The sequence below is a fragment of the Mesocricetus auratus genome, unplaced genomic scaffold (assembly GCF_017639785.1).
Source record: "Mesocricetus auratus isolate SY011 unplaced genomic scaffold, BCM_Maur_2.0 Super-Scaffold_100676, whole genome shotgun sequence".
NCBI classification, from domain to species: Eukaryota; Metazoa; Chordata; class Mammalia; order Rodentia; family Cricetidae; genus Mesocricetus; species Mesocricetus auratus.
In genome coordinates, this window is record NW_024429266.1 from 29,836,489 (window position 1) to 29,980,667 (window position 144,179).

General features: G+C 37.9%; 2 protein-coding genes across 7 annotated transcripts in view; both read left to right on the top strand.

The window, feature by feature from the left end:
• The first annotated feature begins 39,954 nt into the window (after window positions 1-39,954).
• On the top strand, window positions 39,955-96,227 carry Suco (SUN domain containing ossification factor). Of its 5 annotated transcripts, none has more exons than XM_005071341.4 (24): window positions 39,955-40,311; window positions 50,849-50,960; window positions 52,566-52,676; window positions 54,819-54,973; window positions 56,473-56,610; window positions 57,008-57,158; window positions 60,011-60,143; window positions 60,904-61,043; window positions 61,516-61,583; window positions 67,110-67,217; window positions 68,550-68,655; window positions 70,163-70,183; window positions 70,388-70,443; window positions 70,904-70,995; window positions 71,679-71,744; window positions 76,754-76,822; window positions 77,788-77,878; window positions 80,368-81,525; window positions 82,542-82,629; window positions 84,792-84,896; window positions 85,812-85,966; window positions 86,386-86,477; window positions 92,732-92,787; window positions 94,266-96,227. In XM_005071341.4, the coding sequence occupies exons 1-24, from the start codon at window positions 40,250-40,252 to the stop codon at window positions 94,707-94,709; spliced, it is 3,777 nt and encodes a 1,258-aa protein (XP_005071398.1). In that variant the 5' UTR covers window positions 39,955-40,249; the 3' UTR covers window positions 94,710-96,227. The 5 variants fall into 5 exon arrangements, 4 of the variants coding, with proteins under 4 accessions (XP_005071398.1, XP_005071399.1, XP_012969795.1 ...); XR_005873765.1 differs by lacking the exon at window positions 94,266-96,227 and adding an exon at window positions 86,766-86,863 and having other exon boundaries at window positions 40,105-40,311; XM_005071342.4 differs by having other exon boundaries at window positions 40,105-40,311; window positions 60,916-61,043.
• A 32,782-nt stretch (window positions 96,228-129,009) lies between these two features.
• Window positions 129,010-144,179, top strand: part of Faslg (Fas ligand) — a 15,546-nt gene continuing 376 nt past the window's right edge. Inside the window, exons 1-6 of one of the 2 annotated variants that reach the window (XM_005071339.4) lie at window positions 129,019-130,794; window positions 131,558-131,603; window positions 135,716-135,772; window positions 137,653-139,042; window positions 142,107-142,118; window positions 143,443-144,179. The exon at window positions 143,443-144,179 is cut by the window's right edge and continues 376 nt beyond it. In XM_005071339.4, the coding sequence (XP_005071396.1) occupies window positions 130,453-130,794; window positions 131,558-131,603; window positions 135,716-135,772; window positions 137,653-138,047 (840 nt within the window). In that variant the 5' untranslated portion in view covers window positions 129,019-130,452 and the 3' untranslated portion in view covers window positions 138,048-139,042; window positions 142,107-142,118; window positions 143,443-144,179. Of the gene's footprint in view, window positions 130,795-131,557; window positions 131,604-135,715; window positions 135,773-137,652; window positions 139,043-142,106; window positions 142,119-143,442 lie in introns of those variants that run through there. The other variant, XM_013114302.3, reaches the window with a different exon arrangement.

Here is a 144,179-nt window from a genome sequence, read left to right on the forward strand (position 1 = left end):
GAGAGATGGAAGCATTACACACCTGCATTGAAAGAATGCCAATCACCGAGATTCTCCACTTCGCTGAAAGCGAGCACCCAAGACTTGAGCCTGCCTCTGTCTCTAACGAGCATGGCACCTGACATATAGCAGGTGTTTGGCAAATTATCATCAAGTACTTGAATAAAAGTATTTGATATCTGTGAACAAATCTCAGGAGCTAAGGATATCCCTGTGCTTCCTAACAGCATGAAATTTGCCCTCCAGGAATAAAAGAAATCCTTTTCATTACTTTTAATGAGCTCTCATTTAACATTGATTTGATTTTTCTGAGTTATGCTCCATATTAACTGGAAATTTACTTCCAAACAACTGGCTCCAAGTGAGATAAAATTATTTTCTCATTTCATTGTCCTAATATAGAAGATGGGTTTATTCTGGGATCTGGGGACTGAGCTTAACTAGGGGCATTAGTAGATTACCAAAGGTCACTGTAGAAACAAAGGAAAGTACCTTGCAGAGCTGGCCTTCTTGGGGGAGCACACGACTGTCACTGAAGGGTAGAAATAGAAATCCAGCTCATTGGGAATTTTCTATGTTCTCCAGACATAGACCTGCGGGAGGTGGGGATTGCAAAGTCCCAGCTCTAGCTTAGGCTTGAGAACCTCTAAACACTCTAGCTTAAAGCGGAAAGACAATAAGGAAGAGGTAAGTGTTGGGCATTGTCTGTTGTTACTGAGAAGGAGCAATGGAAGACAGGCAGACATGTGGGTATGTTTGTAGCTTAGTGGCTGAGAGCAAGGTTGGTGGTGGAAGTCCATGTGGTTTGTACCTTGACCCTATCCCTTTGTGTTATTCTGTGGTTTAGGGTGAGGCTTCTGTGAGACCACATGTCTTATATTACGAAAAATGCTTAAAACATCGCCTGGTATATAAGAAATGCTCAATAAATACCAACTTGTATTACTATTATTACTATTTTTAAATGTTCTATCAAAGTTCTAAGAAGGCTAATATTTGCTTAAAAGACTTCAATAGTTCCTCATTTAAACGTTAGCCCCAAGAACTTCAAGTTCTTAAGTACAGCCAGCCCTCAGGGGAATTCCAGGCTGGCTTCTGCTCTCCCTGTCACTCTGATCAAGGTCCCATAGGACTTCGGCTTCACTTAATGCTCTTGAGGTACCTTCTCTTACATCACTATACACATCCTCTTCCTTCTGCTGGAAATATCCTTTCCCCCCCTTACCTGGCTAATAGCTACTTGTCCATGGACCGCCCTCAGTTATCATCTCTTCCCTCTCTTCCCAGAGTCTCCCTCCCCTCACAGGATCAGCTTGACTGAGGGACCCCTCCCACAGCCTCTAACTTACTGTGTCCCTCTATGTCATGTCCCTTATCTGACTCTGCCAACGTGTTTTCCTTCTCTTTCTTCCCCCACCTCGTCTTTTTTCCCCTCCAATATATCTTCAATAAGTATCAAGAGAGGTGCTGTAAAAGCAAACTCTTGGACTTTTAGAAACTTTTAAAATGAAAGGTTTAAAAAAACTAAGGAGGCTTTAGGATGAGGGGACAGTGGCTGGAGAGGTGGTTTAGTGGGTAAAACACTCTCCTGGAAAGCACCAAGACCAGAGTTCAGATCTCCCCTGGCATGCCAGATGCCTGTGTTCCCAACATTCAGGAGACAGGATTCAGGGGCACCCTTGAGGCAAGCTAGCTAGCTAGGCTAGCTCATTGGTGAACTCAGAGACTATGCCTCAATAAATAAAAGTAGAGTGCCATTGTCAAAGAAACCGATGTCGACCTCATGTCTCCACACCTATGGGCACACATGTAGCATAAACTCTCTGACATACACACATGTACCACACACATCCACACAAATGTAACAATTTTTAAGATTGAAGAGTCTTAAAAATGTATCCTATAAGTATCAGTATAGTAAAGAACTGAGGCCCAAATAAAGGCAATCTAGGCTTTCATCACATCTCCACCCTCTTGGGAGACCCCCTTGCCCCCTCCACCCCACACCCCATGAGGGCCTGGGCTTCCCTTCTGCTCTCCAGCAGTGAGTAAGAAAATGTCAGGAGTCACATTATTCAGTGGCCTAGGTTTTGAGGCTGTTACCTGATCCTGCTGCATTTCCTGAGAAAACCCATCGGGCTGAGTCTGATCCTCAGCAGTGAATTCTGGGTAGTCAAGATCTCAGGTCCTTCTAAGCAGCTTAGGATGCTCAGAGGTAAGTGATCCCAGGGTTTTCCTGATCTAGACAATTTGGAGTCTGTCTGACTAGCAACCCTGGATTACTCTACTCATTGTCTTTCCCATCCCTAAGTAGCCCACAGGGCCCCAGGTAATCCTTTAAGTACCCCCATGGGTGGAGATACCAATATGCTACACACTGATTAGAAACAGGATAGTTCAAGGTCAGTAGGCACCTCAGGGCAGAAGCGGGAACCCAAGAGGAGCTCCAGTCAACAGGGGTGCTGGAGCTAGCAAGCCCGCTGCTGTTTCTTCTTCTCCTTCTTCTTCTTCTCCTCCTCCTCCTCCTCCCCCTCCTCCCCCTCCTCCTTCTTCTTTGCTTTTTGGTATTTTCCATTCTGACCACAGGATAGAAATCAAAAGTGGATCAATAGGCCAGCTAAAGACAGAAATCACACATCTGAATAAGATTTTACCATGAACAAGTCATGAGTAACCTTCATAAAATCTTTATGAACCTGTTCCTGAAAGCTGCCGGTAACTTAACACAAACAGATGACCCATGTTACCCCAGGGAATCCCCGTTTCTTTCTTTGGCATTTGAAAGCCTCCCCCAAAAAATCCAGAATTAATATTAGGAGAAAAAGAGGAAGAAAAATTCTAAAGTGATGTCTCAGTCAGTAAACTGCTTGCCCCATGAGTACGAGGACCTGAGTTTGGATCTCTATAGCCACATAAAAAGCACAGATGGAGTACACTTGCAGTCCTAGGGCTAGGAGTGTAGAGACAAGCAGAGAGACTTTGGGAAATCACTGGTCAGGCAGGCTACCCAACATCAAACTCCAGGTTCCTTACTTAAAAAAAACAAAACAAAACAAAAAACAAACAAACAAAAATCCCAAAAAACAAAAAACCAAGGTGGAGAAAGAGGATAACAGTTGGACATCAGCCTCTGGTCTTTACACACAGGACAACAAACACATACTGTAGAATATTATTTTAACTATGTAAAGCTGTGTTACGTTTGTTTATGCTGCATTTCTTTAATTATGTGAAGGTGTGTTACATTTGTTTCATCTTAGGCACCTGATTGCTCTAATAGAGAGCTGAGTGGCCAATAGCTAGGCAGGGAAAAGGATAGGCGGGGCTGGCAGGCAGACAGGATAAAAAGGAGGAGAACTACAGTACAGGCTCAGCAGAATGAGCAGCAAGAGAAGAAGGAGGAGAGAACAAGGGACATGCCTGGGGCAAGAAGCCAGGCAGACACCAGCCAGACAGACACAGAGAAGCAGTGACAGTGAGATAAACAGAAGTAGGAAAGGTAATAAGCCTGAGGCAAAAGGTAAATAACGAGAAAGCTGGTTAATTTAAGTTAAAAAGACCTAGCCAGAAAATGTGCCTAAGCTTGGCTGAGCATTCAAAACTATTAAGTCTCTGTGTCATGATTTAAAAGCTGGTTGGTTGTTCAAAAGAAAAAGCCTGATGTACATACACACACACACACACACACACACACACACACACACACGCACGCACGCACGCACGCACACACACACACACTCAATGTGTACTCATAGATTGGTGCCTATATACTTGAAAATAAAGAGAATTATTTCGAATTGCCTGAACACTTATTTGTGTCATGCCAAAAACACTTGTTTTTTCTTTTTCTTTTTTGGCCAGGGCAAGGGCAATAAACATAAAGTTAAGTAGGTCATTATTTCCACTCTCCCACAATTTAGATCATCCATTAGTTTAAAACAAAAGCAAAAACTTGTCCATTTATCTGTTGCTACAGTGAATAGGGTTCCTGCTCTGGCATGTTTAGGAAGGATATTTTCCATGGCATATGTTCTTGCAAAACACCTTTCAGCCGAGTGTGATTCCTTTATGCCAATACATCGTGGACACACCCAGAACCTGACAGCATGGAGTGCTGGCTGTACACTGCAAGACTACCCTGGGGCCCAGGTTCCATGTCAAACACGTGCTCAGTGCCCTCACTGGTACTGCCATCTCGGGAGGGGTGAGGGGAGGAGATGGTAGCTAGGCCAGCACCTACTCAACCACACCAACAGCAATGGTATAAAAGGCAGGTCTCAGCAGACCGCATATACACTTGGTTTTCTTAATTTTGTCTTTGCTGACGCTTCCCCACTTTTTTTTTCTAAACTCATTCTTTGGAGTCCCCAATCATATTTTCCCTCCTGCCTTGGACTGGCTTCTTACAAAGGTAAGAGCTGACAATAGCATGAGGTAAATCGGGTGGTCTAGTTTCGTGCCTTGGCTCCTTCTATTGCTGGCTATGACATTAAGAAAGTGACTTGACCTCTCTAAGCCTCACCTTCCACATCTACAAAATGAAGCTACTATGAGTGCCTACCAGCAAGTATTTGAAAATAACAACGTGTTTGCCGGGCTCTTAGGCAGTGTCTCTATAATAGTATCCTATAATGCTACTTTTGACATCGAGAGAGTTTTCATGGCACAGTCCTATATCAAGGAATTTGGATGGTGCCTGCAACTTTAGTCCCAGTCTATCTGTAACTCCCATGGCCCCACAGTCAGGATCCCTTAATGAAGCATTGAGAAATGTTTAATATATAACAAGATACTGAAGACATTAACAACATTATTAAACCTTCCTCCTAGCAAATAAAGCTATGTAATAATTTTCCCTTGTTCCTTGAAATATCCTACAAGTTTGCCCTAGTTAAGAAATCCTTAATGACAGGGTATTTCTATGTAGTCTCAGCTCATCTGGGATTCATGATCCTCCTGCCTCTGCCTCCTCAGTGCTGCTGTTCTAGGCATGTACCTATATTTCCCAGCACTAATGACTTTTTAATTCTGCTTCCTATATGTTTTGTTGTTATTGCTGACTTGATTTGTGTAGAAAATATACACCTTTTCCATTTATATTTAGTAACTATCAATTAATAATTGATATCAACTGATAAGTACCTTTAGTTTATCAATTAATTTACTAAATTAAAATTTAAATTTAAATTAATTATATTCTAAAAATTAATTATTGAATTATTTTAAAATTAAATATGAATGAAAGGCTTGACCTTTAAAAATGAATAATCACCATAGAGATTGTGATGTTAATAAAATCACTTTATAGTTTATTTTCCCTTTGAGGAGATAAGCCAGAAACTGGCAAGATGGTCTCTTGCACCTTTTCCAACTGAAGATCAGCCAGGAATCCTTGAAAACCTTGCATTTCTCATTTTCTGTGTATGCTAGGGAAAGAGTCAAACTCCTAAAACAGGGTAGATGCCACCCATATTTTTCACATCTAGATGTCCTTAAGGATACAGCCACAGCCATTTGTCAAGATCAAAGGTTTAAGCTTACCTTCAAGGTAAAAAAAAAAAAGACTTTGAATTTTTGAAGATACAGGAAATGATATCCTGCTCATGCAGGCACAGGTTGCCCTGTGCATCAGAGGACAAAGCCACACAAAATGGCCTCAGAAGCATTCAAGCAATCTGGAGAAGGCAAGCCACAGCCAGAAATAAAGATCCAGTGTAAGTTTGAGAGTGGCAGACATTCTCGCCAGTGTTTATCATAACTAAGCTGACTGGCCCAGAGTTTCCTGTCTTTTTCTTTGTTCTCTGTCAGCACATATGCACAGTCCTATAGGCAATCAACAGAATAGCCCAGGCAGGCTGGGTATGTGGAAAATACCAGTGATGTCTTGTCAGCAAGGCACTATGGTTGGCACTGGGAATCAGAAGTTGTCACTTCTTATTGAGGGAAGAAGGGAAACAGTTACACAAACCACCAGTTAACAATGGGAGAAAGCAGGGACTATGAGACCAAGTTCAGCACCATCTGGCTGGGGGATGGGATTCGGTGAGAGAAGCTAGAATCTAGGGACTGTAAGGGCTTGGCAGGGTACTCACTGATCCGAAGCAAAGGCACAGTATGGGGACCTACAGGAAGTTCCGCAGCCAAGGTGAAAGGGCTGGGAGGAGAATATATGGGTTGGGTTGAAACTGAATGATGATTCCAGCATCAGAATATTTTACTTTCAGCTAGAAAGTTCTAAAGGTTGAATCACCAGCTTTTCACTCAACTCACTGGCGATGACTAAATATCAGTCAGTTTAAGGAAAGTTTACCTGATCTATGAAAAGAAAGCTTTAAAAGTGACAAGGTCAGAAAAAGTACTGGCCAGGTCTCTAGCCCCTGCTGTCCAGCTCTGATGGAAACAAAGGCCATAGCAAGAGTCAATCAGGTAGGAATGTGCTGGTGCAGCTCTAGGGCTGGGCATTCTCCCAGCTCTCTTTTCTTTTGGTCTGGTGAATTTGCAAACTGCCTGCTTTCTCTTGAGATGTCAGGTCTCATAGGCAACTCCCAGCTTAACCAAGCGCAAGCATACCACTCTCTCTGCCCCACCCAGGATGCCCTGGGACCCTTAGAACTGCACAGCTCTTTGGAGACAGGAAGTCTGCAAGAAGGGAGCCCATCTACAGGGCAGGGGGAAAAGGGGCAAATGAGGGTGTGGCTAGTAGATTCCTTTCCCTTGTAAGCTTTAGGAGGAAAAAGGTAGCTCATCATTTTGGGCAATTCCTTGAAAATTTCAATGTAAGAGAGCAGACTTTCAGATCCTTGTTCATGTAGAAAGTAAATGACATTCTTAGGTGTTCGGGTTAACATTTAGCATGGATGATATTATCTAACCCACACAGTAATTGTATTGTGTTTGTTATTATTGTCCCTCTATATCTGAATTTCCTCACTATAAATTTGGGATGTTAGCATCCACAAGTAAATAATAAATACACCAATACTGTGTCAAGCCTGTATTATGCTCTGAGAAAAAGTTATTGTTTTTTTTTACCCCAAACTATGGGCCACCCAAAGGTTAAGAAGTTAGGCCGCAATCACACAGAAGTTAAATAAGGCTGAACTTAGGCCTGTGGCTCTCAGAATTGGCTTTCTTAATAGCAGCTCGCCGTCCCCCATGCCAGCACTGCTATACAGAGAAACTGAACAGGAACCAATGAGTTTTGGTTGCCAGAGGGATTCCAGGGACTCCCTCCCGCTTATGAATCCCTCTGGTTCAAGTAACCACTGGTTCTCTAGAAACACCCCAGGAAATGATTAGAAATGTCTGTGCCTAGACCACCCCCCCACACACACAGCCCTCCACCCCCGCAGAGCTACAAGATGTGGCACACAGGCTCTACCATGCTTAAGTCTACCAGGAGTCACAAGTCACCAGGTGAATCTAGGAACACTAATTGCCAGAAGTTCTGAGCCAGGCTCCCGGGTCTCTATTTCCTCACACCTACTACACACCAGGCCCCACCGGTGAATGTGGCTCTCCAGTTTTTTTCCCCACTGCTTTATTACTGCCTTCAACCTATCTTTCATTTGCTTTGGTAGAGGTATCAAAAGGGGCTGAATACAGGGGCTGACTTCTCCTGCCCGGAGTCTTGCTTTGGGAAGCCGCCCTGGCCACGGGCTCTCACGAGTCCTCAGTTTTTATTAGCCTTTCCCTGGAGACTTCACCAGGGCTGTCGGACCTGGTAAAAGGAACCATTTATTCAAATCCTTTCCTGAGTGAGAAGCTTTTCCTTAGAACTTGGTCCAGGTTACAAGAGTCCTTTATATCCTTACCAGTTTTATTTGACTACCAAACAGGGGAAAATGTGATATTTTTCCCTTTACATATTTAGTTGTAAAAGTGGCTTAGTGCTGAGAGACTCAGGATTAGGGCATTGTTCCGTAGTAAGAGTGACCTCTGGTCAGTATTTCCACTATTCAGAAAGCAACCAGAGTGATCATGGGTCAGTGATCCTTTGTGGAGGTCAGGGAAAGGCTGTCGCAATGTTCCTAGTATGTAAAATGGATGCAAGAGTCATTGCTTGCTTTCCATAGACACAACCTGTTGAGAGGCAGGGAGATCTGACGTCACCTGAGAACAATTTACTCTTAGGCAATTTGCCTTTAATCAGTAGTACTTGCATTTGTCAGAGGAGGTGAGCTGGCAGCTCTCTGGAAACTTTGACATTTGCCTCCAAGTCTCCCAGGGAGAAGCCCAATGACTCTAATACACCTTCTCCCAGGAAAAACTAGGATCCTCCCTCTCTTTGTAAAATGCCTAGAAGGAAAGACTTGATGGGTAGCCTCTGATTGTGTGCCAGGAAAGGGTGGAGCAGGTTATACCTGCCTACCCAGGTTCCACCGAAGAAATGTCAGCCAGAAAATGAAATATCCCTCCCTGAAGCCACAATGTCATGTTTGGTGCCCATTTCCTCTTAAGAAGGAAGGTATCCAGAGCCTGACAGAACTCTCAGGACCAGTGAGGCTCTGCAATGGCTGAATGCCACCGTCTTTTTTTAAATATTATTTTCTTCTTTGAAAATTTATACATTTATACAACACATGTTGATCATATCTATTCTATCCACTACCACCAACTCTTCCTAGTGTCCCTACCCATCTCCCAAATTCATGTTTTCTTCCTTTTCTTTTTTAATAACTGAGTCTATTGATGCTGCCCTGAGCACTCTTACTTAGACCTCTGTCAGGGCTGATATAACAGACCTGGGAGACTGGACGTCACCACTTGCTTCTGGATGCTCCCTTGCAAAGGACTGCATGTGTCATTGTCACCTGATGGATAGGAAAGCAGTAGGTGCCAAATTCCACCTAGAAGATGGATGTGGCAGTGTTTGGCTGAGTCAGTGACAAGAAGTGTCTGGTCATAGAATAAACTGTCACCTACTGTTGCAGATCAGTTTCTTCCACACACTCTCTCTTTTCCCTGGATATATCTGGATGTCAGCCAACAACCAAACACTTGTGGGAATTTGATCCTTTGGAAAAGCTTAGTCTCTTAACTTCTCAGTGCCTTGGTTTCTTTAAATTCATCTTTAATGGATGCAAACAATCTATGGGAATTAAACCATTTAACACAGGGAAATGTATAGTGCCTCATGTGAGGAATGTAGTAAGTATGCAGCAGTACTAATGACAGCAGCACTTCATATAGTCCTCTGGAATGTTGACATTGCAGGCTGAATGAGGAAAAAACATCATGGAATAGTAAAGTGCTGAAGCAACCTATTTTGCTGACTCCCACTCCCATCCATGGCTCAACTTTTCCCTTCTCTCGTCTTAAAGAGATAGTGTCACTTTTGTAACTGTCTATATGAAGTCCCAGAATTGTTTGCTAACACTGTGGCTTCCTCACCTACCCAGTGGGTGAGCTTCAGTGGCCACTGCTCTCACTCCCACAGATACACTTCTATGGGTCAGATCCATTTGGTCTTTTTTTAAAATTAGCTTCTTTGGACTTTGAACTATGTTTTCAGTGCATTTTAGGGGGACTTAATCAACACACACACATACACACACACACACACACACACACACACACACAAAACCTAGTTGCCAAATCTGTTCTCCATCTGTGACTTAATGTTTCAGAAAACCAAGTATGATGTGCCCATAAAGTCAAAGCTTAATCAACAATTCTGGGTATCTAAGCTTTGTTCTAAGGAAATTTCCTAGTTACTAGAAAGAATACCAGTTAAGATAAGATCCCCAAAAGGCCCTGCCATCATCTTGATCCTCTATGGCACAAGAACACTTGTGTGTGTCCTTGATACAAAGTAGACTCAAAGGACCCTTTCTTAACACTTCCAAGAGATGTCTAGAGGTTTCCTCTAATTGTGCTGGAGAGATACAAGACTCTTATTTGTATATAGCACAGGGAATAGTTTAGAACCTAGGGCCCCACTTGGTTTGGACTATGCAATGCAGCCTTCTTCTTTTAAGCCTGAAACCCTTATCTACATGTTCTATGGACATACATCTCACTCCAAACAATATATTAACCCCCTACCTAGATCAGCTGGCTGCACACCTTTGTCTAAACAATGGAAAAGTTCCTCTTCCCCTTAATGTCCATCAAACTTAGATTCTATTCAATCATACGGTGTTTATGTCAAGGTAGGAGAGTATGAAGGCCAATCTGTCTGAACAGTCATTTTTGTTTGTTTGCTTGTTTGCTTTGTTTGGCTAGTTTTTTGAGATTTATTTATTTTTACTTTATGTGTGTGGGTATTTTGTCTACATGTGTGTCTGCGCACCACATGGGTACAGAGCCCTCAGAGACCAGAAGAGGACATTGGGTCTCTAGTTACAGATGGTTGTGAGCTACCATGTTGGTGTTGGAATCAAACTCAGGCCCTCAGGAAGAGCAGTTACTGTTCTTAACTATTAAGCTATTTCTGTACCCCATGAATGTCACATGGCAAACTATGTTCTCATAGTAAGCTTTTAGGGGAAACCTCGATTTACCTTGTTATTCCTGTGAATAGTTGGGTGTTCATGTGATTAAAATTAGATGTATTATGGAAAGGGAGATGCACAAAAAAGATTATATAACAATCTTCCAGTTAAATTAGTGAGTTTTCCACACTATGTGTCAGCTCTTGCAACCAAATTTCTGTCTCTTGAACCCCATAAAAAGAAAACCCTAAGATACAACCATAGTACCTTCACTCATGTGGTTTGCTGTCAATCTATCTAATCTGTACTATTACTTCACTCTGAAAGTTTCCCTGCTGCTTTGCAATCCATATATGCCTTTATTTAATTCTTAAATAAGATGCCAAGAATCTAGAAACACTCAGCCCAAATCCTGAGTAAAATACCCCTTCTTACTGAAGAATAAGAAAAACATACACCCTGTCTGGTAAAACACAGACCATACTACCTGACATGTGAATAATAAAGTCTAGAGGATGAGCAAGCAGGTAGGAGGAGAGACTATAGAAGTGTCAGAGGGTGTCCCTAAAACATGAAACCAGACCAAACAGAGATACGATGGCAAAAAGCACAAGCCAGGTCTTTGGAGCAAACTGTTGAGAATCCATCTGTGTAGTATGGAAAGGGTCTCATGGAAATCTGGGGACATTTAGTTAATAGCTACTAACTGGAAAATTAACTTAGGAGAGAAACCACATAGAGTAGAGCCCTACAACCTACCAGCAGTTAAGTCATTTTGTTTTCTATGAACTTTAGGTGAGATTTAGTTCGATTGGACTAAAACATATCCTTACAGATTTCCTGAGTTACTGTGAAACAGGGTCTTGCCTAACTTCGGCAGCAGGGGTGGGGGGGTTGGGGTGGAGGTGGTATTTTTTTTTTTTTTGGAACTAGCTCTGTAGAGCAGGCTGGCCTCGAACTCACAGAGATCCGCCTGCCTCTGCCTCCCGAGTGCTGGGATTAAAGGCGTGCGCCACCAACGGGGGTGGTATTTTCAATCATCTATCTGCTCTGTGGGAGCTGTACCTCTTCCCCAAAGATCAGCTACCCTTCTGAAGTCGAGTGGCCACAAAGTCAGCCCATTACAAGAGCAGCGATGCATGTAGTATGCATCCTTTCAACTCCTACTCTTGAACAGAGGTAGCCAGAGAATGTAAGTCATTCTTTATCAAAATCAACTTGAAGTATGGGTTCTCTTTCCGGTTGATGAGCTTCAAAATGACCTGAGGCAAAGCCTAGCTGTTGCCAACCTTACTGAAGCTGAATGCATTGTAGCTGGAGACTACACTGGGGAACTGGAAAGGTAGGAACAACCTCTTCAGAATGAAGAACATTGTCTGAATGATTGAGTTCTTTATCTGTAAGACCGCTGTAGTTAAGACGTAAGTTACTCTTACAACTCATGTATTGAAGGTTTGTTCCCCAACACTGCAGTGTTCAGGGGGGCTTTGGGAGGTAAATGGATCATGATGGTTCTGACTTCATTAATGGTTTGATCCATTTATGGATTCTTAACTTAATGGGAAGTTAAGAGGTGGTAGAAACCCAAGGAAGTATGGGAAGAAAGAAGAAGTAGGCCATTGAAGGCCTGAACCTGAATGGTGCATTTTATCCTTGGCTCCTTGCTCTAAGTACTTTCCAGCCAGTGGAGAAGAAAATTCCCACTGTTATAGTCTTCTGCCATGGTGAGCACCCTCACTTTAGGCCCAGAACTGAGTCAAATAATAATGTTCTGAAGACCCCAAATCATGAGCCAAAATAAAGCAATCCTGTATTAAAGCAGGTGTTTTGTCACAGCAACAGAAAGCTGGAGGACACAGACATGTTCCTCCACACTACCAAAATAGATGTATTTGGCAAGTCTCGCATGTGCTCACCATGAGAGTTCCTGAAGGTACACTTGAGTAGGGTTTTGAGTTTCTACTTGTAGGAGAAACTGCAGCTAGCCTACCCAAGCCATGGCCAGCCAGCATGGGCATGTGCAGCAAGTACTTCCTCCCTGAGCCAAGTCTGCTTCTGTGCCCAGAGATTCCTGACTAAGAGGCACCTGCCAATTAGACCGAGGTTTTACTAGAACTGTATTCCAGTTCAAAGCTCTTTCTAACTTCTCTTTCTCTGCCTTCTCTGCCTCTTCTAAGTTGTTAGGCCTGAGATTGTAGTCTCTCTCTGCCTTCTCCTGTATTCCATCTCTCTTTATCTCTCACTGGCATTGACTCCAATAAATCTCTTACACACTAAGAGATCAACTAAGATCAACTTCTTAGAGACCTGAGTTGACATATTCAATGGCAATTGTGTATGATTATCATCAACAATAATCTACTAATTATGCTTTTCTACATAAGATATTACACCAGGGATAAGGAATAGAGAAAGAATATTAAGAGGTACAGATCATGGTTTCCACCACCAGAAAGCCATTCACTGACTGGGTAACTTGAGTCCCATAGATGCAGTGATGAGCAATAGGAAGAACAGGGCATGCTTCTACTAGCGTAGTGTAATTACTTATTTACACAACTGCCTGCATCTCAGCAAGACTGCTTTTTTCAAACTGTAAGACACATTATCTGACTGTGAAATAGTAGTAGGTCACATAAAGCATCATTTAAAACAAAAGAGAAGATACTAGAAGACAGCATTGTATTGTATGTAATATTACAGTATGAAAATTTATGAATAGTACAGTATGAAACATTTTAAATCATTCACACAAATGTATGTGGACAATGGATTACATTGCAAAATGTGCTTGTTATGTCGGTTAGGAACAGAATCAAGAATTAGCCCATGTGCTTCTTCAAAGCAGGGGCAGTGATCTTTTCTGTGTCCCAGCAGAGTCTGAATAGATGTAAAATTCTCAACAGTTATATGTTGATGATGCCTGCTGAATAAGGAAAGAGAAAGTCATTTTTCTCTTTAGGATTAGGACTCCATTTAGAAAAATAGAGGAAGAGAAAGAGGAAGAACATGCCAGGGCTATGACATAATCACACAATCAAAGGTCAGAATACTCAGGTATTTCTTTCAGTGAACTGGAAGTTCCACAGAGTCAGTGGATCTCTAGATTAACTAATCTATTAGTACAGAGAGAAATTAAGGAAGGAGATGTTGACCAGAATCAATGTCAAAATGGCCAGCAAGGTCCTACAAGCATAGTTTTTCTATGATGAAGTAATCATGTAATAATCATGTACTTGCAGGGTCGGGGGTTTGTTTCATGTAAAGATCTGAACTCATATTTCTTTTCTAAGATTTTAAACATTTTTACTTTTATGTGAACGAGTATTGTGCTTTCATGTATGTTAAATGCACCACATGCGTACAATGCCTTTGGAACTCAGAAAAGGATGTTTGATCCTCTTAGAACTGGAGTTATGAAGTGTTGTGAGCCACAATATGGGTGCTGGGAACCGTACCTGGGTCTTCTACAAGAGCAGCAAGTACTCTTAACTGCTGAGTCATTTCTCTTGGCCCTCAATTCATAGTTTTGTTATATAATTTTCATTTCAGACATTCTGGGAAGAAGGAACAAAGAGGCAGCAATATCCTCACCCAAGAGAAGACAATGAAGTTTCTTAATTCTACTACATCTCTGAAGTGAGGCAAGTTGGGCACTTGGTCTGACATGCACTTACTCTGTTTAGACTTCCTCTTCTAGAGTCCATTATTCTTGTAAATATGTACAGAAGGTCCCAATTCTTATTCAGTATAACTATAGGTATATATCTCTTTCTAAAAATTTAAAAATTATATTTTATTTACTTTATTGTTCTATGTGGGAATGGCTCAAGTGCTGATGTTCCTGTGTGGTAGTCAGAAAACAACATGTGTAATGTAAATCACTTATCTTCTTCCAAAATGTGGGGTACTGGGGACTGATTTCATATCATCAAGGTTGGTGGTAGATGCCTTACCACATCAGGCCATGTTGTTGACCTCTAAATATTTACCTCTTGCAGACAATTAATTGTGATAGATTCAAAGTCATTACCTCATCCCTTGGGAAGATGGACTGAATATGTGTTCCTTTTTAGTGTCACAAGAGTTACTCATGATGCCTAAAATTAAATCATAGTGTTTAAGAACTAAGACATGGGATGGAGAGATGGCTCAACAGGTTAAGAGCCTTGGCTGCTTTTTCAGTGGACCTTAGTTCAGTTCCCAGCACCCACATGACAGCTTACAATGGCCTATAACTCCAGTTCCAATGGATCCAACTCCTACACTAAGACATACAGGTTATACACCAGTGCACATAAAAATTACAAATTAACTAAAAATTCCAAGACAGAGCCAAATGATACCTAAATATTAAAATGAATTTCTAGTCCAATATAGATTCATCCAATTAACCTACTGAAGTCTTCTGACTTTTAGTTATACTAATTTTTCTGTTTGTCCTGTTTGCATCTCATCTCAAGAACTAATTAAGATATGGCACATGATCCAAGATGCTGATTATCAAATCTAGCAAAGATAGGTGGGCGAGATGACTCAGGGCCTAAGGTTGCTTGTTCTGTAAGCTTGACAACCTGAGTTTAATTCTTAGCCCCCAGATAAGCTGGAAGGAGTTGTCCTCTAACCACCACATGTGCAAACACGTTGTTCATTTATTTGAATACAGTGAGGGTAAGCAAGCATCTCACAAACCCCTCAGCTTCTAGCTATTGCCTTTAAGTTCATAGTCTGTTTGACAGACTGGACTACCTGCCACCATACTTAGCCGAGGAGCAGGGTCAAGGCTCAGTCCTGGTTTCACCTGATGTGCCAGAACAGTTCTGATGGGCAGACCAATTGCTGACCCCTTGAGGAGCAGCTAAGCTGGTCATAATCCACACCTTCACTCTTGCCAAAGCTGGTTAATATTCCTTTAGTTGACTGGATGAAGACCTCTTTTGTATCAAGTTCATTCTCATTAATTCAAAAAACTGTGTTTTATTACGACTGTCCGTGGTATTCCTACCCACCTCTGAGCAAAACTGTCCATGACATTTGCAACACCAAATGTCATCATAACATATCATAAAGATCATAGGCTTTGGACTTGGGTTCTAATTGTTAACAAAAACAAAACAAAACACATTCAGTTAGTTTCTACAAACTTTTAGTTCATTGATCTATAGAACACAGCAGTAGCTTAAAGATCCTTCAAGCTGTAGCTAAGTCAAGACTATTAATAAAAGTCACTGACTGTAGGACTATAACCTACAGTATCTGACTACTAATGGCTAATTCTTCCTTCAGCTCTTCCTGAACCTAAGAGCCTCTCTCTGCCTCATGGGACACTCTCTGAAGTTGAATGACTTTACAACCTTGTCTGCTAGGAGAGGCTAGGTACCATTTCTCAGGGAGATGCCAAAAGAATCTACCAGAGTCCTGTTCTCCCTCATATCTATAGCAGTATGGGAAGAATGGAAAACTGATGGAGATGGTCCCTCAGGGCCGTGAACAACTTGATTACTTAGAAAGGGAGGACATGGTATAAATACAGATGTGCAGGCTCTATGACCACTGCAAGGATGACAGCACAGCTTCCCCTTCCTCTCATCTTCTCCCAACTCTTCCCTACATCTATCCCAAGATCCAGACACGCCAGTGTCTTTGCAATGCCTTCAGCATTTTCATCATTTCCTTTGTACATGGTATTATTCTATCTTTGTAGAATGCCTTTGCCATTGTTACTATTTATCTGCTGGTCTCAACTGGGTATCAATTTTCTTTCTTGTGTAAGTATTTTTCCTCTTCACCTTCACAGACTATGTTCTTATAAGACCATCATCCATCCTCAGACACAACATATGATATTGTGACATCAATTCACTAGGCTTACTCCAGATGAAGATAGTGATAACACACTCTTACTTGTCATATTCCAGGTATGATACATAGAACATTAGTTCTCATATCAACCTTATAAAAGAGGACTATAATCCCTACTTTATATATGTGAGAAATGAAGCTTAGGAAGGGTTTGTATATCCTTATAATTAATAAAAGATTCAAAATTAGAATTCAAATCTGACTCCCAGTGTGTGGTTCTTGCCACTTTGTCACAGAACCCTCCTCTCCTCCAGTTACAATGTGTGTGAAGCTCAAAGGCAGGGATGACACCTTTTATTTCTGTTTTTCCAGAGTCCACCACAGTGCCTAAAAGATATTGGCTGCTAGTATGTACTCAACATTGTTTGGGGGGATAAGAAGTAAATGCTGGGGCTGGAGAGATGGCTCGGGGGTTAGGAGCATCTGTTACTCTTGTAGAAACCCTGAGTTCCATTCCCAGCATCCAAATGGTATCCTATAAACATCTATACGTCCAGTTCCAAGGGATTTGACATCCTCTTCTGAACTCTTCCATGAAGTATCAGGCACACATATGGAGACCTTACATACATACAAACAAAACACTTATACACATAAAACAAAAACATCTAAAAACAATGAAATTATTTTTAAGAGGTGACGGTAATGAAAATGCATTACCAATCTCAATGCATATTTGCTGGTCCTGATGTCCATTAGGGAGGACTGATTAATCCTGAAAAGGGAAGATGATTCAAAGCTGCATACAAGAGAATATTCTGTAACTTGACAGGGACTATAGCAAGCATGATTAGATTGGGCTAAATTACTGCATTGTTCAAAAGCAGGTCAAGCATCCACTGGAAAAAATAGACTTAGACAAATAGTTTTTTTTACTCCCAGAAACTCCCACTAACATCTTAATGGGAGTTAATGTTCTACTGATGTCTGTTTAGACAAATAGGTTGACTTGTTTACAAAGTGAACAAATGATTCCAGCCTGAGCTAAACTTCCTTGCTGGGCAGAGATTGTTTAGAAAGCAGGTTTGGACTCAGGGCAAGCTGGAAACAGGCTGCTTTTGATGGCAAAGATAAGGCCAGGAGAAGTTATTACCCATCCCCCACAGCCACCCCTGGCCATAGGTGCAGAAAGGCACAATCCACACTAGAAGTGGCCAGCTCCTCGGAGGTCTCCTCACCTCCTGGTGGTGGTCCTCCGATGGACAGGGCAGACTACAAGGCACCAGCCTATCTATGTTTCTTTTTTGAGCAGTTAAATGAGAGATGTTTCTTCTTCTTCCTTGGGGACATTTCTCTTACAAAAAAAGAAATAGGCTTGTGTTGATTTACATGAAATTCAAATTTCCCACCATGGCTGAGGACAGTGTCTCATTTCCGACACCAACTTCTATACACATCAAGTGCAGATAGACCCTAATCCAACTCATGAAAATCTCATCTCATCTCCCATCCCACCCTCTTGCAAAGCAGGAGGGAATGGACAACTAGAATTGTCACACTCTCCTAGGGCAGAAAACACATACTAATCTCATAGCTCGTTGACTGCCAGGGTACCTGCCCTTTTTCTGTTCTCTCTCAGTAGGCACTTCCCCAGGTTATCTGTGGCTTGCTTTACATGTTTTCTTATCAGAAATGTACTTAGATGTACCTGTATCCATCGTCTTCATTGAAGATTAAGCTTCTTGGTGTTCTAATCTGATGCTCCTTAGTCTGACATTGTATCTTTCAGCTTCTCTGCAGTAGATTGCAAACATTTTATATGTGGGTTCCAGGATGATAGGCAATGGTAAAACTAGGTTTGAAATTGCTAAAGGGGCTGACCTGGTGGATCTGTGGAAAAGAGATGTCTGAAGAAGGCTGAAATCACTCACTTATATACTCAATGTTGATTGAATCTGTAGTATGTCCTAGGCAGAGTTAAGGGGAACTAAGAACAGATATGTAAGGCATTTCTATACTCCCAGTGGGAAGAGGGTAATAGTCTGTCTGAGAAGTTTGTAGCTTTAAAATTGGGCATTCTAAATCAGAATATGTCTAACCATAGAGGTTGCATGCTTGTGGGATCAAATTACTGTTGTGGGGTTTGGACACAAACACTTTCCATTACTAAACCCACTTAAAATTTCAGGGAAATTATATAGCAGTTGCTGAGATGTAGAATGAATATTGTCAGGTCAGCATATTTATTTACTAGGGAGATTGCTTGCTGAGTAGCAGAGCTGGTATCCTGCTGGTTCATTTCTGTTCTGAAAGTAGCTAATATACCAGAAAGTTCCTTTACATCTGTTGTTACACATGAACCTAAGGAGAGTCATACCCTAAAAACTATTGACAGTGGCAACTCAAAATATTCATAAAATGTGATATGAGCCAGGAAGCCTGATTGCTAATACTTTTTTCAGCCACTATCAGAAACATCTTGCAGAATTCTCTTGATCTTCTTTTCTTCTTTTACTTACACTTACTTGTTTAAATTTAAAACTAATACAGATTCATTGTAAAAAATTCAAACACAGACACAGACACAGACACACACACACACACACACACACACTTTCACTCACAGAAAAATGGTCCTCTCCCCTCCACATCCCCTCCCCAAGCCCCGAATCCACTTACTAGAGAGGTTCTCTATATTGATTCTCTTGATCTTTTAAGCTTCAGGTTTCTTTGTTGATGGAATATGTTGTATCTAATCCACTTATCTCACAGAGTGGGATAAAGCTCAGATCCTCTATCTGCAGGATGACTGGTTGTGGGATAACTAAGAATCCAGCAATAGCAAAAGGTCTATGAAGCTGAGAAAACTAATTCAAATGTGTAATAATCTAAGATGTCTCTGGAGGCACTCACCAATGTTGCTTCATGTGATGTTATTCAAGCCTTGGTTCTGAACATGCAACATGAATATTATGCAGTGTGCAGAATGTCATGCCATATAATAGCAAGGCTTTCTAGTCTCAGATTCGGGACTCTTGTAGTTACAAATCTGAATGTTTTATTGTATAAAATAAGTTTTAATAAAAATGTTTTAGTAACAGAAAATGACAACATTTTCTATCATTCCTTGGTATGTAAGTATCAGAACTTTTGAACTGTATTGTGTATATGGTTTTTTAACATTTCTGTTGAAGTTGTTGAAAAGTTGAATAAAAAGTAGTTAAACAAATTTTGGGTTGAAATTATGATCTAATTTCTAAGAATTTATTAAGTAGCCCTAAAAATATGTGTGCCAGTTTGTACCATGCATTTATGTAAAACAGCATTTTCCATGTTGATGATTATAAATTCAAAAATATCCATCAACTCTGAAAAATCTTAAAAGTGCTGTTCCCTAGAGTATTAAGTATCCAGTCAAGATTTAATTGTTCATGTAAAGATGAGCAAGTACATTCATGTTATTGTTGTACAAATTTGTTTTCATCTCTAATAGACTGTAGAATAGGATATTTACCATTTATTTTAAAATAAATTTATTTATGATTCATTTTCAGAAATATCCCTGATTTGTATACCTATTTTATATAGGTTGTACTGTATAAAAATATATACATACATATATATACTTCTAATCCCAGCAGAGACAGGCAAGGCAGATCCTTTGGGGCTTGTTGGACAGCTCGTCTACAGTGCTTAGTAAGCTCCCAAGAAGTCATAAAGAAAAGAAAAAGAGGGATGGTACTTCAGGAATGATACCCAAGGTTGTTTACAGATCTCAATGTATGTGCTCACACTCATGTACACCTGTATGCACACAAGTGTATAGATACACACACGCATATGCACAGACAAGGGATCACAAGTGGATAGAGTTGAAGAAGTCCTGGTATAAAATATCAAATGAGAACATGAGAATTGAAAATAGTCATTCTTTTCTTCTTAGTCAACATTGCAAGTCCACTACCAGGATCCCATTCCACAAAGCACATGTCCAGAGAGTGTGAAATGACAGAAAGGAGGCTACTTTGCTCTGGTGAACTGCTGTGAAGAAAGGTAAAGAAGAGATAGAATCTGGTTTCATCGGCTCAGCATGCCTCTGAATCTAAGGGGCTTAGTCACCTTTGTTACAATAGAGGCAGGTTTTGCTCTGAACCCCTAATGTGCATTTCCCTGCTTCTACCTAGAACATCAAAAATTCATTGTCTACCTCATGAAAGACAGTGGGCTTCAAAGATGAAAAGGCAGTTTCTGCTTGTAAGATGTTTCAGGAAGGAATAGATAGACCATGAAATAAAAGAGAGCTTTATTGGCTACTTGAATCAGGACCAAGATAATTCAAGAACCTTAGAAGTCATGAGTGAACCAAGGATGACTTAGTATCCTAACACTTGTCAAAAGGTATCACAGGTGGCCTATACTATAGAAGGGGAAAACAGACCACTCAGCGTGATAGAGAGCCTTGCCTACTTTGGAAGACACCTAGGATTTTATTCCCAGACTTTCTCGGATGTGAGAGTTTTGTTGTTGTGAATTCAAGTTCTAGGGTGTGAATAACCAAGATTACAGTGAGATATAAGTAAAAATAAAATTGTAGTGAGAACTAGAAAAAAAACGAAAATGGATGGGAAATCACAGGAAAGTTTATAGTCAAAGAATTATCATGGGTGACCACATAAACTAAGCTGTGAACTCATTTTCCTGCAAAAACTATTTTCCTCTAGTACAGGAAGAACTTATGGTGCTCTTTGTCAGTGAGGAACTGTTCATCTTTGATCACATGGTTCAGACACTTGCCACCAAGCCTGATAACCTGAGTCCAAATCTGGAATCCACATGGTGGAAGAGAATCAGTTACTAGAATGTGAAAGTGACCTTAACAAAAGCTTGTGAAAAGCTATCAATGAGATGCAAGTCAAGATTTGGTCAATGTATTATCAAACCTGAATTTTCTTTTATAGTGCTTAATTATACGTTTGCCTAAGACTAAGTCTAACAACATTGAAAGTTAAATGAATAAAGACTTATCATTGCCCTTGTTTACAGAAAGAAAAACCCTTTTAGCCCTTAATTCCATGTGTCCTTGAGCAATGAAGAAAAGTTGGCTTCCTTGATGAGGATGCTGTGATCCAAACTCTCCCTCCCACATAGGCTCACAGGGAGTATCACTATTAGGAGATATAGCCTTGTTGGAGTACATATGGCCTTGTTGGAGGAAGTGTGTCCCTGGGTGGCAGGCTTTAAGATTTCAACTGCTCAAGCATCACTCTCTCTTCCTGCTGCCCTCAGTTCTTGGTGTAGAACTCTCAGCTACTTCTCCAGCACCATGTCTGACTGCATACTGCCGTGATGACAATGGACTAAACCTCTTAACTGTAAGCCATTCCCCAATTAAATATTTTCCTTTATAAAAGTTGCCATGGTCATAGTATCTCTTCACAGCAGTAAAATCCCAAAGACAATATGTATAATAATTTATATTTAATAATAATTCTATATTTGTAGTAGCAATTGTTGTTTTACAGACTTGAAAATGTCAATCCAGACTAGCCAGTAATTTATATAAGCTAATTTACTACATTATATGGCTAGAATCAATATGCCTCATAGTCAGAGTTCCATCTGTTCAACACCTCACTAGATTACTTGTTGTTTTGAAAGAGGTTTATCTGGGTAACAGGAAAGAAAATCATTTTATCTTTATTTCATAAGGAGATTGTTAGAGGAAGTTTCTTTTCTATTAAGACATAGAAGATAAAAGGATATATGTGAACCAATGAGAAAGCAGTGGTGGAGATGGAGGTTGGAGATACAGAAAGATCAGCTCTGCCTTGATGGAAACAAGTGATCAGTGAGATAAATTCCCCTAAGGAACAGAAAGGGCTTTGGTAGCTGCCACAGTAAGTTAACTTGTAATGTGAGAAGAGGAAGAAAGTGGTCCCTGGACTTGATGATTAGGACATAATATTGTTGAAAAGGAAGTTAGTGGTTAACAAATGCTCCGTTGTTCTCATGAGTTACTTGCTCTATCAGATAGAGTCAGCAATGTGCACTTGTCATTTCTAATTATTTTATAGAACTGATTTAACAATGAAAAACTATCTGCCTCTGTTATAGAAAATCACTTGCGGTGTCTCTGAATAGTTACATTAACTGGAACTCTTTTAAGGGTCAGAATCTGAACTTGAGATAGCTTAGGTCAAAGAAGACACTCAGCGGATCCCAGGATTGGAGTGGCTAGTCTTGGGAATACTGGTGAGACAGACAACAAATATGTACTAAGTTAGTGTAGCTACTTGTTTTTCAGATGGGAAAAATGAAGCATAGAGATGTTAGAAGATTAATTCATGGGGCTGGTGAGGTGGCTATGTGGAGTGAAGGCACTTACCATCAAACCTGATGGCCTTAGAGCAATCTCCAGAACCCACATGGTGGAAGGAGAGAACCGACTCTCACAAATTGTCCTCTGGCCTTCAGATGTACATCATTGCATGCACAAACACACACACAGACTCTCTCTCTCGCTCTCGCTCTCTCTCTCTCTATCTATCTATCTGTCTCTGTCTCCCTCTCTCTCTCTCTGTCTCTCTCTCTCTGTAAAAACTTCTTTTAAAAAGAAAATTACCTCAAAGTGTCTTTGAGTCAGAACAGATAATAGATTCTTTTTCAACTTTGGGTCTAAATTGTTCTAGGTTCTGAATTAAAAACAGGATTTGGTTTCAATTTTAATTGTTACTGGTTTCCAGTTTGGCTTCTTTGTAAACTGAGGTATCTGGTTAGAAGTTCATTGCTGATTATATACTCAAGAAAACCTCTGGGCACGTCTGGGTATATACTTAAGAGCTAACTTCTTTCTTCTCACAGAAAGCAATAGGGAAAATGCACAGGAAATTCACCTCGAGCCAGCAAGCCTCTGCTTGCCACAGACTTGCCTTCATCTGGAGTGTTCACTGTGATCTCAGTAAGAACCCCACCTGTAGTGTCTTACATAATGAGTGAGCAGGGGAGAAGGAAATCGCTGACACAAACCTCTGTACTATCATTTCCTTTTCCACACTGGATTAAATAAAGCACCTGCTTCCTCTGCAGCCCCAAGGAAGAACACAGATACCTAGATACTTTCAAATAAAGACATCCTATTTTCCCTCTGTATCTTGAAGCTTCAACTATTATAAAGATATTGCTGGGAGTGTGGCTGGTATCTGGAAACCCGTTACTTAGAAGGCTGAGACAGGAGGGTGACTGTTGAGATCCAGTTCAGCCTGGACTGCAGAGTGAGACTCTGTCTCAAAAACAACAAAGCAAAACCAAACAAAATGAGTACTCACATAGTTGACATGACTTAAGCATATTTTTCTTTGTTAATGGAATTTGAAAAAGTAATTACTGGAAGCTTACACATAAAGCAGAATCATGGATTTTATCACAGATGGCAGTCTTGGGTATGTATATAGAAGGAAGGAAAGAAATATAAAGGATAATATGTCTAATTTGTTATATGGAGATCTTAGCCTAAGATATTATGCTAAGGAATTATGGTTGAGAAAAACACCTAAGTGGGAACTTATTATTGGACTCCAGAGTAGTGGGCATGGCACACCAGGCACTCTCCTTGTTGAGATGAAAATTTTATAATGAAAATAGTCCTGTATACATCTTTCAGGTAATTTTGTTCTCTACCTCCCAATGGATTCAGACTGAGCCTTTGTTCATTGGCCTGCTCTGCGATGAGTTTTCTGGATATTGCTATTACCTTGCTCAGTTTTACTCCAACTCTATGCCAGTACAGTAGTCTGTACAGACCTAGAGAATCTGAGCCAAGGGTTTTCAACATGTGGGTTGCAACCCCCAAAGGGTTACATATCAGATATTTACATTATGATTCATAATGATATCAAAATTACAGTTATGAAGTAGCAACAAAACAATTGTATGGTTGGGGTCATCACAACATGAGAAACTGTATTAAGGGGTCATAGCATTGGAAAGGTTGAGAACCACTCATCTAAGTGCTTTTCCTAAGGTCACGTAAGAGGTGAGTGGGCAGCCTGGGTTCTGGAAATTCTAGTCTGTCATTTAAAACTATTGTTATTGTTATTGCATATAGGTACATGAAGTGTGTGTGTGTGTGTGTGTGTGTGTGTGTGTGTGTGTGTGTGTACCACAGCACATAGTAGAGGTTAGAAAAGAACCTGTAGAATTCAGTTCTCTCCTTCCACTATGGGTCCCAGTCCTCAAACTCCAGCTGTCAGACTTTTCTGACAAGCACTTTTACAAGCTAAGTCATCTCTGTGGCCCATAGGCCATCTCCCGTGCCAGCCCCCCATCCTTCCACCCCCGATAGCATAACTACTAACTCTGTTCTCTCCATTTATCAAAGAGCTGCGCCAGACTTTAATAATAAGTGACAATAGAGTGGAGAATGGAGAGAGTAGTACTCTTTCATTGTTTTGATTTTATGAACAGAAAAATTATATACTGTGCCTAGAAATAATAGGGAACAAGGAATCCATCACTGAAGCTGCCATGAGACAAGCCATCTGTTCCCTTTGTTGTTATTGTTGCTGTTGGTGGTGGTGGTGGTAGTGGTGTGTGTGTGTGTGTGTGTGTGTGTGTGTGTGTGTGTGTGTGTGTTTCTCAGTGTAAGCAAGTTCACTGCGTCCAGAAAAGCATGGAAAGTAAAACACACCAGTTTAGGAGATGTGGGGTGGGTTAGCTGTCTGCCCTTGGAGCTTTATTTACTCAGTAAAAGCTTTATGCAATGCAAGTCTGAAAGCAGATTTATCTTGGAAGAAGCACTCTCACTAGTGACGTCAGAGGGTCATGTAGCCATGTGGAACCTAAAGATAAGAGATCCTCTGCAAAGCTGGATGAAATCAAGAGCCATTTTCGAACTTCATGTGAAATGCCCATTTGGCAAACACACAGGGTAGAAAGAAAGAAACATAGGGTAGAAACAGTGAGTGCTTTCCCAAAATTAAAATAAATGTGGGTTGTAAATGAGGAAAAATTAGTTATGCCTGAGCACAATGCTTCAATAATAAAGCTAATTTCACTTCTGTGTGTTTCCTTCATGGTGACACGAGTGTCTTGCTCAATTCTCTGCTGACAAGTGGCAGTAAGGGCTGGACTGCCTGGCTGTCCACTCCTTTTTAGGACAGTGACTTTCAGTAATATGGTTATTTTATGCAGCTTGGATAGCGTTTGGATATTCCAACAAGCAGACTTAGAACACGGCAAGTGGGCTACAGAAGAAACACTTCTCTCTAGTCCTGCTCTGCCCAGTCAGTTCTGATGCAAAAGGAAGAAGCCAGTATGTGCTTCCTGACTGTGTGTTTTCAGTTTCTCAAGCAACTGTAACAGGAAGGCCTGAGACCAGGCTTTATTTCTTAGGATATGTTACTTGTTTTTGTTTTTTAATCTAATTATTCTTGTCAAAATTCAGCTTCTATCTCATTTTGGTATTTTCTTAATTGAAAATAGGCTTTTTTCATACAATATATTCTGATTACAGTTTTATCTCCCCTAGCTCCTCCCAAAGCACTCATCTTAAAGAAAAAAAAAATCAAAGTTCACACCAAAAGTTATCCATTGACTGCTGCCCATCAAATCGATGGTGACAGAAAAAGATACGCAGCCCTTCCATTGTTCATTAGGCTGCCTTCTGCTATAGATCAATTCTTCGAAGATCATTCATCTGAGTACATGTACAGGGAGAGAGAAATGGCTCCCAGGTCTCTGATAGTCTCAAAGCTAGAGGCTTGCCACATTCCTTTTCCCAGCTCCACCATCTCTTGTCTATCTCAACAGATTTCGGGTTTTGTAGGAGCGTTAAACCTCAATACCTTTTCCAGACAAAAAGCTAAAGGTATATACATTCTTATTTTCACATGTTTGTGGCCAGACATATACCAAATTGATGGCGATTGATAACTTATAGATTTTAGAAATGACAGAGTTCTGAAATAAACATCAAATATATTGGAAATTTTCTTTCTTCTCTCTGTTCATTTTTCCCTTCTGCCTTTCTTTTTTCTTCCTCAGTTCTGACTTTCAACATTGAAAATCAGAATTACATGTTCATGTATATTTGATTGGGCAATGTCTGGTGGGCCACAAGTGTTCGGTCCCAGAGCTGTTTCACGGTACAGGGAAAGGCACCTAGATTCAGTGATATTGTATATGGAATAAATGACTTTCCTACTAAAGAAAAGTCCCTGCTTTATTATTGAAATAGGTCAGTTTATAGCCTGGGGCCTGCTGTTTATTTTATTAACATTTTGACCAGCGTCAGAAAGCTCTGCCAGGAGTGCCCGACTCATCCAAGTTTACATTCTAGGTTGTGTATTATAGACATAGATAGATAGCTTTTGTATACAAAGGGGTGGAAACACAAACCAGGGTCGACAGAGGGAGCAAGGAAAAAGAGCAGAGAGAGAAAGGATGTGAGACCATAGGGAGACAGGCATGGTGGGAGGAGCTTCCCAATATCTTCCATCAAAATCTGCTAGGTAAGAAGCATGAGCAATGCTGCTTGCATCTTGGTAGACTGAAGATGGACACAATCCAAGCCATAACACAAGCAAAGGGCTGTGTCGGTATCATTACCCTGAGCTTCTTGTTTACATGATTTACACTTTGATTTGTTTAAACTCATCATCATGCGGTTTACATCTGTTATGCACCTGTGAGAAGCATAGGTGAACCAGAAAATAAGAATCTGGCCTAGGTTGTCCAGTGGTGGCACACACCTTTAATTGCATCGCTTGGGAAGCAGAGGCAGGCGGAGGATCTCTGTGAGTTCAAGGTCAGCCTGTCTACACAGGGAGTTCCAGGACAGGTTCCAAAGCTACACAGAGAAATCTTGTCTTGAAAAAAAAACTGGCCTCGGTCTTTTCTTGATGAGAGGAAGAGATCCAGTAGAATAGCTAGATGATATAAGTACTAGCTATATATATAATATACATAATTGTATTTATTTATAATTACATGATATAAATATTGTAATACAGTAACATGATATGTAATCTATATTATGATATGTACTAAGCATTATCATGGTTACTTCAGATGTTACAATTCCCACAGTAACTGCTTTTCCACTCCAGAATAGGAACAAGAATTGAGCATCAGATGGTGACAGAACTTAAACATTAACTAGAATTAGAATAGAAATAATTTTTACCAAGTTTCTTACATCCACACCTAGAATGCAGTGCAATAGCGATGTTTTATTTCCTCTTGCAAAAACAATGCATCAAGGAGATGGAGAAGAATGTTCTAGAACAGTTTCTAAACATAGCTGACAATAAAAGCCATTGTAAGGTACAGATCTCAGAGCTCTTTCTGGAGCTGCTTATTCTGTGGTTATAGTGTAACAGTTAGAAACTGCATGGGAAGATGGATTTGATATTAAGGGAAATTTGGGAAGGTTCTGTTTAGGAGAAATACCTTGTGTTCATGGGGAGGTAAAAACACAAAGAGAATTTATACGTAAAGAAGAAGGACAATACGATGCTTTGTGACCTTTTCACACTCTATTCTATGTTGGCAACACTGCAGAGAAGTAGAATTTAAAAAATTAAAAACATCCTGCCCAGTTAGGAAAATATTTCCAGCAGCTGTGTTTGATTTAAAAGTAGTCACAGTAAATTGCAGTTACACAAATACACACATCATATTTCATTTCTCAGCATATAAGTAGACCTGGAAAGTGGCAAAAATTTAAAACATGCAAATTGTAAAATTGACCAAAGTGATCTAAAAGATAAGTTAGGACTAAAAACGCAATTCTGACTAGAGGGGGCTGTAGAAATGGCTGAGAGCACTTGCTGCTCTTCCAGGGGACCTGAGTTTGGGTCCCAGCACCCACAAGGCTGGAGGCTGCCACAGCCACCTGTAATTCCACTTCTGGGGGAGGGGAATCTGACACCCTCTTCTGGCTTCTGTGAGGCCCCTCACTCATGGGGCATGTACTAACACAGACACAAATGCATACATGTGATTTAAAGGAAACCTTTAAACTCTGACTAGAAAGGAAACGACTACAAAAGGGAGAAACACGGTGTTGAGGAAGCAAGGCAGGGATGGACATAAGTGACTTGGAAGTGGAAAGGAGCAGGTGTGGGGGGAGGGGATACGGAGAGTTGAGGGGATGAGGAGAAGCAACAACAGCAAATTCTGCTTTAAAATGTCACAATGGAATCTAGTGCTGTGTGTGGCAATTTAAAATATTTAATTAAAAGTTAAGTTCTCAAAGGTAAATCTTTGAGTTCGAGGTCAGCATGAACTACAAAGTGAGTTCCAGGACAACCTGGCCTACACAGAATAACCCTTTCTCAAACCACAAAAAAAAAAAAAAAGAAAGAAAGACAGACAGACAGAAAAGAAAAAAAGGTAAAGTTCTGTTTAGTGGTAGCAAGTCTCTTTCTCATTCCTATACTTCAGTGATAAGCATTTAATTTTTCTTTCATTTTCTTTTCATATTTTTCTTTTGACATCAAGTTTCACACTGACCAGAAACTCACTATGTATAGAGGGCTGGCCTTCTACTTATGACTGTCTTCCTGCCTCTTCCTCCTGAATACTTGAATCTTTAGTGTTATCTTGGAAGATGAAACTAAGTACTGGCAATCACAACAGAAGCCAAATATTTCTGAAAGCTCCACTTTTCAGATTCCAGCTCACAAACAACATAATGAGGATTCTATTGCTTAGCCGTGTTTCTTCACTTTAGTTTTAAGTGAACACAAAGCTCTAACTCGACATGGCACATACTTAGGACACACGAACATGCATCTTCCTAGACTGCTGCCACTAGCGTGCTCCTTACAGGCTTGATTGAATGCCCCTTTGTGCCAGGGATACTGCAAAGTGCTGTAGGGATACAGAAGCGAACTGACATGCAATCCCTGCCATTCGAGTTGAGGATGCACTGGTCAGAGTATGAGACTATGATGAGTCATAGTAGTAGGAGCTCACAAAGTAGGGGACTGTGTGGGGTGGGGGAGGAGGGGGGGAAGGCTCCTTCAGAGGGGAAACCCTGCTGGAGAAGGTGGTCTTTGGAGCTGGCTTGCAAATGCATCCTCTTAAAATGCTGTATTATCAGCAGCCAGCCACCTTCCTTGAGAGCCATCACTGTTCCTCTTCATCAATTATTTAGTGACGAGAGATAATTAATATTTAATGCTTTCCTAGAGAAGAGACTTTCCCAATGAATTCGACTAAGCTGTTTGAGTCACTTGTGTGTAAGTAAATGACGGTTGTACAGTGAAGGGAAATTGCAAAGTAACTCAGTACCAGTTGACCTTGAATATCCTTTCACACTGCCGCTTTAACGACTTACGGATAGATGGGCACACTTTACTACCACATTATCTTCCTGGGAAAAGAGATGAGCTGAAATGACTTGATCCATGTAATGATGTTCACAACTTAGGCCTCAAACTGTGATAAAGACTAAATTGCTAAAGCAGAGCCAGTTTTCCTCAACCACCAGCTAAATACTTAACCGTTAGAAACACTATCTAAGATGGTCATACAGATAACAGGCAATAAAAGGAAACGTAAGGCTAGGAGCAAAAGTTACACTGTTTTTAAGGTCTGAAAGTACACATAGCAGTGAGAATTCTAATGCTCTAAAATACAAAATACAAAAGAATCCTTGGGGAAATGTTCTTCATTTACTTCACATCCCCACTTGTTTGTTTTTTTGTTCTTCGAGACAGGGTTTCTCTGTGTACCCTTGGCTCTCCTGGAACTTTCTCTGAAGACCAGGCAGGCTGGCCTTGAACTCAGAGATTCACCTGTCTTTGCCTTCCAAGTGCTGGGATTAAAGGCATGTGCCACCACTGCCCGGCTCACATCTAATACACACACACACACACACACACACACACACACACACACACACACACACGTGTGTGTGTGTAATTTTCTTACGTTCTCATCAGATTTTGAGGTCTACTGGCTGAACAGGAGAACTCTAGAATCTATACACTATAGCAGATTACTGTATGGTTTGTTCCACATATTCAGCACACAGGTGCACAAAGTTGGAGAACATCATTAAAATATGAAGTTATTTTTTCCACAAATAGCAAGTTATCTGACGACCGTGACATAAAATATTAGTCATATGTGCACACAAGAATCAAATCTTTCCAGTAGAATTATGAAAAATAAGTTCCCTAACCCCCACCATGTCTTTGTGTGGAAATGCTTTCATCTCTTATAGCCAATAATTCTCTGGTATTTACTTCATGTCTTAAACAGCGTGCTATTACTTATTCTTGTGTTTTAAATTGTAGGCACTACTGACCTTACTTGCTATGCCAGAATTATTAGTAGGGTCTTTAGGGAATTTTCTCTTCTTCTTCATCACCTTTCTGCTCCGAGGTTTTATTCTTATGATCCCTTCATCTGATCTTCCAGCCTTGTAACCTCATGTTAAAAAGTAAAACCCATCTCTTATTGTTTTTTGGGGCTTGTGAATTCAGGTAATTACACAGGTTCAATGAATGCATTCTTTTCCCAAGCTTAATTATCTTTAACTTACTTTGAGTCCTTTGTAACTGCCACATTTTTTAAATTTAAATGTGCTTGTCTAGTCTAACAGAAGATGGCATCTTTAAAATCTTCCCATGACTAAAGTCTTTTATACAAGGTTCACAATAAATGGTGTATTAATAAATATCAAATAAGTAACAACAGACTGAAATCAAAAGTCTTGTGACACAGACTATTAAAGTTGCCTTGTATTCAGTTCTAGGACTTACTGTCCCTTGTATCTAAGACACTGTGTCCTTATCTCTTTGAAAATCCTTCTCTACTCCTCCTCACGTTCTCCCCAACCCATGTGAGTGTGTGTGTGTGTGTGTGTGTGTGTGTGTGTGTGTGTGTGTGTAGTCCAAAGAATGATTTTGGGTGTGTACTTCATTAGGTGTCACCCCTCACCTTAAATAGAATTTCTCACTGGCTTGAAGACAAGCAGGCTAGGCTGGCTAGCCAGTGGCCTCCAGTAACTCACCTGGCTCTACTTTCCCAGTGCTGGAAGACAAGCCTTACCTCACTACTAATTTCTTTCTTCCTATCTTTCTTTCTTTCTTTTTTTAAAAAATGGGTTCTAGGAGTAAAATTCAGTCCTCATGCATGAAGGCAAGTATTTTACTGTCTTCACTCTGTCTCTAGTCCTATACCATTTTTTAAGGGCTGTCCCAAATATATTCTTCCCTTAAATAAAACATAGATTCATTTTTCCCCTTAACCTCATGCACAATTAATATCATTTGGTTTTTATTCAACATGTGTCAAGCATTTCATTTCTCCCAGTGAAGATACTGTTACTGTTATTTTGAGTGCGACCCATATTTAGACATATTTTAAAGTGTAACTGATTCATGAATATACATACATACATACAAAAATCACACATATACAGAGAGAGAGAGAGAGAGAGAGAGAGAGAGAGAGAGAGAGAGAGAGAGAGAGAGAGAGAGAGAGAGAGAGAGAGACCTGAAATAGTAGTGGCAAGAAAAATCATCTCCATTATGGAGATATACTCTGATTTTTTTAAATAATTATTTTATACTTTTTAATTATTTGTGTTTTGAGGAAGGGTTTCATTCTTTAATTCCAACTGATCCAGAATTCATTATGGAGCTTCGGTGACCTCAGACTCTTGGGTGACCCTTCCACCCTGTCTTTGGTAGTGTATGTTGTGACATGCACCACAATGCCTGGCATCTTTTACTTTCTAAAAAGTGCTGCTGGACTTCTTCAAAACTGACCTCTTGACCCTCTGATGAATTGTGACCGAACCTGTTGTTTCTCTATTGTAAAACTTCTTAATTTGAGACATGTAAGCATCATTTACTAGTCTAAACACTTGGATGAAAACATGATTATGCTTTTTTTATTGTTTGTTTGTTTGTTTGGACACAGGGTTTCTCTGTATTGTTGTAGAGGCTGTCCTGGAACTTTCTCTGTAGACCAGGCTGGCCTGGAACTCACAGAGATCTGCCTGCCTTTGCCTCCTGAGTACTAGGATTAAAGGCATGCGCCACCAACGCCCATCCATGATAACACTTTTACTTTCACTAACTTCTTACTAAAATTTACACTTCTGTTTTATTATATAAATGTAGCTAACAAGCTGTGGCAATACTAGCAGCATATGTAACTTTGTCACCAATATAAATAGTAGACATTTTCACACCACATTAAGTGCATTGTTGGTGCCCTGAAGTATGCTGCCATTGGATGCTGTTAATTATGCATTTGTCCAAAAGAATAACCAGTGTGTTGTGGATTCATATGTTGATGATTGTATTCTATAATTCGATTTTCTGTTGCACTAAACACTTTATACCTTTATAAACTTTTAGAGATTCAACATCCAGAAATGTGTTAAGATGCCCTCTCTATAAGCAGCTGTCTGTCTCAGTACTTTTTACATAAGGGAAGGTCAATAAATATTTCTTAAATAATTTAGTTTTCCATGTTGTACAAGAGTAACTGGAACTCAGAGCAATCTAGCCAGACCCAAATAAAATGATATTAGACAAATAAAACCTCATGTGGTCATTAGTAGACAAAAAGTCTACTGGCTAGATAGGGCTGCTAGAAATTAGTAACTTCTTGCTTTTTCTAAGAATCTCAGTAATAGAGTAGATTATATCAATTTAATGTGACTAGATAAATCAAATAGTTAAGCAAAAATATTTCTTGTGCCCTTGTTAAAAAGTTATTGTATTATAAAATGCATATCTCATAAGACATTTATGCACTGTTTGTGAAGACAGAACACAAACAACATTAAGTAAAATGGGCCTACAAGGGCCAAGTATTTCATGGCAAGGAAAACAATTTGTTTTTGTGAGAAAATCGAGCCTTGAAAGGAAAAAAATGGTAGAGAAGTCTTGAACCATCAGATATGCTGAATTATAGAAGGCCTTGAGTGCCAGGCCAAGTAAGCAGGCCTTTATTAGAGAAGCATTTAAGGGCAATGGGAGGTTTTTGAATGAAAGCAAGGGTAGAATGGAGGCAATGTTTTAGGAAGCAATTACCTGACAGTGTTGTGCAGGAGGGACACAGCAGCACCTCCTGTACGTTGGTATCACTTACTACTTTCTTCTACTTACTTACTGATCTTACTTACTAATCTTTTCCCACAGAGTTGTTTCCAGGTATTTCCACCAGAGCCTTACACCTAGTATTGTGCCTCCAAAACCAAACTAACCCTTCTTGCAAACTTGTTTCTATGGTTTGAATGCGCTCCCCTAAGTTCTTATGTTGGAAACTCAGTCTCTAGTTCAACAGTGTCTGTGTGTAGGATTTAAAAAAACAAACACAACAACAAACCAACAGTGGTTGTCAGGAATACTGTACTCATCAGTGTCATGCCATTACTGCAAAATCAGATTCCTGACAAAGGACTCTCTGTTTCTCTCTGTCTCTCTGTCTCTCTCCTCTTCCCTCCCTCCCTCCCTCCCTCCCTTCCTCCCTCCCTCCCTCCCTCCTTCCCTCCTACCCTTCACCTCTCTCTCTCTCTCTCCTCCTCTGTCTCTCTTCCCCTCCTTTTCATTCCATCATTCCATTACCTCTCCAATGCCTCTCCCTGCCTCCCTCAATCTTTTCCTGTCTCCCTCCCTCCTTCTCTGTCAAGCTATGACACAGCAAGAAACTCCTCCCTGGTTCCTCCCTAGAGTCATCAATTACTCAGCCTCTAGATCTGAAGGAAACAAAAAAACACTGAGCATATATCTTCAATTAAAAAATAATTAAACCTAAAGTACTATGTTAGAGAAGCACAAAATTAAGACAGATAACCTGGATCTCCTGACTTTTACATCATGGGTCCATATTCCCCAAGAAGTTGGACGTTGATTTCTCCCTTTCTGTCACATTCCCTCTGGTTACTTCCTCTATGAGCTTATTAAATCCAACCATCTAAAAAACACTCATATGTTAAACTTGTGATAGAATTCTAAGTTTGGCAACGCAAAACAAAAGTATAAGTTTGAGGTAGGGCATTACTATGCAGTTCACACTGATTGCATATTCATAATCCTCCTGCTCAGTGTGCTGGGTTTTGGGATTTGCAGATACATGCTACAATTGCAAGCACAATTTTTTTCAATTTACAAGTCTTTTTTTATTTGAGATATAAACATGATTCTGTATACAGTACAGCATTGTCCCACTCAATTGAAAAAAAAATAACTTCCCAGTTAGCTAGAAATAGAACTTCTTGTTTTATTCCCCCTCTAAACTCAACCTTTTTCTCCCCAAATAGCCATTATACATGACGCTAAGATAGATTAGCAAAGTCAGCTAAGTTTTTTTTTAATAAAAAAGGGTAGCTAAATAAAAAAGGTTCATAAGGAAGAAAATTAGGTGGGAACAAAGAATAAATTCAGTTGTTCTTATTCATATATGAAGTTTTAAGTGCTGATTCCCACAGTCACCCTTTCTACTAATGGTCTGTTCTTTATACTCTGGCATTTTTCACCTATTTCCAAGCAATTTCTGGCTTAATTGGCTTTTCACCATGGAAGCCTCAAGTCACATGGAGGACAACTGTACAAAGCTCTTTCTTAGACATAGACCTTCTCACATTTTATTGGGAATGAAAGAAGCTGATAAGGTTTCAAGTCAATCAAAATACATCAAAGCTTGCTAATCAAAAAACACCTCCTTAATTAGACAAAACAGTTCTTTTCTTGAGTTTCTTAGGTATGATTTATATGTGAGATAAAGGACAAAGGAGCCGGTCAGAAGGTGTTGGCTCCCCTTCTGAGATCTGCCTGTTCTTTCTTACCACCAGAGAAGACTTTCTGATCTTTATCAGGGCTGGGACCCGAGTTCTACATAGTTTCTGTGTAGTTAACCTTTTAGGAATGGCTGAGCTTTTGTTTATTCATTGTACAACACAGCCCATTGTAAGTTCTAGAATATCGCAAGGACCTGCAGGGAACATCAGTTACCAGGTGTGTGGCTAGGGGTTCTAGACTTTATTGAATTGAGAGATTTTGTTATATCTGGTTCTTTTTCAAAAATACACAAAACAAAAATCCAATTAAAATATAGGTGATGACATAATCGACATTTCTCAAAAGATGATATACAATAACTACATGAAATATTACAATCACTATTTCTTAGTGAAATGTAGATTTAAAAATAACATATAACCTTATTTTAGTTAGGATGAGTACTATAAAAAGGTTAAAAAATATGGCCAGGGAACAGAGAAAAATGTGAACTCTATTATAAACTCTTCATAGAAATCTAAGTTCATATAGTTACACTGTCTTAGTAAGTAAACTGAGACAGACTGTGGCACTATTGGAAGCTGGAATGTTTTATATTATGATATTGGTCTTAAAATAGGATCTTGAAGAAAAACGAGAAAAGTTACAGTTGAATAGTGATGTGTTTGTATGTCAAGTTGACAAGGATTCAATTTTCCTGGCTTGTTTTTGGTGTTGTCTGTTGTTTTTCTTTTTCTTTTTGTCAACTTCACACAAGCTAGAGTTATCTGGAAAGAGGAAGTTCAGTTGAGAAAATACCCCCATCAGATTGCATGTAGACAAATCTTTAGGGTATTTTAAAAATTAATGATTGATTTAGGAATTCCCAGTTCACTGTAGGGGATGCCAACCCTGGGCAAATAGTTCTGAGTTGTATAAGAAAGCAGGCTGATGGACTGGAGGACTGGCTCAGTGGTTAAGAGCATTTGCAAGTCTTGCAAAGAACCTAGGTTCAATTCCCAACACTCAGATAGCTATTCGCCACGTGTATTGGCACAGGCACACATGTTGGTACACAGGGAAAACACACATACAAAATGATAAAGTAAATACATCTAGAAGAGAAATCAGGCTGAGAAAGCCAGTAAAGTGTTCTGCCACAGTATCTGATTTAATTCCTGCCTCTGGGTTCCTGTGCTGATATTCCTGCCCTGACTTCCTTTTATGATGGGCTGACTGTAAGCCAAATAAACCCTGTCCTCACCAAATTGCTGTTGGTCACGGTATTTTATCAGAGCAATAGAAACCCTAACTAGAGTACATGAAAACAGTATGAAGCTTTTTCAACACCCCCCACACACACCAAAGAACTTCCAAACAATTCAGCAACCCCACTGCCTGGGTATATGTAAAGAGGAATTGAAATCAGTGTGTCAGAAAGATGGGTATAGTTTCGTTCTTATTGCAACAGTAGTGACAATAGCCAAAATATGGAACCAACCTAGGCATCCATTCATGAATAAAGAAAAGGCAGTATATTTATTAAATGGAATATCATCCAACCATAAAAAGAATAATATCTTGTCATTAGTTGTGACACAGATGAAAGTGGAGAAATTTATGTAAATGAATCAGGCATAGACATACAAATGCCATGTTTTCTCACTTATATATGAATGTTAAGACATTTTCAGAGAAGAGAACAGTATAGTGTTTACAGATGCCAGGAGCTGGGAGCTGGAGGAATGGAGAAAGAATGGTTAATGGGCATGGGGATGCAGATGGATGAGAGGAGCTAAATGAAAAAAACCAAATAAATAAGGAAGGACATGACTGCTCTTAGATAATGGAGGAGAAAGTGTACTGTAGATAAAACAGAGAGCCTTGTCAGAGGCAGAGACATCTGGAAAGAGTCCAGAGTGAACATGACCCTGAGCCATGAGAGGAGGTGCTGCGGAGGAGAGCCAGGAGACCAGGAGATCAAGAAGCAAAGAGGGTAAAAGATAGACCAAAAGAGCTGGGTAACCCAAATTACTGGACTATACAGGATGCGCAGCTGGGGAAAGGACAGTCCATCTCCTGGCTGGAGTAGTTTAGGGTAGGGGGCAGTGTTGTGGGAAAATCTTTTTGTACACTGTGAAGATGTGTAGGCACTCAGGATTAGAATCAGGCATAGGAAGAGATGCCAGCAAGACTCAGACAAGTTGGATGTACAGAATAGGAGAGAGGTAAAAGCCACATAGCAAAACATAACAGAAACAGGTTCATTTAAGTTGAGTTATTGGGGGAACAAGTCTAAGCTAAAGGCAAAGTATTCATAATTAACAGTTAGTCCCTATGTAATTATTTTGGGGGCCAGAGGTCCCAACAAGAAAGACTTGCTACAGCGTAGGGCATGCCTACCAGAAGGACCCTGTAGCAGGTAGGGAACTGCAGAATGCTAGGAGAACCTGGCAGCCAGCTCTGCATTAAAATGTTAAATGAACACCTCATTAGTCATTTTCCCTGGCTTTGAGACCTAACAGTAATTACATCTACTTATGGCTCAATAGGACAACTATACCTGACACTTCATTGGCTTTTTATTTAAAAATGTTATCTTATTTGTATGAGTGTTTTGCTTGAACATATGAATGTGCACCATGTATGTGCCAAGTGTTTGCAGAGGTCAGATGAAGGTGTTGGATCCTTTGGAGCTGGAGTTACAGATGGTTGTGAGCCATCGAGTAGGTGCTTGGAACTGAACCCTGGTCCTCTGGAAGAGCAGTAAGTGTCAAGCCATTTGTTCAGCCCCAGACTTTTTCAAATATTTATTTTTTTTCAGGTAGAGAGGACTTTGAATGTACTCAACACAAAGAAATGATATATCTTTTAAGTGATAGGTATGTTAGTTACACTGTTTGATCATTATACATTGTATACTTGTGTTGAAATGCTATAGTGTGCCCCATAAATATGCATAATTTCTGTGTGTCAAATACAAGTAATTTTTTTTTCTTTAAAAGGGCTGATTTGCTGTTTTGAGATGAGAGGGATAGGAGGTAGGATAGTAAAATTGGTATTTTCCAAGGCTTGACTTGCTCATGCACAGAAAGAGAACCTCTTTGGTAGCAATCTTTTGAGGATTAACAGAGGTATACCAGTTCCCTATCTTGATTAGCATAGTTCCTTGATTTAGGAAACAAGCAGCAGGTGGTAGTTCAGGAGCCCAGTACCCGGGAGGCTAAGGAAGGAAGAATGTGGAATTTGAAGGAAGAATGTGGAATTCAAGGCCAGTCTGCATTACATGGACATTGTGTCTCCAACCAATGCATAAAAAACATTTGAATACTAATAATTCGGCTTTGTTTTTTAGGTAAATGCTGGTCTGTAGTGGGAAATACACAAAAGGGTTTTATTGTCATATAACTAAAAATGGCATCAACAAATGATTCGAACTGCCAAATATTTAACTGACAGTTTAAGGAGAACTCTTCTGAGGACAGCATTAACATCTTTTGTAGATTTGCTAACATTTGGTTGTATTATTTCCAAGAATTACTTGGCGGGTTCTTTCATTCCCTGGACTATATAACTCACTTAACTTAGATTCTTGAAGAAAACACCACATCTCAAAAACGGTATTCATAGGCATCTTCCATGCTTTTCTACTATGATGACATGAATAAGTATCGCCACTCTAAGGAACCCCCCCCCAACCCCAACACAGGTAACCCAACCCTGGGTCCCCTTTCTCCACTTTGTTGAACAACTTTCTTCTTAAAGTAGTTTCCAGTCTCCCGGTAGGGAAAGGCAATGAAAGCAATAAAATAATTTCACCTTTATATTTTGTATCTAATAAAATACCCATCAGTAATGACTAGATTCTATTAGTGTCAGAGTCTGTAAGAAATGTGCCGCCAGACACAAAACGAGGCCAAAGGTCCCTTCCAATAGCTGCCTTTCAGGATCATAAAGCTATTCGAAGAGATGTCTGGCAGAAACCATAAACATTCGGAAGTTGCACGCCAATGCCCCCTAAATTTAGGGTCCGGGGCTCCCAGATCCGTGGAGATTTGGAGTCTCCATGCTGTGGACTTCTAACATTGAGTTGTGTTGACCAGTCCATAGCAAAAGTGTGGAGAAGGTCGCTTTCCCTGCTTTTGGGGTGCCCTAGGACGCGGAGCGCCTGCAGTGTCCTATCTCTCAGCAGCAAACCCAAAGCCGGAAATAAGACAACAAAAATGAACTCTTAAATCTATCTCAGGAATCTGGCGGGCAGGGAGCAATTCTCACTTAGGTGGAAGAAAAGCTCAGTCTCTTAGCCCCAGCCAATCATATGAGAGGAAACCTTGACACGCCTCTTTCTACCTTTCAATCAGCATCTACCTCAGTAAGCCAGACCTGCTGCCACTGGTAAACCGATTTTTAAATTATGTTAGTAAGGCTTTCTACTGGAAGACTCCATTCATCCTAGGCAATTCCATGGCTGTGATCAAAGGGAGAAAAGTGGACGTAACAATGACAAAACTAGTCAGTCTGGAGGTGAGAAGTGATACTATAAAATTCTAGAATCAAACTCGCCGGTTCTAAGGAGAAAGAAAAGCCGGTTCGGGTAGGAGGACTACAACCCCCAGGTGGCCGTGCGCGGAGGCGGCGCGCGCAGCAAGAGGGGCGGGCCATTCAAAGGCGGAAGGCCGAGGGTCACAGGACTTCCTGTTCGGACGCCAGCAAGTGGGCGGGGCCTGCGTAGGCAGGGCGGAGGTTGAGTCTTTTGGGAGCTTTGTCAGCGGAGGGGGCGTGGCCCGCGCTGAGACTGGCGGTGTGCGAGCGGAGAGGGACGTGGGTGACGCGTCTCCTTCCAGCTCAGCGGAGTGTTGAGGTGTTGGGGCCCGGCCGGCGATTGGTTGTTCAGAGGCGAGTACGCGGCGGCCGTTGGTCGCTGGCAGCACGGAGCGAGGGCCCGGGCGGGCGGGGCGGGGATGGCGAGGCTGTGGCGGCGACGGCCGGAGGAGGCGGGCGCGGGCGAGCGGGCGGACACAGCGGCGGCGGCGGCTGTCCCCGGAGCGCCCCTGTGAAGCGTCCCTGTCCGCGCTGCCGTGGGCTTGTCGGGGAGGCCGTCCGGGAGGCGAGCCGCTGCAGAGCCGTTCCTCTAGCGCCACAGCCCTTCGGACTCTCGGTCCCATCCTCGCGCTCCTGCTCCGGCTCCTCCATCTTGGCCTCGGCAGTGGCTGCTGCGGGGAGGATGTGCCGCCTCCTGGCAGGGGGAAGAAGGAGGAGAAGATGAAGAAGTACCGGCGGGCCTTGGCCCTGGTCTCCTGCCTCTCTCTCTGCTCTCTAGTCTGGTGAGTTGGGGCGACCTCGCGGGGACTTGCCGTGGGCACGATAGGGGAGAGGGAGCAGGTCGGGTCACACCCCCAAGACATCTTGGCTTTTAGGGGTTGCGGGTGCTCCTGCCCCCAAGCAGGGCACGCGGCAGCCACCCAGCTCTTCCTCTGGAGATTATCGAGTTGTGTTTTGGAATTTACAGATTCCGACAGAGAGAGAAGGGACTAGAGGGGGTCACTTTGTGCCTTTGTACTCAGGTACTCCCGCGCTGCAGCTCGGGCAGTTTGGGTAGTGTTCAGAAAGCTGGTGAGTGAGTAACTCGTTTTTACTGTCAGTCATTTGCTTTCATTATGAGGTAAGGGCATGGGCGAGCCAGGTGTGATGTGTTCCGGACCTGTGATTTTGAAAACGTGAGTCGTCATGAGGGTAAGAGTAATGTATAAACAGTTGTTCTTCTGGTCAGGTCTTGCACAATCTTGACCTGTGGGACTTTGGGAGATGCTGTTCGTGAAGCACGGGTTTGGGGTGTATGTCCTAGGAAGTCCTTTTTCGGTTAGCTTGATGGAGAATGTATCACAGATACATTATCTACCATATTTTTTTGGTCATGTCCTTTGGTATTGGGAGAGTAATGTCATTTGCAACCAGTTCCGTTCTTTGTCTCTGAAACTTTATGGAGTTCAAGCTAATTTTCAGCACATCTCTGGATTTTGAGGAACAGACATAGCTTTGAGCCAAAGGATTGCTAATGGTGTACTTGGAAAAGCCATTCTTTCTAAAGGAATTCTCCCGGGAATTCCTTCAGAGTCATGACATTTGGTTACCAAAACGATGGCTTTTCTGTCAAATTGATTTTGTTTCTTGTATTAAAGTCTAGGCAGACTTTCTTATGTACCTTTTTGTTTTCAAAGCACCACAGTAATTCCGTGTTTTGTTTTCAAAGCACCACAGTAATTCCGTGTTTATGGATGTGTGATGGAATCCAGGGGCTCTGGAGTTGGAGACTTGTTGCTCATATGGAGTAATATATTAATAAGAGTGAAAAGACACTTGCCTGTCTGAGAAAATTTGACTTGCAAGGAGTTTTATATTCTGGAGAGCAGAATGTTTGGTCTCTTGCTTGCCATTCTGAACCCTTTAATTACTCCTTATCAGAAACAGGTATCAGAAACCCGTGTAGGATTAGACATCTGTTTCTTAGAGTTGGTGAGCTTCTCCTACTGATCATTTTTTTCTTCTCGCATTCAGAAATTGTCTCCACATTTTGAAGAGTGTTGTATGTTCATATTCTAATCAATTTCTGGGATTTACTCCCTTACCCTACTAGTATTACTGCATTTTAGTTTGATCTTAACTGTCATAGTTTGATAGGTTGTGATAAAACCTTTCTGTTTTTGTCTTTCCTGCTTAGAGTAAGATTTACCTTAACAGAAAAACAAAACTCATCTTATCCATTTCATTAATTCTGGTTGGTATTTTTTTTCTTTTACACACTATTAATCACAATTCTTGGTTGAGTAGTACAGTGGATTCTAGGTGTAATTGTAACATAACTACAGAATAGCAGTGGTAGCCAATATTTATTCTCAGATGTGCCAAGCATGTGGCATGTGTACATTTTAGCATCTTTGTCAGCACAGCTCTCTCAGGTAGGTATTACTAACTTCATTTTGGATTTTACAGATGAGAAAGTAGAGAGGCTAAGGTTAAGCTTGTAATTGAGTAACATGGTTAAGGTTAAGCAGCTACCTACATTCTGGAGTTTAGATTTGAAGCCAAGAAGCTTATAATACAGGTTCCTCACTCCAGTGGCTTTTGACTTTAGGTTAAATAAGGCCTGTGTTATTAGACAGATAACAGTACCATCACTTACTAGATACAGCTCCTTGAACATGTTATATAACTCCTTTGAACTTTAGTCAGTGGAGTCTCAGTCTGATAAAATTACTAGAAGTAAATGAGATAACACACACAGGCCACTCTTTATAAAACAGTAAGAGCATTCTATGTATTTCATTATAAAATCATTCAAAGATGTTTTTCTTATGTTTACCTTGTAATAAACATTATGACTCTTAAACTTAAGCGTGAGCAGCCTATCTTCTTTTTAGTACTGAAGCTATAGCGACTAAGAAGCCCCCTTGTTAGTTCCTACTGCTGTTGTAACTAATTAACAGAAATTCAGTGGTTTACACATAGTTATTTTATAGTTCTTGAGTGTGTGTACAGGAGTTCAAAATCAGTCTCACAAGGCCAAAGTGGACAAGGAGGCATGGCTGGTTCATTCTGGAGGCAGAGGGAGGGGGGGACGACCGACGACACACACTCCATTTCTTTGACTTTTTTAGTTTCTAGAGGTTGCTTGGATTCTCTCTTGTCTCACATCACTTCATCCTCAACATCTGCTTATGACTCATCTTCATGCCCCCTCATTCTCCTATAAGGACTTACTATATTGGGTATACCCCTTGGTCAATCTAGGAAACTTCCATGTTTCAGAATCTTAATTTGTTGAAGTCTTCCAAGTCTTATAATATAAAGTATGATTTTAATTATTGGCACAGGGAAGTTGATCATAACACTGAAATGGAAGATGTGACCCATACATTTGAGTAGATATTATGAGTGTATCCCCTAATTAGTAAAACTTTGTGCATGTGCCTTTACAATGTGTCTTAATTATTTGTTATACACCTGTGTCAATATGACATCAGTATATGTAATTATATAGTTAGGCATTTAAGAAAGGTAAAAGTATTTTGCTATTACCATTTGCTTTCATTAAAGTCATAATTTTTAGTGAGCTGTATGATTGACTAGATTCATCTCAAATGAGGAATGGTTTATACTGGTTAGTCATAGTTTTGCTATTTTCTTACTGGCTTATGTTTGTAATATCATGTTTGTTGGTTATTTTTTGAAATAAATACATGTTGTAAGGGTTTATTTAGTTAAAACAAGATAATCCCTCAATCTTATTAGCTGGACACATGTCACCCACAGTGAGTCATAGTATGCTGGAGGTAACCTGCTGCTTGTGAACTTGCCCTCTTCCTTTGGATGTGATTTCTAGCTATAGTACTGCAGTTTTTGATGTGTGTCCAGCTAGCCTATAAGATCAGTGAACCCTTGCATCAATCTTAGCAAAGACTTGTTTTTAAATAGTAGTGATCTCTTCTTCCTGTGCCTTAAAGGGTGATGTTGGAAGAGCTAATACTTAGAGGAGCTTGACACTTAAACAACTCTGATGTATTTGACAAATAAAATAAAGATGAGAAGCATCAAATGAATTTGTATTTTAGGGTATCCTTCCTGTCACTGTTATCATTTATGCCTTTGGGTCAGTTATTTCTGTGAACCTCAATTCTTACATGTTAATGATTTCCAAGGTGGATAATTCAAGCTGGGAGACTTGTATTACAAGCAGAGGGGACATTTTTATGGGGTTATCTAGAGTGCTTAGTAGGGATAGGAAGAGTTAAAAAGGAATGTTAAAATTAGGTTTTGAGGAGATTTGATTGTTGTTCAGGAGAACTATGATTTTAACCAGACAGAGGATGAGCAAGTGAAGTAGGTTAAATGAGAACAAAAGAGACTATATTGATATTTTAATTAGATTACTATAAAAGATGGAATGTATTGACTGACAGACTTTGAAGGTGGTAGGCTATAAATGGGGATACAGTAAGAGAACACTGGGAGCTGTGTAAATCAAGATGATGACCTTTTTTGACCTTAGACATATGTCAGTATAGTTTTCGTGGATGGAAAATATTTTATTTTTCATTTTCTCCCCTTGGAGAAATTCTATTTCTATTTCTGCATTCTTAATTTTGTTTTTTTCTCTGTTTCTTATTTTTGTTACTATATGAGCAGAAAAAGGAGAAACATAAAGACCATGTAAACTGTTTTTTAATTATTGAAAATTCCTATTTTACCTGGAAATTTTTTGTTTTACTCGTTTTATGCTTCTGTAAAGACTTTAAAAAAAGACTTTGAGTCTATTTCCTGAATAAAGTGATATTCAGAATAAATAAACTTAATATGAAAAGACTGGACAAAATCCAAATTTACTATGTATAGTCCCATCTGGTACTGGGAAAGAGTGTGGGGTCATTATAAACAGTGTCAGATCCTTCATATAAGCTGGATGAACTAGGTTGCTTTAGTGGGACTAGATCTGTGAAATGTGGAACATCTTCTGTGCAAACATAAAAAGGCAAATGATTCTTTATAATGTTCTTTGAATTATTTTTAGGAGGTGGAGATGTGGCTCATGTTGCCATTTAAGGTTATTAGACATTTGAAGATGTTTTTAGGATGTAAGTAAAAATAGGCTTGGAAGACAATAAGAAAAGAATCAAAGATATTAGCACTTTATCTTTGAACATTATCATTTCATAATTTTGCTCGTGACTAGTAAATTCTTTCACTTCACTCAATCTAAGTAGAGAAATTAATCAGATACATATAGTTAATATTCTTGCACTTATAATGAAAAGGAAGTAATTTTGAAAAGTATTTAATTGCTTTTTTTCCCTCTCAAGTCATCTTCAGCTATGAACATTATACATGTAAATGCTGTATATATGCTTATTTTATAGTTTCTCTCTATGTAGAAATAAATAAAACACCCTACTTGAAACAATGATTTATACATTTCATATTGTTCTTTGGTACAGAAAACACAATTTTTACTTATATTACCTATGTTGTTTTCAAGACCATATTATGAAGTGTTTTTCCAAAGTAAAATTCTGCATGTCACAAGGGAATGGGAAATTGCTTTTGAGTATTTGCAATATAAAAAATATAATCTCTTGGGATATACTTGTTTCACTAATGGAGTGCTTTTTTTGTTTGTTTTGTTTTGTTTGCTTTTGAAGGGCCTCTCTTTTTTGTGTGTTGGGTATAGAACCTTGGGGCTTCTCAAGTACTAGACAAGTACTCTACCATTTCTATACTCCAGACCCATAACTTTATTTTTATAATGAATTACTAAAGTGATTTTTGTATTTTACATACAAGTAAAAGTGACAGCTAGCTTTATTTGTCTTATAGTGTTGACATGGTTCTTAGGTACTAAGCTCATTTTGTATATTGTATTAATTGCTATATATATATTCTGATTAATTCTCTCGAGATACTATGGTAGCTTATTGAGTTAAATAAGGAAAGGCTATATATTAGGATTTAGAATACTCCACAATTTTTTCACAAATTTATTTAAAATAATACTTTGTTACCCACAATGTATTTGGTACAGAGAGGGAAACAGTAAGTGTGGGACTTGGGCCTTGTGTACAAGTTGATTGTCATAATACAGATAGGTACCTGCATTACAGTAGTGGCAATGGCCTGATGCCATTTTATGATCATTACAACTCTTATGAAATATACAGCCCTTTCAGTATAGACATCTTCATTTAAAGATGAAGACACATAGACATTAAGTAACTTGACAAGTTTTCTCACAGATAATATGGGATGGATCCAAAAGTGAGGTAGCTTTGAGGTGAGCCTGTGTTCTCTTAACTGTCATTTTCTGCCTCTATGCCAGTAGATGACATTGGACTAGTGTCTTTACCTCCTTCTTTATAGTCAGATTTCTTATTGAAAATGGTGCCTGGATGAGCCAAGGGAGAATTTAACAGCAGGAGTTAACAACTTGAAGCTCACTTTCCGGGTGGGCAGTAGTCACCATCCCAGAACTAGGGAGGCAGAGGCAGGTGGATCAAGGCCAGCCTGATCTATGGAGCAAGTTCCAGAACAGCCAGAGCTGTTACACTGAGAAACCCTGTCTCCAAAAAACAAAACAAGCAAAAAAAAGTACACTAGGATTCCTACCTAGAGTAAACTATATTTATGGGTATTTTTGTTTTTTGTATTCAATTTAGTATTACTGGATTAGATAAACCCAGCTATTTTTATACAGCCAACATTCTAAGAGTGTGATTAAAATGCTAATGAATCAAAAAGCTGAGGTCCATAGTAGCTATTAAATGTAAAAATTAGGGCTGGAGTTGCCAGGAAGGCTTGAATGTATGTGTCAGTCATAAGCTCTCCTGTGTGAACAGGTGCTTCATGAGCTGAAATAAGATGCTCTGTTGCTGCTAATATGAATGGTAGCTGTATCTGTATGTGTGTGTCTCACTGCCTGCAATGAGCAGATGGCATTTAATTGTCAAGGGGAAGAGTATGGGCAAATTGATAATGAATAGATAGAAGTGGTAAGCCTAAGGAAAAGTCGTATTTATGAGATTTGATGAATTTTATAAGTAAAGCCAAAGAGCTAGATGATAACTGTCCAGCAAGGGAAGTAGTTTTGAGAAGGTTTTTTTTTTTGTTTTTGTTTTTGTTTTTTGATATTGCTATGCTAGATGTATTTCAGGAGACTTCAAGCAGAGTAATTGAGTTTGCCACAGCAAGAATGTGGTTTTAGAAATGAAGAAGAGCGTGCATTAAGCACAAATTTTGTGCAAGTAAATGATGTGGTTATATAATAGGTTGTGAAGTTGACCTGTAGTGCGGAAGCATTAAGTAGGATTCAGAAGTGTTGTAGTAGTTTGTCTCTGAGCTGCTCTTGTTGAGCGCTCCTTTCTTACCTCACTGCCAACAGATCTACCAAGACTCTCATGCCATGTGTTGCATTCTTTGTAGGAGTCTGCCAAATAAGAAAAGGTAGTTTACTGAAACATGTAGATGAGAACATAAACCCTTATCTTAAAAAGTATGAATTTATGAAATAGGTTCAGAGAGAGGGGAAATTGTGTTCTTATCTTGTGTAGGTAGTATACAAAAAGAAATTGAAGAGTTAATAAAAGATTGAAAGAGGAATGGTCTGTTAGTTGGAGGGGAATGGACTTTCTAAGCCCAGAGTTGTATAGGACTTAAACATTCAGGCCTGAGAGATAAAAGACTGGAGTTTTCTTTACAGAGAAAATTATTTTTGAAGCAGAACTGAGTTTCTCAGATGAGTTAAGAAAGATGACAAAGAAAGATAGCCTTGAAGGCTTGCTATGCTGTTGCCTTCCTGTAATCCCAACACTTGGGAGAAGAGAAGATCAGGAATTCAAGGCCAGCCTCTGCTACATAAGAGGACTTAGTTACATGAGATCCAATAAAAGGATAGAAAGGAGGAAGCTGGAAACAGAGAAAGACATTTAAGATCACTTTGTCAACAGTTAGAGTCTGACAGAAATACCTTGTTTGGGAGGTGGCAGGCATGCATTCTTGCATATTTATTTGGTAGTCTGGAGGCAAAAGCATACTTAGAATACTCAAAATAAAAAGTTAATAGTTACACTAGCCTTACACTTTTTATTTTAATTTTTAAAATGATTTATTAAATTTTGTACATGTGTGTATGTCTCTGTGTGGGTATGTGTATATATATATATATATATGAATGAAAGAAAAAGAAAAAGGTATAACTATTAAGCAAAGACTCTGGAGACCAAATGACACTTTGGTTTTGTTTTATTACCAGTGTTTAACCAGAATGACGTCCATGTCATTTACTCATTTCTCACAAGTCTTGTATTACTTAATAGAATTTTGTAGTTAAAAAAACTTAAGTAGTAATGGTAATGAATGAAACCTGTGCTTTTACTGTTGAACTATACTGCCCTAAATGAATGACCAGCACTGTGTATCAAGAATAAGATGTGAATTTGGTATCAGCAGCATTCTTTACCCTGATATAATTTCTTTAGTGTGTTAACTACTATTTGATATACTGTAGATGATTAGATTCCTTTACATGCCTCCAATACAGTCCCATTGTAGTTTGGCTTAGGTATCTAGTTCTTATATGGTTATGTCTATGTTATTCACAGCCAATCATGTTGTACAATCTAGTAGCTTCCTTTTCATTATTGTTTTCCCAGAAATACTGACTTGCTTTTACTAAAGTTGCTTACTTTTCCAATTATACTGTATACTTCAGACTTTCAAAGGCTGATCAATTAGGTCATAAATTTCACCTTCTATCAGACCCATGAACCTGTGATAACCTTCTGTCTAGACTGGTTACCCTCTGTTCCTTGTTTCTAGCTGTCATCCTGAAGCTTCTCTTTCTAGACACAGAAGAACGAGTCCCTTTGACCTTCCTATGTCAGTACCATATTCTGTAATTGTAGCTTCAGGTAGGTCTCACCAGCCCATGCATGCATTAGAACTGTCTTTACTATTGCTAGCCTGCTTTTATTTTTTTCAGAAGGTATCTATCCTTGTAGTTTATAGATGAGGCTTTCAAGTCTTCTTTATATGTCCCTATTTTGAATTGTGTTAAAATGGTATTTTTAAGTAAAGCAGTTGTCTAATATTGGCAGTCTCAAATAGTTTGATTTAGTAGTTAGTAAGTTTGTGTCTTTTATTTATTGCAAATAAGGACTTATGCAACATTTTATATTTAGAGATGTAATTTTTATATCTAACTTGTAATAATAACTTGTGTAAATTCTTTTGGATTTTACACTTATATGAACTCATCAGTATACAGATAAACTCATTATTTGAAACTCATAATAATTTTAGTTTTTTATTTTGGTACCTTTTTTTAATTGAAAATAGATTTTTTTTTTCATACAGTATTTCTGATTATGGTTTTTTCTTCCCACTATTCTTTCCCAACTCCCCACCCATCCAAAACCACTCTTTTTTCTCTTTCTTATTAGAATACAGACTTCTAAAAAATAATAAGATAATTAAGTAAAAACACACAAACCAGAGTAGGATTAAACAAACATTAAGAAAAAGGACTAGGTGGTTGTGGTGTGTGCCTTTAATCCGAGGACTCAGGAGGCAGACGCAGGTGAATCTTCGAGTTACAATTTAGCCTGATCTACAGAGCAAGTTCCAGCATAGCCAAGTACTTCTCAGGGAAACCATATCTTTAAAAGTCAAAAAAAAAAAAAAAAGCCAAAGAGAAAGTACAAAGACAGACAGACATGCATGCACTCACTCAGACATAGATCCCAGCAAAACACAACTCTAGACACCAGAAATTAATATATATGCAGAAGACCTGTGAGGGGAAAAACAAGAAACAAAACAGCTTCATGAGACAAGGACCTCCAGAAATGCCATTGAGCTCATTTTGTGTTGGCTATCTGCTGATGGGCATGGAGTCTGTCCGTAAGAGTGGTTTGTATACACAATGAGACTCCATTGGAGAAAACTAATTTTCCCTTGGGAGCCGTTATCAATTGAAGATAGCTTCTGGATTAGGGTTGGGGCTTGTGTTCACTTCCCCTCTCAGGGCTGGGATCCCATCTGGCAAGACCTGTGGAGGCCCTGTACTTGCTGCCACAGTCTCTGGGTTCATATGTGTCAGTCCTTCTGGCGTTTTGAAGATCTTGTTTCCTTGGTGTACTTCATACCCTCTGCCTCTTAAAATCCTCCCACTTCAACTTCTGAAGGGTTCCCTGAGCTCTGAGGGGAGGGATTTGATGGAAACATCTCGTTTAGAGCTGAGTATTACAAGATCTCTCACTCTGCGTTGTCCCGTTGAGGAATACCTTTTTTGTTGTTGTTGTTGTTGTTGTTTTTTTTTTTAGCCTCATAGCCTTGACAGTAGGTAGACGAGTGATGCTGATCTTGTTTCAGAACTACATGGACTATTTTCATTTTTTAAAAATATACTGACTTTTTTGATTATATGGCATCTATGTTCCTTATATATGTGCTCGCCTACACGTGTGTGTGTGTGTGTGTGTGTGTGTGTCTTATTCACTTAAAGAATCTTTATAGCTATGTGAGTTTATCCAGATGTCGTTTAGTGGGAATGGTGATAATCTTAGATATGCATTACAAATGAAATAGATTTATGTCTAAACCCATTTTGACAGTTTGCTTTCTAAACTGTCTTAATTTAGAATGAAAGTAATGAGAAATAGTAGGCTACAAAGTTAGTAGAGATTTGTTTTATTGTTATGAGGAACTCCTGAGATAATTTTGACATTAAGATAGCTCAGAGATATTTGTGTATTTATTTTTGTTGCTTGTTTTGAGCTAAACAATCAAAAATGTTCTATTCCTTTTTTGTTTTATTTGTAGAGTTTTTTTTTTTTTGCTGTAGAAGAGTTGCATTCTAGTTCATAATACTAACAACCTGTAGTATTTGTGCTTACAAAGTTTGTTCTTCTGGCTATCGGTGTCCTTTATGTAAAAATAGTTTATACGCTTTATTTCCATGCTTTGGAATAATTGAGGCAGGTTTTAGAATTATCTTTAAATATTTGCAAATGTCTTTGGCATCTGGAGACTTTCTCAGGAGGCTAACTCTGACAACTTTGTACCTTCTGTGATAATTATCACATGCTGCTTTTACGAAGTTGTATTTGTTGTACTCTCTAGAAATATATGTATTACTTGGCAATGATAGCAATAGAATTATTTATTAACTTCTAAGATATGCATACTCTAAACTTTCCTGAGCATATTAAAATAAGAACTTGTTTTTTATTACCTCAGGTTGTAGCTCATAAAAAGTGTATGTTTAATAATTTCCCTTCTCTTTTGTTCATTATTGCTGATGGTGGGTGTCTACAGGCTTCCCAGTTGGCATGTATGCTGTAAAGAGAGTTCTTCAGCTTCAACAGCATATTATTCTCAAGATGACAATTGTGCATTAGAAAGTGAAGACACACAGTTCCAGAAAAAGGTACCTTAAATGGAATTGACAGTCTTACCTTTAAGACTCTTAATTTAGAATGAAAATTTCTTGAGAAATACTAGGCTATGCATTTGGTGGAGATTTCTGTTTTATTGTTATATTATGCAGACCTACTGAGGTAATTTTGACATTACGATAGTTCAGAGATATTTGTATATTAATTTTTGTTGCCTGTATTTCAGATTTTGGTCACATACTATGTTCTACATTAGGGAATAAGAATAGTGTATATTCAATAAAAATCGTTCTTTTATTGCTACAAAGAAATAACACTCTTATAAATTAAAAGATATCAGCAATAAGTATTGCATGGGGAATTTGCAGTTGGAGCCTTGTAGTTCCTTAGATATAATTAGGTACAGTGAATAGACTTAAAACATGATAGTTTTGAAATAATTTATAATTTTACTATTTCAAAGGACATAGGTAAATATTGACTTGTATTTGTCTTTTGCCTCCAACTTTATTTATTTTGAATTATAGAAGTAACTTAGGCCTACTGTAAAACAATCATCTGTTTCCCCAAAGGAGCCATAATTTACTGCTTGTTGTGAATGTTCAGATGTTCTCCTGTGGGTATAGATATATGATTAAATAGGAACACAAATTAATATTTTAATTTCCAATAAGATAACAAATGTTCCACAAAGTGGTCTCTTTCCTTCTTCAAGGATATATCCACATGACCTTTCTATGTTGATTGTTTCTTCAGTATGGGTACATTTTCATTTTATTATGTAGATACATGAGAGTGTATTTTTCCCTTCATGGACTTTTGTGTTGTTCTGTAGCTGTGTCTGCATGTATAGTTATATATACATGTTAAATATATATGTACTATGACATTTTTATTTACTTATTTGGAGGTTTGAGATATGATATTTGGATTGGATTATTTAATTTTTTGAGTTGTATATAATTTATTTCTGGAATGGATGATGTAAACTTTTGAAAATTTGTCTAAATATTTCTTTAAAAATAAAACATAAAATTTTATGTTTTTACCCGCAGTCAACAGAACTTGGTTCTAACTTAGTCAACAGAACTTGGTTCTAACTTCTTCCTTGATGAGATATTTAAATACTAAATGTTATAAAAAATTTTTAAAAATCAAAAAATTAATTATGCAAACATTAAGTGGGGAAAAATTCTTTCAGCAAACATTTTATTATTTTGTATGTGCTAGATAAGCTAAGGTTTAAAAAAGGAGAATATGAATTTTGCTTTTATGAAATGTGCATTTTAGGAAACATATTTAAAGGCACAAGTATAGAAAATTTTAATGAACATGTCAAAAGATAACACAAAAACATGTATATTCCATGTAATTATGGAAGTTTTACTTTGTGTCTGATACATAATGCTTTGTATAGGATGTTTATTAAGTAATCAAATGAGGTTCTTAAATTCACATATTTATATTTTAAGTGTGGTAGCAAGGAGAAGGATGAAAGGAAATAGAAAATAAATATGTAAATACAGTTGAGAGTCAAATGCATATAAGACTGGTTCTGTAGCAGAGGGAGATAGTTTTTAATGACTGATTTTTTTTAATAGAATAATTTTACCAGTCATTTCTTTGTCACAATATAGAATGAAAGAGAGGAACCTAGTAATGCTGAGCTATCAGGAAAATTGAATTCATATTTACCTGTTCCTCCAGAAGAAAGTAAAGTAAAAGATGACTATGCTGTGGATGTACAAGTAAGCTATATATTGCTTTGCTTTTAATAATGTACCTTTATGGTTTTTTTTTTTGCACAGGATTAGATGCCTTTGGTCAATGTGTTTTATGTTGTTATAGTTGCTTCATGCTAAAGTACCATATAGTAGAATGCAAAATTAGTCACATTGTAATAGTAGTACTGATTTTGAGAAAATATAAAATTACTGATTTAATAAAAAACATGGCTTTTTTTTAGAAGTAAAATTTGAGTGCAAATACTTCTTAAGTTCTACTTTTTGGCTCATTATAAATATATATTTTCTTATTTTTAGGTACTATATTTTTTTCTGACCTATATTTTGCAACAGTGGTTATATTTGGAACACAGAGCTTTCTTGATATCAATATTTAAATTTATATAGGCTATGAAGTTAATAGATTAAAATAAAACGTTTTACCACTTTGCTTCATTCTGAGTATTGTTTTCCATTTTATGTATCAGAATTAATTGAAGATATTAAAAACTTGAATAAATATAATGTAAACCTAGTAGAATGCTGATTCATCTAGAAACCATTTAATGCAACATTGGTTGAAAGAATTAGGGATATTTGATTTGGAGACAGAAAGATTAAGAAAAAACACAGATTAAAAAATATGTTCATCTTAGTATGAGGGAGTTTCATCTTATTACCTTTTGGGAAATATTTGCCAAAGATTTATTCATACACTAAAAATTGCCATCTATTGTCTTTCCAGTTACATGAGTATCTTGAAGCGTTTAGAATAGCAGTTCTCAACCTGTGGGTCTGATCTCCACAGGGGTCCCATATCAGATATTTATGTTACAATTCATATCAGAAGCAATATTACAGTTATGAAGTTCAACAAAAATAATTGTACGGTTAGGGTCACCACAATATGAGGAACTGTATTAAAGGGTCATAGCATTAGGAAGATTGGGAACCACTGCTCTAGAGGCTTTTATTTCAGATCCTTTGAAATTTTACTGCTAAGTACAAAATACATGTTTAATTACAAGAGCTTAAAAAATGTAAAATATCACTTTTGAATACTTTGAATATATGCTGAAATAGTATTTGATAATGTCCTTCCCTAAAGACTTCTTACCTTAAAGAATAAACCAGTGTTATTTGTGAAGGTTTCACTACTATTAATTCTCAAAATCACACACATTGTGTCCTGTTGTACTGTCTTATATCTTCTTTTTGCTTCTATACTGGCTATCCTATTTTGCAAGAACTACCCCATCTTGTATGTTCTTAGTTTTTCTCTTTCTTTGTATTCTTCTTATTTGTTATTCTTTGTGAAACTTAAATGCATTGTATGCTATATGCTGGGAGAATTAAAGTCAAAAGAATGTTCTCTTATTTAATGCATTTATATTATAATTGAAAACAAGAGGAATACAAATAATAATTGAGCTATTATAGATGTTGTGATAAGACTGAATAGGAAATAGTGGAAACAAAAAGGACAGGAGCTGGCTAATTCTATTATAGCTGGCTGGGGGGTACGATAAAAGTTTTCAGATATGAGAAGTGTTTGCTAGATTTCTGTTTGGGAGGGGTAAATGACCTAGAACATTCAGGACTGAAAAAAAGCAAAGTATTTATTGCAGTGTAATACTTGTACTATCTTATTGTTATTTATTGATAAATATTTTTCATAAATTCCATAGGAACAAAAGTACTGTATCATAACCATTTTATATATTTACATAGGATTTCTTAGTTACTACCAGTGTTCATTAATAGAAGTGGGATTACTTATAGGACCTGATATAAAATAGGAAGAAAGGAAAATAGGCAAGCTGTGTCTGCTGATGCATGAAAAATACACAGGTCCTGTATTAAAATAATAAATTTATAACAATAAATAATAAATGAAATAAATTTCTTAGGGTAGAATGTTGGAAGAGAGGATTTTGTATGCAGGCAAAAACATTTCTTTTAAGAGTATTTTCTTTTTTTTTTTTTGTGCTGGAGATTTAAACCCAGGATTCTAGATCTCATGTATATTAAGCACTTTACCATTGGACTAAATACCCTTAGATTGTGAACATTATATAGTCATTTTTCAGCTTTCTATGAACTTTTGTCCTTCAAAAAAAGTGATTTATTAATCTTAACATTTAATACAACCTTTAAAAAAAAAAGAATGCGGAAACAACAAAGTCAAGTCTACCTGTGGCTGAAGCACTCCATACAGTTGATCTGCATGAAGAGTCTTCCAGTGTAGTTGTGGGCAGTGAAAACATTGAAAATAGTTCCAGCTCATCTACCTCAGAAACGACTCCAGTCTCAAAGCTTGAGTAAGTCATTATGAAGGGGAGGTTGGGTTGGGAAAGAAGCAAAAACAGAAAATTAGAAGTATTCCTTAGTAAGACACCTTATATACTCAAGTTTGGTATAGCAGGTATAATTTATAGTATCTAAGTCTTATTTGTATGTATTAAATGTAATCTTAATAGTGAGCTTATATACTTAGCTGAGGACATGAATAAAATCGATTATGGCTCAGCCATGAATCTCTACATAGTACAGGTTCTACTTAAGAGAAATTAGGTATTTTTAAATAATCTGTGTAATTATTAAAAAATCAAGTATCAGTTTATTTCCATGAAGTATTACTAGCACTCCAGTAGTAGTTATATTTTTGTGTGACTAGCTATCTTTTTCTAGCATAATATTTGATATATTTAAGGTTAAAAGTTCTTAGTTTAGCAAATAAATTTTGTGCTTCTGAGTTTCTTTAGTTGTAATACAGAGAACAAAGCCAAACACTCCTCCTAATATTACATTATGTATTTACTTTATCATAAGAATTGGTAGAAATAAGTATGTAAAAGAATACTTAATAAATGCTATCTCTTGCCACTTTAAAAAAATCCTTGTATGGCAGTAAGTCAGATTTTAAATGCCTATATTCCTCAAGAATGTAAGGAACTGGGCTGATGAAGTTGTGCACAAAGATGGTATCATTTGGGAATGAATGTTGCTTAGTTAAGGAAAAGGGCACAGAATGCATGTCAAGAATAGACTAGATACTATTTCAGAAACTATTTAAGACCAGAATACTATTTACCTGAATAGTATGTTCTTAATTCTCCCATTTTGTTAAAAATGATTGATTGTGAATTACAGGTAAGGCAGGGGAAAATATTGTCACTTTGTTTTGTTTTGTTTTTTTGAGACAGGGTTTCTCTGTATAGGCTTGGCTGTCCTAGAACTTACTCTGTAGACCAGGCTGTCCTCAAACTCACAAAGATCACCTGCCTCTGCCTCCTGAGTGTAAAATACTGTCACATTTTTTTTAAAAAAATAAATTTGTAAAAGTACAGTAAAACTTCAGTGAAATGACCTAAGATAATTGGTAGTTTTGTTGCATGTAACAGTATTAGATTCACTATGAACCAAAATTGAATCTTAGAAAAGATACACTTAGAAAAATAACTTAAGATCTTATTTTTATCAAACTGAATAGTGATTTAATGTTGTGTTTTAAAATTCAGTCGTGTTTTAGACCTAGGTACACTCACAGATCGGTCAACGGTTGGTTGTATGTGATTTAAAATAAATAGCCCAGGCTGGCCTTGGCCTTTCAGTCCTCCTGTTTGGACTCCTATATACTGGGATTAAAATCATGTGCCATTGTGCCCTATTTAAGAATAATTTTTGAGAACATTCCATAGATCTGCAAAACATTCTTCTTTGAGGAGCTTAGGCTATGTTTCAGTGCTACTATTAGTGTTTTAAACTTACATCAAGTCGATTAAATTTTGGACTATCATTTTTTTCTTTCCTCTTTTAGCGAAATAGAAAAATCTGGTACTTTGTCTCTAGCCAAGCCAGGTGAAACGGAGCAGTCTGAAGCTGACTGTGATGCTGGTGAGGCTCCTGATGCAGATACTCCAGTTGAACAGCCTGCTTTTGTCAGTCCACCTGAAAGGTGGGTGTGAGCAGTTTTTAGTGTGATTTTTTTTGTTATTTGTTATCATTTTGTTTTTATCATGACTGTCTTGCTGTGTAGACCACCCAGGCTAGCCTAGAATTTAATGGGTAACCCAAGTGGGCCTCAAACACAGGATCCTTGTGGCTCAGCTTTCCAGATGCTGGGACTCCAGGCATGCACCACCACATTTGATTGTGATAGAATTCTATAATAACTAGAGTGTGGTTTTCTTTCTCTTTTTAAAGGTGTTTGGTACAAACTTCATTCTACTTTTATGTCTGGAATTTTGTCTTTGTGCTTCTGTTTAGGTTTTCTTTGCTTGTGATGATCAGTGATTGTGTAAAACTTGTTATCCAACTAAAATATGTTTAATATATCTTTTGCTTTTAAATAGTCTTGTTGGCCAGCATATAGAGAATGTATCATCTTCACATGGCAAGGAAAAAGTAACAAAATCAGAATTCGAATCAAAAGTTTCAGTGAATGAACAAGGCGGTAATGATCCAAAGTCTGGGTTGAATTCTTCAGATTCTTTAAAAAATAAGGTGAGTTAAAACTTTGGCTGTCTTCTACCATTATCTAATGCACTTTAAGTATTAGAATCTTGAAAAATTGTTAATCATATTTGTTATAAAATTAGGGATATTATGCATAAAACTGATATGAACTCTGCTTCTGTATATAGCAAATAGTTACTTTATGATATTCTGACTAGTATTTACATTTGTTGGTGTTCTGGTATAGATTCTCGTGGGTTTTATATATAATTACATGACTTTCTGCCCATTGTCAACCTATTTGGGGCCCTATAAGTAAAGTCCTCATTTAAGCAGTATTTTAGAGCTATAATAGATGCTACAGCCATTAAATTGAAGAATATCATTTAATTCAGTAAGGACAAATACATGCTTCTTAGCTAGAATATTTTAAGGGCGCATTTTCGTTTTGTTACCTGCAACAAAACTTGCAAGTTGCAACTAGATGTTAAACTTCTGTCTTGAAACGTTATTCTTACAATAAAGAAGGGCTTTATTACATGGAAGCAATTGTCTTTACTCTTTCTGAAGTCCACTTTAACTGCAGAGAAGAACCAAGTAAAAGAGCAAAATAAATTGAATGAAAGAGTAATTTAAAGTGCCAAGCACACATTTTCATTTATTCCTTTTAGTTTGGGATGTTCTATTCTTTTTAGTGAATTTTCATTTAAACTCCTAATCTATATTTCAGAGCTTCATACTATTTATAAAACTAGATGTTTCTGTTTGTGGTGCTTCATAGAAACATAGGAGCTTGGTTTTCTGTAGTCTAGTATCTTAGAAGAACTCATTTTAATTTTCTTTAGTGGAACCAGATCAAGTGTTGTTAAGGTTCATTTGTCAGATATCACACCCAAAGTAAAAATAGGCAAACATTAAAACATGTCTTCTGTCTGGTGGTGGTGGTGCAGTCAGGAGGCAAAGGCAGGTGGATCTCTGTGAGCTCAAAACCAGCCTGGTCGACAGGAGCTAGTTCCAGGATAGGTCTACACAAAGAAACCGTGTCTGGAAAAACAAAAACAAAAAACAAAAAAACAAAACAAAACAAAACAAAAAACAACAAAAAAAAGAAAATGTCTCCTATGAGTTTTTTCAGTATCAAGTATGAATTGAAGCTTGGCAGCCTATCCTAAATTTACTTGTTCTCCTGTAGTAGCCAGCTACATTACCTGAGGCCTTTAACAGCAAGCCTGTGCTAATAGGCAAAAGAATTATACAGTATAATTACCTCCTGAACAAATTAGTATCTCAGAAAGACTGTCAGAGTTAACATGGGAGTATCCAATTCAGAAAATTCTGTCCCATTGAGCCACTTTGATTTCCAGTGAAAGCAGACCTTGACAGTAGCTGTTATTTAAAAGATTTGCAGAACATTGAGACAATTATACACAGTGTTTTGGAAATTGGTTCCATTTGTAGACGTGCATTAGAAATTGATTTTATGGTTTTGTTTAGATCTCTTAATTGGTGAGAGGAACTTTGTTACCTAGATTTCAAAGAGTGTATATGTTATTTCATTTTTATTTTTGTTTGTTTTGGGGGGGTCCTTACTATCTTAGCCAAGTGAACTTTTATAATTACTTATTTACCAGTTAGTTCTCTAAACAAACTTTGTTAATAAACACATTAATTTTTTTGTTTTTATAATACACAAATGGTTAGCCCATGAAATGAATAGGTAAATAATAAAAGAAAAAAATTATCTGCCTTAAGGAAAAAGATAGTGTGTTCTTTCTTGGTTACAACTCTTCTTCAGTTATGCATTTGGAGATTTTAAATTTTTTCATTTCAGAACTTTGAAACAGTATGTTCTGATATTCTTGCCTTTATTTAAAAGACTTGTTCTCAGTGTTGACTTTGAGATTTGTCTCTTGTTACTGCTTGATTATTCTGTTACAGTTATTCATTTGAGGAATATTTAAGTTTTTGATTTCCTTATATTAGAAGGTAGTGCTGCACTATGCAATTACACACATTAAAAAAAACAAAACACAGATGTGCCTTTTTACCGACATTGCACATAAGTGTGAATTAGGTGTTATGTACATCTTGCTAATACTATATTTTAAGATTCCTTCGGCACTTTACCTAGACTGTCACATTGTAACCTCAGAGATTGTGTCTCTGATTATCCTAGATTTTCATGATTATTTTTATGATTGTATTTCCTTTTTGCTGAATTTATTGCTTCTATTCCTTCTGCTGCTTATTGATTTTCAGTCATTCTTTACATGCATTCACTTGTTGGTTAGATATATTACAAATACATCACTCTTGGAGCTTATTTTGTGCAGTTTATTGGTCTAATTTTAATATAGCCAGTGTACCAAGTTTTTAAAAATGCATTTCATACATCCATTTTATTTGTTAAATCCTTTTACTAGCATGAGCCATAAACACATTTTTTCTGTATTTTTTAAAGAATAATAATTTTGGGACTTTTAAAATTGTTTTAAAAGTTACCTAAAAAATTTTGTGCATATAATACTATTACTGATTTTATAAAAACAATATGGTACATCTAAAATTACTCCTTTGATAAGTAGGTGTGTATATGTTAGATTTATTTTAAGGAGGTTGTACTGTAAGTACTATGTCTATATAACTATTTGTATATTCAAAAAATGTATATATATTTGAATGAATACAGAATTTGCTTATATAACATTTTGTTTTGTGTTTAAATAAGCTGTTTATATCACTAAATGGAAGGAATACATTTGAAGTGCTTGAAGTTTCACTTTTTTGTATGAACTTGAACTTTTAAGTAAATTAATACTTCATCTTAAAACATTTTAATTATAAAATTAAACTTTTTTAGTGTTGCAGAAACATTTGTGCTTACCTTCATTTATTTTCAGAGCTCTGATTATACTGATTATAAAAAGCCAGGAGAAACTGACCCTGCACCTGTCACTGGCCCCAAAGATCCAGAAGATATACCAACATTTGATGAGTGGAAGAAGAAAGTTATGGAAGTAGAGAAAGAAAAAAGTAAGGAAGCCCTGGGGTTCTATTACATTTTTTTCTAATTTTTTAAATTATTTGAGGGAGTGGTTTAAATATGCTTTTTCTTTTTAAATAATAAAATTAAAATTTCTAAAAACTTCATCAGAGAGATGTACCACATTGCTGTTGATTACCTGCCATTTATTGGTAGTGTATAGTTTTAATCTTAATTAAACTCCATTCTTAGAGATTATCCACTAATAGTAAAATATGCGAGTAATGCTGTCATCCGCAATTTATGGGGAAAAAACTTGGACATGGAAAGTCTGGTCAGAAAGCTTTAATCTTTTTGTATAATAATTCTGTTAAGAATACTTGATGTTGGAATTGGAAGCAGAAAGAATTAAAAAATAAGACTTTATTCTCATAGAAAAATTTCATATTCTTAGACATATGTCAGGTAATGTGAATTTTTGTAGTTTATTCCAAATATGTTAAAGCACTTTGCATTTCTAGTTTGTTAGTTTTGAGATAGGGTCTCTCTATGTGACCTTGGTCAGCCTTGAGCTAACTTGAAGTACAAGCTGGCTTCAAATTCATGGCAATCCTCTGCCTGACATCCCAAATGGTGGGAGTACAAGCATGTGCCACCATGCTTGGCTTGAGTTTTCTCATTTATTTTAAAGCTATATTTTTAGGAGTTAAAACCTGTTCCTTTCTGGTAAGCAGTCTGTTACTTTTGAGATCATTATGTTTGTTTCTGGGGATATTTTTAACTATAATCATTATATATGTTTATAATGAGGTTTGTCTACAGGTCAGTCGTTGCATCCATCTTCTAATGGAGGTCCACATCATGCCACCAAAAAGGTCCAGAAAAATAGAAATAATTATGCCTCAGTAGAATGTGGTGCCAAAATTTTGGCAGCTAATCCAGAAGCCAAGGTACTTAAAGTATATAAATTCTTTTCAAAGAAAATATAAGAAACTAGTGGCTTTATTAGAAACAGACATTGTTATGATGGTAATTACCTTTTAATGTGAATTATTTTTCAACTTTACTAATTAATGCAAAATTATACTTTTAAATACTTTATAGTATCAATTTTTGTTTATATTGATAATATTGTACCTTTAATAATATCATTTAGTAATTTTATTTAACTTTTAAAATAGCTCATGAAAGTTATTTTTCCTTTTATAATAACAGATATTACAAGTTTCAAAAGGATGATTGAGATAAGGCTAATTTAATGCTATAGCTTTAATGGAAAATTTTAATCATTTAATTTTTTTCCCTTTAAGTATTCCACCTTCGGCTTATTTTAAAAGTCTAAAATAAAGAAGTCTCACAAAATTTTAGAATTGAAATATTTTTAAACTATTTCTTTAATATATTTTCTCTGCCTTGAAATAGAGCACATCTGCTATTCTTATAGAAAATATGGACCTTTATATGTTGAATCCTTGCAGCACTAAAATTTGGTAAGTAATGTAAAATTTTACAAAGAAATGTACATCTTTATAGGAGTAAGATTGATATATTTTTGAAATTTAATAGGCATTTATAATTGATTAGTATTGATATTACTTCCAAATTGAGAACAAAATGCTTTTCCTTTTAAGGAGGTAACAAAAATGCTAAAAGTGGCAGACCTGATCAAAAGTACTGCTGAAGGAGTTTTCTAGAAAGAGGTAAAACTAAAGGAGTAATTATTAGAAGTAATAATTGGGCTGAATCTTGAGGGACACATGGGAAATGGTAGAAGATGGAAACACAGTACTTTAAAAGCAGTTTAGTAGTGACAACAATAAAAGTAAATTTAGAATATGAGATGATGAGGCCAGAGCATTAGTCTAGCTACACAAACAGAGCATTTGTGTATATACTTAGTTTGACAATATGAATCTCTCTGTCTCTTTCTCTGTCTCTGTCTCCCTCTCTCTCCCTCCCCCCTCCCCCCCCCCGTCTCTCTCTCTCTCTCTCACACACACACACACACACACACACAGATGCATTCTCCACTTCATATATTGAGGCAGGGCCTCTCAATTGAACCCAGAGTTTGCTGATTCCATTAGTCTAGATAGCTGGCTTGCTCCTCGGATTTTATGGGATTACTGGCAGCTGTCACACTTAGCCAGCTTTTACCAGAGTGCTGGGGATCAAAACAGTGGCTCTCAAACTTGTCTAGCAAGCATTTCCCTGCTGAGCATTCTCCTCCAGTTTAAGTTTGTAAGCTTTTTAAAAAAAAGACAGGTAGGCTAACATTTATTTTAAAGAAGTGACATTATCTCATTAGCATTTCAAGAAAGCTTGTCATCAAAGAATGAATGACAAGAAAATGCAGTTTAAGTAGGGAAATGAGATGAAAGACTATTATAGCCTCTGTCTGAAATCATGACCCTGAGCTATGTAGTTGGCAATTTGGAGAGGAATCTATCTGAAAAACATTTTGGTATGTAGAAGAGAAAGCCATCTAAGAAATAATCTATTATTGTGGCTTCACTGCTTTATAATTCTTTGATTAGTGATTACTATAGACATTGGAACAGATTTACAGGGGAAATAATACACTTTTATTACAATTTTGTTTATTATTATTTGATACTGTGTAGTCTAGCTCTCCTGGAACTTGCTCTGTAGACCAGGCTAGCCTTGAACTCAGAGTTCTGCCTGCCTTTGCCTCCCTACTGCTGGGATAAAAGACATGTACCACCACTGTCTGGCTTATTACAATAGTTTTATTGTACATAAGTTGATGTTTAAAAGCCAGTTGAGGGGACTGGAAGACTGGCTCAGAAGTTATGAGTGCTTGTTGTTTCCTCAAAAGACCCATGTTTGGTTTCCAACACTTACATGACAGCTCACAACCATCTGTAACTCCAGTTCTAAGGGTGCCAACAGCCCCTTCTGTCATGTACATGCTTGTGTTACAAGCCAACTAAGCCATCTCCCCAGTCCCTTTATAGTGTCTTTTGATTATACTTTTAACTTGTTTTTGGTGTCTCTGGAATTGTTTCTTACATTGTGTTTAGAAAGAATTATTTCCCCACTTCCTGGTTTCCCTGGTCTTTTGTTTTGTTTTTGTTTTTTAGTAATTCACTCTATTATCACAAAGTTCCCTTACATGCACTTTTGTTACAATGTTCATTGTTCAGCTTATCATTATTTGCATTAACAATACAGTTTAGCTTACAGATCTTAATATCTAAAAGGGCAATTTTTTATATATTAGGACTTTTCTGTGTTCTTTTTGCCTCTTATTATTATTATTATTAGTCTTTTCTTGTTGAACTCCTGATTTCCACATGGAGATTTTATCTGAAATTGTATTGAATCTTTAAATGATGGACACTGAGTTCTCTTACTAGTAAATAAGCCTCATCCTTATTGTTTAACATATTTATCCTTTTTCCACAATTTTTCTGAAATTTATTCCTCAGCAGTTTTTGTTACTATTGTAAACACCTATTTAAAACTGTTATATGTAGAGATAGAATTATTTATACATTTATATGGAGAGAGAGAGAGAGAGAGAGGAGAGAGAGAGAGAGAGGAGAGAGGAGAGAGAGCTGCCTCCTTATATTTTCTGTTGCTAATAATATCAAGGGGCTTCCATGTAGGAATTCTGTATAGTGGTTCCTGTAAAATAGTCCTTTAAAAATTTCTGATTCTCCTTATTGCATTTTGCCTTTCCATCAACGTGATGATTCAACCTTGAATGTTGTTGAATGGAAAGTGACAACACACATTCTCAACTCATACTTTTATATTTTAAAGGCAGTGCTGCTAAGTTTGCACATCAGTTATTATTTTTGAAATGTCTTAGGGGTGTGTTGCCTGCATGTATGCCATACCACATGTATGCCAAGTGTCCTCAGTAAGGCCAGAAGACGGCAATAGAGCAAGCCCCTGGAACTGAAACTTCAGAGAGTTGTGAGTCACCATGGGGGTGCTGGAAATTGACTTTGAGTCTTCTGGAAGAGCAGCCAATGTTCCTAACTGCTGAGCAATCTCTTCAGCCCCATACACTATTAAAGTTTGAAGTTTGACTCATCTGCTACTCCCCCTGTGGAAGCTACTAATTTTAAATGAAATGTGTACTGTTTATGATTACATTCACATGTTTTAAATTTCTTTAAAAAGAAAATTTCCCTAGCCTTTTCATTTTCCATTCACAGTAAAGTTTAACCTGCATTTTCAGTGTCATTGTGCAAATACATTTATCTTTTTTCATGTAAATTAGCATATTATACATCATATTTGTAGCTTAGAAGTATTTGGGCTATCTCTTACTTTGAGAGAACTTTTTCATTCTTTTTGATTACTAAAATTTATTTTTATAGTTAATTGAGATTTAATGAGTTCTCTCTAAATGGGTATTTGGATTATTTGTAATAATTTTTCCAGGGAAAGCAGTAATACTCTTATGTATTCAAAAATCTCCATACCTTTTCCTTCTTTGCACTGGGATCATAGGAATGTACTCTTCTGGTTTATATTTGTAAATATTTTAAATTTTTTTAATGACTAGGTTTTCTGTTTTTTTTCTTGAGTTTTGTGGTAGTCAGTTTTTTATCTGCAATATAAAATGCCTAAAAAAACAACTAAAGGAGGAAGGACTTACTTTCACCTCAGGCAAGGTAAATTATTATGGCAGCTAGTTAGTGTGTTGGATAAGGCCTTTCACCTCATAATGGGCAGAGATAACAGAGACAAGTGAAAAGTCTGTGATAAAAGATATATCCTCCTAAAACGCTATCCTATTTAGCTCTAAATTTACCAGTGGATAAATCCATCGATGAAGTTAAGGCCCTTATATCTCGTCGTCACCTTTCAAAAACTTAGTAACTGACAGCTAAGCCTGTATGGAACAAGATCTTACAATGGGATTTGTGGATTTAAACCTCAACAGTTTTTGATAAATTACATATTGTAGAAACAAATTTGCCTGCATATAGCTTCAAGGTTTTATAATAAAATTTTTATAGTATTGTCTTTCTTGCTTTAGGGATCTTCTCTTTTAAAAGTAGTATTTGATGTTTATGTTTTCACCTTTATTATCATAAAAATCTACTGTCATTGTTTATTCCTTCTGCCATCTCCCCCTCTTTCACGAATTTGCCTAAATCATGTATATTCTTTAGATTTGTAAGATTTCTTGAAATATGGATGAATATATTGAAATTGTATTTGTTAGTATAGCTTTATGCAACATTCTTTTAAATTTATACATTGTTTTCTCTGAGAAAACATGAGAGATACAACATGCATAGTGAAAGATTAACCAAAAATCTGATCTGGTATAATGACCAGCATACTAGTATTTTGTATAATATTAGGCTTTTTATTGGGGATATACAGTTATTAGAATTATGTTTTCTAAGTGAATTGACTTGATGATGAATTTACCTGAAATAATCGTTATATATATCATTAATTATATCTGTAAAAAATGAGAAGGAAGAAATTAGTTTTTTCTCTGTACTGTATTTTGGGTTTCTTTTCTTCATAACAAATAAAGCAAAGAGTCTATTTTTAGTTCTCCTGCATCCTTGAAGGATTTTCACAGGGTAGTTTAGAAAATATTTAGGCCTTAGCATCGGATAAATATTCTGATTTGAACTTTGCTGTTTGGTAGCTATGCAACTATTAGTTGGGACTTTAACAGAGACAAGGGAACCACAGTTTAATAAGATTAACTTTCCTCTCACTTAAAAACCCACACTGGAGGGGGGCGTAGCACATGGGTCTTGCAAAGAACAGGGAAAACCCATATACCTTCTGTCACCATTCCTTGCCATTCTCTAGGTGTTTTCTCTGCCAGTGTTGCTGTAATGATTTATTTTTAGCATATTCACATTTGAGTCTATGAGGTATATAAGCCAAATGGAGAACTAACAGCTTTTTTATTTTCAGACTTGACCTGAAAGTTAAAAATTGACATTTGTGGTTACAACCCATTACCTAAAATCATGAAACATAAAGTCTGTGATAGGAAGCCATATTCTAACTACAGTTTATAGGGTTTCTGTTATTAAAAGAAGAAAAAAAATAGTCAATAAATTAGTATCTATTAAGTGGTTCTGTAGAGATAATATCCTTTGAATTTGGTTGTGAGTCCGGATGTAATTGTCTAATGAGGCATCTAAATCAGAGTAAGCATTTGATAAATGTTACTTGATTTTTATTTATTTATTTAATTTTTTGCTTTTTCAAGATAAGGTTTCTCTGTATTGCTTTGGAGGTAGGTTGTCTTGGAACTCACTCTGTAGATCAGGCTGGCCCCATAGATTGCCGAGGCCTCCTCACTAACATCCACATTCTGGTGGTCTAGATCAGTCCCATGCTGGTCTCTCAACCATCAGTCTGGGATCCATGAGTTCCACATGATTCAGATTAGCTGCTTCTGTGTGGGCTTCACCAGCCCGGTCTTGACCCCCTTGCCTATCACTCCTCTCTCACTGCAACTGGGGTCCAGGAGTTCAGTTCAGTGTTTAGCTGTGGGTGTCTGTATTGGCTTTAATCTTAATAGACATTAGTTGATTCATTGCCTGAGAAGACCATAATTTTTTAATCCTTTTGGCTTAATACATATTAAGACAGACATTTTTGTTTCTTTTCAATGACCTTTGCAAAATGTTAATACAAGGGTGGACATTTGGGGCAGTGTTGCCTTCAAATTGTTGAATTAAAAGGCTTTCATACTAACCATGTATGTATCAGATTATTCTTGTCACCTTTTAACATCACTGGATGTTTTTAGTAAAATCATTTCATTAAAAGAAAGACAATTTTAAGAATATCATAGGAGCAAACACCAATGTTCCTTCTCACTAGATAATGCTTTTCCTGATCAAGGCATTTTCACCACTGGATAAGTTAGTTTACAAACACTACTCCTTTGATACATTTTAGTAACTCATGGATATCTAGTTTATACAGATATTTAATATGAATCACTTTGATTAGTTTATGTAAATAATTGTCTTATTTTCTTTTTAAAGGTTTGTTATTGAACTTTGTGAGCCAATTCAAGTGAAACAGTTTGATATTGCGAATTATGAATTATTTTCTTCTACTCCCAAAGACTTTCTGGTTTCTATCAGTGACAGGTAAATTCTTAAAGTATTTTTTGGAGTCCATTATAGAATTTCAGAATAAAAATTAAATGCACATGCCAGTCTGTTGACTTCGATCATTTTAGTCTTGATTTTAATATTAGTTTGTAGTAATATTTTAATTATGGGCTCTTGATAACCACTTATCTTAGTTCTTGAAATACACAACTGTGTTATGTTATTTCTTCATAAGCTGAAGACTCAGATGGGGGTTTGCTTGCTTAAGTCACATGATTGGTTATTTGGGAGAAGCAAGATTCCAATCTGAAACTATGTGACTCTTACTCAATATGCTTATTGCTTTCAGACAGCTAAGACCTATTAAAAGCATGCTTCATATTATACCATAATGTCTATTTTTGGTGAAGTGTTTTAACAACTTTTTACTAACATAATTATGGAAGAAATCAAAATCTAAGAAATTAGAAAGAGAACTCTATTCTGTTTCTGGTAACCAATACTTACTATTCTTAGCACTTTAATATATTCTTCGCCCTTTGCTGTATATTTTTTTATTCCACTAAAATGTGTGTCTTTTTATTTCTTACATCCTGAGAATATTTTGTCTTTTAAGCATAGCAATTTTAATTTGAATTTAACTTTATTTCCAGTAGTGGGGGTGTTTATTTGCTCTGTAAGTGCCCTAGGGGATCTTGTGACTTCACTGTGCTGCTGTCATTGATTATCAGAGTTTCAGTGGTCTTCCTCCTTTTCACCGTCATTGTTATATCTGTACAGCTTTTGAAAGCAATTCTCAAAATTTCCTGAGAATTTCATTTACTATTTCGATATTAAATCTTTTTTTAGATCAATATCCCTTCAATATCGTATGTGTTAGATGGTCATACCTAGCTCCGAAAATTAAAATATGCATATTTTTAAAAGAAGAGAAGAGAGAACTCAGTATTTTGTGCTCTTTAAATGTTATAAACAATAACAGATTTAGAGTTTGAATACTATATTTCCTTTTTAAAAGAATTAGCTGTGTAGGATATCTGTTTAAATATAGCAAAATAGTGTTTTTTTCAGCCTACTTTCTATTAGTACCATATCATGTATTTCTTTATCACATTCACCGTTACTGTGTGTGTAATGGCATCTTCCTTCTTTCTCCCCGTATCTCTTGGTTACCTTTGCTCTATTCCTACTTTTGTCTTTCCTTGTCTTCTGTTGTTAATGTGATTTTTTTTTCAAGTAATCCTTTCCTGGTGAAGTGGAGCTTGCCAATTAAAAAAAATTAATTCAAGGGCCTGTTTTATTTACATTCAGTGTGCTTAACATGAGAAGAAAAACTGTACATGGTACATTTATTTTTATGTTTTCTAGATATCCCACAAATAAATGGATTAAGCTGGGTACTTTTCATGGTAGAGATGAGCGGACTGTCCAGAGCTTCCCTCTGGATGAACAGATGTATGCAAAATATGTGAAGGTAATCTTTATGCATATAGAACTATGACCTATGATGAAAATATTCTAGTTATTCACCCTGCTTGTTTAGAAATCAGAGAAACCAAGAGGAAATTTATAGCATAATATTATTTAATTAAATATTTCTTAATAGGACATTATTTTATGAGACAACTGTTATTTTTGCATTTTTGTATTATTGGTAATATAGACCAAATAACTTATTTCTGGCTCCAATAAAATGCCAAACTATGTCTTGTTTTTGAGGGTGCTTTTTGTTTTGTTTTGAGGCAGAGTCTCGTGTAGCTCACCCTGGCCTAACTGACCAGATACCATGAAGTACATAGTGCAGCCCACTGCCCAGAATGCTTTAGAGTCTATAAATTGTCATCTACCTGGTATTGTGTTCTATTTTGAAACTTAAAGCATGGCTGCCATTGGAATCTTTTAAGTAGGTCTAATTTGTTTTTAATTTTTAAAAATCTGATTTCTAGATTATTGATTCAATTTTACTATCAATTTATTTATGGCTCCCCTTTTTATAATTAAATGAAACATTCTATGTCCATTTAGCAGTTTCAGATAAAAATAGAGACACATAAATATTCCCATTGCTTCCTTTACCAACTGTCAGTCTGGAGTTAAATTTAAACAATATATGGAAGTTTCTGTGCCTCTCTTTCCCAACCCCTTTTTTCTTTAATAGAAAGTAGTAGAGACAACTTAAAGTACTATAATGTCGCTGGGCGGTGGTGACGCACACCTTTAATCCCAGCACTCAGGAGGCAGAGGCAGGTGGATCTCTGTGAGTTCGAGGCCGGGCTGGACCTACAGCCTCCAAAACAATACAGAGAAACCTTGCCTCGTAAACACACACACACACACACACACACAAGTACTGTAATGTCAATAATAAGGCCTTTTGAAATTGCAGAATTTCTAATTTCTGTTCTTCTTTAAATTGTAAGAACTTACTTGATTGTGTCTTCTGGGATTTTACTCTTTCTGTTTAAAGCATGACTTAAATTGATTTCTATACATGGGTAAACTTGTAGTATTCCTGATTTCAGTATGAAAGTGCTGGGTTCTATATTGAAAATGCAGTTGACATTTTCAGTATAAAAATTGCCATGTAAAACTCCCTACTTTTATGGAGAGAAACTATATAGAATGTTTATGAATTGTTTTATTTGGAAGAACCCTCTTAAGTAAAGACAAGTCTAAAAACTATTTGCTTGTGATTCTTAATCTATCAGAAAAAAAGTCAATGGATTTAAAGATTATTTCACTGTATTAGCTTAAAGCTAATCTATTACATGTATTCAGAATGCTTTTCAGTTGTTATGGTAAAAAATGAAAATTATGGCTTTTGTTTCTGCAAAGAATTGAGTACTACAATGTTACCTGTCACAGCACGTTGCCTTCTATGCTTACTTCATACTATATGGGTGCAGATACTTAAGTTACTTATGGCATGTTACCCAGACTTTGGAACTGATTCCTTTTTCTTTTCCTTTCTCTTGCTTCAGATGTTCATCAAGTACATAAAGGTTAGCAACCTTCTCTTTTGCAATATTGAATAACAAAGCATGGCGTATTAATGCATTACAGAAAAAAAATTCCCAAAGCTTTACAAATATTGATTTGGGGGAAATGATTTTATTTTTAGAAATGCTATAATGAACAGACTGAGTATACTATTAACCTTATGGGTGCCTTGCTGGCTTCCAAGTTCATGTACTTCTATTTTTTAGGTGGAGTTAGTGTCACATTTTGGATCAGAGCACTTTTGTCCTTTAAGCCTAATAAGGTAATACAAAACAAAATATTCCCTGTTTTTACAAGTGATATTTAAAAATTTTAATGTTTTTAAAGTGAAGAGATAATTGTCTCTTATGTGGAGTCAATACTGTAGAAATATAAGATATTGAACCTCCATTTGAATGTGTTTTGGAAAAATACCAAGGTAATCTGAAAAATAACCTTATTTTTAAATACATTTTTGTTAGCTTACTTTCTATTTTATGTCGTTGATAATACATAGAAGCACAGATTGATAGAAAATTTTGATCATTATATTTCTTAATGCTTTGTTATTAATGAAGTAGTAGATGAATAAATGTATGAAATATATTATTTTGATATGTGAAACTTAGTGGCCCGTAAAGCATTAGCAGATTTAATGTTTGTGACATTTTTGCTAAAGTATTGTGAAGTGATGAGCTTTAAACTTCTATTTTAATGAAAGCCTGCAATGAAATTGTTATTAGGGTTTTCGGTACTAGCATGGTGGAAGAATATGAAGAAATTGCTGACTCCCAGTATCAGTCAGAACGTCAAGAACTATTTGATGAAGACTATGGTAAGTGATTTTTAAGTAGGTGACTATTAGGATTTTCTTTTCTTTTTTTTTTTTTTTTGTAATCCAGTAGTAATGGGTGAGTCATGGATTACATAAATCAACAATTGTGGTCAATTTAGTTTATTTCATTGTTTTTGCTCTAGTGGCCATATTTTTCTTAAATGTATCTTCTAATGTGAATGCTTTGTAACTTACATTCCAAACCCATCAGTGAGTTCTTAACTAGGACTCTCTTTGTGTCACCAGCATTAGTATATCCCAACTCTGAGCCTAAGGATCTGCTGAATTTTGTTTTGCATGAGCCTTGGAGCAAGCACATAAAGACCTGAGTCTTTTAGAAGCATTTTTGAGTCAAAAGGGGGAAAGTTTTTAATCCCCTGGCTACTTTGTTTGGTCCAAATAGTATAAACCATAAAGTCTCTTTTGACATTTTCCTATAAAAAATACAAAGTTTGCTAAAAGTTGGAAAAATATGTTGGGTTTAATACTTTTGGTCAGCATTACATACATTTTCCTTGATTTACACCTGTTAAAGGCTTCTGAACCTCTTTATGTGAACATGTTTTAGGCTTATAATTAATATTTACTATACAGTATATTTCAGTTGACTGACAAAATATAGGAGCTTTCAATGCTGTTATTAGAACTAGTTCTCATCAAAATTATTTTTATCTTTAAAACAGATTATCCCCTGGATTATAATACTGTGGAGGATAAATCTTCAAAAAATCTTCTTGGTTCTGCTACAAGTGAGTATTAGGGACTTTCCTATTTATATTATTAAAGTCTCAGTCTCTCTTGCTCTCCTTCTGACAGGCTATTGGTTGCAATGTAGTTTGGGTGCTTAACTCCCAGTATTGACTTGTGTTAGCTTTTGAAAGGAATTTCCATGGAAATGCAATATAGTAGGTGTAAAAGAGGAAAATGTAAGCATCAGATGTAATCAAATTTGAGAGGCGCAATCACTTTGTAGTGAAGAAAGATCTATAAATTTCTTGTGGATAGATTATTAAAAATGTAGCCACACCAATAAATGTTTTTGAGTGAAGGCTTGGTAATCTATGCATATGCCTAGTTTTCTGTTCAGTTCTAAAGTATTAAAGCTATTTCCTATGTGCACCAATAATAGTAATAATACAATATGGTGTTTTCAACTAAAGAAATGACTATGTTACCTACTTGATGGTTTCGTTTATTCTTCCAAACTAGTGTGAACCTAGCTAAAGATACTTTTAGATAAATCCTCCCACTGGAACATTATTTTTGCGGTTAATACAAAACTAAGTGTTTTCTATTTATTTAGAAATTAAAAACTAAATAACTAGAGGTTGTATGAGTGTGCATATACTTTGATAGACAGTTTATATGCTGTGTATATGGAGTTGAGTCACTTCTTCTTTTCATCCTCCTTTTTTTTCGATCTCTTTTTTTTTTCCCATGGAGGACTATAAATTTTACCAGCCTCCTAGGGATGAGAATAAAAATATTAAAAATGCCTGTGAGAGGAGAATCCATTTATGTAATGTTCATTACATATTAGTCCATTATACTTCATTTATATTTGTTGATTTTGTTTTCTTTCATATGTGAAGTGCTGTAGCACTCAGTTAAAACCCTAGCCTCTATTGGTAATTTAGGTGTGAGCAACTATTCTCACTTAGGATACATTGTTATTTTATTGCTGATATAAACATAAATATGGCATTATTTTAGGGGTGAAAAACAAGCTGGTATGTTATATATCTGAACTTTACTATCATTTTCTTAAAAGTTTATATTTGTGTTATGTAATAGTCATTATTGTTAATGATGTTGAACTAGCTCTGAGGTAACAGTTTTTCTTTTCTTTTTATACATGGAGTTAGAACTAGACTAAAAGATCTTTAACTTCTGATGGCTACCAGAAAGGAGAGAATACAAGGGAGGTAGTTGGTTTCTTAGCATAGTTTTAGATAAGGGAAAACCCTGTTTATATTCTGGATTTTCTTTTATTTTTTCCTATGGGGTTAGTTCACAGATGCCAATAAACATATAATTGTCAGGGTAGGATATTTCCCCACTTGTAGTCTTTTCTCTGACTATATGCTGTTTTAATTAATTGTATACAGACTTATTATTTTGGTCCAACTTTTTTTTGTCTTTCTCTTTGAGAAATGTGTTTCTTGCTAACTCTATTTTTTCTTTTATGGGTCTTGAGAGGCAATCCATTTACCTTTGTGTGTTCTGGGTATTGAAAGAATTTGCATAGTGAGATGGTAGGAACAGGGAGATGTTACTTGCTCTATAGTATGGAAAATAGCTTTTTGAAATGACACATACCTCTAAAAGTTTCAAAACAAGAGAGGTGGCAAGAACAAAGTATCTGTTGTCATGACGTTTACTGATCGGATCTGTGTAATCTTTTCTGAAGAACTAGGGTTGCCTTTGAACCTGACTTAGTTACATTCTCTAAGATAGGGAAACTAACAGTGTAAGGAACCCGTGTCTTATAGTAGAATATCCAAGTTTGGCAGTTCTGAAGGAACTTGAAATTGGGCTTATTTGGAGCCCAGCGTTTTGGTGCTGGAAGGCAGACCTAGGGCTTTGTACATGCTAGGCCAGCTCTGTGTTACTACACTGTTACACTCCTACTCATTAGATTTTTGAAACACAATCTGTATAGCCCAGGTTGCTTCACATTTGTCATCCTCTTGCCCCTATTTCCAAAATACTGATATTAGAGATGTGTACCAATACATTGAAACTTTCCCTTTCAAAATTGTGTATGTAGTCTACAAAACAGAATTTTGTAACTTTAATCTTAATAGAAACTCTTTCTTCCTTTATCTATTGGGTACGTATTTAGTATCCATTATCTTAGATACTCGGAACCAGAGGTATTTCATTTTGGATTTTGGAATATTTGAGGTATCTTGAGGCTGGGATATAAGTTTAAACATGAAATTCTCTGTTTCGGAGCATTTTGGCTTTCAGGCTTTAGAGTTTTGGAATAGGGATGTTTATATAGTTAGTATTCACAGACATATACATCATCAGTATACATACCCTCTCTATACATAGACAAGCTTGATACTGCGTAAGTTTACTATTACGAAAGGAGAAATGACTGTTTTAGAACAGCATGTGTGCATGTCCATTCTGACAGCTCTGTGACTCTTGCTTACATTCTTGAACTAAAACTCTTAAATCTTTTAAATCAATAAGAATTGTCCCTAATGCCTCTTCTGCTTCACTTGTGAACTTATCAGATGGCCACCTACTTTGATAGTCAAGTTTATCTTTTCTCTCAGATGCATGTTTTACATTTTATTGAAATCTCCATATCTGCAAAACATAGATATGTACATATGCACATTTAGGACAAAATTCAATTTTTAAGTCTCTATATTTTAAATGTTATGTAGTAAAACACAGTGGTTTGAGCTACCTGCTTACTTGATAAGTGGATAATGTGTTGCTATTTGTGTGTGTGTGTGTGTGTGTGTGTGTGTGTGTTCCTATAAAGAGAAGGTAGGTATGATTATTCAGAGGGAACGCAGTGCACATAGAAGGAGGTAGCCTTTTGGTTGGTTTATCTTGGAATATTGAAGCATGAACAAAAACTCCCCCATATCTGTATCCTTACAAGAGTTTGTTTTCTTAGTCAGAATGCCATTGAAGTACTGGAGACAACAATAATGTAGAGGCATTTTGTCCCTAGGAGTGTTTCATTCCTAAAGGAATAATGTGGGATGCATAACTTGCCCAACTCAGAGAAATGAGGGAAAAATAATTGAGCCTGGGACTGTGCTTGATATTACTACATTAGTCATTTCAAAGATATTTTAGTGGTTTATGAGAAAAACTGCCCACATTTGACTCCCAAGTGTAGAATGGTCAGAATAGACTGTTCACAACATAGTTTTTAATCTTAAAAGACTGAAAGAGGAAAAAAAAAGTAATGTTATATGAACATAAGGAAATTGTTTCTTTTAGTTAGATGAGCTGAGAAAATAGAAGTCTTCTAAATTTTTCTTTTTTTTTTTAGCCAAGCAATCCCCTAAAATGATGTTCAATAGGCCTTTAAGGTTTAGAATACTGTGTGTCTTCTTATTGTTATTAGTAAAATTAAGTTCAAAACAGCACAAAAATAAGTTCTTTATACAGATTAACATAGGTGTTTGTTCATTGGAAATCTGAGATACAAATTTACTTTGAATACAGGAGAATATAAACTACACATTCAAAATTTTGATTTTTGTAAAGCAGGTGACTGTGACTGAACTGTGGGTGGCAGCGTGAGTAGAGGATCTTGTCCAATAGGGTGGTATTATTGGCATTCCAAGTAGGTTTATAAAGAAGCAGGAGTTTCCATCCTGACGTGGAGGTTTATGAGGTGGTGGAGGTTACTATCCCTGTCATACTTCAGCTGAGGCATCGTCTTAGCCTGAGTGAAAAACAAGGGCTATACGTTTTACCAGCTTGTTGCATCTCAGGGCAAAACATTTAAAAGTGGTAGCATTTATGTTGTTCCAATGATTATAAATAAAATACATTTTTTTGTTTCGCACTCGGATGAAATCATACTTATGTGTATATCAAAATTACTCTCCTTGGGGTTTCCTTTAAAACAGAAGGCTTTTTCCCACCCTACACCCACATATATATGGATCTGTGTGACCATGCTGATCTGGCTTTCAGTCTCCTTGATGTACCTTCTCATAGATCTTTTCTTTTCACATCTTTGGTTTTCATTGAAAGTGTAATACAAATTCTATGAATCACTTTTATGAAGGGTCTAAGATAGAAATAACTTAGGAGGCTTTCAGTACAGCCTCTGCCTACTCAGTGCTTTATTAGAATGTATGATAATGAAAATTTGACTTCAAAGGACAGTTCAAGGTAGACTGGGGTAATTTCTCTGAAGTTATGTTACATTATCAGAAGACTTCTCACTCGGATCACCAGATTCTTGTGCAATTCTGCCGTGTTGTGCTTCTCATGAATTTGTACATATCTTAATATAGGAATGGAGTTTTGTACCACCTTTATATGTTAGCTGACTATCCCCACTGGGGGGGAAAATCAGAACAACCAACTTTGCAAAGTTTTCTACCTATTAACCTTAGTTTTGACCGTAACTTTAAAAACATTTACCTTGTCCACACAATCAAATATATTGGAGGCTGTATACAACCCATAAAACATCATTTTGCCTAATTAGTTTTAAAAGTCATCAAAGAAATTCAGTTATGTGTATTGCAAATTTATGTGACTGATAGTAAGATAATATAATAGCATAAAATTAATAATAGAAAATTTCTGTTTTTCTTTAGATAATAATCTCCCCATTTTATTTTTTACCTATGTAATCACTTATTTAGAAAATTCCTTTCTCTATATAAGTTGATTTTTTTAAACTATAGAACCTCTTAAAAATTGAAATATGAATTTTGATCATGTCATTTCTTCCATGTCCCAGTCCAGGCTATATGTTGAACTATAATGGAATTTTTTAATGTGCTAAAGACAGTATTTAGTAAAAGATAGGAGGAAGTTTTATTAAAAAAACTGCATTCAAAATTCCTTCTGAACATAAAAATTTCAACTTACTCTGGCTAAAATCTGTGTCCTATAGTGGACTTTGATAGGAAACATAAATGTAACTAGTCAAAAGAAAAAGCCTTAAAGACCTTTATGGACTCTAAAAACTATATTAAGATTTTAATGAGATTGTTTAGGTATATTGGTATTATTTTCTGATTGAATTTTGTTTTAGATGCCATTCTAAATATGGTGAATATTGCTGCTAATATTCTGGGAGCAAAATCTGAAGACTTGACAGAAGGTACCTAAACATTTTATGGGTCTTTAAAATAGCTGATACTTCATGGATCTTTTGTTAGAAAAAGGAAGTAATAAACCAACAAAATAGAATTTTCATTTAGAAATGGAGAGACCATTGAAAAGAACTTAGCCATATTAGCCATTGTTTATTGAACTTTTTTTAATGAAAGAACTTCATCTGCATAAAATTAATGAATCGATCCCTGCCCCTCTACACCTTTCCCGACCTGGTAGAATTGATTCAATCTAGGGCATCACATCTGCTATACAAGTACTCTTCAACTAAGCATTAAACCTAGCCTTTGAATTTTTTAAATTTTGAGTCAGGTCTTATTAAGTTGCCAGGCTGGCCTTGAATTTAACAATCCCCCTACCTCAGTCTTCCTAGTGTCTGGGTGGTGGCAGGTGCTCCTGCCCTACCCAACTGAATTGATACTTGATTTTTCCTAGCTATGACAGAATAATTCTGTGTCTCTTTACTGAGCATTTGAAGTCCTAGTGGTACTTTATGTTAGCTTTCCTTTTGTGTAGCAAAAATATTAATGTAGTAAGCCACTTTTTCTTTAGAGAATGGCAAATAATATCATTAGCAAAGAATAACAAATGGTGCCTTTTATTGGTTTTAAAAACCACTAATCCAAATATAAGCTTCAAAATTATCCATTTTACTTCCTCATTTTCTAATAACTTTCTGGTCTAGAAATATATTAATCATGTAAGATTATGTAAGTTTTATAATATCAAATAAGTTAAGGAATAATGTTCATTCTTGATAGTTGTGATCATGTACAGTCTTGTCTTTCTAAGAGGACTTAGATTTAAAAGAAAACTGTCCTCAGTAGCAAATGTATTTATCTTTTTCTTTTCCACCCACGAAGTTAAAGTTCTTTTTAATTTGTTACAGTAAATATTTTATGGTATAACTTTTAAACATTGAACTCAATGTGGGCATCTTTCTTAAAATAGGAAATAAAAGTATATCTGAGAATGCCACTGCCACAACTGCATCTAAAATGCCTGAATCAACTGGTGTTTCAACTCCTGTTCCATCACCTGAGTAAGTTATACTTCGGCATCAGAGCTATATTAAAACAGAACTTAGTGTATTTATACAGAAAAGAATTTGTAATATATACACAGTCATCTGAGAGCCTGAATCACAGGACAGACACTCTACAGCTACTTAGAACACTTAAGTTGTTTCTTTTCATTTATGTATATGTGTACTAAAAATACACTGCATTCCAGACCACACATTTGTTTTGGTATTATGTATTATTTTCACATATTTTCTTTCTTAAGAAAAATATTAACTTACTGAAGGCTTGTCTTTTATTAAGTTTTGAAAGCATTTTATGTGTATATATGTTATCCCTAGAAAACCACAAAGGGCACCCAAGATACCTAGAACAGTGGTTCTTGAATTGTGTTTGTCACTCAGCAAACTAAGTTGTTCCTTTTCTCAAACTGATTTGTACGGATTGTTTTTGTTTTTTGTTTTTTGTTTGTTTTTGCAGTAGCACACTTTGAGCAGTGTTGTGCATATAGGTAACAATATATCTTATTTTTTTAAATCAAAGACATTTACATTATAGGTACATATTATTTGTCGGTACATATTATCTATAGTAGACAGTAAACTCAAACTCAATGATTTTATTGTATAAAATCTGTAACTTTTTTTTCTTGGGAACTCTAGTAGAGGGTGTATTTGAATTTGAACCATTTCACATGATTGTAGAAACCAGAATTACAGTGAGTAAGATTTGAACTGTAATTCCTAAACAGCATGCTAATTAAACAATGATTGTGTGTCTTGAAGAGCAGAGTGAGATATTTATATCGTGAAAGTGACTGAAAAAACTTATTTGGTGATTGAAGTGAAAAATATAGCATATGTGTTACTGATTCCTAAAACGACCTGAAAGTATATATTAGTGATAGAGACATTCTTAGTATTTCTAATTATCTGGGGGTATCTATTCTTGATTTTATAACCAGGCTTCTTCAGCTAACATTTTTGAAAACAAACTAAGCAGGCTAATTTTATTTATACACACATATATATGCACACATGCAAACATTAATATTTGCAAGGGGATGTTGTTGAGACATGAGCTCCTTATGTAGTTCAGCCTGGCCCCAAACTTGTTAACCTCCTGGCTCTTTCTCTCAAGTACTGGATTTACAGGCACAAGCTACCACATTGACTTTTATTATATATCATTGTATAATTTTTACTTAAGGTTTCTTCAAGTTTTAAAAATCATTATAGAATAGTCACTTGGTGAGATAACAAAAAATGCAGGGCTCTATAACTAAAAGTTATAGCTAAAAGTTATGGAAAGCTGTTACTTTTTTTCTTATGCTTAAGGGTTTTGACTGTAACAGACTGGATTATGGACAACAGTATGTAACTTAACATTTGCCAGATTGTTTCATTTTCTCTTTCCTATCTTCAGACATTACTCCTTTTTACTGTCAGTTTGTTCTGTAACTAATAGGTGATGTAAGAAGCATAATTAGGTACTAAATGGATCTATATGACTGTAGATAGCTCTTTCTGTTTAGAGAAGCATAACCTAATTGTTTTATCTTGATTGGTTAGTATTTTGCTCTTAGCAAAATTGAAAGTGTACTTCTTAAATATTCTTTGTCTTTGCTTTTGTCATTGTGACAGAAGTCTGTACTTGGAAACATTACCTGGTAGTAATTTTTTAAGTAGGAGATTTTGCATATAAAGATAATTCAATTTTGGTGTTCATATTACTTTAGTGTTCCAGGTTTTTTATTTGTTCTTTAATATTATAGTCAGAAGTTGTCTTTATTTCAGACAGAACCTTGGGCATTATCATTTTCTACTATTACTCCACCCCTATCTAGGCCTAACCACACAGACTTGCTCTAGAGCCAAGGGTGAGACAGACTTAATGACATTTCATTGGTTTATGCTGAACCAAGTTTTATTCCAGTGGTCATGTATATTTGTCTTTTAGTAAGAAAACTAGCTCAGATGATGTTAAGATTGTATTTCTTTAAAAGCAGTCAGTCTTCTGTGTGGGAATTTCTCACAGCATCTACAGAAACATCGTTGAGAACTTTAACTGACTTCTGCAGATGATATTAAAAATCCTGGATTCTAGTTCTAGTTCTTGGGTACCTTAATTTCTAATCTGTAAAGAGTGGTGGTAAGGCTTGTAAGATTAGTAAATGTTATGGAAAGAAAGGTATGCTGTACATGCAGGGAAGAGAAGTATTTATTTAGAGTCAAAAATTAAAAGGAAGCAAATTTGATGTGGTAAAATACAGTGGTTTGAGCTACCTGGTTACTTGGTAAGTAGATTTTTGTGTTGCCATTTCTGATTTAAATACTTTTTAAAAAATATAATAGAAGAATATTTTATGGGGAAAACTGAGTACAGCTTTGTACTCACCATTACTTCTGTAATCCCAGTCTTCCTTATGTTGTGCTAAGACGTTTTCCTTAAGCTTATGTTAACATTAGATTTTTAACTAAGTTATATGTAATTATGTCTATGTTTCTAGATATGTAATCAATGAAGTCCATACACGTGATAAAGATTCATCAACCTCAGATACTCCAAAAGAGAGTCCTATTGTACAACTGGTTCAGGAGGAAGATGAGGAAGCAAGTCCATCCACAGTGACCCTTTTAGGCAGCGGAGAACAGGAGGATGAGTCGTCATCCTGGTTTGAGTCTGAGACACAAATACTTTGCAGTGAACTGACGTCAATTTGTTGTATTTCCAGTTTTTCGGAGTACCTATATAAATGGTGCTCTGTTAGAATTGCTCTTTATCGACAACGCAGCAGAACTGCTATGAGTAAAGGAAAAGATTTTGTGCCAGCTCAGCCATCATTACTACTTCCTGTAGAATCAGTAGAGGTTTCAGTATTGCAGCCTTCCAGTGGAGATGTGGACAATGAGAACATGGAAAGAGAAGCTGAAACTGTTGTTCTTGATGACTTCAGTAGTGTGCACCAGGGTGATTTGATGAATCACACAGTGGATGCCATTGAAATTGAACCAAGCCATCCTCAAAGTCTTTCTCAGTCTCTTCTCTTAGATAGTACTTCAGAAATGAATTCACTGTCTAAAGTAGAAGGATCTGAGTCTACTAAATATGAGGGAGGACATGTGCCATTACAAGTAACACCCCAAGAGAGCTCTGTTGAGTCTGATGATGAAATGGAAAAAAAGCCTGAGAGCTTTAGTTCTGTAGAAAAGCCCTCTGTTATTTATGAAACAAGTAAAGTTAATGAGGTAGTGGACAATGTTGTGAAAGAAGACATGTCCTACACAGAAATTATCACCAAGGTATCTGAAACAGTACCACCACCTATAAACACAGCCATTGTGCCAGATAGTGAAGATGCGGAAACCAAAATGAGTATAGCTGATACACCAAAGCAAACAGTGACTCCTGTTATGGATCCTTCATCGCCTGAAGTAAAAGAGGATGACCAGTCTCCAGAAGACGCCCTTTTAAGAGGGTTACAGAGGACAGCTACAGATTTCTATGCTGAATTACAAAATTCTACAGATCTGGGATATGGTAACGGGAATCTTGTACATGGATCAAATCAGAAGGAGTCAGTATTTATGAGACTTAATAATCGTATTAAAGCCTTAGAAGTTAACATGTCACTAAGTGGTCGCTATCTGGAGGAACTTAGTCAAAGGTAAGTTTGGTAGCTAAATAAGATCTACAAAGACGTTACAGTAATGTAATAAGCATGATTTTAACTTGAAAAAGAGGGCAAGCACTTGGATGATGTTCAAAGCTTTCCTATTATCTGTTTTGTTGTTATAAGTACTTAAGTGATACACCATTATTACTAGACTATTTTTCTGTATCTCATTTTCTCTATAATTTTTTCTACTCTTACTGTTTTTCTGAGATTAGTCTCTAGCTCTTGGGTTTATGTAATCTTACCAGCCTCTTGATTAACTCGAACTGTAGGCATGTGCTAGCAGGTCCAGCATGGTTTTCTCCTTCTTTTGTTTGACTTTAGCAATTTTTACTGATTTCCAGAGAAGACATGGGAAAGGTACCTTAAGGCTTGTAGTACATCTCAACCAGATATTTAAGATATGTAAAAGATAAGAGAAAATCAGACAAGATTGCAGCATTTATATGCAGACAAAACATGCAGCATTTATAATCAACATACCTTTTAATATAGATCACAGAATCACAGTTCTTTTGTCATAATTTATATCCTGTATTCCTTAGTGTTAGTACACGTATTCAGTGAATAAGACTCCAGACACAGTCTTCTTGTTTTTGTACCTGTATTCTGTTTAGTATTCTGTAAATGCCTATAATCTGTCCTAGAATTTCTTTCCCATACATTGGCCATCACTTGGGCACCAAATGTCTAGAGTTATTGACATACACTTTTTCTTATCCATATCAGTTTGAAATGCTACTAATGTAGATGTCAGTAAAGTATGGGAATGGGAATTTGTTCCTGGCTTTTCCCCACTGTACTCCATCCCGAAGGAATTGCATTAAATATTTTATAGCAAAGAGAAGAATAGACTTGATGTTCAGGCTCTATTGGGTAATCCCTTTTGTATGTGTTACTGTATTTTTCAATCTTGAATAGGTCATTTTAAGAATAGCAGATCAGAATTATTTTTCCAGTACTCAGTGAATGAGAAAGTGAATTTAAATCAATTCTTAACTCTATAGGTACCGAAAACAAATGGAAGAAATGCAGAAGGCTTTCAATAAAACAATAGTAAAGCTTCAGAATACTTCAAGAATAGCAGAAGAACAGGTTGGTTTCTTCTTTATCGTCTATTTATTTTTTTAGAAGGTAATATGATATGCATACATGTTTGTGGACTGTGTGGCAATTATTGTGCATGTACAATGTGTAAGAATCAGGGCAATTAACAAGTCACTTCAACAAGTGTCAGTAATCTCTACTTTCAAATATATCATAAATTATTTTAACCAGTAGTGTTCCACTATGCTAAAGAAGAAATTCTCCCACTCTTTTATTGAACTTCTTTTCATCTTTTGGCCTTCCTTTCCTATGTAGATTGACTTATTAGTTTGCATAAATGATTGAGAATATATGGCACATGTCTTTATGTGTTTGATTCATTTTACTTGAAGTGATAACCTCCATATTGATCCACATTGCTATAAACAATATTTTTTTGTTGGTGGTGAATAGTATCCCATTATGTAAATATACCAGGGTTTTTTTTTGTTTGTTTGTTCATTCACTGAAAGTCAACTTGAATTAATGACATTTTGTCTGTTATGAATAATTCTGCCATAAACACTAAATTGTTTTATCTCCTTTGGCTACATACCCAGCAGTGGATTGCTAGGTAATAATGGAAAGTCTGTTGTACCATTTTGAGTAATTTCATACTATTTCTCCATAATGGTTCTTCTGATTTACATGTTACTCTGGATGTAAATTATCCACTGACTTTGGTGGGATGTAAGTAGCAGGAATAATGCTTATTCACATTTTCCTCTGATAGATGGATGTGATCTCATGTTTGGGAAGGTATCTAGCTACTATCTCATCTAGAAAAAATATTTTGAACATTGAATATAATATTTTATGTACACAATCTTTCTTCAACTTACTAAAACTGCAGAATGTTTTGTGGTTTTCTCTGTAGTACTATTGATTACAGAAAAGAACAGCTCTATTTCTTTTTGATCCTTCCATGTTTTTTATTTATTTATCTCTTGGCCATATGTAGACAATGATAAAGTGTGACTGCCTTAGGGAAAAATTTCAGTATTACACTTTTAAGTATGATGTGTGTGCTATTACAACCAGCAAATATTATATTGAATTTTACTCTGATAACACCTTTATTTTCTCTCTATATATAATATCTAGGTCTTAATGTCTCAAATGTGTTGATTAGAAGTTAACCAGTTTAGACTTGTCTTTAGGTGTTTGTAACTAACTCAGGCTAGTCAGTGGTATATGAGTTGAGTTTCAGAAGAAGTGATTTAGTAAATCACTAATTTAGTATTTTAAGAAGATAAACTAGCTGGGTGGTGGTGGCACACACCTTTAATCCCAGCATTTGGGAGGCAGAGAGGCCTGCGGATCTCTGTGAGTTTGAGACCAGATTACTCTACAGAGCAAGTTCCAGAACAGGCTCCAAAGCTACAGAGAAACCCTGTCTCGAAGAAAAAACAAAGGTAAACTATACTAGAAAGGATTAAGGGTTTGCAATAATGAATCCTTTTGCTAGTTTTATCCAACCCTCTTTCTTCACACACAATTGAGACTTAAAACTTCTTGGAATATAAAATTGAAAATCACAGATCTAGAATAATAAATGTTTATGTAGTCTTTATGAGGTCTTAAGTTAGTGTTTTCAATTTCCTGGTCTTCTTCCTGCCTTTTTTCCTTCCCTCCTTCCTTCCTTCTTAGACTCATTAATAGGCTTAACATTTTAGTATCATTTGACTAGTATACAACTTGCATGAGAATAATTTAAGTAAAGGCATATAGATTATAAAAGTTTTTAAAATAAATGCAGAGGTGACTTTAATGACTATCTTTTTACTAATAGGAGTGTAGCATCAATTAGATAACCCCTTGTAGGTATAACATCCTGAGTTCATTATATTATATTGTGAATGGAAGGTTTTTTTTTAAAATTTATATTAAAACACTCTATATCCAGAAACTTAGTTCAAAGAAGCTTCAGCATGTCTTTTTATTGGCTGTTTTGCTTTTCAAAAGGCTTGATGAGAGTAGCAGGTATGAGACTGGTGATTAACTAGTTTCTACCTAAGGAAACAATGTTAATTAGGAAAGTAGCTCATTTTAACTTTTCATCAAAGTTTATATTTATCCACTAAGATCTTTATAAAAATGCATTTGAAAGAACTTAGTGGTTTGTAGTTAATGTATAGATGAAACATAAAGAAAATGATCTTTTGTTATAGGATCAGCGGCAAACTGAAGCCATCCACTTGCTACAGGCACAACTGACCAACATGACACAGCTTGTTTCAAACTTATCAACAACTGTAGCAGAATTAAAACGGGAGGTAATTGTCAACTGTCTCTGTTGTAAGACACAGTGCACCTTGGAAAGGTTGTCAGAAGGGCAAGTTTATAACCAAGCAAAACGGTCATTTACATAGAACTTTTCAAAACACCAAAATGTGTTATTTTATTATTAGTCTTTTATAAAACATAGTTTCATGATTTGGTCTTACCTTTAAGGCAGGTATGTTAATTCTGTCAGGTCTTTTGGAAAAAGCAGTTTAGTTTGATTTTATTCTGAGCAGTACAAATCATTGGAGATTATTTGTATCTTCTCAATAATGCTTAATATGTTGAGAAATTCCTCATTTGCTGCCCTTTTGAAAGTTGTCTAAGGACAAGAGCAGAAACAGGAAAGGAACTTATTAGGATGCAATTTTGGTGACATGGGTGAAGTTAACTTGGACTGGGACTTTAAAAATAGAAAATAATAGGTTAGTTTAAGTAAATATATCTTTAAAAGATAGAAAAATGAGCCTTAATGAAATACTGGGTATGCCAGGTTGAGGAATTGAGATAGAGTCTAATGGGTTTGATAACTGAGTATTGGTTCAATTGTATATAATGGGAAAGGCTACTTGTTAGCATGTTTATCCCTGTGGAAGAGAGTGCAAATGCAAAGACAAACTAAATGTTAACAAAACATTGTGGTAAGTATAGGTCTAAGGCATAAATAAAATATGCTGACTGTACTGCTTCTGTACCACTTTCATAGGTTTGAAAATTTTTCCAAGTAAGAATTTAGATGGGAAGAAAACACAATAAGAATAAATATTTAATAGTTTGTTTTCAAGCAGCATTCTCTGTATTATGATTTTGGCACAATGACTATTTAAAATTATTTGTTCTCTGAATTTTAGGTTCCACTGTGTATTCTTTAAAGTGGTTTATTGTTATAATTAGTATTGTCTTTTCAGGTTTCAGATCGACAGAGTTACCTTGTTATGTCTTTGATTTTATGTGTTATCTTGGGACTGATGCTCTGTATGCAACGTTGTCGAAACACTTCTCAATTTGATGGAGATTACATTTCAAAGCTTCCTAAAAGTAATCAATATCCAAGCCCTAAAAGGTAAAGTAAGCATCGTATTATACAGTTTTCTTCTTTCTTTCACTCTTTTTTTTCCCCTCAAAGAAATGCTGAGCAGATAAAGGAACATGAAGTAATTCCCTCTTGAAACCAAAATATTAAAAACATCCCTGATAGCAAGATGGTCACTATATTTGGAGATAGCTTTGTTGATTAATCAAGAGAAACTAGTAACAAACACATCAAACCTTTGAATTGTTTTGGTTGAAAAGGAAGAGAATTCACATTGTAAGATATGACCATTACAGATTTGTTTTACTCACATTAGCAGTATCTGGGGTGTTAAATTTAGACTTGTTCCAGGTATTAATGCAGTTCTCAATATCCTCAATTTAAATGCTATATAATAAGTTAGATACGATATACTCATTGCATACAATGTTGTTTTCTTAATATACTAGATGTTTCTCTTCCTATGATGACATGAATTTGAAAAGAAGAACATCATTCCCACTCATCAGATCCAAATCACTGCAGTTTACTGGCAAAGAAGGTAGATTTCTGTGAATATGATATATGTTTATATGTATATACATATTTAGTATGAAACTGGCTTCTGACATATGTATACCATACATGCTCTGTTTGTGACCATCTGTAACCAAAAAATGAATCAAAGTTATCTTTGTGTTTGTGCTAGTCAAAGCCCCTTTAACATTTTCATACTCTAAAACCTCTTTGTTCCTTTGACAGCCCAAAGGGTGGGGAGGGGGATTTAGTTTTAATTAGCAATGAGTAGTTTTGTTTGCACATGCTCCTGTTTAGAAGTATTTCTTTTTAGAAAGGGATGTTTGAGAAAGTTCAGCAGCTATGGAAAACCTGAATGCTCAATGTGCTCCCATAGCATCCTGTGCTTTTCTGCCTCCTCTTCTTGTGCAGGTAGGACTCTTTTTGTCTCTAGTTTAGGACTTTTGAGGCAGTTTCATTGCCCCAGCGTTTATAATTGGCTTTCATTCAAGACATGCTAACACTGGATGAACAGATGTATACTGAGTGACTATTTTCTTGTTTTAGTTCCTTTGTAATTAGTGTTTATCAAGAAACTTAAAAATTCATCCTTATAGCAATACTAAAATAACCAGTTAACTAATTATTTGATTTAGAGGTACTTTCTAAATAACTAGCTGTTTTCTTTCTTTAGGATTTTAGTAATGAGCAGAATGTTTCTCTTACAATGTCCTTCAAATAGTCACTCCTGAGTTCACTAGTATAAGCTTTCCATACTTAATCCATTCCATGTACAAGCTTAGGTAATTTTTACAAACTTAGTCCCCTTAGTCCTAATTAAAAAGCAGAGTGTACTGTCAACACCTCCAAAACTACTTTGTGCATTTCCCCATCCCAGTGTAGCCAGTATTTTAACATCCAATTGTTGTGAACCACCATGTCATTTAAGATAGTTCATTCATTGTAATTCTAGCCCAGTATTCCACTATACAAGTGCTCTACATAAACACATTTATCTTTGAACTATTTTCATTTTGAGGCTACTGCATGTCTAAGCCAACATGTACATGCATCTGCCAACAGAAATGGAAGTGGAAGTTCTGGGTCTTAGCATATGTGTCAGCTTTAGTAAATATCAGCACATGGTTTTTTAGAGTGTTCTATGAATGACCTCCCATCAGCTTTAGATAGCTTCTTTTCAGCTTTTTCAGTTGTCCCACATCCTAGTAATCATCTAATGATTTGGGCCTTGTAGATTAGTGTATATGCATTTCTTATTTGAGTTATACTCTGTCATTGGAACATATGTTGAGATGGTTTTTGTTTTCATTAGTTATGGTCTTACTTTAAATTAAGTGAACTAATATATTTTATTATTTTCCCTCTAACTCTTTAAAGACAAATAGAATAGGCTTTGTTCCTGATAAGAGAATTGCTTCTGTTTTGAACAGTGATATGATCTTGACTTATACTTACTTTTAAAGAAAGACGAAAGCAATAGATAGGAAGGAACAGACTTCAGTCCTGATCCTGTTATTCATTTCTTTATTTCTCTTCAATTAAAACTCGTGGAGAATTTCTTAGTCTGCCTTGAATTTTCCCATTTTGTACATATTTTCACTTAGAGGGAAGGAACCATGTCAAATTGGTTTTTTTTAGCAACACATAAAAATGTATCATTTTAACCATGTTTTAAGTATGAAATCCAGTAATGTTTAAATAAGTTCACATTGTTGTGAAACAGATCCTCAGAATATTTTCATCTTGGAAATCTGAAAATTATATCTATTTTCTATAAATAAGTTCCTCAGTCTCCACTCTACCTGACACCTCCTAAATACTATTGTGTTTTATGTTCCTTTTAATTTAACTACATTGAATCATGCAGTCTTTATTTCCATGTGTAGTTTATTTTCTATAACACATCTTCAGGTTACACCCATGTTGTAGTATGCAATAAGACTTTCTTTTGAAAGCTGAATGATTGTCTGCTTTGTGTATATACCACATTTTCTTTCCATTTTTCTTTTTATTTCATTTTTATATACGCTCGTGAACAGCTGCAAGTGGAGGACTGAGTACAACTTTGAGAGTCAGTTCTCTTCTTCTGCCCTGGACTTGTGGATCCTAAAAAATCAACCTCAGATTGTCAGCCTTGGTTCAGGTGCCTTATCCAAGAGGATTTAAGTAGCTTTCCCTCTTTGCTGTTTTAAGTAATGCTGTTATGAGCATGGGTGTACAAATACCACTTTGACAGTCTTACTGTCTTTTCTTCTGGATATGTAACTGCAAATGGGATAGTTAGATCATGTGACAGTGTTTTTAATTTCCTTTTGAGTTATCTCCATATAATTCATTGTTACTGTTCTGCTTTACAACCCCAGCAGCAAATTTATTCTATACCCTCATGCATATTATATTTTTCCTATTTTTTCCCTAATAGTAGTTATTCTAATGTCTGTGAAATATTTTACTGTGCTTCGGTTTGCATTTCTCTAATTCATTGTATGTATGTCTATACATATATAAACAAACACAAACACACTAGCATATAAATATAAATGTAATACATTATTTACTAATATTTTCTACCTTTCTGCACAGTTTTTTCACTATCCATTTTGCTTTTGTTGTCAGTGTCCTATCTAAGAAATCTTTGTGAAATCCAGAGCCCTAAAAACTTTTATGTGTTTTTATTCTACTTGCTTTTAATTTTTGTATATGACAAGAGTCCATTTTCTTCTGCACAATTTGTTGACTAGATTATCCATTTCTCGCTGACAATAGTCTAAGCACCCTTCTCAAAAATCACTGGTCCATGATGCCCTGCTGTCAAATGTGTATGTACTTAGGACCAGTATGTCTTTTTGGAGACCCCTTAGTTTCTGTGCAGTTTTTATTTCAAGTTCAAAAATCTGCTTTGTCTCAAATGAATATAACTTCTCTTTCTTTTGTACTTAAATGAATTTTTTAGGTGATACATAGTTGGATCTCATTGTCCAATTAACTGGTAGTCTCCATTAATTGGATTGTTTAAACCATTATTTAAAGGTGATTTTGACATATTTGGAATATTACCATATTATTGTTTTCCATTTGTTAAGTTTGTTTCTGTCTTTGTCCTCTATATTATTTCTATTCTTTTTTATTATAATTGAGTATTGTACCTGATTCTTTTTGTTAGCATACCCAGAATAATTCTTTATAGAGTTACTTTAATGATTGCTTGTTTACAGTATACGTTTATTAACTAACCCACCTCTACTTTTCAAATAAAGCTATACCTTTTCACAAGTATGGTTACAGCAACAAAGTAATACTAAATCCTGCCTCCTATCACTTATATTATTGTTATCATTCATTCCATTTATGCATATATATGTATATACATAGCTTATGTACACAGGCAAAAGCATATTGGTATTAATTTGAACATAATTATCTGTTAACCAGTTAAGGATAAGACACAATTGTTTTTTCTTAATTGTTCATTCTGAACTGTTAATATTTCTTGCAAAGCAGGTCTGCAGATAACGTAGTTCCTTCAGTTTTCCTTGTTTATGAAAGTCTATTTCTTCTCTTTTGAAGAATGCATAAGCAAGATAAGAGTTACATCTGATTTTTTTTCAGAATTTAATTTATTCACATCCTACTGTTTCAATTGTTGCTTCTGTTTTATTTTTCCTTTCTTGTCTTCTTATTAATCTTCTGTTTGATCTGTTGAGAAATGCCATAGTTATAGATCACAGGCTTCCTTTTTAATTAGTAAAGTTACATAGGTACAGAATTTTCTTTGTAAGAGTAGTTTTAGGGTCTTTAGCTTAAGTTGTAAGAATGAAGTTTTCTGGTAATGTTAAGGCGCAATTTGAAAATTTAAAGGAAATGGACAATTTTCTGGATAGATATCACTTAACAAAATTAAATCAAGACCAGGTAAGCAATTTAAACAGACCTATAAGTTCTAATGAAATAGAAGCAGTCATCAAAAAGTCTCCCAATCACAAAAAGCTCAGACCCAGATGGCTTCAGTGCAGAATTCTACCAGAAATTCAAAGAATTAATTCAAAGAATTGCTAATACCCATACTCCTCAAAGTGGTCCACACAATAGAAGCAAAAAGTTCATTGCCAAACTCTTTTTTACAAGGCTACAGTTACCTTGGTACCCAAGCCACACAAAGACACAACTAAGAAAGAGAATTACAGACCAGTATCGCTCATGAACATTGATGCAAAAATTCTCAATAAAATACTGGCAAATCAAGTCCAAGAACATGTCAGAAAAATCATCCACCATGATCAAGTACGCTTCATCCCAGGGATGCAGGGATGGTTCAGCATACGAAAATTCATCAGTGTAATCCACCATATAAACAAACTGCAACAAAACAAAACAAAACCACATGATCATCTCCCTAGATGCTAAAAAAGCTTTTGACAAAATCCAATGCCCCTTCATGATAAAGGCCCTGGAGAGATCAGGGATAACAGGAACCTACCTGAACATAATAAAAGCAATATACAGCAAACCAACAGCCAACATCAACCTAAATGGAGCGAAACTCAATGCAATTCCTGAATGTCTTAACTCTCCAATTTTATAAATGTATTAATCCATCTGTCTATATCCCCCTTTATCTTATAAAGTTTCTGTCTTTTATTTTTTTAAGCTTTCTTTTAAAATTAAGTATGTGTGGCTGTGAATGTAAACACAGGTACCCGTAGAGGCCAGCAGATCCCCTAGAGTTGTGAGCTTCTGACATGGGTGCTAGAAACCAGACTCAGGTCCTCTGTGAGAGCAGTATGTGCTCTTAATGCAGCCATGCTACCTTTTGATACATTTTTGGTGATGGTTTTTTTCTAATCCATTTTTTAAGCTACATAGCTTACAGCTATATTTAATCTGTTACTAAATTTATCCATTGAGTTTTAAATTTTATTTACACATTTTCTGATCCTAGGAAATCTTTGTATTTTGTTAAAAAGCCTTGTTTGGTTTTCATGGTTTGTGTTTCCAGCTTTTTAATATGTAAACACAGTTAAGTATAGTGTATTTGAGATCATATTTGAGATCAGGCACTTTCACTGTGGTGCGGGCATTGCATGATGCTAATCTGTGGTTATTCTAATATCCTAAATATTTGTAAATCTGTTTATTTACTTGTGTTTGTGGGCCATTGCTCAGTGTGCTATGTCTTTGTGTGCTTGTTTACCTTTGTGTGCTTTTGCACTTTGAAAATTATTTGTAGGGATGATTTAAAAGGCAGATTGCAGTGTCCTTGGCAGGTATTCAGTGGTGTTAGCTTTACATTTTTCTTTTCCCACCACATTTGTTTACAGTGTGGAAATCAATCTAACAGCAGCATTTCTAGAAGAAGGTATCATGATGTTTTTAAAAAGCAACTGGAGATTAATGGCTGGGAAAAATGACTATTTAGAGGAATATTTGTCTATTTTTATGTACTTAATGACTTTTCATGAACTTTTTGGAAAAACACAATTTGTAATTGATTGGATCATGTTATTAATACGTTTCTGATATGGATAGCTTTAAGATGACTTTGCTGTTTACTAAATTAGTCTGTGTCAGACTGGGTTGTTTTAACAAGTTGAATAGTGCTAAAGTTCTATACTTCTGCTTAGAGATATGTGCTTGTTGTAGGGAAAGGTAGGAGTGTCCTGAGTAACAAATTTTTTAAACTTAAAGATAAATCTGTGGATATAATTGCTCATCATGTCAGAATGTTTTTTCCCCGAGTATGTGGTCATATGTACTACATGTTCAAACTGTTTCTGTATTTTAGAGTTAATGGTTTTAATCAAAACTATAAAAGGTTAGAGAAAACATTCCTGAATCTCTCTTTATGTTCTTCTAACTGGCATCTATATGTGATTCTAGCTGCTTGTCACACATCACTAATGCACCTTTCTGACTCAATCTTTTAGAAATTACTATAGGCTTGGTATTGGCTTGTCCAGTAATGTTATTGGGCAAAGGGTCTAGTCCAAAAGAAGGACCCTTCCTGTATCAATTGATCACTGTTAATTCAAAATGTAAAATGGAAATATACTTATTTGAATGTTGGTTGTCTTCAGGGTTGATGATCATCCTTCAAATAACAACCAAATTCAGAGCCCATCTTACCCATTCTGGCTTACTAATTTTCAACGTAGAAATAACGGTTATCCTGTCCTGATACCTATCATCCATTTTATTAATAAAACAATCACTAATGTGTTTGTGATGTTTAGTCCTAGCATAATCTACTTTTCATTTTACACTCCCTTTCCTTACTTGCAGTAGACCCGAATGATTTGTACATTGTAGAACCCCTCAAGTTCTCTCCAGAGAAAAAGGTAATACTCTCTTTTTTTGAAGTCTGTTGTAAGTTGTATGATAGTAAATGAAAAACAGATACTGAAAATGTTAATATATATCCCTTGGCATAATGTTTATTTTAATTTTTTGTTTTTCTTTTTTGTTGTTGTTTTGGGTGATTTTTGTTGTTTTTACATTTATTTAGGGTGTGAAGGGCCAATGATAACTTGCAGAAGTCAGTTCTCCCCCTGTGAGTTCTTAGCACAAGTGCCTTTACCTGCTAAGCCATCTTGCTGGCCCTGCTTTTTAGTTTTTGAGACAAGTTCTCACTCACACTGTAGTTCAGGTTTGCATGGGCTGTAATATGTAGCCCTTACTGTAGTCCTCCTGCCTCAACCTCCCAAGGGCTGAAATAATAGATATGAGCCATCATACCCAACCATAATGTAATTTTATTTTTTTTCCTTTCTTCCTTGTTTTTATTTGTTTGAGAATAGCTTTATGTATTCTAGGATGACCTCAAACTTGCTAGATGCCTGAGAATGACTGTGATCCTCTGTCTGCACCTTCTGAGTACAGATACTAGGATTGCAGACATGCTTCATGCAGTACTTGGAATCAAACCTGGGGCTTCATACCTACTGTACAAGCAATTTACTAGCCGAATTGTCTTCCCAATTCCTATATGTTGGCTTTCAGTGGTGATAATTGTATAAATAATGTCTAGAGAAGTCATCAAACCATGAAGTATTTTTTCATTTTTAAAGGATTACAAAATAAAAACCAAGAATATATTTTAAAAAACATTTAAGAGACCTGTAAAGCCTAAAATATTATCCAGTCCTTTAGAGAAAAAAATATGCTGATTGTTGGGTGAAAGTCTTTATTTACTGAGCTTCTGATTGATGCTGTAAGGCAGTGTAAGCACTGTTCTGTAATCCTTTCAACAGCCTATTGATGGTCTTAAAGATAACAACATGACACGGGCTGTTTACTTAGATGTCTCATTGGATAGTAGACAATATTTACTGTCTTAGGATTTTTTTCTCCTTCCCTGTAAAGCCTGATTTTCTTTTTAACCTCTCAAATTACATAACAATTATTTGATTAGCAATAGTTGTCTATAGGAAATAGAATTTCTGATTAGTGTAAAGCAGGTTACAATTTAATTCTACCTTCATCAGTACTTACTGTTTTGTAACTTAGACAGGGAGCCATAACAAACCTTTCAAGGTTAACATAAAAAATACACAAGAAAGTATAATGTTTGACATATAGAAGTATTCAGATATCAATTATGTCTGCCTAAGTCTGTATGCACAATTGGCTATAAGCAGTTGGAACTTTGAATTGAGTAGCATTTACAAAGTGGGATGTCACAAAGTGGGATACTATCTATTCACAACAGGGGGCGGGGAGAAACACTGCTTTACTCTCATAGGCAATAGTACTTTCCTTATATCTCACATCTAATAAGAAGGAGTAATTTCTGTGCTTCCTTTTATTTCCGTTATAGAAGAAACGTTGCAAGTACAAAACTGAAAAAATTGAGACAATAAAGCCTGCAGATCCATTGCACCCTATAGCCAATGGAGACATAAAGGGAAGAAAGCCCTTTACGAACCAGAGAGATTTTTCTAATATGGGAGAAGTTTATCACTCTTCTTACAAGGGCCCTCCGTCTGAGGGAAGCTCAGAAACTTCATCACAGTCAGAAGAGTCCTATTTTTGTGGCATTTCAGCTTGTACAAGTCTGTGCAATGGACAGACCCAAAAGACAAAAACTGAGAAGAGGGCTTTAAAACGAAGGCGGTCTAAAGTCCAAGACCAGGGAAAGTTAATAAAAGCTCTTATACAGACTAAGTCAGGGTCATTGCCGAGCCTGCATGACATAATCAAAGGAAACAAGGAGATCACCGTGGGAGCATTTGGTGTTACAGCAGTCTCGGGACACATCTAAAAGGAACCGAGCGTTCATACTGAAGACTTATTTGTTGTTCTTTGAAGAACAGCCTGTGGTATTTGAAGGGTTTAGGGGAGGGATGAAATATTGGGGAAAGTATTCAAAAATTATGTTTTTTCGCCTTTTTAAAAAGGAGACAGGATTGTGTCAATCTTGGCTGATGAGCTGCAGTTTTACAAGGCTGATCTCTTCCTATAAGGATGATGATAGACATTTTATAAAGATGTTTTTTTTTTTTTCTCACAGATAATTACTGGGACAAAAGTAATTTGGAAGCCCAGTTCCTTGGGTGGGATAGGAATGAAAGCCTAACCCTCTTCCTTCAGCTTGGTTCCTATTTCTTGCACCTTCCCATATTTATGTGCCTTTTGTCTATTTATAATGCCACTGGAAGAGGAGGGAGGACTTTTCTGTCATTTGTTTTGTAACTTTATAGGTTTTTGAAGCTGCAAACACTACAAGGCTTTAAGGTGGTCGGTGCCTGAAGCTCAACAGTGTGGGTCATTTGCATAAAGATCCTAAAGACTTGCCAACTTAGAGTGGCTTAGCAGTCTCACTGGAAATAAATACCTGCAGAAATGTTCTAAAGTCCTTTTACATAAAAGGTGATGATTTCACCCTTGCTTTCATTTAATTTACTTGGATTGGGCTATTTTTTTTCCTGAGTTGTTAACTCAGTGAAATGATAAGATATTTTCTTGGAAATGACAGGTATCTGAAAACAAATTTATTATAAATTCACCTTTAAACACACTTAACTATTTGTGATGATTTTTCTTTTTTCATTCTAAATGTTCACAGCAAACACTAATCCTCCAAATGTTCACATCACCGAGACCAGGTTTTCCATGGTCCAGTCACTGCCTTTGTACATAGCCACATGAGCAGCCAGTGAGTGTGTCAGGCCTTACTCAGTTAAATTGGTTAAGTCTGAAAGGATTATGATTCCTTGATGTTTGCTTTTGTTGGCTATAGTGTGCAGATATATATGTATGTGTTGTCAACATCCGTCTTAGTTTGTCCTTTTTTTTTCCCCAAGTAATTGGCAGTGTCTGTGAGTGAATTGATTTCTTGATGTGTGATTGTACAGAGATGAGTGAAAGTGAAATGTGTTTCTTTTTGAGAGAGAATTGACCATTTTGTGTTGTAAAATTTGTTATAACTTATTGAGCACTTTTGTTGATAATTGTTTGTAAATAATACCTATCTTGGTATTGTTTGTAATGTGATTGATTTATTTAAAGCCTTTTTTGTTTAAGTTGCTGCTTTAGGTTAACAGTATGTTTTAGGAGATACTTTTTTTCCCCTTCCAGTCTGCACAATTAGCCATTCAGAGCAACAGGACCTGAAGGTTTAGCAGGCCCTTGAAAAGAAGTCCAGATGGGAGCCGAGCTAGAGTGGGAAGTCACACTGTTGTGTGTTGTGAAAAAAGGGTTTTAAATATGTAACTACAGAGCTGTAGTACCATTAGAAACTGTGAATTTCCAAATAAATCTGAACACTTGTCTTTATTAATTGCTGGCTTTTCAGTCCTTTAAAAGATTGAACATGTTTATTACTAACCTCTGGTCATCAATTTGTTTGGTTTTTGTTTCTGTTTTGCCATCTTTCAGGTTAAATATAGCAGCATTGCTCACATTTCAGGCAGCCATAATATACACTTTCATCTAAACATTGTTTCCTAGTAATCATATTTCACCTTTTCACTGAAATGATGGTTCTAATCGTAAGATGCATATCTACCTAGAGAAAGTTTTAGTGAGTTTTATTTCTCCTCCAGATTGCTACTACACACAAGAGGGAAAAAACAAAAACGCTTAAACTGTTAATAAGTGAAGATTCTTGCCATCAGCAGATTTGTGTCTGGTAAAAATCAACAATCAAAATCCAAGGGCTGAAGAATCCTAAGATTTTGAATTCTCAATTTTTTGGAGGATTTGTAGCACTTCTGGATTTTAAATTTTGGAGCTAAGGATGCCTACCCAGCATATATAATTAACAGAATCAAAAAATACTCAAAATTAAGAGACACTTCTCCCAAGTGGTTCAGACAAGACATACTCAAACCTTTATGTAAAGGTAGCCAACCTCATTTCATTTGTTGTATTAAGAAGATATTAAACCAAAATGAAATTTACTGAACTTGAGCAAATCTGTTGTTTGGATTCTTAAATATCTGTTGAGGGTTACAAATGCTTGATTTGAGGAATTAAGCTGCTTTTACAAAGCTTGTGCAGAGATACAACATTCTCTGTCTCATGCTGTCACACCTACTTTGCCCCACCCAGCATGTCTTCTCCCCAAGCAGCTTCCACTTCTAGTTCTGTCCCTCAAGTTTCAGTGCTTATCTTGTGCCGTATGCAACAGAAACAGGCATAAAACAAATTCGTATTTGTTTACCTAGTTTAATAAGCCAATTTAAAACCATTGTAAATTAAATAATATAACTTAGAAATACTGCTTTTTAACTATATTTCATAAAATAATTATTAAAACCCTGACATGCTTTTATTTAATTGTAATCTGAGAAATTTTGAAACAGTGGAAAAGTTGAACATTTACCGATATTACCAGTTAATATTTTTAGTTTTCTTCATGTGTTTATATATGTATGTCTGTGCATATATATAGATATATATATATATCTACATACACAAAATATACATTATGGGTACATAGTGGTGTGTGTATATATGTAAGACATTTGGTAAATGTGCTGGGTCATGTTGATACATTATAACCCTTCACCTTGAGTAACTTCTAGAATAAAGATAGTCACCTTACATGACTATATTAGTCAGGATTCTCTAGAGTAACAGAATTAATTGAATGAGTCTCTTTATATATAAAAAGGAACTTCTTAGAATGATTTACAGGTTGTGGTCCAGTTAATTCTACAATGGTTCCCTGTGAATGGAAGGTCCAAGAGTCCGGTAGTTTTTCAGTCCATGAAGCTAAATGTCTCAACTGGTCTTCAGTATATGCTGGAATCCTGAAATGGACTGTGTAATGCCAGTAAAGGAATGGACTTACTATTGAGACAAAAAAAAAAGGCAAAGAGCAAAGGATTTCTTCCATGGCCTTATACAGGCTTTCAGCAGAAGGTGTGGCCAGGTTAGAGGTGGGTCTTCCCACCTCAAATATCCAAACTAAAGGTGTGTCTTCCTACCCCAAAGATCCAGAATAAAAGTGGATCTGCCCACTCCAAATTAAGCAAAAATCCCTCACAGGTATGCCCCTTCATTTTTGGGTTTTAGTTAATTCCAGATGTAGTCGAGTTGACAACCAAGTTAATCTCTTGTCAACGTGACACACAATCATATATCCTTATGTCATGATTAACTTCCAAATTAAAAAAATAGCAATGCCATAATTACACCTAAATCAATATAACTATCACACATACAGTTGCAGACACATTATATATTTGACCAGGTCATAATTACACCTAATATGTAACTGTCCCTCATATGGCCACAAATGCATTATAAATTTAGAATAGATGGCAATGTCCCTTGAGGGACACTCTTTTAGTATATTAAATATGATAACCACTAATATTCTCTTAATTAATGTTACATCACAATAAATTGAGGAAAGAAAACATGTATCTGTACCAATTCATTCTTAACAAAATACTCCAGAAACACTCATTTCTATTATTATCCTTATTTCTGCAACTGATTATGTGGCCTTAGCTGATATTTATAACTACCTTTCTTTACTAGTGTTTATGCAGCCCAGACCACATTTCTCTAGCTTTCATAGTATCCATGAATGTCCTTCCATAGTAGCTACAGCTAGATACAGCCTGGTGTGACTTGTGTGGTATGGCTTGTATACCAGATAAGTTCTTTGCAGAGAAAAATTCCACTTAGGTTTCTGGTTTGTTTTGAGCATTCTCTTAGAGCAGTGGTTCTCAGCTTTCCTAATGTTGTGACCCCTTAATATAGTTTCTTTATGTGGTTGTAACCCCCGACCATGAAATTATTTTCATTGCTACTTCATAATTAATTTTGCTACTGTTATGAATTGTAATGTAAAGATCTGTGTTTTCTCAGTGTCCAAGGTGAGCCCTGTGAAGGAGTCGTTCGACTTCTGCCATGGAGTCATGACCTACAAGTTGACAATGATTGTCTTAGAGCAATAGGATCTATTGGGTTTAGTATTGATTTTAAAATATATACTTTTATTTTTTTTGTTTGTGTGTGTATGACTGCCACATTGTGTGTGTGTGTGTATGTGTGTGTGTGTGTGTGTGTGTGTGTGTGTGTGTGTGTGTGTGTGTGTATGCAGAGGCCAGAAGAGGTATTTGATCCTCTGGTGCTGGAATTCTAGGTAATTGTGAGCCATGCAGTGTGTAAGCTAGCTAAGAACCAAACTCTGGTCCTCATAAAGAGCTGTAATTGCTCTTAATTGCTGAACTATCTCTCCAGCCTCTGCCTGACTCAGAATTCATTCTCCTACTCTTTTAATGACTGATTTGTAATTATAACTCTAAAAATGTTTGTGATAGTCTGTATATCTAAATGAATATATTTATATTAAGAATTACTTTGTCAAGTTCCCAAGACTTCCCTTTGAACTTTTGTTTTACTTAAAATATAAAAATCAATATGTAGAGAAATGTTAATTTCAAAATGTTCAAGTCTTTTTGAAGCTATGTAATTATCTTAGGATTGCTGTACTATGCAATTCCCATTTTTTATATTATTGCTATTATGAATGAAGTGCTTCCAATATATTTTCAAATATTTGTGATAGTATGAAAAAAGACAGGTTTTATTTAAACATTTTATCACTTTACCTTATTGGATTACGCTTTTTTTCCCCCTGATTCTTTTCCAGGTCACCAGGTAAGTCTACTCACATCACATTTATACCTACATTCTTTTGCTTTTATTTCACATTTACTGGGACTTCACAAACAATTCTAGGCAGTAGGGATGCTAGTAAGCATTATTTTTCTGTGTTTAAATTAGAAATTTTACAGTGGTTTGTTATTAATAATAGCAGTTAGTTTCAGATAGATGCTCTGAAACTTGGGTGGTTGGCTCACGATAGAATCATAGCGCCTGGATAGATTTGTGGGGGAAAACTGCTGTGGGTTTGAGGTGAGCTTGGGCTACAGAGAGAGACCCTGCCAAAAAGCAAACAAAACAAAAAACAAAAAAAAACTTCATTATTTTGCTGAAGGTTCTGTCTTAGTTTGCAATACATAGTGAGTTTTATTAAATTCTTTTGAGCATTAACTGAGTTAGCACTTTCCTGTGATCTCCCTTGTGAAATGACTTATTTACTGAATCACACTTCATGTTATTTGGAGAAGTCAGCTTGGGTTTTGAATTTGCTGTTGTGCATTGACTCTGTGTTAGTTGGCTAGGGTAAGCTATGTTTTCATAACAAATTAAATCTGAAGCCTCTGGATTAACATGGAATTATTTGTCATTTATATAAAGTCTGGTAGAGCCTAGTGGCCTTCCTCTATTGTCTTAAGACTCTGGAATGCATAGTGTCAAAAAGAAAGAGTGGGCACGGAGATAGCACACCTATTTGAGCACCTCAAATGTGGAATGAAATGTTAATTGTATTATTTCAATGCCAAAGTCAGTGACATTGCCCCCGACTAAGCAAACTTGGGAGATTTTCTTGTGTCTCTGCCCCAATATGTTTTGCAATAATTTTTAATAGTATAGGAGAAGGCAGAGGTTTGATTCAATCATTTTAAGCAATTTACTGAATTGTATTCAGCAGGAGGAGTGTGGTAAGCAGGCTCTGAAACATTACCAATCACTATTTCTATAGAAAGCTTTGATGCTGGTATCTAGGCCACAGTTGCTAAGGTGCTGCTCTGAGCATACTTTCCCAGTTAAAATTTGCATCTGTGTCTTCACAATGTACTATCTTCATGTCTCTTCAGGTTGTTAGACACTTGCCTTAACCCTGCCTTGTGAGAGAAAATGCACATTCAGAACTGGGTCTTGTGTCTGTTTACATTGTTTGGCATTTCATTTGACCTTTTGGGATCTGTGTGTCTTAAGAGTGTGACTTAGTTTAGTGCTCAAGCTTTTACCCTTTAGCCAGTGTTCTTACCTAGTGTTTTCCTTTGAACTAGTAATGTCTTTATTGTACTGCATGTGTTAACTGATTATTCTGAACGATTGAAATTTGTCTTTAATTCCATTATTCAGGAATTACTGCTTGTTTACTTTCTCTGCTTTTACCTATATTAGCTGTAGGGGCTGTATTTTCCAGAATGCAAGCATACACAAACCCATATATCCAGAATGCAGTATCTCATGTACTTCATATCCACTATCTCCTGGGACATCCTCTGTCTAATGGATACAGACAAAGATGCCCATCCTATCTTCTGACTAATATTCTGTCTGAGCCCTGGGGCATATATTGCATGAGTTATAAGGTACATTTTAGTCTTTGTTCTTCCCTTACATAAACTTGTTTCATGATTTCTACCCGCCTAGATAGCAATAAGACCCCATCTCTCCTTCCCTCTCCTCTATCTATACATGTGGATATATGGGTTTGTATATACTTGCATTCTGATAGTTTATTCTCACATATATGTGCACACATACACAAATACACATGCATGCAACATGTGTATTATATATACATATATGTGGTGACTTATATATAACGTGCATATTGTGATGGTTAACCTCAATTCCATTTTCAACTTGATGAGACTAGAATCAGATCTAGACTCCTGGGAGACAGGAACTTTCCTGTGGAAGATTAAAGACCTCACTAGCAAGGATCCTGACCTGCATAAAACGAAGAAAGTGGACGGAGTCCAGACACCCATTGTTCCCTTCTTCCTCACTATAAATGCAATGTGACCAGCTCTTTTAAGCTCCAGTTTGCTTTGACTTCCCAACAGTGATGGACTGTACCGTGAGCTGTGAGGAAAAAAAAAAAAGGCTATGTGAGTGACAAAGAGGCTACTTAGGCAAAGAACAGTTGTTTTGGCTCAAAGTTCACAGAGGAGTGTCAGAGGCTTGTTTACATGACAGCTGTGTACCAGAAAGTAAGGGAGTGGGACCAGAATCAGGGGCGGGGTATAGCCCTCAAAGATCCACCCTTAGTGACTTATTTCTATCTGCCAGAACCAATGTCATAAAGGTTCTTCAAAGGGAGCCATCACCTGGAAACCAGGTTTTTTAAATGCATGAGCCTGTGTGGGACATTTTAGAACCAAACTACAGCTATATATACCTGAAAACTAGGTGTGTGTGTGTGTGTGTGTATGTGTGTATCCACCAAATATATGTATATATACACACATATACTTGTGTATATGTATATGTACATACAGTTTTTATATTTGTAGTTTTATAAGCTAGTTGTCGAAAATGCTACACTGGGGGTACCAGCCAGAGACCACTTAGCTCCATAACTCTTGAAGAATCAAACCCTAACTTTCATAAAAGGATGCTTTGTAGGAGTAATAGTGAGCTGACCTCCTTAAGGGATCCAAAGGAAAGTATGGGCCTGGAGAGAAGGTCTACCTTTTGACTGCCATTTCTTGTACTGTTATAAGTTTAAGTAGTATGTTTTAACAAGCAGAGCTAGAAAAGCAACTAACGGCTTCTCGAAGGTATGAGTTCTGCCAGTATTTCTGTATTACATTTGGTCAGAACTCATTGTTGCTGTGAGTACTACAAGCTACAAAACAGTCTCAAACTACCATACACAGCACCCAGTCCCAGATAAGTAACAGAGTATCATTTCACTCTCATTGAGCTACTCTTCCCACACCAGAGCAGAAATGGGTTAGAGCCTGGATAACAGGGGTCATAGCATCACTTGGCCATTTGTTTGCCCCTTCTCCCTTTATTGATTGTGTCAGAGCCATCTGTAGATTGGAGTGGGGAAAAGGAGAGCTAAGGGGAACAAGAAAGCTCTAACCTGGTGCTGTGGTGAGACACCTTCTGGGTCTGGCATGCCTTCAAAGATGCACATGAAGATTCTCCTGCATACTTGTTTTTGGAGAAAACTCATGATAGGTTTTTTGTAATCTTTTTTCCTGGAAGATATAGGTGACAAAGTGTCCCTGCCTGTCACTTGTTCCTGTCATGCTCCAAAGATCTAGTTCCATGTATTAGTCAGACTTCTCTAGAGGGCAGAATCAATAGAGTAGCTATATATTAAAGTGTGATTTATGATATTGCCCTACAGGATACTGTTTAGGTAGTCCAACAATGGTGACTTATGCTGAAGAGGCGGAGAATCCATAGTTCCATAGTCCATGAGGCTGGATATCTCAGTAGTACAAATATGGTCCAAAAGCCTTGGAGGATTTCTAGAAAACTGCTGGTCTTCAGTCTGCATTGGAAGCTTAGAAGCTTGAAGAAGCTGGAAGGAAATGCAACAGTGACAACAACAGAATAGATGAAGTTGTCAACATGAGTGAAGGCAGGCAGACAAAAGGCAATCTTCCATCTCTCATCTGATTTGCCACTGGAAGGTGCCATTCACATGTAGGCTGGGTCTTCCCACTTCACATAACCTATCAAGAAATGAGCCGGGCATGGTGGCACATGCCTTTAATCCCAGCCTTCGGGAAGCAGAGGTTGGTGAATCTGAGTTCCAGACCAGCTTGGTCTACAAAGTGTGTTCCAGGACAGCCAGGCCTGTTACACAGAGAAACCCTGTGTTGAAAAACAAACATAAATTAATAAGTAAATGAGGAATCATGGAAATTTCCAGTGACTTTCCTTTTGGTTCTTTCCAAATCCAGTTAACAGTCAAATACAACCAACACAATTGCCTCTAGCCTTTCTCTGCTCCTTCAGGCAACCTAATTGGAGAGACCCCAGCTCAACCCCTGCCAGAAAGCTCTTATGTGGGATTGGTATTTTGTCTTTAGACAATGTTCATTTTTGGCATACAAACTCTGGGAATGCTGCCCGACTCAGTAGCAAACACTACATTCCTATCATGGTGGGTAGTTAGCAGCAAGCCTTTAGACTTTCTAGTGTTGTGGCAGTATTAAGATTTTAGCTTGCTGTACTGTTGAGTTCCTCACAAGGGCAAGGATGGTGTCACTGTAAGTACCAGTTCCTGGAATGAGGCCAGCAAAACTTCCCCATAAAGTTTTATTTTATAGTCATAGCCAATGAGGTTTAGACTCCAAAATGCATTAACTTTATACCCAATAACTACTTAGAATAGAAGATCACATTTTCTTTTTACTAGGAATCATTTCATTTATTTTGCTTTTATTTTGTTGCCAGTCATGTTTGGTTCTACTCTAGGTCACTGGGTTTTCCACTCTCTGGTTCCTGGATATCCAGGCATTGTAGGGTATGGACTCCCTCTCAAGGCATAAGTTTTTGTCTTCCAAGGAGTACTTACATGAACTCTCTGGTGATCACAGCCTAGCATGATACCTCAGGTCTGTAACCCAAGCACTTTGGAGGACTGTGATTTTGAGGCAAGCTTATACACTTCACACTTCAAGATGAATTATAGACAAACATTTCCACTGGTAATTAAGTGAGATAATGTTCCTCAAATTTGTAATCTGACTTCAGCACAATTTTATAGGTCTCGGGGCTCCTTCTCTATGGAGTATAATAGCAGTCAAGTATTAGCAATTATCTCAAAAAGGAGACTCAAGAGAAAGATCTTTTATTTGGCCCATATCAAAACATTTCTTCTGTATATCACCTTAATCTTCACAATCCAGTAATATGGCTCTAATATACTGAAATCTGTAGGGATTGCAGGTTCAGGCCAAGCTGGGTAATAAGTTACTCCATGGTGAAGCTGCAGAAGAGGAAAAACCAAGGCTGTCTTGTTCCCCAGTCTTGGTCTGGGCCTGCTTCTAACCCCCATGAGTACTTCCCAGACAAATCCTCTCAAAGGCACATATTCTTATGCATGTGATATATGATTTTCAAGAAAACCAATCCTATAACTTTCAAACAAAAACTAAGTGAACGTTTAGGGGGAAAATGTTCTAATCTCAGTCTCTTCAAATATACCTGTGTTCTTTTTAGTCATGTGTTTTAATGACAGTTTGCTTTTATGTTGATGTACTTCTGATTACAGCAGTGAGGTTGAAGCCCCAGAACAATATGAAGAATGGTGTAATTCAGCCAAATCCTTGCTATGTTAAAATCTCTGAAACCTCTGCATTTGCATTTAAGAGGCTTCCTCAAGATTAGTGAAAATGCCTTGGGGAGGCAGAGTTTCCTGTTATATGGACTAGACACAGTCTAACTTTAGGAATTTCATAGTCTGGACAAAAGACTAGACAAAAATAAGGCAAGTAAATATTGATTAGTATAATACTATGTTTAAATGTTCAACAAGTGCTATAGTTAAAAATTAGAAGAACAAGGAAGGTAATTCTCGATGGGGAGAGCAATTTTTGCAGAAAAAAAAATGCTCTTAACTATGTATTGAAGGATGGAGTTTACCAGGAAGGATAGACTCAGTGTTGGTAGACATTGACAGAAGAGGGTAAGTGTTGGGAGTGGGCATTTGGAGTATCCCATGCAGAAATAGTTCAAGGAACTCCTACCCTAGTTAGCATCTGCTCTCAACTTTGCAAAACTTAGAGTCCTCTGAGGGATTCCCAATTGGGAGTTTGCCCAGATTGGATGGATCTATAGCCGTGGTGGGAGACTATCTTGACTGGTGATTGATGTGGGAGGGCTCAGAACACTAGGTGGCACCATCCCAGCAGGTGGTCCTTGACTATATCAGAAAGCTAATAACATGAGTGATTGAGGAAGTCAGAAAATGAGTCAGTGTAAAGCCATGACTTTTTATATATTAGAGTCAGTGAAAATAAGCCAAGTGTTATAAATTTGGACAATAGGAAAGATACCTTAAAGGTATCTTGGGAATTATCTAGATTTCATGGACTCATGGGTAATATAAGTTCATTTAAAACACTATGCTTTGAGAAGGGACAACTAGGGTGACCTGCTCACAGAAGGCCATGTAGGGAAGCATTTCTTTGTGTTTAGTCATCCAGACATTCACAGGTCACTAACTAAGGGATTCCACGATACTGTTTGAGCTTGCAGCAGATTGGTGACATCTATGCTGGTTTTGCAGGCATTAAAATGCATGAGTTATGGAATCATGGAGACTTCCACTTAATTTCAAAGGAAGGTCTGGGAGGAGCAACAGTCTGTGGAAGGTTAAGGATCACTACAAGGCAATGGGTGAGACTGTGGCAGTAGAGTCAAAGTTGCAGTGGAATCCCTAGGATGTTGATGTGAGGAAATGGAGACAGGTATCTTCTGAGGAAAGCTGTAGGCAGTGATTAAAGCCCTAACAAGAGAGAGGCCACATGTACAGATGGCAATACTGCAGCAGAGAGGCTGTCTGGACCCTTCAGAGCTCACATGGGATCAACATGTGCCCCAGCGCTGGACATGGATCTGTAGATTGAATGTTTTTCCACTGAGTTTTGATCTTGCTTTGGTCTGAGCTTTCCTTGCTGCTTTCCCATTCTTCCCTTTAGAGATCTGTGCTTTGTGCCATTGTACCCTGGGAATAAAAAATGTTCTTTTGGAAAGGAAGGACCCATAGCTAAGAGTCTTCCTGGAGTCTCAGGAACTTTTAAAAAATACATTTTTACTTTCTTAAAATATATTCATATTATGTTAATATATTCTTTCTTCCAAACCCTACTTTACACCCCTCACTCTCTTACAAATTTGTGGCATCTTTTTCTTTGTTGTTTTCATATATATTCATTCTTGAGTCTGTTCACTGTTGCTTGTATGTATATGATTTAAGGACTAACCAGTTGTGGGGTCCTGTGAGACTTCCCCCTTTGAGGATAACAGCCATATTGTTGAGATATCATAGGTATGGCTCCCTTATTATTTCTAAGAGACACAATCTCACTGCAGACTTTCTAGTCTTTGGGCTCTTACATGCATTCTGCCCACTCTCTTGTGATGCTCCCTAAGCCTGCGTCCCCAGGATCAGTTGTTCTCTGCATTGACCAGTTGTGGTTCTCTGTAATGGCCTCTGTCTGCTGCAGAGATAAGCTTATTTAGTGAGGAGTGAGAGCTTGTCTGAGGGGATGCAGGTTAGCATTTAGAATGCAGTTAGGGATTATGCTGATTTAGTAAAATGGTGGTATAAGATTTCCTCTAGAAGTATTTTTCAAGGAATGGGACAATGGCTCTCAGGCTAGCTCAGTGTGTGAAACAGCTGGGAAGTTTTGTTAGGAAAGATGATGATGACCTAGGTCACAATTTCTGACTCATGCCATGCAATCCCATGAGCTTCTGTGTTTTCCTTTTAGAAAGGCCATGGAAATGAAATGAAAAAAAAAATGGAGATAAAAATACTGAAAAGGCTTTTCAAAGTGAAATCAGAGGGCCACGACAAAAGGGCAGACCTTCTGCCTGTCTCCAGCTGTTGCCTGGAATGTGAACTTTGGTTGCCTTCAACTTTTGACCATAGACATCTGGAATGGCTGATTACAGTTTGCCCAGAAGCTTAAGATTCATATCAAGAGGTCACGGGACTCTTGTTTTATGAAATTTCCATGTTTATACAATGTTGGTTCTAAACCGTCTATCAGCTACTTGTCCCCGTTCTTAACGTTTCATTGTGTTTCCTACAAAGAATCACTTACCTCTATAGGTTGCTTTTTTTTGTAACCGTGATTGGAAGATACCCTGAAGTGTAATTCCTCGAATGAGGAAGTCATATATGAGCAGATTTTAATGGTACTGTGGCCAGATGCTTCCCTCGTAGCCCAGAGCCTGGAAAAACAGACAAATTGTAAGATTAGGGATCTAACTACTAGTCAGAGGAAAGGTGCCCAGATCTTATCTCTGGTCCTGGGAGAAGATGTGACATTCTTAAGATCATTAGTGGATGACTAAGCCCAGCTCCAAGAGGCTTAAATCTTTTATAGCTACTGCCCAGCAGTAGGCTTTCTGAAACGAATCCATACACACCATTGCCCCCTTCTGGAGTAGTCAATCCAAACATGCCTGTCAGTCACCCAGACAAGACAAGGTCCCTTAGGGAGGTTGCTTGCTTTAGTGATTTTAAATATAAAATAAATTAGTTTGCCTAAAATGTAGATCAGGACAGTGGCCCATCCTGACCATATGCGCATTCCTACCCATTGATGACAGGTTCTGCTGAATTGTGTGATAACATCTGCCTAGTTTCCTATACCATCATTTTGTGTATCTCAGCTAACTGAATTCTGCTGATGGAGAGAGACCACAGGGACTGGGGAGCTGAAGGGAGTCCAGATTTTGATCTTGGTTACATTAAAACTCCAAATAAAGTTCTTTTGACTTCGGCACTTTCTGAGTTTAGATTTATCAGCAATGACCTAAGACTGCCAAAATAAAACACCATAAACTGGACAGCTTAGACAAAGTGTCTATAAGTGTCTATGTGTTACAGTTCTAGCAGTTGAGAGTCTAGCATAAGAGTTGCCAACACACTTTCTGGCTTATGAGAGTCGTCATACTGTGTCTTTCTGAGGAAGGGCTAATCCCACTCATAAGTGTGCAACTCTCATGATTAAGTAGGAGTTTTAAATTAGGGATTTTGAGGGAAACTGAGATGTTCAATTCATCATAAGTAACAATATATATTTTACAAATATAATGATTCAGCTCAACTTCATCAAACTAATATTTTATTGATGCTCTCATTTGGACAACTATATATTTACAATGGTGGGGGAAACATTCTAAACACTGTTACTAGAGCTTCTAAGATAATAGCTGGGGCTTCAGCAGCCCCCCCCCAGGTTAGACTCACAGCTCTTTCCCAATCTGTTAATTAAAGTGACAATAGTGAAAGGCAAACAAAAGAGAGTTATTGAATGTGGTCATACTGAAAAGATCAACAAATAAAGGTGTCCAGTGACCCCCAATCCTTTGGGGGCTACTGCATGATGTTTAGGCTTAAAGAATGGGAGGTGTATATAGATAAACAGTTCTGGTCAGGGTGTGGTCCTGCCCATTACTGACTCATATGAGTCCTGCAAAGTGGTCCATAAATTAACATGTCAATCTATTGACCAGTAAGAATTCAGCCTCATCTTCATGACAATTGTCTTTATGTAGGGAATAATCTTTCCTGGGAGATTTGTCTCCTTTTGGAATTCAAGGTGATGCAAGAGGAAAGGGTAAGGATAGTGATTTATAACTGTGCTGTCACCTAAAGTACAGGTACAAAATGAAGGCAGAAACAGCTTTTAAGTGCCTGTTTCAGTACCTGCTGGAAGCTCAAGTCAGGAATCAAATTAATTCAATGTATGTTTTGTTGCCAAATGAGTGATGGGGGAAAAAAGTTCTCTGACCTTTACTTTATGGAAGAGGGATTATAAGTCTGTGTGTGTGTGTGTGTGTGTGTGTGTTATACAATAGATCTCTACAACTCAGCAAATAAAACATTGTATAGAGATCATAATACACTGCCTACTAAAAATCATTCAGGTATTGATCTTCAGTTTCTCTAGTGCCTAGAATTAGTCTGAGCATGGTGAGTATGATGTGTGGAAAAATTAATCTTTGATATCTTCTTGATCAATGGCACGTAATTCCTCAAATCCATAGGCCCTCCGGATTGTATGCCAAAAAGATACTGGATGCTGGAGGCCCGTAGAGAACTTCAGGATGGGAACTGGTAACAGAAAAGCCAAAGTGTGTTAGAGCATTTATGTTTTCACCCCACTACCTGACCTTGAAGGATTAGGACTCAAGAGAATGAGTTCATCACCACGCACCAATTATATAACCTTAGTCATGCCTAATTAGCAAAGCTTCCATAGTATTCCTAAGTAGTATGGCTCATAAGAGTTTCTGGGTTGGTGAAATCACCCATGTACCCAGAAGGTGGTGGTCTCCACCTCCATCAGAGCACAGGCTTTTCATGAGAGACTCTTCAGAGGATACTGAACCTGGATCCTTTATAAGGTGGTGATATACAAATTTGTAAATATAAGTACCCCTAAATATCTGAACAGAATTGGTTCAGAAGCCTCTCATATCCTTAATACTCCTATATAAAATAGTCATTGTTTGCATGTAGCCTACACATTCTCCTGCACACTTTCAGTCCTCTATCACTTGTAATATCAGTACAATGGAAATGCTGTGGGAATTAAACTATTGTCTGGAGATAACATTTAGGAAAAATGTACACGTTCAGTACACCATGACATTTTTGCTTTCAAATATTTTTGAGATGTGGCTAGTTGAATAGTAAATTGTTGCTGTTTCTATAGCCTGCTTCCTATCTACATCTGTCTGTCTGTCTGTCTGTCTGTACATCTATGCATCCATTCATCCATCCACCTACCTACCTATCTACCTACCTATTGTTTCATTGATCAATTATCATCTACCTGTCACCTCTATTCATCCATATGCTTACCTGTGATACATGTTAAAGTATTTATCAACATCCATTTTTATTTTAATTCTAGGCATGTAGGTTGCTCCCACATGCACTAACCCTTAACTTGCTCTAGCTAGTGGCTCATGAGGAGAAAGGATACCTTGTGGGCTTGTAGAAGAAACATTTAAAAGCAAATAACCTATACTTCTACCTTCTCTCTATGGTGACTAGCAATGCAAATGGTAGGGCCTTAGCTTTTCAGAGCCCCTTAACACTGCAGTGTATCGACTGTTGCACTTTGTAGAAACAAAAATACACAATTACTGTAGTGAGCCAAAGGGGATTTGAAATTGTTTCTCACTTAACCTAATTAAAGCTTACTAATAAACCGTCTTACCTTGTTCCAAAAATATTTCAAGGAAGTTACAGCACAATAGGATAAAAAAAAGTGAATCAGTGCTAGACAGGGTTGTGTACAACTGTATCTCAGTGCTGGAGATGTGAAAGTGGTCAGAGAATCATGAGTTTGATGTCAGCTTGGGTTACAATAGTAGGATCTAGGACAGCCTTGGTTACATAGTGAGACCCAGTATCAAAAGACAACAATAAAAATGAGTAAGGTTAATGTATAATGACATTTACTTTACTGAGTCATTGGGGGAAAACATAACTATTGTGTGACTAGTAACCAATATATATACATATATATATATATGACAATCTTTTGTATTTTGTTTCTTCAGTATACACAATTGATGATTTCCCTCTACTCAGGTACCCTTCCCCCTCTGTATTATAACAGAGAGCCTTCCTCATCTTTCCTGCTTGCAATCACAGTCTGGTTCCCTCTACTCCAAGCTCACTCTCACCACTACTTATTGTTCCCCATATCACCATAGACCAGACTGCACATTTTATTTCCTTTTATCTCTGCTCCATAACACTAGACTAGAAGCTGCATGGAAGGTGGGTATCTTTACTAACTGCTACATCTCAAGCACATAGAATACTATATGCTGTGTCAATTTGTGTTGTATATATAGTCTTAAATAAATTATGGGTTAGTGAATTCTGATTTGGTAGAAGAGTGTTACTACAGAATACCAATGTGGTGAGTAGCTCCTTGCCTGAAGCCTGGGTTCAGGCAAGGAGACATTCACGCCATATAAGGAATGCTTTCCTCGAGCCTACTATTCCTAAATCTTCAGTTTTTATCTCCCCTTTCTGAATCCTGGATTTAGACATGCTTCCCACTAGGTAAGCGTCAATAACCATAATAATGGGAATCAAATAAGAAAATGGTAATCATGGAGCACTTTGATTTATTGACACTACTTGGTCTAACTTCAAGGCTAAGGATACTTCCATTCATGATCTAATATGAATTTTAATAATCCCTGTAGACAGTGCTACTATGATTGATCCTCATTTATATGAAAAAAGTATATAGAGGCATGCAGCTAATGAGTGGTAATATGAGTATAGGTGCATTGCCATATGACAAGACACAAAATGCAGCTGTTCAAAGCAATTATTTTTCATGGTTCTGTAAGTAAGTAGACACAGTTGAATAGTTCTCTTAAGATAGTTCATATGTTTGTATGAATTGTAATTAGGTGGAAGATTTTGTCTTAGAAGCTAATAATTGGTCCAGTGTAAATACAGTTTTCATACATCTGGCATCAGATGAAATGGGAGAACACTTAGGGACTGCCAGGGCATCTCCTCTATATGGTCTCTTCAGTGTTAGACTGGCCTCCTCACAGCATGGTGGCCATAGGATAGTCAGCCTCTCCTGTAATGACTGGATTCTTAAAAGCTAGTCTTATCGATTCCCTTGCAGTCTGTTCCTTTCTCAGGAATACTTCAGATTGTGTAAATACTGACTGGAGGCCTGGCTCATCAGGAGATAATTTCAGAGAGTCATATAATTATGGTGGAATTTTCAAATTTTCAAACCCCCTAGGCCTGAAGTTGCAAGCTCTCTTTGTCCACCAGGAATGAGAAAGTGATGTGTGTATAAGGAGGATACAAAGCAAGACAATATAGATGAGGGCAGACTATGGTGACCTAGAGAGCACAGGCCATATTAAAGAGACACTTATTAGTCATCATAGGACTTTGCTTTCAAAGCTACCAGCTCCATAGTATTGCATTCTTTGAATTTTTAAAGGAAATACATCCATCTAGTTTCTACATAAAACATTCTAGTGGAAATATGATATCGGTCAAGCAAAACACCTTTGTGACTGGCCCATGGGTTAAGTATGATCTTGAAAACACTGCTTTACATATCCAAAGTGATGACGACACTCAACACAGCACATAAAGCCCTTGTGACCTGTGGCAGCTGCCTCACCTGCTCATTCAGGTTAATTTCTCAGTCCTCTCCATGTGCATGTATTCTGCAAGTGATAACTGACTCTTCCTATGTGACAATGTTTTAGGTGTGTAGATACATCATACAATGAAACAGTCTCTGCCTTCAGGGAGCTTATATTTTAGTTAGGGAGACAGTCAACAACAACAAAAAAATTGCAATGCCAGACCACACCAAGTCATGGAAAAAAATAAGGTTGCCTGGATTCTAGTGTAGTGAACAGCAGAACATTCCTTTTAGCTTTGTCGTCCTCTTTGTCTACCTTGAACGACCCTCCTTTCCCTGGCTTAGCTGCGTTCTACTCCTCACTCACACTGTAGCTTGACCGTCCCATCCACCATCTGTCTTCAGTCTCCATCTTGCCAGTGTAATTGGTGACCACTCTTCTTGCTTCCAAGTGCCAGTTCCTATTCCCCATGGATATCACTTTTTTTTTTTCAGTTTAAATTTAGATAAGAAACAAGGTTGCTTCACAAGTCAGTTCCAGGTCCCTCTCCCTTTCCCTCCCCTCCTCCCGTGCCCTCCCCCCAACCCTCCCATTATCCCCCTCATTTCCCCAGGGAGGGTGAGGCCCTCCATGGGGGTGTCCATAGTCTGTCATTTCATATAGGGCAGGGCCTAGACCCTTCCCCAAGAGTTCAGGGTGAGAGTGCACCTCACATTGTTGGATGGGAGTCCAAAGTCCGTGTGTATACTCGGGATGGGTACTGATCTGCTGCCCAAGGCTCAATAGATTACCTAGGCCTCCTCACTGACACCCACATTCAGGGGGTCTTGATCAGTCCCATGCTGGATTCCCAGGCTGATGCCTGGGATTCAAGTGTTAACCTTTGTCAGGTCAGCTGTTTCTGGGGGGTTAAACCAGCCCAGTCTTAATCCCTTTGGTCATCAGTCCTCCCTCTTAAAGTTAATGTTTGCATCCTATTTAAGTAATTTGATGGTTTCTGCATTTCATTTTCTGCCTTTGTTGATCAAAAGGACATCATCTTTCTGGAGATGTTCAGTGAGGGAGCCGCTTCCTCGGAGAGAACTCTTTTCTAGTTTCATTTCTCCTTCAAGAAAAGTAAGTTATTTCCTCTGTTGTCTCAACACAGAACTGTACATTCGCTGTTTTGGAAAACCAACTTGATATTGTGTATACCGCTCATTTTGGGGTAGGTTCTTCATGAGGGTGAAATATTGTCTTATTCCCAGTGTATCAGTGCAGCCCATGTTACCATCACCTGGACGTGAGAGATCAGATGCATGTTCATATACATATTCCATGCACCTAAACATGTTAAGCATGTGGCCATTACATTTAAACACAGGGACTTACTTAGATGCACATATACCCCTCCACTTAGGCAAACAGGATGCATTTTTTACCACAGCAGGCAAATAGAAAAGCCTCCCTCAGTACAGTTCACTCAGTGTCTGCACTGTGGTTTGGTCTCACTCTGCTGCCTGCATTTCCGCTAGTTAAACCTCCCTAAGAGTCTGAGGTGCTGGGAGATGAGCTGAGTTTTCTAGAAGACCGGAGGCTGAGGCTTGGTGGCCTCGTGTGTTGCTGCTCCATGGAACAAGATGAAGCTGAGTTTCTGTTGTTCTGGGGAAGGCGTACATGTTCCACCGTATTCTGGAACGCTTGAGTCTTTGAACTAGACCACAGAGTACTGTGGGCAGATCTGCCTCTGATTTTTCTCACCTCTGGAAACCTTGACTTTCAAGCTACTTTGAGCCTCTTTAAAAGAAAGTGGTCAGGGTTGAACTCTGTTCAAGGACAGCAGTTGCCCAGGTCACAAGCAACTAGCTTCTTGGGAAGTCTGAGGCCTGAAAAGGTAGCTGAGAAAGAAATGTGATCCTAGCTGTTAAAGGTGTCTTTATGTACCTTTCCTTTTATGTACCTTTCCTTGGAAGAAGACAGTTGTAGGTATAGTCAAGTGAGGAGGTCCAGCCAGGCTGGCAGGGATATTCAAGTATTTCTAGAAACCTTAGCAGTCGGGATACAAACCACATATCAGATTCACAACTTCTGTTTAATTTTTTTCTTCCTATGGTCTTTTCAATGTAGTGAGTCAAAGTATCTCATTAGTTTAAACAATTCAATGAAGATTATGATTTCTCTGTGATCCTAGCTATCTTAGAACTTGGTATGTTGACCAGGCTGACCTTAAACTCACAGAGATTCTCCTGCCTCTGTTTTCCATGTGTGGGATTAAAGACATGTACTACCATGCCTGGTAAAATTAGGATCTTTTAAAGCACCAAAGCAAATGTGAACACCTCCATGAAAGCTTTTTTAGCTCCCAACTTTGTCCATTCCTCCAGGATCTGTTCCAATATGTTCTTTTCTCTCTAAACTAATACTAGCTTATTCGTTTCTTAGAGTGTTTTTTCATAATTAGTCATAATAATAGTTGCTGGCACATGGGTACTTCTTAGCTTTAATGCTGTGGAGGACCAGAACTCAAGGGTTTGTCCCTCAGCCTCCTGCAGTAGCTGATACAGAGTCTGTCTTAGAAGCACTCAATGGTCAATGATACAGCCACAGGACTCAGCCTTTGGTCACCTTCTTGTCTCCTCAAGGGACTTGTATCCTATGGTTGTCACATACTGGCATGAGAAAGTCAGACAGCTTTTCTAGTCACATTTCAAACCTGAGGGGATTTCATGGAGCACACAGTATGACACAAGCTTCAGAAATGGGTGACATCTTGACTGCCCATGAAGTTTATAACTGTTATATGATCAAAGATCTTCTGATAAGACTCCAGTAATGCTTTTCTGCTTAAATCCATTAAGGGTAGAATATTTTTCATTCCATTACATTTCCACAGTGGCACATGGTGCCCAGGAATATTTAGTGAGACAAGTATGTGAGCATCCTGGCTTTGCAGAGCCTCCTCTATCTATAATTGTATTACTGGCCCTCAACTGTAGTTGGAGAGGATAGACTAATGGCTAGCACAAATCACTCAGGAAGTGGGACATAGCATAAAAGTATCTACTCATAATAATCCAGGAAGGTCCAGTGCTGTGCCTTTGTTGAGTCTCCCCTGCTTGTGGGTGGGTGAACACTGGAGGGAGGCAGTCACTAGACAAGAAGGACTGTCAGACCAGGATTCCCCCCACAAATGGGGGAAAATCAGGTTTCATTGATACAGAAAATGTATCTGGTATTGAGTTACAATTTCAAGTATTTTGGAATACCTCTAAATTAAAAGTTGTATTCTAGGGGCCCAGAAAGCATTGTGGGAGGCAAACAAGCAAAGCCTCTTCAAGAGCAGTTTAATATTCTCACACTAATCCTCAGTGGAATGTTAAGTGGGTGTAGGATGTGGTGTGAACTGGGATCAGCCTTCTCTTCCTGGGGAGCTCTGTTTTGCAATGGGGTCTCCTGTTTAGGACCAAGCACCCCCATTTGGGTGGGGCCAACTTTCTGAAGAACTTACTAGAGATCCTTCCAGCTTCCCTAGAAAATTGTCACCCCCACCCTTTCACTGAAATCTGTTCAAGCATGTGTCTTTGTTGTGGGTATGTTTTGAATCTCTTTTGTTCAAAAATCACAGGAACCCAACTCAAACTGGCTTATGCTGAAAAAGAAATAGAAAAATTTATGACTTCCACGATTTATAAAATTGAAGAATAGACTTCTCAAATTGGAATCTGATACCCCAAGAAGATGCATGAGTCTTTCTCTGTCCATCTCTCTACAGTCTTCTGATTCTCCCATATAGAAGCAGCCCAAGTCTCGGCATCTACATTATCAGCAAGTCCAGTAGCACAAGATCTTGTTTTATATGTTAGCCCCTACTCTAGGTACCAACATAGCCCCATAATGGACCATCTTAGTGTACTTGACATTATTAGGGTTCTGGACAGTATTGGAACACAATGGGTCCAGTGCTCATGACTGGAGTTGACTGGAGTTCATCTTGGTATTAGCAACTAGACTACAAAATAAAGTTGGAGGAGACAGGTGGTTCTTCAAAGAAAATTGGACTGTTGTTACCAAAGATGGAATGATGGCTATAGGACAAATTTATATTACAATGAACAAGTTCAGCCACTTGATAAGGATCCCATGTGTAACAGTATAATAGTGTTTCCAGTGGGAACATTCATTTCTCTTCATCAGGTCTTTAAAAGCTGGGTTCTTAAAGTTGGGTCTTACCTTCTCTCTGCCACAAAGAAGCAGGTTTAATAAAAGATGGTCATGTTCCTGTTGGGGGAAATCACCAACAGGACAAACCATTTAGTTCTTTTTCAGTCTAGAGAAATGAGAAGTATAGTCTCTGCTTGTTAACTAAAGAAAATATGTAAGCTTCTAAAATCAGTTATTTAAACAGAATTACTTCCTATATTTTCTGAATGGGAGCAAATTTACATGTAGTTTGAGGCCTGTTTCTGGGCAAGGCAAGGCTCTTGGAATTCCTGTAGGTAGAACATGGCCTTGACCAGTGTTAGGAGATTGGAGGTTTGAATTCTCTGAGGTTCTTCATCTGGATTTGTCTGAGTAATTAATCTACCCCCCCCTAAATTCAATTTTCTCAATGTTTTGAACTCACTACTTTCCAGTGTAGTCAATTTAATTTCTAAATAATTTTATTTTGTTGTTGTTATTATTGATTCTCAAACACTGTGGTAATCTGGGTTGCAAGCCTTCTTGTTTCCTCTATAGTCATAGACAGGGAAGCTTGGGTGCTAGAAGGATTGCATAAACATGTAAAAAGAAAACAAGACCCAGCAATTCCACTCATAGGCATATATCCAAAAGACACATTCATACAACAAGGACATCTGTTCCACTATGTTCATAGCAGCATTATTTGTAATAGCCAGAACCTGGAAGCAACCTAGATGCCCCTCAACTGAAGAGTGGATAGAGAAAATGTGGTACATTTATACAATGGAGTACTACTCAGCAGAAAAAAAAAACAATGGAATCTTGAAATTTGCAGGCAAATGGATGGCACTAGAAGAAACCATCCTAAGTGAGGTAACCCAGTCACAAAAAGACAAACATGGTACGTACTCACTCATATATGGATTTTAGACATGGATCAGGATAGTGCCAGTCTGCAATTCCACTGACAGAGAGTCTGGGAAACAGGAAAGAACCTAAGAGAGATATGCATGGTACTCCAGAGAAGAGGAATGAGGCAAGATCTCCTGAACAGATTGGGAACTCGGGAGGTGGGGGGGGGGAGTGGGAGCTGGAAAGAAGAGAGGGGGAGAAGAGGAGGAGAGAGTAGGTCATGGGGGAACAGGAAGGTTGATCAGGGGGTAGAATAGGGGGAGAACAGAATGAGAAATACCATAATAGAAGGAGTCATAGGTTTGAAGAGAGATCTGGCACCAGTGAGATCTAAAGGGATGACACCAACTGGCAAGCTAAGCAATAGTGGAGAGATCACCTTAAATGCCCATTCCTGATAATGAACTTGACATCTACCTTATATGCCATCCTAGAACCTTCATCCAGTGGCTGACAGAAGCAGAGGCAAACACCCACAGTTAAATACTGAACTGAACCCATGGAACCCAGTGACAGAGAGAGAGGAGCGATGAGAAATTGGCAAAGAATGGGCTGGCCAAACCAGCAAAGACAGCTGATCTGAACAAGGGGGGAGCTCTTGGACCCCAGACTGACAGCTGGGAGGCCAGCATGGGACTGATCCAGACCCCCTGAGTGTGAGAGTCAGTGAGGAGGCTTGGGCAGTATATCAGTGTTTATCCCTGGCATACAAATGGACTTTGGGTTTCCATAACACAAAGAAGGATGCTCTCTCAGCCTGGACCCTGTCCTGAGTGAAATGACAGACTCTGGATATCCCCTATGTGGAAGGAAGTGGGGATAAGGTAGGAAGTTGGGGGGAATAATAAGGGAGTGTGGGAGGAGGGGAGGGAGAGGGAACTGAGATTGACATGTGAAGCAAGCTATTTAAAATTAAAGTAATAAAAAAAAGGAAAACATGTGTAGATGACTCAGAGAAGTGAGTGTGACTATGAGTGACAAACAACACTTCCTTCAGGGCAAGTGGTATCTTTAGAAGACTGTAATCCAGGGAAGGCCATACTTGGTTTTGGAGGCACTGTTAGCTATCAGTGTCTCTGACCTTGGGAGCTGGAACTGATGTGGTGATGTGATGCCAACAGATTTGAATGCTAGGTCACCAAGAAGTTGTGCTAATTGAAAGAATGAGAAGTTTGTTGGAGGGAGTGTCACTAGGGGTGGGCTTTGAGGTTTCAAAAGCCCATTCCAAGCCCAGTCTCCCCTCTTCCCTACCCCTCACCTGTGGGTCAGGATGTATCTAGCTCTCAACTGCTTCTCCAGACTCATGTGTGCTAAGCATGTTGCCATGCTCCGTGCCATGATGCTAATGAATTCAGCCTCTGACACTCTAAGCAAGTTCTCAGTTAAGCGTTCTCCTTATAAGAGTTGCCTTGGCCATGGTATCTTTTTCCAGCAACAGAACAGTAACCAAGACAACTGCTCACCAAAAATGATCCAATATCCCTTGAATTCTGGAATTTTGGAGGGCAGGAAGTAGAGAAGAAGAGATTGTGAGATCTGTACACAAAGATCCTAAAACTTAATAAGTTTAATGTTTGATATTTCCCTGCTGCATGGAGACCATGCAGTACTAGCCACAATGCTAGGTTTGAGAAGGCTGTTACATTTCAGATTTTCACCTGGACACTGAGAAAGTTAGAATAGCTGATCTTATGGTTTAGATCTGGAAGCAGGTCCTCCATTTAAAGGCACTATGATACATTATGTTCTTATAGTAAATAAATGGGTGATTAAATGAATGAATGAACACATGACCGAATTCCCCGAACTGGAGAGAATATAATGAAGAGATTTTTCACAGAGACATCATGCCACTTAGCTTCTGCCCCGCAAAACCTGTCACAGGAAATGCCTGCTGCCACCTCTTTGACTGCTTCCTCACTAACCTGCCAACCTGCTGGCTGCCCCTGCTTTACTTGGTTGAAGTAGAACCCAAAGAGAATCATCCAAAAGAGATAGGGAAAGTGAAACTAGCTCATTGTGTGTTTTTACTCTCTGCCTCCTACAGGGCACATGCTGTGTACAGGAGAACAGATGGGAGGGCAGGAGAGAGAGAGAGACAGACAGACACAGACACAGACAGAGAGATACCAGTTTTGTAGGAATAAAGAATGTGTAGCACTATGAGGGAGCTAATTCAGAAGAAAAGTTCTCCTACCGATCCCCCATGGGAAATATATACAGGGATCCAGGGCTGAGGTTTCCTAATCTTTATAATCAAATAGCCTTGATACATGAGAAATTTGAGGGCAAGGGAGGAAATGCATTGTTGGATTGGTGGTTTTCAAGAGTTACTTGTCTTTGATGAAGCAGCTGACTTGTCCTGCAGGCATTCATCTTGGAAATAAACTTGGGTGGCTCAGGGTGTGTTACAAAAGGTTCCACGCAGGAGAGGTGGGCCAAATGTAAGCAGTAAAGTTGCAAATGTTTGCATCTGTAGTGGCAATGAAGGTGGCTTTCTGATGCTGGCCGGGGAAGTCCAGCAGGCTGACACACGCGGCCACAGGAGACAGCAGGGAGGTACTCTGAGACCCTGTCAAGGCATCTCATGGGGTGTTGCATCAGCAAACCTCAGGCAGTAGGTGGCACAGATAGGAGACTGGGGCAGAAGATCAGTATTTGGAAGACTGAAGAAGTAGAAAGGGCCCAGTCTCAGAGCAAAGAACAAGTAAACGAGCAAGGCTCCAGAGAAACAGGATTCTGCTCCGACATGGCAGTGTTACGGACACCAGAACCATTCAGCCTGTTTTGTGTTCTGGTTGGGTTTTTGTCAGCTTGACATAAACCGGGGCCATATGAGAAGAAAGAACCTCACTTTGGAAAATGTGTCCTTCAGATTGGTCAGTAGGGCATTTTCTTGATTAGTGCTACCAATCCAGGGCAGGCGATCCTGGGTTGCGTAAGAAAGCATTCTGAGCAAGGCATGGAAAAAGCCAGTGAGCAACATTCCTCCAAAATCTCCATCTGGAGTCCCTGATTCTAGGTTCTTGCCCTGAGTTCCTTCTCTGGCTTCCTTCTTGGATGGACTTTAAAAGGTAAGATGTAACAAATTGTCTCCTCCCCCATGTTGCTTTTGATCATGGTGTTTATGGAAACAAGAGCAAGCAAACTGTGGCACCAGGAATTGAATCACTTAAATCATGAAATCATTTAAAATTTTTTTCATTTTATTATATGTGGGGGGGGGGCACATGTACCATGGTGTACATGTGGAGGTCAGAGGACAGTTTGAGGGAGTTAGTTTTCCTTCCACCACGTGGGTCCAATGTGGGATTTAATTTAGACCCTAAGCCTTGGTATCAAGAACCTCTATCCATTTTGCCATCCTACCAGCTTGGGTTTGAGTCCAGACATTGTCATTTGATAGTGGCCTACATAACTTTGTAAAAGTTACTGCATCTTTTGGAACCTGCCTCCTCTTCTGCCAAGCAGGGCATTTGCAGTATGAGACACACTGCTTTATTCAAAGAAATGTGATAGTCCATTCAAAGGATGCAACTCAGTGTCTAACACTCACAAGAACCCTGTAACCATGTCTGGAGGCATCAATGGATACTTGGTAAGCATCTGAGTGTGAAGTTGGACCAGGGTGGACAGCGAGGGCAATCTTCTTTCAGGCTCATTTTTCTCTGCCTCGGAAGTTTGACTGGTCCTCATGCATGGGATGGCCTGAGCCCATAGTAACACCACATTATCAAGCTGTCAGTTGTCCTGGAAATCAGTACAAGTGGGTCAGTATATGTTAAAAGGGCTCTTAAAAGGAGGATAGACTAGGTGTGTATGGTTAGTTGCAAGTTCACCTTTGTAGTGACAATATAGGTGGATTTCCAATGCTGGTAATAAAGTACAGCAAGCTGGCCTCCACAGCATTCACAGGAGATAGTATGGGGGTTCCTGGGGACAGTCACAGAATGTGCAGTAAATTGTAAGAAAAGAGAGAGCTAGGGTATACAGTCCACTGGTCATGGCTGCGGGAGGGAGGTTATGCCATCACATTGTTTTGTTGTTTGAGGGCTGATGCTTCTGGATGGTTAACTTAGGGTATAACACACAGAAGGAAGCTAGGAAGGGAGTCTGTGGTTTTCCTGTGGGGCTTAGATGTGTTGCATGTAGTTTACTTTCCTTGCACTTTGGCTCCTCTTTGGGTGGGGTGGAGGTTAAATCTTTTTAGGGCTGACGTGCAGTCACAGCATCTTGTAGACTCCAGCTTCAATGATGTGACTTTGTACTGTGGGCTAGAGAGAGACCCAGGAACCTGATTAAGCTCTGTAAGCACCTATACGGGGAAGGAGATAGGAATGCTCACTGTCCCACCATGTTCTTCTCTCCAGTTACCTTCCAGTCTCTAGTTCTCACCTTCCCTTTTCACAACGACTCATTTTCCCCTTCTGGTACCTCTTCTCCTTCCATCCACCCCATCTTCTGCTCATCCTCTTCCTCAACTTGGAACCATGGTCTTTGGAGATAAGAAGAATCTCAGCGACTTTTTGTATAGTTTCTGCCTCGAACCTTGGCAAACCTGACTTATCTGGTAGTTGGAATGTTTGGGACAGTGACTGCTCAGGGCAGCTCATTCTTTGTGTGTCATTTCTTGATGGTTATGACAGTGCCGCCCAGTGATAGAAATCGTATTTCTTCCAGCCCTCAGATAACTCAGTCTAATGGAGCTGCCTTCACAGTCTGGTTCTAGATCACAGGTCAGCAGTGACCTCGGCCAAAGATTGAGAAGTGATGTCAGTAAGATCTTGTTGTGGATTTCCTATGAACCAGACTCTAAGAAATGACAGATTCTAAAATTCACACCTTGAAACATCTCCCACGAAGATGCTTGAGTTTAGAAGAAAGAGATTTCCAGTTACTTGGTGTGTGAGACTGTGTAGCCTCTAAAATGGAATATGCTGGAGGAGGTGGTTCGGTGGGGTAGAGTGTTCAAGGGCTTGCCCCACTTTCTGTGCTTTTCTGACTGCAGATGTAATGTGACGAACCACTGCCATGCTATCCTGCCAGGATGGACTGTATCTAACTGTAAGCCCAAAACAAACAAAAGAAACCAAAAGTCTTCCCTTAAGTGACTCCTGGTCAAGTATTTGGTTAACAGTAAGAAAGGTAAGCAATGTTTGGGGAACCTCACTTTTGAAGGGCACCCTGAGAGGGTGCGAGAAGCTGCAGGTGAGAGGAGACAGGTGTCAGAAGATGAAGTCAATGGTACAATGAGGTCTGCTAGAAAGATCTGAATTCATATCCAAGTTCAACTATTTCGTGAGTTTTTAAACTTCTCTGAATTGTTTACAAAGTGGGGATAATAATACTTATCTAAGAAGACTCCTTGAGAGTCAAATAAAGTTGTTGTATATTGTTCCTAGAACCCTCCCTGGTGCATAATAGACACTAGATAAATAAGTCTTTCCACTCTTTATCACCATCTATCCCAAAAGAACATTGAGTTCTTATTTGATCATGAAAATCACAATGTTCAGAAGTTGAGAGGGTAAGAATAACTGTAGGAACATGAGCCACTCTGTCTTTGAGATCCTGATGCTATGACCTCTGTCCTGTCCTTGCACCCTCCATGGTGCCTTGAGTATGCTGGATACTGAACACACATGAGAATGGGCTTGAACAGAGACCAACTGCTGTGCTTTCATCTACATACATCTCTGGTTTTGTGGAAAGGCACCAGGAGACAGGCCATGTTTTCTTCCTGATTCTTTCTGCCTGTGGGATTTTGGAATCTTGGGGATGTCCTCTCATGTCTCTGAAGCTCAGTGTTTGTCTTGGTGAAATAAGGGGCAAGGCAAGGAGAGGGGGTCTCAGAACCCACCTGCTGTGGTCATCTGACCTTGAACTTCTGGCATTCCTAATTGGGAAGAAATACGTTTCTATTGCTGATGTCCCCAGGTTCCTGTTTATGTCTAAAGCAGCAGTAGTGGAGATAATTTTCAAATTAGGCTCCAGGGAGGGCTATAAAAAATAGTCACTACAAGAGACTCTAATGTCCCTATCCTTCTGAGATCCCTGACAGACAATAAGCCAATCTGTGACAGACAGATTGTGCATTTAAAAGTGGTTTCTCATGAGATTCCCCTAAGGTAGGGAAGCTCTCAAAGCATACAGCTGCATGCCCTACCTAATATCTGCAAAGTACTCAGAGGAAACAGTGGGTGACAAAAGCAACGACCTTGACATTTAAGTCAGCCTTTGGTGAGTCTGCTTTCCCACAAACCCACCATGACAAGTGGTTTTGTAATGAAGAAGTTCAAACATCAAAAAGAGTCCCATAAAAGACCTCTCAAGATAGGCAAGTGTGGTGGCACAGGCTTGGCAACCCTGTACTTAGGATATGGATCTAAGAGGACTGGAAGTTCAGAGTTATTGTTGGCACATACATAATGAGTTTGAGGCCAGCCTGGGGTACATGAGGCACTGTCTCAAAAACAGGTGCCCATAAGACCCACACATTTCCAGTCCTAATAGATATTTGTGAGGTGTGCCTCACACCCTGTCTCACTTCCTTACTACTCTTTAGGTACCAGACTCTTCACTCTTAGGCACTTGGTGACACTGCTTATGAACTAGTCTTGAATATTCTTATGATCGTTCTCACATTAGACACTTTCTGGGCTATAACTTCAGGTCAGCTATCAACTTGTGTTGTGACTATAGCCTAGATACTTCACAGTCTTGGAAGTAAAGTCATTCAAATAAATATAGAGTTCAGATTTTATCCTAAGATCAATGGGAAGCCACTGATGTGCTATTTGAAATGGTACAGTGACAATATCATATTCAAATTGAAGTAGCAATTTCAAGAATCATGTGACCCACCTTAGTGGAAAAAGGGGAGATGCAGTGTCATTGTACTCCAGGAGTAAAGCCACCTGCTAACTGACTCCTAATACCTACAGTGCCCAAGACTCATGGAGCATTAGTATTCTTGACTGAGAGGGCATAAAGAATCTCATTTCTTTTCAAGGGGTCCTGTTCCTGGCCTGAACTCTCTTGCCTTCACTCATCAGCCAGGATCTACTTATGAATTCAGTTATGGTGAATAAGACAAGAAACACAATAAACAATTTGCTAATGCTCAGTACCATCTCCATCCTTCTACTGTAACCCCCTTACGCTCTACCCAACCCTTCCGCCAGGAAGGTAAAACCTTGAGATTACAATTATCATTCCTATTCTCCATTACAGCTAGCATCTCCTAATTAGAGTCCATTGACAAATGACAACCAGGTGAGGGTTAGAAGATGGAAGGGAGAAGCTCCTGCCTTACACAGTAGTTCCTGGGGGACAGGTTAATAGAGCAGAGGCCATAGGGTGTTTTTCTATGGTCTTTAGGTGGCCACCTAAGCATCACCAATCTAAGTGCTGTTAAGAACTGGACTTTTTGGTTGTAACAAGACCTCTATCCTTTAAATGTTTTAATAACTTCTTAAAAACCCAGCCTTGTGTTATATTAAGTCTTTCGATGATCCTCATACTTAGAGTAAATTCCATTTTTTGGGACAGTCCTGACTGATATCCATGGGCTGAAGAAGGAAAGCAAATAGTTCTGAGATCACAACAATACTGTTGCATTCAGTATAAAGGCTGAAGAATAAATTCCATCCATTGCTACTGTCATCATAGGCTGTTGACAGCTCCCTTCAGTCTGGTGTAATAAACAAGTTACCCTGGATAGCTTTCCCTTTCACATTAGAAAAAGACATATCAAATCTCTTTCTCTTGAAGACTAAGCCTATAAAATTTAAGGTACAGGCAAGGTCTAGACATTTACCTATTACATTGCAATAAACAGTAATCTTTGTCTAGTAAATTTTCTTGAACCAATTGGATCAAGAATGATGGGAATAAAGAGGGACCACACATCAAACTGTAACAGAAAGAATGCATTTAATTCAGAAATGATGCACTTATCATAAATAAATCCCGTTTTTATCACCAGGATTATCTTGTTTCTCTGACTCATCCATGAAGAAAATATACTAACTTCTCCCAGAAACAGCTGACCAGACAAAGGTTAACACTTGAATCCCAGGCATCAGCCTGGGAATCCAGCATGGGACTGATCAAGACCCCCTGAATCTGGGTGTCAGTGAGGAGGCCTAGGTAATCTATTGAGCCTTGGGCAGCAGATCAGTACCCATCCCAAGTATACACACGGACTTTGGACTCCCATAGAACAATGTGAGGTGCACTCTCACCCTGAACTCTTGGGGAAGGGTCTAGGCCCTGCCCTATATGAAATGACAGACTATGGACACCCCCATGGAGGGCCTCACCCTCCCTGGGGGAACGAGGGGATAACGGGGGGGATGGGGGAGGGCACGGGAGGAGGGGAGGGAAAGGGAGAGGGACCTGGAACTGACTTGTGAAGCAACCTTGCTTCTTATCTAAATTAAAAAAAAAAGAATAAAAAAAAGAAAAAACAAAGAAAATATACTAACTTCTATAGGATCACCGCACATACTTTTAGCAATGGTAATGATTCTACAGGGTTTTTCTGTGTATCATTGACTGTCCTGGAACACACTCTGTGAACTAGGAGGCTCAGGTTATTTCAATTACACTTACAGGATATTTTTCAAATAGGGCAGTTTTCTATGCTAACATAAGTGGAAAATTAAATATACAAATGATTGTTAAATTTCTTAAAAAGAGCAAAGAGGAAAGAAATTTTTTCTAAACAAGTATCCATATATTTAAGACATTTGCAAAGTTGGTAGGCATGGTGGTGGACCTCTGTAATTCCATAATTTAAGAAAAGGAGGTAGGGGAACTGCAAGTAGGAGGCCAGCCTGGGTGTATATCAAGTTGGAAATCTGCTTGTCTCTATAAAGAAAACAAAAAGAGTATCTACAATGCCATGATCAAGAGGACTGTGTGATTTTCTTACCAGGATAGATGGATAGACCAAACAAAACTGAGAACTGTAAGATGAACCCCTCATCAGTGGAAACTGTGATAACTATGCCACTGTGATTCATTAGAAGAAAAGATGGCTTGAGTTGAGGAAACTGGTTCATACATGGTACAAGATTTGCATTTTTAAAACTTCTATTATTTTTAATGATGTGTAAGCATGTGTGCCTCATGTGTGGGTGTGTACATGTGAGTGCAGGTACCTGTGGAGGCCAGAAGAGGGCACTGGATCCTGTAGTTGTGGGATACCTAATGGAGGTGTTGGGAAGTGCTCTTAAAACTTCTGAACCATCTCTCCAGCCCCTAGTTTGAATTTGAAATGTCTTTCCAGGGCTCATGTATTGGAAGCTTGATTTCTAATGCAAGAGGGTCTCTAGGGGCTGGGTAATTTGATCATTACAATTCTGATCTCATGAGCTGAATAACTGTGGGGAAGAGCTTTGTATAAAAGCAAGCCCTGTGCTGGTTGGTTGCCATGAGATGATCAGCTTTGGTATACAATAAGCTTCCTGCCATGACGTTCACCCCTGCTACCCATGCACTGAACCCTCTGAAGTCAGGAGCTGCCTTGATCCAGCCACAGCTGGTTCAGGTCTTGAGATGGGGAAGGGGCATCGGTATGAAGAAATGAAATGTCTGACCTCCAGAAGAGTTTCACGGAAGTGGTCTGCCTGAATAGCTCCAGCCATCTTTATAAAAACAACAACAACAACAACAAAAACGAAACAAAACAAAACAAAAACAAAAACAAAAAAACAAAGAAAAAGCAAGCAAGCAAGCATGGTTTTTCCATACTAACAAACAAGTTTTTCCCATTCTCCAGCTCCAGCAAAAAACAAATATGTTTTCTGCTAGCTTTTACATCAAAACATCTTTAAACCAAAAACAACACTTATCATTTTGTTAGCTCCTCCAAATATCTAGCTAGGTACATCCTGCCTTTACAAAACTAAAAGGTGATTGACATAGACATGCATTTTCAAGAACAACAATCGTGTTCAAAATGTATTTACTGAAATAGGGGTGATCTTCCTCCTATCCTGTCAGCACCAAGTAAAGACAGCTCCCAGGGTCTGAAGTGACAGCTGGCATTCCCAAACCTGAGACGTATCAACACCCAGAGAATTTTAGGGGAAGATCTCGAGAAAAAAATGGAATGTTCACATCTGTCAAATGCATGATTGACAAAGTGACACTAAAACCACCAAGAGAATCACCAATCATTATATGAGAAGAGAGTGTTCAGGCCACATGGTCCCAGCAGAATTCTGCACTGCCCCAAAGTACCGGTCCTTGCTGAGTGGGACTGTCCCTGTGGGCTTTTGCCTCATCTGGAGACCCGTCGGACAAGCACTCATATATTGGTCTCCCAACCATGAGCCAAATCAATCTTTGTCTTTTAAATAGATTTCGTTTTTTGTCACACACAGACAAAACTATAGACTCCTGCCTCCTGTGCATTAAAACCCAAATGTGCAATCTGCATGTGTATGGGAGAAGACATTTGCAATGTCTGAAAGCTGCCGAGGCTTTACATCTAAAATATCCATAAAGTATAAGAAGATCCTGCAAATCAGATGGAAGAGACAACTTTTAAGTGGCAAACAGAATATACACATAACAGGAAAATGGATTGCCCAACAAATACATAGCTGTTATTCAAACTCATAAGAAACCAGAGAGAAGGCAAGTAGTAGACAATGAGATTGTCTTCATAGGCACAACGCTTGGCATAAATTAGAAAAGCGGATACTACAAAGCAGAGAGCAAAGCCTAGGCGAGGATGGTCCCTTTGTAACTCCTGGTGGTGTCAAGGGACTCAGCTGCCAAATAAACATCCTGGAAATGCTTAGAGCTCATTCATGCTCACAAAGACTAGAGGTCTTTGCTCACGTTTGCATCTTCCTGTGTATTTGGCAGATTGCCTTGGAGGGTTTCTCTAGGCTAGTTAAAAAAGTAACAGCAGGTTCTCTGACTGTGCATCACCCTCTGCTCGCTGCTGCTGAGTCATCTCCAGTAGACCTCCGTAGTCTACTGAGTCATTTTTCCTGCAGATTCCCTGGGGTTATAGGAGTAGGAGACTGACAGAAGTCAGCTTGAGGTTCCAGCATGTGGGGCCACCAGCCTGGTGGCTCTTCATTAGTTTTTCCTTCAGCAGCCACAGTGCTAAGTTCTACTTTGAATGAAAATTTCTTTTCATTAATAAGGTTTTGGTACCACTGTGATGGGTCCCCATGACTGTTCACAGAGGTGTTTCTTCTTTCTCCATCTTATTGGGATATAATGCTGGATAGCACCACCAAACTCCAAACCAGTTTCCAAAAGTTTCTCTCTTGTCTCTTTCAACCAGGCACTCCTCTCCTCTCCCTGTGATCCGAGGGCAGTAGGGGTTAAGCAGGCATGGGCATCTGATTCCTCTATCAAAATAAAAAATAAAGGATTAAAAGAAGAAGGGCAAAGAGAGACGTTGAAGGACAAAATGATGATTACTGAAAAACACTGGGAGTCTGAGGTAGGAAAGCAAGGAGAGACCAACCAGGGCCAACAGTCATGGGAATAGTGAATGAGGGAAAAATCAGAACTGTGTCTAGGTGAAAAAAAATAAGACAGGCATGGACGACTGGAATCATGAGTTTGCTGGAAGAGTGACCACAGGAAAAAGAGATTGGATTTGCAGCTGGGGTGAGACAGGGTGACAGCAGCAGGAAAATGACTCTTTAGGAGTAGGTTTGGCATGAGTGAGAGAGGCAGGATGATCATCTCAGAAACCCCAAAACATGAGATAAAACTACAAATAGTTAGAACATACAGAGCTTGCCCAAAAAGGCAGATTTATATGGCTTATATGGAAAAGTGATGGGAATGGAAGCTGAGTTCTTAGAAGTTATTAGACATAATGCTTTGTGTGTGGTCAGAGAGTGAAGTCAACCCAGGCAGTTTTAGAAGGGCATAAGACATGTAGTTGATTTTGCTGTAATTGTTGAATAAAGTTTTAGCATGTTTTGTGTGATGTATAAGGCACACATGGCATAAAATTTATTTGTTGTTTATCCCAGACTCTTATAAATTGGGTGCCTGAAGTTTCATCTGGTGACCATAACAGGGATTACAATGATAGATGATTACAGAGACTTGGAAAGCCACTTCTCAGGGGAAATGGGATAGGAGGCACAATGGGTCAGCCTGGACCACCTGAGGCTCATTCCTGGTGGCAGACGACTGATGTCCAGAGACAGCTAGGGGTGTCTAGTATTCCACTGTTTAGAATAGAAGTATGTAGTTTTAATGTGTGCGATCCCAGTTTTGAAAGTGAGCAATTAATGGAAGGAAAAACACCGTTGATAGGAAAGCAATCTTGTGGTACCACAGGACACATGGGCCGGTGGTTTGCAACCTCTGATCTAATCTGTGGAATGGGTGGGGCAGGTTTTACCCTCTCAACTATGAAATGATGGTGACCTGCAAGGCTATGGTAGGTAGTATTCGGTTGAGGGAAGGAACAGCAGCAGAGGATTAAATTCCCCATGCAAAAGCTAAGATGTGGAGATAGCTTCTGTTGTCAAACTGTGGTTTTCCTCCTGAGCATCAGCTCCAAAACGCCACACAGTTCATTCCCTGCAGCTAGAGAACAGCTAATGTTCTCAAGGTGAATCCAGTGCTGACTTGCTGAACCGGACCTCAGGCAGGCACTTCTCAACCTTCTCAGGCAGCACAGAAACGCCAATTGGAATTTCGAAGACTTTCGTCAGAAATTTGTGGGCGGAAACTTCCTGGGGTTGCTGAGAGCTTTTTGAGGCTTCTCAGCTTCGGATGCAAAGTGAGTGCCTGTCTCACAAAGAAGCAAAGAGAGAGGGTGTTTCCCTTGACTGTGGAAACTTCATAAAGAGAACGCAGCACTTACCTTCTCTGGAACAGTCGGCTTCAGGAGTCCTGTTCTCCACACTTCAAGAGTCTCCGCAAGACTGTGAGAAGAAAACTCTTACGCTGAGCAGGGTGGCATGCAGCAGCCTGGGGATTACGCATGCCCCCAAATTTTTTGGGTGGACAACAATGCCACTTCTCCTTGGGCTCCTCCAGGGTCAGTTTTTTCCTGTTCATCCTCTGTGCCTGGAAGGCCAGACCAAAGGAGACCACCACCACCTCCACCACCAATACCACCTCCATCACAACCACCACCACCCCCACTGCTGCCAATGCCCCCTCTAAAGAAGAGGAAGGACCACAGCATAGATCAATGGCTACCGGTGGTATTTTTCATGGTTCTGGCGGCTTTGGTTGGATTGGGGTTAGGAATGTATCAGCTCTTCCATCTGCAGAAGGAGCTGGCAGAACTACGTGAGGTAAGCCTGGCGTGGGGATCAATACGGCTCCAAGTCCCTGAGTACAACACGACCCTGCACATGGGCCATGGTGTTGTTTGCAGTGATTTGGGGGTTTTATTTGTTTGTTTTAATGGTAAAGATAATTTTAATCCCCTCCGTTTTAGGAAAGGGTTGGTATAGTATTTCTACTCCACAGTTGGAGAGACTTGCCCATTCCCTCAAAGACAGTGGTTCTCAACATGTGGGTCGTGACCCCTCAGGGCAGTTGGATGACTCTTTCATAGGGTTTGCATATCAGATATCCTGAATATTAGATATTTACATTATGGTTCATAACAGTATCAAAAATTACGCAATGAAGTAACAATGAAATAATTTTATGGTTGGAGGATTACTACAACATGAGGAATTGTATTAGAAGTTCACAGCATTAGGAATGTTGAGAACCACTGGTAAAAGAAAATATTTTCTATCTTTAGAGAATCTGAGGCAAATAATTATTTCTTTCTCAGTTGTCAAGAGTGTGGTGAGCTTCTTATAGCGTCATATTTAGTGATTCAAGAAAAAAATCAATTTTGGATCTTGCTTTGAAGTGTAGACTAAATCTATTGAAAAGACTTGGAAGTCTTAGTACTACTCCAAATAGTGTTGTGTGACTCAAGTCTAAGTCGGGCCAGGATCCGAAGTATCTGAGTTCTTTTTCTAGGGACTGATGGGATTTTTCTGCCTGCTTGGCTTAAATAACTCCACATTTATTGTATTACTCTTTCTCTTTCATTAGCTCACCAACCAAAGCCTTAAAGTATCATCTTCTGAAAAGCAAATATGTAAGTACTTTTATATGTGTCTTTTGAATTCCCCAAAGTGGTCCTCAACACTGAACAGAGTTGGGAGGATTCCTGGGAGTCTTCCCATTCTTGGGCTTACCATTCCTTCGCAAGAGTCTGGGGAACTACAAAAAATATTGGATGAAGTTTATTGCTCAATAGCCATGTATCTGAATGAACACTGCACATACCTCAACTGAATTTGGGTTTGACTTTTGAAAGAGACACACAAACAGCCCTGGACCTTTCCCTTTGTCCCTGCCCTGGGTATGTCACATGGTGGTGGCCGTGACTCCTCAGGACAGAAGGGGAGTAGAGGCAGAAACAAATGTTTCTGGGGATGCCCTCTCCTTTTAAACTAAAAGCGACTACTCAAGAATGAAGATACATTTTAAAAATATCTTGTAAGATACAACAACAGTTTTAAGAAGTAAACCCATTGTTTTCATTAATGTGTTTCTTCTGAAATTGTAACACCTTTGGGGAAGACTTTAGCCATTGTCCACAGGACTGTACACCTTTCCCACAGAGGACTTAAGATGCCTTTGATGAGTTTGATGATAAAACACCCCCCCACACACACATATCAGATCCAGGCTAAGAGAAAGATGACCAGTATGAACATAAAATCTCAGGGCATGGTTTCAGGAGATTTAACAGCAATGTAAGGATCTGTTTTATACGTCTTAGACTCATATTCATGAAGCTTATATTTCTTTTGAATTGGAAAAGAACTTAGGAGAAAGTGATCTATTTTCCATTTTTCAGGAGAGATACAAAATACCAGACCAATTAGGTGCAATGCCCAAGCCTTCTGGTATGAATCTGGGTCCAGGAGAACAGTCCCCTTATGCCTTGTTACCTATAGAGCTTTCTGACTCACAGAGAAACTCCCACCTCTCAATAATGGCCCTGAAAGGATGCAAAGCAGTTGCCTTTGCAGAAGCAACAGGGCAGTTTTATCTTACTAACTTTGAAGAAAACTGAAAGGCAACAGACAACAGTGATCATCCATTAAGGAGAGCGGGTTCCATACTCAGAAAGTGACCAATCAACTCCTGCCTGAGAATATAAACTCTTGTAGGGGCCACCATGATGTGCTCTGGTTAGTCTGCCTTGTAATCTCACCACTAAAAGATTCTCTTAAGAAAATAGCTGGAGATATAAAAAATGTACATATATAGTGTTCGTCTCTTTCTCTTTCTTTCCTTTCTCACTTCACTTTTTTTCTTTTCCCTCCCTCCCTCCCTCCTTTCTTTCCTTCTTTCTTTCATGTGTGCACCACCACTATCTGGCTTTTTATTTTTTAAATATTTATTTATTTTTATTTTATATTCATTGGTATTTTACATGCATATCTATGTGAGGGTGTCAGATCCCCTGGAACTGGAGCTACAGACAGTTGTGAGCTGCCATGTGGATGCTGGGAATTGAACTCAGGTCCTCTGGAAGAGCAGCTAGTGCTCCTAACCTCTGAGTCATGTCTCCAGTCCTATTCATCAGTTTCTTATAAAACAATTTGAAAGAAACCTAACCCTCAGAATAGGAGATTATGAATGGCACCAAAGCATCTAAGAGAACCACCTAGTGGACTTTTAATGCCATGAATAATTGTGCACTTTATATTGTTAGGTAAATAGACAAGTTGTCAAAGGCTATTTTTAGTTTAATACTCATTATGAAGTAGGTATGCATGTTTTTAACTTCTAAGAAAAGAACAAACCAATAGAGAAAGTGATTTTTTTTCTGGAAGATACTATAGTTATCATAGATTTCTTTCTTCCATTTAAAATACTTTTTCAAATAATTTATTTATCTTATTATGTGTTTACATACACATGTGCATATGTATTGCCATAGCTTGTGTGTGGAGGTCAGAGAACAACTTGGGGGGATTGGCTCTCTCCTTCTACCTGTGGATTCCAGGGATCAAATTCAGTCCTCAGGCTTGGCAGCAAGTTCCCCAGCCATCTAGTCAGCCCGATTTCTTCTTTCTACCTTCTCCGTGGTTAGATAATTGGATGTTTAATTTATATACAAGGTTTTTAGATAACCTGTGACTGAGGCTGAGTCTCGGTTGGTGTTTGAGAACAAGAGAGATAAAGATGGGTGCTTGCTCTCATGGATCTTATAGCACATTGGAGAAGATGAACAAAAACAAGCCAACAATACGATCCCAAATAGTATTAAAAGTGATCCAAAATAGAGTGGTCTGGGAAAGTTCTTTATAAGGTTGTCTATGCTGATGCACATGGAAGCTATCATAAGCCACTCAAAGAGAAGAGTTGCATGTATGGGTCATAGAGCAGGGAGGACATTCCAGGTTGCACATGCAAAGAGCCTGGGGCAGGAAAAAGACTTCCTTTGTATTTCTAGATATTTCTAGGACCTATCCAGCAGATATTTATAGGAGTATATTTTATGAGAGTAACGTTGTACTAGGCTCTATGAGAAATATAAAGCTAAGCAACATGTGGTTCTCTGCTCTATTTCCTGTTAGTACATGGCAGAATGCCAGGCCATCTGCTCTGGTGGTTTGTGGTGTGTAAGAGGTCCAGTCTTGCCTATCCTCTTCCCTCACACTTCCTTCAAGAAGGGTTGTTGTAGGTGCCAGAGAGGTCATGATTCTTTAGATAATGTTCTCAGTAGACAGGGATATTTTCACAACCTGTGTGTGTTTTATAGTCTAGTCCCAAGCCTAAGGTGGACAAGCACTCTCCTATAAGTGTATTAGTTAGCTGAATTCATGAAGCGCAGTACTAAAGTTTTACCTTAACTGAGATATTTGAAGTTAGAGAAATAGTGTTTATTTGAAAAGATATTGTCAGTTTTAATGACTTCAATTTAATTTACTGATGCTATGCTAAACAAGGCTAAACACTCTTGTTACTTAACTATATAGTAAAATGACACTAGGGAAAGACTAGTCAGGATTCCAAAGCCTGGCAATGTTAGTACTAGTTTAGATCATAAAGTGCTTATTCCAGAGAGCTGCTATTTTCCTGGACAAGAAAGAAGTAAAGGTAGTTATGACAGTTGCCCCAGCAAGGAGGAGCCAGAACTATCAAGAGACACAAGAGACAGAGGGATCTTAGGCTTTGAAGAGTGAAGGGTCATATTTGACAAAATGTGTGGAAGGATTTCCCAAAGGAGGAGCAATGTAAGATGGTTACTAGAGAATTGATAGGAATTTTAAAGTATTTATTTGTTTATTTATTTTATGTATATGAGTGCTTTGTTTTCATCCATACCAGAAGAGAGCACCAGATCTCATTACAGATGGTTGTGAATCACCATGTGGTTGCTGGGAATGGAACTCAGGATCTCTGGAAGAGCAGCCAGTGCTCTTAACTACTGAGTCATCTCTCCAGCCCCAGAATTGATGGGAATTTAACACAGAGATCTCATCTGGAAGGTGTTCCAGACAGAATGAGTAAAAGCCCAGGATCAGGGAAGAAGGGGGCATAATCAGGTCATAGGACCCATGCTGTGTGCAAGTGTTTGGTGGGATGGCATAGGGAGAGTAAGACTGATACCATGTATAGAGGAACTCAGGCTAAGGCGACATGATGGAGTAAAATTGTGGACAGCCTCGTGATTGGTGAGGAGGTCTTAATATTATCAACGTGGGAATAGATTGTAGATTCATGCCCAGGACATGAATCAGTAGTCTACCAGTCAGCAGAATCAGGGTGTACAGACCATGAATTTACAGTCAGCCTGAGGAGTCCATTGTATCCACCATTATAGTCAGTCAGTCAGCTAACGTCTTTTTGCCAATTATAATTGGGGCAACGAAGAGAGCAAGGCAAGTTCTAAATGGAGTAAATGAAATGGCTGCTTTGTGCAGAGAAATTTGTATTCATTATGTTTTGTCATAATATAATTTATGTATACATCTGTCTTTACCTGTCTTGTCTTTTTAAACTGTTTTTGAATTACAGACTCTCATGAGTCCTACAGTTTAGATTTTCTTGATAAGTCTGTACTAGAATATTTCCCCCTGTGCTCTGAAAATATAGTTAAATAGTGGGATTTAGAGTCCCAATCAAGATAGTGGTTGACATCTATCATAATAATTCTCACATGTCTTTTGTCTCTCTATGATGCAGTCCACCCGAGTCAACCCTCTGAAAAACAAGAGCCAAGGTGTGTGGCCCATTTAACAGGTTTGTGTCTGGAAGGACTGGGACTGGGAAAAATATGGACCAACTGCTCAGTTTCCATTGTAATAAGCTCTTGGAAAGTATTATTGACAATTGTATTTACCACTCAAATCTCTAGGATCTCATGAGACTAACCCAACAATTTTAATGCTATAGAGTTGTGTATGGCTTGATCTTGGTCATAAAATGTGCACTCTTGAAGATGGAGCTGACCTCAAAACTCTAACATCTGGACAGATGATACAGAAACCAGGTGCCACACAGATATGAAGGGAGATGGGAGCAACAGCTGCAGCCAGTTTCAAAGCACAGACAGTAAAGAGGATGTACATAAAACTGATGAGAGGGATAGAAACTTTCTGTTGCATTTCCTTCATGATTGGAAATGATTATTTTAGCCATACATGTTATATGACAGCGTGCATGCGCACACATGCACACACCTGTCTGGGATAGATAAATTAGACCCTGAGGATACTCTCCTTTGTCTCTGGAGCTCACAAACTCTAACTCAGTACACAAGTCTCTCCTGTAGATGATGGCCAGCTGGAGAGGATGACTTCGGGGTGGAGTGGTCATAAATCCCTGTCTGAAGTGTGTAGAATTCTGACTGCTCCCTTGCCTCGACCTCTTGGTGGCCTCTGTTAAGGACATGTCAGGTTGGCACAAGAGCCCCAGCCATCATTTTCCCTAGAGGAGGAGATGACTGCCTTAAATTGAAGGGAGTGTGACACCAACACTGGGAAGGTGGTGTGTATTTGTCACACCTCAGGAGTTGGCATTGCTGGTGCTTCCCGTGAAGGATGTGGCAGTCTCAGGTACAGGGCTGTTAATGGAATCTGCCTAAGTTTTCCCTTGCCTCTCCATGTGGTGGGGTTCAACTGCTATGGTCTGTCATTCTAGCTGGCCTCAGAGGTTAAAGTACACATAGGAGAAAGTAAGAGTACTTGTGACATGTGTTATATTTGATGTGACCACAGCACGAGGAAATGCAAACGGAGAGAAAGGAGTCTACCAGGCTGACAGTCCTGTGGCAGAAACATAAAGAGCAATTATCTCCACTCTCAAGGAATCCCTTGGTTTATTAGATGAACCAAGAGAGATTACTTTTTAAAAAAATGTACACTCTTTTCAGCCATTCCAAAATCCACAAGGGGACTTGTGACATAAGAGGAGTATCTGAGGGTGAGTGATGTACTGTTTTGAGTAAGAAGAGATAGTCCTGGCATTCATTTGTGGGCTTTCAGCCTATGATTATAAAGTGAACAAATTGTTTAGTATAATATGGCATGGGCAACTCCATTAGAAATATAAACATTTAAAATGTAGGTATATATCACCAGAAGAGGTGTACCATGGCTCCTGTCATCATCTGGGTCCACAAACACTTATTAAGCACTTGCTATGTGTAGTAGGTACATAATGCTGTGTGAACAAAATGGAAGGGGATTAGTTCAAAATCAGAGGCTAAGGAATCCAAAGGAAACAAGGAAGTTAACCACATAATCATGAGATTTTTGTCCAGATGTAGAACTCCAGAGATCATTCTCTTTATGGAGGGGTCCCCAAGCTCAGCAGTGTTAGTACTAGTTTAGATCATAAAATGTTTATTCCAGAGAACTGAAATTATCCTAATAGTTTTCTCTGAGATTGATCAGAGGCACACACTAAATTCATTCCAATCACATGGATGATTAAATTGGGATGGACAATTTGACAAAGGTGTTGAAGAAACTCTGGGATGGACCATGCTTTGACCCCTCATTAGCTGTCATTCTGGATAGAGCTTTTGTTAAGGAAGGGCCCAAAGTTTTCCCTTGGAATCTTAGCCCATCAGATGTGTAAGACCTTCTGGTTGAAAGTTCCTCTCTGGTTTATTACAGGCAACCCCAGCTCAAGGTCTGTCCTTCTGGAGTGGGAAGACATATATGGAACTGCTCTGATCTCTGGAGTGAAGTATAAGAAAGGTGGCCTTGTGATCAATGACTCTGGGCTGTACTTTGTATATTCCAAAGTATACTTCCGGGATCATTCTTGCAACAATCAGCCCCTAAGTCACAAGGTCTACATGAGGAACTCTAAGTATCTTGGGGATATGGTGCTAATGGAGGAGAAGAAATTGAACTACTGTGCTACTGGCCAGATGTGGGCCCACAGCAGCTATCTGGGGGCAGTATTCAATCTTACCAGTGCTGACCGTTTATATGTCAATGTATCTCGACTCTCTCTGATTAATTTTGAGGAATCTAAGACCTTTTTCGGCTTATATAAGCTTTAAAAGAAAAAACACTTTAGAATTATTCATTATTCCCTTTTATGGGTATTGGGAATATTGTCTTCAGTGAGAGTCTTTTTAAGACCAATTGAGATTAATTGAGACAACGTAAGCCACAAAGACCTCGTGATCACAAGGTTCAGCCGGTCAACTTTCCTTCATTTCCCAGAAGTCCATGAAGTAGTCCTTAATGCCTCCATTGTGAGCCAGATGGAAGGAGGACTGTGGCCGAGGAAATAAAGCTTTGGGCTGCCATGTGATGATGCAGAGGCACAGAGAAGGAGCTATCTGATGTCAAATGGCCAAGAACATTTTAGCCATTGAAGAGGACACTTTTCAACTCACCTTTCAGGGTGGGTCTACTCGCTACCTCAGAAGAGGCCATCTTTTAGACACATAGTTATGATCTAAATATACAAGGGATGAGAAAGAGGGCCATGTTTGACTGATAAGCTAGAGACTGGAAGAGGCCAATGTCTCATTGGCAGCATCTTTACTTTTAACTGGTGTTTTCTGAGCCAACCTTTGATGCTAACAGAGAACTAAGAGGGATGTTTGAGGCACAAATCATTCCCTATACAGCATGTGTATCTCCAGTGCAATGGTGTCTGTGTGTTTGTATGTATGAGAGAGCAGACAGACAGATTCTAGAGAATCGTATAAATAGAACGTGTGCATTATGAAGTACATATTAGAAACATATGTGTTACATTTGATGGTAGATATCTGAATGTTTCTTGGCAATAAACTCTAATAGTCTTCAAAAATCTTTTATTATCAGCTTCTGATGCTGTTTTCCTTTAATAGAACTAGTATTTATATATTTTGTGCATCTTAGTGAAGAAAAGACAAATAAACATTATATTGTAGAATATAGAAAAGTATTAAGGTTACAGTATTTGGAAATCAGTGAGATGTGAGATGTGCTTGTTGTTTCTTTTCTCCATGGTTTCTTCATTCGTTATGACTTTGGAGCATTCTGAGAAAGATTTGCAAGGGTGAGTAGAACTATGTGGAAAATTCTCCCATCTTCATCGTTTCTCTTATTTTCTCTCTAGCTGCTCTCCTCTGGACCTCACATTACCCTGAATTTTTTTTTTTGGTTTTTATGAGACAGGGTTCCTCTGTATTGTTTTGGAGGCTATCAGTCCAGCCAGGCCTTGAACTCACAGAGATCCGCCTGCCTCTGCCTCCGAGTGCTGGGATTAAAGGCGTGCACCACCACCGCCCGGCTACCCTGACTTTTGTTTACCAACATTGTGGCTAATGTTAAGCTGACCCAAATTTCCACATATTTGATTGCAACTCATCTTCTTTGGGGGTAAAGACATGGCAAAGTGGAAAAGTTTCATTCTTTGTGGTAAAAAGCCTGGAGTTGATCTTTGTCTGTGTTCTTAGCTCACTTTGCAGTCTGGTAGATCACTTGCTCTCTGATGTGCAGAAAAGAGTTGATATATGTATAATATATGTGCAGCCTCTTTAATATTTATGTGTAATAGATTATCCAAGGGGGGTTTGAAGTCACAGATGGGAGGAAAAGTTAAAAAGAAAACTGAAACACACTGCAACCACCAACACTATATACAAGAAAGATATTATTAGGTACCCGACATTTCCAGAAATTAAATAGGGGAAGGACAAGGGAAAGTGCCAAGTCAGCAGAACCCAAGCTGTCATTCAAAAGAGTTGGTAAATGTTTCCTGAATAAATCGAGGGGCAAAACCAAAGTCTCAGGTTGGAAAAATATCAACTTCTCATCTTCAGGCTCTTCTGTCTGACATCTGCTTTGAGTGGGTGGGTTCTTTCAAGGAGAATGTCTGGGAGGTATTTGGTCTTTTGGTTGTAGATTTGTCTTTATAGCCATTGTAATGAAATCCCCTTTATGTTTTTCCTTATATTTTGGACTCAGTCATCAAAGATGCCTGTTCCAATGATCATGGGACATTTTCTGGATATTTTTATTTTCTTTGTCAATGAGCATTTCTAGACAACCATACTAGAGCCAAGAAGAAGTAAGTATGGAGGCACAGGCACCTTGAGATTGGTGGATGTTAAAATCTAGCAGTCTAGCTGCTCTCATATCTATATCTCCAGAGTGCCTTTGGGGTTGTATTAATAGCTCACCACATTTTAAGTATTCTGATTCTTAGCCTTTTGGTGAAGATCAAGTATAGTATTAGTTCCAGTGAAAAGATGCTAACAATACCTTTAGAAACCTGGATTGTTTTTCTTTAGCTTAAAATACAATTAATGTTGAAAACAAAATATTTTGAATGTATTCATTTAAAACAGGATCTCCCATTGTTTCTTAAAGAAGGATGATTAAAGACAAAGTTCAGTACAGATCTACATAGAAAAGTCACTTCTAGTTCAATGGTTTGAGGTTTTCTTTTCTAACATCTAACAGCACACAACACCCATTCTTTTCTTAGCCCCTCAGACTGGTGGCTTTGTGTTCTCTGAAGTAGGTTTTGACTTACCACAGACTAACAGGAAAGAGCTTTCCTGTGGCCATCATCAGAAGAGTATCTATTCTGAGGTACTTTCAGAAGAGAGAAATGGAGGGGGAAGCCTCGCCCCTCAAAACCAAAGTAGATGCTTGCCTTCATGGGCTAAGGCTTAGACATTCCCTAGTCTTTATCAAAAAAAGTAGAGAGGCCATGAGTGAAATTATATATATTTAAAGATGGCTGGGTAGAAGTTCTATTTCAGGTGCTCTTTTTCTTACCTAACATGAGAGGTCACAAGTAACCTAGAAAACAGGAGGCAGGACACATCATTTATGGTATTTGTGCTCAGCAATGAGTCCAGCTAGAAGTGGCACAGTCTTTGGTAGTTGTCAGAGACCTTTAGGGTTCACCTGGAACACCACCAGACTTGGCCATGTAGATGACTAAGCAGGCATTTGTTCTTACAGTTCACTTAGGAAGCAGCAGAGTATCTTCTCAATGCTGATCTGTTCACCTCTGATGGGGGATATCCTTCTGTACATATGTTTCTCTTATTGGTTGATGAGTAAAACACTGTTTGGCCAATAGAGGCAGAAAAATAGGTGGGACTAGGAGACGAGGAAAATTCTGGGAAAGGTAGGCAGAGAGATGCCATGTAGCTGTGAAAGTAGTAACAGGTTTGGGCATTCTTTGGTACACCAAGACCACGTGGAAATACTTAGTTTAATATAAATGGGTTAATAATTAAGACAGAAATAGCCAGTAAGAAGCCCTAGCCAGTGGCCAACAATTTTATACTTAATATAACATCCATGTGTTTATTTGGGCCTGAAGTGGCAGCAGGATCTGGCAGGAAAGAAACTCCAGCAACACACCTCTGCCCCCAGATATGCCAAAATGTGACACAGTTCTCCACACTTATGAAAATGCATCTTCAGAATAAGGCAATGCAACTTTCATCCTGTGGGGTCACCCTTTCTTCTAATTCTACAGAATGACATGAGCCTCATGCTCCCGTTCTATAAGAGCTCTAATCTTTACATTTTCTAGACTGTCAAGGGCAGTGCCCATTACAACTCTCATGAGTTCTAGCTGTGGATGCTCTCCCAGGGCACTTGTCACTCCCAAAGTAGAGTAATTTATTGCCTCCCAAGCATCCCTACAACATATGTGTAGACAAAGTTTACTGAAGACTTAGAGTAATGGAGAGAGAGACAGAGAGAGAGACAGAGAGAGAGACAGAGACAGAGAGAGACAGAGACGGAGAGAGACAGAGACGGAGGGAGGGAGGGAGGGAGGGAGGGAGGGAGGGAGGGAGGGAGGAAGGGAGGAAGAGGGAGAGGGAGAGAATACACAATATAGGCTACATGTGAAATTGAGTATTAGAGGTCAACATTTTCAAACTCACAAATATATCCTCGAGCAGACACTCAAAGTTCTGGTATTTACAGTAAGCATATGATATTCATTTATTCTTCAAGTGCTTTTTAATGTTTTTGCTGACTAATGTTGTTCTTTGAAAATTTCATACAAGTATATAATGTATACTGACTGAATACTTTCTCCCTATCCTCTTTCTTATTTCCTCCCAATCTCCTTTACCTCCTGCCAGTGCCTTTATAAGGTATGTGATTTTTGGTTTTGTTTTGTGATTCATTTAGTTTAACCCAGGTCATCTATATAAACAATTAGATTTGATCTATTTGAGCTTGGTTGGATCACAAGTGGGCACATAAATGAAGGCATTTACTGTCTCTCTCCATGAGTCTGTTAGTAGCAAACAGTTTATCAGTGAAGGGCAGGCACCTATGAGACACTCCTCTATCTGTGTTTCACTTTTGTTAATAGCCCTAGTCTTGTGCAGTCCCAGTGCAAACATCTATTGTACATCCATGATTAAAATGACTTTGTCTTACCCAGATTATAACATTTTGCACCCTTTCTCTCGATCTTCTGGCCTTTGCACTCTTCCTAGTCCCTCTTTCATAGTGTTCTGAGTCTTAAGAGAATGCTATAAATGTCTTGTTTAGGGCCCAGCACTCATCCATCACTTGTTTCCAGCACTTTGTGTACATGAGTCTCTTAATTCATCACCATTCATTGCAAATTCATCACCATTCGTTGCAAAAAAAAGATTCAGTGATTAAGGATAAGAGAAACATTTGTCTATGGGTATGAAACGGATATTTACAAGAGTTTTCTGCTATGAAAACTTAGCTAAATCATAACATCCAATTTCTCCTGCTAGGGTCTATGATTCCTTCCCCCACCCAGTGAGTGTTCTTTGACTAGGTTTGTAGTACCTTGAATGGCTTCCCTCCTATGGATCAAGTCTCAAATTCAGTTGAAGAGTTGTTTGTTACATCTATAACAGATGTGCCACTACAAAACAAATGGGTACATCTTGCTGGAAGTTACCAAGTGTCTTTTTTTAAAATGTCTGCCATATAGGATAAACTTTCCTAGAGAATTCAATAATAGAGTTCTTTGTGGAGTTCATTTTAAAGACAAAGTGGAAAACAGGCAATAAAAATAATAAAAAATGTATAGGTACATGCCTGTTATTCCTACACTTAGGAGACTGAAGGAGGAAGATTGCATGTTTGAGGTCAGTTTGGGCTTCATGAGTTCCTGTTCTCCAGAAGAAAACACTAATATTTAATGTCATGTGGTTGTAAGTGTTATGAAGAAAATTGGGTAAGGTAATGGCAGAGAATGATGGAAAAATGGTTATTGAAAATAGGGAAAGCAAGACACCCAGATATCTAGGGCAGAGCACTCCAAACAGAGAAGTTGTTATATTTTATTCTAGTGTAATATAGGCTCATATGTTGGAAACTTGATCTTTGAAGTGATAGTTTGGGGATGTGGTACCTACCTACTAGGATGTGACTAGGTCACAAAAGCAGAGCCTTCATGAATGGATTTACTTTATTTATTTTTTGCAGGACTAGACTAAAAATCAAACTTCTCCAATGGAATCTCAAATAAAGCATACTTCAGGGCAAAGCCCGGGAGTAGTTGGACAACATCAAATAAGATCAATGGTATTTCTGTGGGCTTTTTTCTCCTTTTGCTTTGTTTGGGCATTTTTGGTCTTATTAGCCCTTTACTTGTTTATTTTGATGTCTATTTTGGTGAGGTGACGTGTGTGTGTGTGTGTGTGTGTGTGTGTGTGTGTGTGCATAAGAGTGAGAGTTGATTTTATATTTGTTTGCTGGGTAGGTGAGATGGCTCAGCAGGCAAAGGTACTTGCCTAGCAAAAACTAGTCTCCTGAGGTTAATCCACAGAAACCATGTAAGGTGGGAAGAAAAAACTGGTTCCACAAAGTTGTCTTCTGACCTCCACACATGTGGTATGACATATGTGCCTACACACATATCACACACACACACACACACCATGTATTTATAAACACATGCACAGCGAAAATTAAGATTTCTTGTTCTTTAAATCTTTCCATAAGATCCATGTAGAAAAATATAATCAACTGTAAAAATTACCTGTGTGAACAACAGAAAGGAAAATATCTTTAGAAGTATGAAAGTAAAAGAATACAATTTTATATTAGCCATAGTCTTTAAATATTAGTTTATATGGGTGGTCGTGGTGCACACTTTTAATCCCAGCTCTCAGGAGGCAGAGGCAGGCAGATCTCTGTGAGGTTGAGGCCAGCCTGGTCTA

Coding starts and splice junctions, on each gene's coding strand:
- Suco (XM_005071341.4), top strand. CDS start 40,250: ATGAAGAAGTACCGGCGGGCCTTGGCCCTGGTCTCCTGCCTCTCTCTC. Junction 82,630..84,791: donor CAAGAATAGCAGAAGAACAG/GTTGGTTTCTTC, acceptor CTTTTGTTATAG/GATCAGCGGCAAACTGAAGC. Junction 85,967..86,385: donor CAATATCCAAGCCCTAAAAG/GTAAAGTAAGCA, acceptor TTAATATACTAG/ATGTTTCTCTTCCTATGATG.